This window comes from Musca autumnalis, unplaced genomic scaffold (genome assembly GCF_047663935.1).
Source record: "Musca autumnalis isolate F117 unplaced genomic scaffold, ASM4766393v1 scaffold_3, whole genome shotgun sequence".
Taxonomy (NCBI): domain Eukaryota; kingdom Metazoa; phylum Arthropoda; class Insecta; order Diptera; family Muscidae; genus Musca; species Musca autumnalis.
In genome coordinates, this window is record NW_027411866.1 from 67,136,758 (window position 1) to 67,249,516 (window position 112,759).

The window sequence follows — 112,759 nt, forward strand, 5'->3', positions numbered from 1 at the left end:
CTGTTTTCGTTTTTCGGGAGAATACAGTGTGGAGTGGGTGATTTGACTTATAAGCTACTGATGTGTTGTTGTCGTTTATCATGGTTGCTAGTATGTTGTTGTCTGTCAATCTGGGAATATACGGTACACTGATAAAATTTCGTTCATCGTCCAGATGCTTTTCTTCTGGTTTACTTTCAGAATTTGCAGTCTCTGTTTTATTATTTTGTTGATAATGTTTATTGGATAGATGTTTTTTAATAGGATTTCTCGTATTTTGTGTGTGTTTTCAGTCATGTATTTTTCATCGCTTATATAAAAAACTTTATTGATTAAGTTATTGGCTGTGTTTATTTTCATGTTCTTCGGTTGTGTAGAGTAATACTTTATCATTCGTCCGGATGCTGCGGGTTTTGTGTACCAATCAGTTATTATCTTCGTATCATCTCTTATTATATTCATGTCCAAGTACGGCATTTGGTTATTCTCTTCCATTTCCACCGTGAATTTTATTTTATTGTGATATGAGTTTAAGAGTCTCAAAGTTGTATCTAAATGTTTTTTGTCCAGATAAATTTGAATCCCCTTTTCTTTGAGTTCCGTGCTAATGTTATTTAGCTATGTGTCCAATACAATGTCCGCTATTGTTGGCGATAGGTTTTTTTAAATTGTTTTTAGAACACAGGCCACACCTGTCCATTTTAACAAATTTTTTGTTGAGGAAGTTTTTTATAAGTTTGGTGTGCCAGAATATATACATTCAGACAACGGAAACCAATTTACGCCAGATGCATTTAAGGAACTTCTGAAAAAGTTTGGCATCAAACATATCAGAACCGCGATACACCCACCTCAGTCTAATACGAGTGAGCGTGTCAATCAAAATATCCTCACAAGCATAAGAAGTTACCTAAACGAAGACCAGCCAAAATGGGAAGACAAACTACCTAAAGTTGAGTGTGCATTACGTTCAACGTTACACACATCAACAGGCACATCACCATATTTTGCCCTTACAGGGTACAATATGATAACACATGTCGATGCATATAAAATTTTAAGAAAACTAGATGCTTTAGAAAACGGAACAATGGATATTCTACCTGAGACTGACAGAGTACAGATTTTACACAACAAAATTAATAAGAAAATCCACGAGGCACATGAAAGAAATGTAAGATCTTACAATAAAATAAGTCGCGTAATAAATTTCAAGCCCGGTCAAGAGGTATTTAGAAAAAAATTCGTCCAAAGCAACTTTGCGAAAGGTCTGAACGCAAAATTGTGCAAACAATGGCTAAAATGTCGAATACGAAGGGCACTTGGAAATTCTTACTATGAAGTAGAGACTCTAAAGGGAAAACTAATTGGAAATATTAATGTCCAACATCTGAAGAAATGAAAGATTTAATTTGATTTAATTTGGCCAATCACCCAACTTACCAAGGCTGACCACCACGGATACTTCTTCCCTGGACAGCCCAGTCCACCTGCACCTTCGGCCTCGGTGTAATATGCTGGTTAAGTCGCTTAGGCACGCACCCTGTGAGACAACGTGAGACGGGGAGGCAACACCGAATTATTGGGACAACACAAACCTGCCGTTGTTAAACGCGCAACCCCCTTTCCAGCAAGACACAAAAACACCGGCTGATGACCACAACTTTAGTTTTTTTGTTCAATCCGTTCAATCCAACAATCCGTTGGTTTATTTATTATAATGAACTTGAAACAACCAATTCAGATTGGTGTTAATGGCACAGGAATAATTCAATTTTTCTTATTATTATGTCTATGACAGGGAAGTACTAATATTCAATAGTTAACTGGCTTAAATCAATCAATATTTAATTTGGTATTTGATGGCACACAAAAATCGTTGGCTCGCGCGTTGGCACACTTTCTGCGATCAAGAAAACGAATAAATCAAAAAACCTTCAACTTCTTCTTTTGCGGTGGTTAAATTCTCCCTCCTTCTGCCCCACACTTCGCCATCCTCCCGGTGTACTCTCAGAACCGGTCACTGTGTTGCTGTGTGCGTATATACTTATGTCGCAAGGAGAGACAGAAAGAGGGAGAACAAGAGCCAAACCGAACCAAAACAGAGATATTCTATGTTATTAATGTAAATAGAAAAGTTCTACGTTATTTTGTGCGGAGAGCCAACGAAAGTAAAAGATAAACAAATAGGCAAATTCTATGCTACTATGTGGAGGCAGACGATGAACAGGCAAGTGTCGCTTTTTAGCTTTTTTTCTCCACTTCTTGCGTGTCCATCCTCCACCCCTTGGGACTAGTTCCCAACTTAAATGAAGTCTATGCAAGTATGGCTGCCCCTGAGATGCAATATAAAGATGAAAAAAGTAGGAAATGATTATCAATTGCTTAGGGCAAACTAATAAAATAAATAATAATTCATTTAAAATAGCTCCATTGTTCAACGATCCAGCCTCCATTGTGAGATCAAGTTAAGAGGAAGTTGGAAACCCTGCTATCGTTAGGATCCTCGGGCCAACTGGTTTAAACATATCGAGGTGCTGCTTTAATTACGGTTGAGGGGCACCTCTCCGGCACCGCAGCCTAGGACGAAGTTTACTGGCCCAGGTCGGAAGAGATTCTGCTCGGCTACCTCCGCTTTCGTGAACAGCCTCTTAAGGCAGCGCAAATCAAGGGGACGGCGGGGCATCGTGTTTGGCCTTTTCTGGTATGTTCTCCATGTGGCCCTGTAGGTGAGCACCCGATTCCGGACTGACGACATCACAACCCGGACCTAGGCCCCGAACTCCGGGCGGTATTCAGGCAAGGGGCCGCCGAACCGGATGGTGCTCCGGGTTTCCAAGAATTCAGGTACGCCCGCACCTATATCGGCGTATCGATGATGCCCGGTATGTGTACAAACATCTCCGCCGTCATCTTGAGCCAATCATACTTGTCCTCCTCGAGGGCGTGAAGCCTAGTGTGGTGGCATTTCCGGCACCCCCTCCAGCAATGGACAGTCCGCAACTTGGTCGAACATGCCCAGGCGGTTCACGCAGTACTGCCTGAGCGTCACGTATAGAGCCTTTTGATTTGGCGTCATCTGGAGGAAGGTGTGGCACTTCCTCAAGCCGTGGCGCGTGTGGCACAAAGGACACAAATACTCCTCGTTGTAGGCCATCTGTAATAGAGAAGGGGTAATAAGTTAGGGGTGACAGCTGCCGAGAAAACTTTATGGGACAACATTGGCTGGACTGGGAACCTGGGACAACTACTCTGGGCGAGGAGCAAAACAAGCTTATGAGCGGGACGAGAGATAACCCCGTTCTGAGTCCGTAAGTCCACGACCCGGACACGACCATCAGGCCCGCGGTACAAATTTATGACGCGACCTAGCCGCCACTCATTCGAAGGCATAGAATCGGCGTGGAGCACCACCAGATCATCCAATTGTAGATCGCTCTGAGACCTCCTCCACTTCGTCCTCTTGTGTAGCTCCTTGAGGTACTCAGACTTCCAACGCCCGCAGAACTCCTGGGTCAACAACTGCAGCCGCCGCCAGCGGTTTTGCGGAGACGTCTTCTCTGTCTGCTCTGGCTCTGCTGGGACAAGAAGCGGTCCTCCGATGAGGAAATGCCCCGGAGTTAGTGCACCGAGATCATCGACGTTGTGGGACAAAGGACTAAGGGGCCGCGAATTGAGACAACTTTCGATACGGGCCAGTATCGTGGCAAACTCCTAAAACGTGTGGCGGACTTGACTCGCCATCTTCTTCAAGTTGGTTTTACAGCTTTTCACCCCCGCCTCCAAAAGCCCACCCATGTGAGGCGCTGCGGCGGGGATGAAGTGCCACTCCAGCTTCTGGAACCCGTACTTCATGACAGCTTCGTCCTTCAACTCTGAGACAACCTTCCCAAAATTGGCACGATCGGCGCCGACAAAGTTTTTGCCATTATCCGAGTAGATGTGGAGAGGACACCCACGTCGAGAGACAAATCGGTAACAACGCAGCTAAGAAAGCGGGGGTGGAAAGCTCGCTTTCGGGCTCAAGGTGGATAGCCTTCGTGACGAAGCACACGAATAGCCATATGTATCCTTTTGACAATCGACAGCCACGACTATTAAACGTTTTGATCTCGAACGGGCCAGCGAAATCCACTCCCGAGGTGGCAAATGGCCTGCTAAATGTTGTCCGCTTTTTCTGAGCCATGACACATTTGACGCACTTGCGGTAGCGATTCTTCACGAGATTCTTCCCTCGGATAATCCAGAACGCAAGCCTCGTTGTGGATGCTGCCGTGATTGGTCAGCAGGTGGATGTGGTCCACATAGAGCTCCGCGAACCTGCTGCTGTATGCCAGGACAATCGGATGCCGCTCATCGTACGGCAGAGACAGCGTATTTCCCAAGCGCCCGTTTGCACTTAAATAAAAAATAAAAATATTGCAGCAAAACCTTAAACTAAATCACAGAACGTCCTTTTCAAAATATTGCAACCGAGTATTGATATTTAGTATTATCCTTGTCTTCTTTTGTATTCATACATTCTCTCTTGTATTCTTAGACTCTCAAGAGTATATCTCTTATTTTCGTTTTTCTTGGCCCCACTGTTTAGTAAGTTGGGATAAACTGTATTTTCTTTGTATTTCTTTATGTCGTTCTCATGTTCATTAAGTCTAACACTCAGCCTTATCTTCGTCGTACCGACGTACACCTTATTGCACTTCTCCCCTTCTCTGTCAATGCATGGTATTTCATATACGACATTGTATTGTTGTAATTTGTCTGTTTTCGTTTTTCGGGAGAATACAGTGTGGAGTGGGTGATTTGACTTATAAGCTACTGATGTGTTGTTGTCGTTTATCATGGTTGCTAGTATGTTGTTGTCTGTCAATCTGGGAATATACGGTACACTGATAAAATTTCGTTCATCGTCCAGATGCTTTTCTTCTGGTTTACTTTCAGAATTTGCAGTCTCTGTTTTATTATTTTGTTGATAATGTTTATTGGATAGATGTTTTTTAATAGGATTTCTCGTATTTTGTGTGTGTTTTCAGTCATGTATTTTTCATCGCTTATATAAAAAACTTTATTGATTAAGTTATTGGCTGTGTTTATTTTCATGTTCTTCGGTTGTGTAGAGTAATACTTTATCATTCGTCCGGATGCTGCGGGTTTTGTGTACCAATCAGTTATTATCTTCGTATCATCTCTTATTATATTCATGTCCAAGTACGGCATTTGGTTATTCTCTTCCATTTCCACCGTGAATTTTATTTTATTGTGATATGAGTTTAATAGTCTCAAAGTTGTATCTAAATGTTTTTTGTCCAGATAAATTTGAATCCCCTTTTCTTTGAGTTCCGTGCTAATGTTATTTAGCTATGTGTCCAATACAATGTCCGCTATTGTTGGCGATAGGTTTTTTTAAATTGTTTTTAGAACACAGGCCACACCTGTCCATTTTAACAAATTTTTTGTTGAGGAAGTTTTTTATAAGTTTGGTGTGCCAGAATATATACATTCAGACAACGGAAACCAATTTACGCCAGATGCATTTAAGGAACTTCTGAAAAAGTTTGGCATCAAACATATCAGAACCGCGATACACGCACCTCAGCCTAATACGAGTGAGCGTGTCAATCAAAATATCCTCACAAGCATAAGAAGTTACCTAAACGAAGACCAGCCAAAATGGGAAGACAAACTACCTAAAGTTGAGTGTGCATTACGTTCAACGTTACACACATCAACAGGCACATCACCATATTTTGCCCTTACAGGGTACAATATGATAACACATGTCGATGCATATAAAATTTTAAGAAAACTAGATGCTTTAGGAAACGGAACAATGGATATTCTACCTGAGACTGACAGAGTACAGATTTTACACAACAAAATTAATAAGAAAATCCACGAGGCACATGAAAGAAATGTAAGATCTTACAATAAAATAAGTCGCGTAATAAATTTCAAGCCCGGTCAAGAGGTATTTAGAAAAAAATTCGTCCAAAGCAACTTTGCAAAAGGTCTGAACGCAAAATTGTGCAAACAATGGCTAAAATGTCGAATACGAAGGGCACTTGGAAATTCTTACTATGAAGTAGAGACTCTAAAGGGAAAACTAATTGGAAATATTAATGTCCAACATCTGAAGAAATGAAAGATTTAATTTGATTTAATTTGGCCAATCACCCAACTTACCAAGGCTGACCACCACGGATACTTCTTCCCTGGACAGCCCAGTCCACCTGCACCTTCGGCCTCGGTGTAATATGCTGGTTAAGTCGCTTAGGCACGCACCCTGTGAGACAACGTGAGACGGGGAGGCAACACCGAATTATTGGGACAACACAAACCTGCCGTTGTTAAACGCGCAACCCCCTTTCCAGCAAGACACAAAAACACCGGCTGATGACCACAACTTTAGTTTTTTTGTTCAATCCGTTCAATCCAACAATCCGTTGGTTTATTTATTATAATGAACTTGAAACAACCAATTCAGATTGGTGTTAATGGCACAGGAATAATTCAATTTTTCTTATTATTATGTCTATGACAGGGAAGTACTAATATTCAATAGTTAACTGGCTTAAATCAATCAATATTTAATTTGGTATTTGATGGCACACAAAAATCGTTGGCTCGCGCGTTGGCACACTTTCTGAGATCAAGAAAACGAATAAATCAAAAAACCTTCAACTTCTTCTTTTGCGGTGGTTAAATTCTCCCTCCTTCTGCCCCACACTTCGCCATCCTCCCGGTGTACTCTCAGAACCGGTCACTGTGTTGCTGTGTGCGTATATACTTATGTCGCAAGGAGAGACAGAAAGAGGGAGAACAAGAGCCAAACCGAACCAAAACAGAGATATTCTATGTTATTAATGTAAATAGAAAAGTTCTACGTTATTTTGTGCGGAGAGCCAACGAAGGTAAAAGATGAACAAATAGGCAAATTCTATGCTACTTTGTGGAGGCAGACGATGAACAGGCAAGTGTCGCTTTTTAGCTTTTTTTCTCCACTTCTTGCGTGTCCATCCTCCACCCCTTGGGACTAGTTCCCAACTTAAATGAAGTCTATGCAAGTATGGCTGCCCCTGAGATGCAATATAAAGATGAAAAAAGTAGGAAATGATTATCAATTGCTTAGGGCAAACTAATAAAATAAATAATAATTCATTTAAAATAGCTCCATTGTTCAACGATCCAGCCTCCATTGTGAGATCAAGTTAAGAGGAAGTTGGAAACCCTGCTATCGTTAGGATCCTCGGGCCAACTGGTTTAAACATATCGAGGTGCTGCTTTAATTACGGTTGAGGGGCACCTCTCCGGCACCGCAGCCTAGGACGAAGTTTACTGGCCCAGGTCGGAAGAGATTCTGCTCGGCTACCTCCGCTTTCGTGAACAGCCTCTTAAGGCAGCGCAAATCAAGGGGACGGCGGGGCATCGTGTTTGGCCTTTTCTGGTATGTTCTCCATGTGGCCCTGTAGGTGAGCACCCGATTCCGGACTGACGACATCACAACCCGGACCTAGGCCCCGAACTCCGGGCGGTATTCAGGCAAGGGGCCGCCGAACCGGATGGTGCTCCGGGTTTCCAAGAATTCAGGTACGCCCGCACCTATATCGGCGTATCGATGATGCCCGGTATGTGTACAAACATCTCCGCCGTCATCTTGAGCCAATCATATTTGTCCTCCTCGAGGGCGTGGAGCCTAGTGTGGTGGCATTTCCGGCACCCCCTCCAGCAATGGACAGTCCGCAACTTGGTCGAACATGCCCAGGCGGTTCACGCAGTACTGCCTGAGCGTCACGTATAGAGCCTTTTGATTTGGCGTCATCTGGAGGAAGGTGTGGCACTTCCTCAAGCCGTGGCGCGTGTGGCACAAAGGACACAAATACTCCTCGTTGTAGGCCATCTGTAATAGAGAAGGGGTAATAAGTTAGGGGTGACAGCTGCCGAGAAAACTTTATGGGACAACATTGGCTGGACTGGGAACCTGGGACAACTACTCTGGGCGAGGAGCAAAACAAGCTTATGAGCGGGACGAGAGATAACCCCGTTCTGAGTCCGTAAGTCCACGACGCGGACACGAAGGCATAGAATCGGCGTGGAGCACCACCAGATCATCCAATTGTAGATCGCTCTGAGACCTCCTCCACTTCGTCCTCTTGTGTAGCTCCTTGAGGTACTCAGACTTCCAACGCCCGCAGAACTCCTGGGTCAACAACTGCAGCCGCCGCCAGCGGTTTTGCGGAGACGTCTTCTCTGTCTGCTCTGGCTCTGCTGGGACAAGAAGCGGTCCTCCGATGAGGAAATGCCCCGGAGTTAGTGCACCGAGATCATCGACGTTGTGGGACAAAGGACTAAGGGGCCGCGAATTGAGACAACTTTCGATACGGGCCAGTATCGTGGCAAACTCCTAAAACGTGTGGCGGACTTGACTCGCCATCTTCTTCAAGTGGGTTTTACAGCTTTTCACCCCCGCCTCCAAAAGCCCACACATGTGAGGCGCTGCGGCGGGGATGAAGTGCCACTCCAGCTTCTGGAACCCGTACTTCATGACAGCTTCGTCCTTCAACTCTGAGACAACCTTCCCAAAATTGGCACGATCGGCGCCGACAAAGTTTTTGCCATTATCCGAGTAGATGTGGAGAGGACACCCACGTCGAGAGACAAATCGGTAACAACGCAGCTAAGAAAGCGGGGGTGGAAAGCTCGCTTTCGGGCTCAAGGTGGATAGCCTTCGTGACGAAGCACACGAATAGCCATATGTATCCTTTTGACAATCGACAGCCACGACTATTAAACGTTTTGATCTCGAACGGGCCAGCGAAATCCACTCCCGAGGTGGCAAATGGCCTGCTAAATGTTGTCCGCTTTTTCTGAGCCATGACACATTTGACGCACTTGCGGTAGCGATTCTTCACGAGATTCTTCCCTCGGATAATCCAGAACGCAAGCCTCGTTGTGGATGCTGCCGTGATTGGTCAGCAGGTGGATGTGGTCCACATAGAGCTCCGCGAACCTGCTGCTGTATGCCAGGACAATCGGATGCCGCTCATCGTACGGCAGAGACAGCGTATTTCCCAAGCGCCCGTTTGCACTTAAATAAAAAATAAAAATATTGCAGCAAAACCTTAAACTAAATCACAGAACGTCCTTTTCAAAATATTGCAACCGAGTATTGATATTTAGTATTATCCTTGTCTTCTTTTGTATTCATACATTCTCTCTTGTATTCTTAGACTCTCAAGAGTATATCTCTTATTTTCGTTTTTCTTGGCCCCACTGTTTAGTAAGTTGGGATAAACTGTATTTTCTTTGCATTTCTTTATGTCGTTCTCATGTTCATTAAGTCTAACACTCAGCCTTATCTTCGTCGTACCGACGTACACCTTATTGCACTTCTCCCCTTCTCTGTCAATGCATGGTATTTCATATACGACATTGTATTGTTGTAATTTGTCTGTTTTCGTTTTTCGGGAGAATACAGTGTGGAGTGGGTGATTTGACTTATAAGCTACTGATGTGTTGTTGTCGTTTATCATGGTTGCTAGTATGTTGTTGTCTGTCAATCTGGGAATATACGGTACACTGATAAAATTTCGTTCATCGTCCAGATGCTTTTCTTTTGGTTTACTTTCAGAATTTGCAGTCTCTGTTTTATTATTTTGTTGATAATGTTTATTGGATAGATGTTTTTTAATAGGATTTCTCGTATTTTGTGTGTGTTTTCAGTCATGTATTTTTCATCGCTTATATAAAAAACTTTATTGATTAAGTTATTGGCTGTGTTTATTTTCATGTTCTTCGGTTGTGTAGAGTAATACTTTATCATTCGTCCGGATGCTGCGGGTTTTGTGTACCAACCAGTTATTATCTTCGTATCATCTCTTATTATATTCATGTCCAAGTACGGCATTTGGTTATTCTCTTCCATTTCCACCGTGAATTTTATTTTATTGTGATATGAGTTTAATAGTCTCAAAGTTGTATCTAAATGTTTTTTGTCCAGATAAATTTGAATCCCCTTTTCTTTGAGTTCCGTGCTAATGTTATTTAGCTATGTGTCCAATACAATGTCCGCTATTGTTGGCGATAGGTTTTTTAAATTGTTTTTAGAACACAGGCCACACCTGTCCATTTTAACAAATTTTTTGTTGAGGAAGTTTTTTATAAGTTTGGTGTGCCAGAATATATACATTCAGACAACGGAAACCAATTTACGCCAGATGCATTTAAGGAACTTCTGAAAAAGTTTGGCATCAAACATATCAGAACCGCGATACACGCACCTCAGTCTAATACGAGTGAGCGTGTCAATCAAAATATCCTCACAAGCATAAGAAGTTACCTAAACGAAGACCAGCCAAAATGGGAAGACAAACTACCTAAAGTTGAGTGTGCATTACGTTCAACGTTACACACATCAACAGGCACATCACCATATTTTGCCCTTACAGGGTACAATATGATAACACATGTCGATGCATATAAAATTTTAAGAAAACTAGATGCTTTAGAAAACGGAACAATGGATATTCTACCTGAGACTGACAGAGTACAGATTTTACACAACAAAATTAATAAGAAAATCCACGAGGCACATGAAAGAAATGTAAGATCTTACAATAAAATAAGTCGCGTAATAAATTTCAAGCCCGGTCAAGAGGTATTTAGAAAAAAATTCGTCCAAAGCAACTTTGCAAAAGGTCAGAACGCAAAATTGTGCAAACAATGGCTAAAATGTCGAATACGAAGGGCACTTGGAAATTCTTACTATGAAGTAGAGACTCTAAAGGGAAAACTAATTGGAAATATTAATGTCCAACATCTGAAGAAATGAAAGATTTAATTTGACATTGTTTGGGCCAATCACCCAACTTACCAAGGCTGACCACCACGGATACTTCTTCCCTGGACAGCCCAGTCCACCTGCACCTTCGGCCTCGGTGTAATATGCTGGTTAAGTCGCTTAGGCACGCACCCTGTGAGACAACGTGAGACGGGGAGGCAACACCGAATTATTGGGACAACACAAACCTGCCGTTGTTAAACGCGCAACCCCCTTTCCAGCAAGACACAAAAACACCGGCTGATGACCACAACTTTAGTTTTTTTGTTCAATCCGTTCAATCCAACAATCCGTTGGTTTATTTATTATAATGAACTTGAAACAACCAATTCAGATTGGTGTTAATGGCACAGGAATAATTCAATTTTTCTTATTATTATGTCTATGACAGGGAAGTACTAATATTCAATAGTTAACTGGCTTAAATCAATCAATATTTAATTTGGTATTTGATGGCACACAAAAATCGTTGGCTCGCGCGTTGGCACACTTTCTGCGATCAAGAAAACGAATAAATCAAAAAACCTTCAACTTCTTCTTTTGCGGTGGTTAAATTCTCCCTCCTTCTGCCCCACACTTCGCCATCCTCCCGGTGTACTCTCAGAACCGGTCACTGTGTTGCTGTGTGCGTATATACTTATGTCGCAAGGAGAGACAGAAAGAGGGAGAACAAGAGCCAAACCGAACCAAAACAGAGATATTCTATGTTATTAATGTAAATAGAAAAGTTCTACGTTATTTTGTGCGGAGAGCCAACGAAAGTAAAAGATGAACAAATAGGCAAATTCTATGCTACTTTGTGGAGGCAGACGATGAACAGGCAAGTGTCGCTTTTTAGCTTTTTTTCTCCACTTCTTGCGTGTCCATCCTCCACCCCTTGGGACTAGTTCCCAACTTAAATGAAGTCTATGCAAGTATGGCTGCCCCTGAGATGCAATATAAAGATGAAAAAAGTAGGAAATGATTATCAATTGCTTAGGGCAAACTAATAAAATAAATAATAATTCATTTAAAATAGCTCCATTGTTCAACGATCCAGCCTCCATTGTGAGATCAAGTTAAGAGGAAGTTGGAAACCCTGCTATCGTTAGGATCCTCGGGCCAACTGGTTTAAACATATCGAGGTGCTGCTTTAATTACGGTTGAGGGGCACCTCTCCGGCACCGCAGCCTAGGACGAAGTTTACTGGCCCAGGTCGGAAGAGATTCTGCTCGGCTACCTCCGCTTTCGTGAACAGCCTCTTAAGGCAGCGCAAATCAAGGGGACGGCGGGGCATCGTGTTTGGCCTTTTCTGGTATGTTCTCCATGTGGCCCTGTAGGTGAGCACCCGATTCCGGACTGACGACATCACAACCCGGACCTAGGCCCCGAACTCCGGGCGGTATTCAGGCAAGGGGCCGCCGAACCGGATGGTGCTCCGGGTTTCCAAGAATTCAGGTACGCCCGCACCTATATCGGCGTATCGATGATGCCCGGTATGTGTACAAACATCTCCGCCGTCATCTTGAGCCAATCATATTTGTCCTCCTCGAGGGCGTGGAGCCTAGTGTGGTGGCATTTCCGGCACCCCCTCCAGCAATGGACAGTCCGCAACTTGGTCGAACATGCCCAGGCGGTTCACGCAGTACTGCCTGAGCGTCACGTATAGAGCCTTTTGATTTGGCGTCATCTGGAGGAAGGTGTGGCACTTCCTCAAGCCGTGGCGCGTGTGGCACAAAGGACACAAATACTCCTCGTTGTAGGCCATCTGTAATAGAGAAGGGGTAATAAGTTAGGGGTGACAGCTGCGGAGAAAACTTTATGGGACAACATTGGCTGGACTGGGAACCTGGGACAACTACTCTGGGCGAGGAGCAAAACAAGCTTATGAGCGGGACGAGAGATAACCCCGTTCTGAGTCCGTAAGTCCACGACCCGGACACGAAGGCATAGAATCGGCGTGGAGCACCACCAGATCATCCAATTGTAGATCGCTCTGAGACCTCCTCCACTTCGTCCTCTTGTGTAGCTCCTTGAGGTACTCAGACTTCCAACGCCCGCAAAACTCCTGGGTCAACAACTGCAGCCGCCGCCAGCGGTTTTGCGGAGACGTCTTCTCTGTCTGCTCTGGCTCTGCTGGGACAAGAAGCGGTCCTCCGATGAGGAAATGCCCCGGAGTTAGTGCACCGAGATCATCGACGTTGTGGGACAAAGGACTAAGGGGCCGCGAATTGAGACAACTTTCGATACGGGCCAGTATCGTGGCAAACTCCTAAAACGTGTGGCGGACTTGACTCGCCATCTTCTTCAAGTGGGTTTTACAGCTTTTCACCCCCGCCTCCAAAAGCCCACACATGTGAGGCGCTGCGGCGGGGATGAAGTGCCACTCCAGCTTCTGGAACCCGTACTTCATGACAGCTTCGTCCTTCAACTCTGAGACAACCTTCCCAAAATTGGCACGATCGGCGCCGACAAAGTTTTTGCCATTATCCGAGTAGATGTGGAGAGGACACCCACGTCGAGAGACAAATCGGTAACAACGCAGCTAAGAAAGCGGGGGTGGAAAGCTCGCTTTCGGGCTCAAGGTGGATAGCCTTCGTGACGAAGCACACGAATAGCCATATGTATCCTTTTGACAATCGACAGCCACGACTATTAAACGTTTTGATCTCGAACGGGCCAGCGAAATCCACTCCCGAGGTGGCAAATGGCCTGCTAAATGTTGTCCGCTTTTTCTGAGCCATGACACATTTGACGCACTTGCGGTAGCGATTCTTCACGAGATTCTTCCCTCGGATAATCCAGAACGCAAGCCTCGTTGTGGATCCTGCCGTGATTGGTCAGCAGGTGGATGTGGTCCACATAGAGCTCCGCGAACCTGCTGCTGTATGCCAGGACAATCGGATGCCGCTCATCGTACGGCAGAGACAGCGTATTTCCCAAGCGCCCGTTTGCACTTAAATAAAAAATAAAAATATTGCAGCAAAACCTTAAACTAAATCACAGAACGTCCTTTTCAAAATATTGCAACCGAGTATTGATATTTAGTATTATCCTTGTCTTCTTTTGTATTCATACATTCTCTCTTGTATTCTTAGACTCTCAAGAGTATATCTCTTATTTTCGTTTTTCTTGGCCCCACTGTTTAGTAAGTTGGGATAAACTGTATTTTCTTTGCATTTCTTTATGTCGTTCTCATGTTCATTAAGTCTAACACTCAGCCTTATCTTCGTCGTACCGACGTACACCTTATTGCACTTCTCCCCTTCTCTGTCAATGCATGGTATTTCATATACGACATTGTATTGTTGTAATTTGTCTGTTTTCGTTTTTCGGGAGAATACAGTGTGGAGTGGGTGATTTGACTTATAAGCTACTGATGTGTTGTTGTCGTTTATCATGGTTGCTAGTATGTTGTTGTCTGTCAATCTGGGAATATACGGTACACTGATAAAATTTCGTTCATCGTCCAGATGCTTTTCTTCTGGTTTACTTTCAGAATTTGCAGTCTCTGTTTTATTATTTTGTTGATAATGTTTATTGGATAGATGTTTTTTAATAGGATTTCTCGTATTTTGTGTGTGTTTTCAGTCATGTATTTTTCATCGCTTATATAAAAAACTTTATTGATTAAGTTATTGGCTGTGTTTATTTTCATGTTCTTCGGTTGTGTAGAGTAATACTTTATCATTCGTCCGGATGCTGCGGGTTTTGTGTACCAATCAGTTATTATCTTCGTATCATCTCTTATTATATTCATGTCCAAGTACGGCATTTGGTTATTCTCTTCCATTTCCACCGTGAATTTTATTTTATTGTGATATGAGTTTAATAGTCTCAAAGTTGTATCTAAATGTTTTTTGTCCAGATAAATTTGAATCCCCTTTTCTTTGAGTTCCGTGCTAATGTTATTTAGCTATGTGTCCAATACAATGTCCGCTATTGTTGGCGATAGGTTTTTTTTAATTTGTTTTTAGAACACAGGCCACACCTGTCCATTTTAACAAATTTTTTGTTGAGGAAGTTTTTTATAAGTTTGGTGTGCCAGAATATATACATTCAGACAACGGAAACCAATTTACTCCAGATGCATTTAAGGAACTTCTGAAAAAGTTTGGCATCAAACATATCAGAACCGCGATACACGCACCTCAGTCTAATACGAGTGAGCGTGTCAATCAAAATATCCTCACAAGCATAAGAAGTTACCTAAACGAAGACCAGCCAAAATGGGACGACAAACTACCTAAAGTTGAGTGTGCATTACGTTCAACGTTACACACATCAACAGGCACATCACCATATTTTGCCCTTACAGGGTACAACATGATAACACATGTCGATGCATATAAAATTTTAAGAAAACTAGACGCTTTAGAAAACGGAACAATGGATATTCTACCAGAGACTGACAGAATACAGATTTTACACAACAAAATTAATAAGAAAATCCACGAGGCACCTGAAAGAAATGTAGGATCTTACAATAAAAGAAGAAGCAATGAAAGATTTAATTTGACATTGTTTGGGCCAATCATTCAACTTTCCAAGGCTGACCACCACGGATACTTCTTCCCTGGACAGCCCAGACCACCTGCACCTTCGGCCTCGGTGTAATATGCTGGTTAAGTCGCTTAGGCACGCACCCTGTGAGACAACGGGAGACGGGGAGGCAACACCGAATTATTGGGACAACACAAACCTGCCGTTGTTAAACGCGCAACACCCTTTCCAGCAATACACAAAAACACCGGCTGATGACCACAACTTTAGTTTTTTTGTTCAATCCGTTCAATCCAACAATCCGTTGGTTTATTTATTATAATGAACTTGAAACAACCAATTCAGATTGGTGTTAATGGCACAGGAATAATTCAGTTTTTCTTATTATTATGTCTATGACAGGGAAGTACTAATATTCAATAGTTAACTGGCTTAAATCAATCAATATTTAATTTGGTATTTGATGGCACACAAAAATCGTTGGCTCGCGCGTTGGCACACTTTCTGCGATCAAGAAAACGAATAAATCAAAAAACCTTCAACTTCTTCTTTTGCGGTGGTTAAATTCTCCCTCCTTCCGCCCCACACTTCGGCATCCTCCCGGTGTACTCTCAGAACCGGTCACTGTGTTGCTGTGTGCGTATGTACATATGTCGCAAGGAGAGACAGAAAGAGGGAGAACAAGAGCCAAACCGAACCAAAACAGAGATATTCTATGTTATTAATGTAAATAGAAAAGTTCTACGTTATTTTGTGCGGAGAGCCAACGAAAGTAAAAGATAAACAAATAGGCAAATTCTATGCTACTTTGTGGAGGCAGACGATGAACAGGCAAGTGTCGCTTTTTAGCGTTTTTTCTCCACTTCTTGCGTGTCCATCCTCCACCCCTTGGGACTAGTTCCCAACTTAAATGAAGTCTATGCAAGTATGGCTGCCCCTGAGATGCAATATAAAGATGAAAAAAGTAGGAAATGATTATCAATTGCTTAGGGCAAACTAATAAAATAAATAATAATAATTCATTTAAAATAGCTCCATTGTTCAACGATCCAGCCTCCGTTGTGTGATCAAGTTAAGAGAAAGTTGGAAACCCTGCTATCGTTAGGATCCTCGCGCCAACTGGTTTAAACATATCGAGGTGCTGCTTTAATTACGGTTGAGGGTTTACTGGCCCAGGTCGGAAGAGATTCTGCTCGGCTACCTCCGCTTTCGGGTACAGCCCCTTAAGGCGGCGTAAATCAAGGGGACGGCGGGGCATCGTGTTTGGCCTTTTCCAGTACGTTCTCCATGTGGTGAGCACTGTAGGTGAGCACCCGGTTCCGGACTGACGACATCACAACCCGGACCGAGGCCCCGAACTCCGGGCGGTATTCAGGCAAGGGGCCGCCGAACCGGATGGTGCTCCGGGTTTCCAAGGGATTCAGGTACGCCCGCACCTTGATCGGCGTATCGATGGTGCCCGGTATGTGTACAAACATCTCCGCCGTCATCTTGAGCCAATCATACTTGTCCTCCTCGAGGTCGTGGAGCCTAGTGTGGTGGCGAAGCTGGCATTTCCGGCACCTCTCCAGCAATGGACAGTCCGCAACTTGGTGGAACATGCCCAGGCGGTTCACGCAGTACTGCTTGAGCGTCACGTATAGATCCTTTTGATTTGGCGTCATCTGGAGGAAGGTGTGTTCCTCAAGCCGTGGCGCGTGTGGCACAAAGGACACAAATACTCCTCGTTGTAGGCCATCTGTAATAGAGAAGGGGTAATAAGTTAGTGGTGACAGCTGCCGAGAAAACTTTATGGGACAACATTGGCTGGACTGGTAACCTGGGACAACTACTCTGGGCGAGGAGCAAAACAAGCTTATGAGCGGGACGAGAGATAACCCCGTTCTGAGTCCGTAAGTCCACGACCCGGACACGACCATCACGCCCGCGGTACAACTTTATGACGCGACCTAGCCGCCACTCGTTCGAAGGCATAGAATCGGTGTGGAGCCCCACCAGATAATCTAATTGTAGATCGCTCTGAGACCTCTTCCACTTCGTCCTCTTGTGTAGCTCCTTGAGCTACTCAGACTTCCAACGCCCGCAGAACTCCTGGGTCAACAACTGCAGCCGCCGCCAGCGGTTTTGCAGAGACGTCTTCTCTGTCTGCTCTGGCTCTGCTGGGACAAGAAGCGGTCCTCCGATGAGGAAATGTCCCGGAGTTAGTGCACCGAGATCATCGACGTTGTGGGACAAAGGACTAAGGGGCCGCGAATTGAGACAACTTTCGATACGGGCCAGTATCGTGACAAACTCCTAAAACGTGTGGCGGACTTGACCCGCCATCTTCTTCAAGTGGGTTTTACAGCTTTTCACCCCCGCCTCCCAAAGCCCACCCATGTGAGGCGCTGCGGCGGGGATGAAGTGCCACTCCAGCTTCTGGAACCCGTACTTCATGACAGCTTCGTCCTTCAACTCTGAGACAACCTTCCCAAAATTGACACGATCGGCGCCGACAAAGTTTTTGCCATTATCCGAGTAGATGTGGAGAGGACACCCACGTCGAGAGACAAATCGGGACAACGCAGCTAAGAAAGCGGGGGTGGAAAGCTCGCTTACGGGCTCAGGGTGGATAGCCTTCGTGACGAAGCACACGAATAGCCATATGTATCCTTTTGACAATCGACAGCCACGACTATTAAACGTTTTGATCTCGAACGGGCCAGCGAAATCCACTCCCGAGGTGGCAAATGGCCTGCTAAATGTTGTCCTCTCAGGAGGCAGAGCCGCCATGAGGTGGGCTTGACGCTTTTTCTGAGCCCCGACACATTTGACGCACTTGCGGTAGCGATTCTTCACGAGATTCTTCCCTCGGATAATCCAGCACTCAAGCCTCGTTGTGGCTAGAGTCAACTGAATGCTGCCGTGATTGGTCAGCAGGTGGATGTGGTCCACATAGAGCTCCGCGAACCTGCTGCTGTATGCCAGGACAATTGGATGCCGCTCATTGTACGGCAGAGACAGCGTATTTCCCAAGCGCCCGTTTGCACGGGTTCAAGGACAACAGAGGGCTGCCCGAATCGAGCGGTAGCTTCTTGCTGAGACAATCATACTCTTGGGGGAAATGAATTCTTTGGGACATCGACATCATGCGGTACCGAGCGAAAGCTATCTCTTCTGCCGACAGACGGACAGTATCAAAGCGGGCCAACTTCTTTGTAGACGACAGCGTGAATCGCGGTAGACAAACGAGAAACCCTTTCTAAAACTTCATCTGGGACTGCAGATTGAGCAAGGTGTACCTTCGCCGGGTTGGCCTCCAAGGTGGTTTCGGGTACAGACATGCAAGTGGGCCATTCATTTTTGTCCAGTGTGAGCCAACCTGGTCCGTGCCACCACAAAAAAGACTCCTTGAGCTCAGAAGGTGTCCGCCCCCCGGGTTGCCAAATCTGCCGGGTTATCATTCGTTGGCACATGGCGCCAATTATTACAAATTTTTTCTTGGATAACAGCCACCCTGTTGGCCACAAACGTCGTCCAACTGTACGACGGTTTTTTGAGCCACGACAAAACTATGGTCGAATCCGACCAGGCCGTCCAAGTGGCCTTGGGTAGATCCAACCGTGGGACAACTGAGTTAACTAACTCTGCGAGAAGCAGAGCGCCGCAAAGCTCCAATCGAGGCAAAGAAGCAATGGAGCAACCTTGGACTTAGCCACCAATAATATTTCAATAATTCATTCTTGCAATTTGGGAAATACCTCACCCAACGAGGTATGTTGATCTGCCCTATTCCTTCCCAACTTGAGACAAAGGCTTTCCAATTGAGTAAGGAAATATCGTCCAGCCACAACTGTTGCATAAGAATCTTTGCAGTGACAACTACCAGCGAGAGCCATCCCAAAGGGTCAAAAAATTTGGCAATAATTGAAAGCACCTGTCTCTTGGTGTAATAGCTTCTTTCTTCTATTTGGTCCATTAAGAAATAGAAAGAATCCGTTGAAGCATTCCAGCGAATGCCCAACGTTTTCGCAGAACTTTTGTCCCCTAATTCCAAAAATTCATCACTTAGCAGATCAGAACGAGCAAAACCTTTCAAGATCTCCTTAGAATTCGACGCCCACTTTCTCAATTCGAAGCCAGCGGATCGCAGAATATTAATTAATGAATTCCGGGCCTTTATCCCCTCCGGGACAGTATGTACGCCCACCAAAGCGCCATCTACATACATATTGTCTCGCAAAATCTTGGAGCCAACAGGGAAACGATGCTCTTCATCATCTACTAGCTTTAGAAGCGTCCTAAGGGCCAAATAAGGGGCGCAATTGATGCCAAACATCACTGTTTTCAGCTGGTAATCAGCAATTTCATCCTCTGGGGTAGGTCTAAACCATATACGCGGATACTTTCTATGCTCCGGATTCACCCATATCTGACGATACATTTTGGTGATATCCGCATTGATGACGTATTTATATACCCGCAAATTCAGGACCAAAGAAACAATGTCCTTTTGCAACGTAGGGCCAACATACAGCGCATCATTTAAACTCCTTCCTTCCACCGAGGGACAAGAGGCATTAAATACGACTCTCAGCTTCGTCGTTGCGCTTTCGGGATTAAAAACGACATGATGAGGCAAATAATAACAGTCCTGGTAATCCACTAAACCTCGGACCTTCTCCATATGACCTAGAGCCAAATATTCCAGAACCACCTCATCGCAATTCCCTTTTCGCTCGGGATTTCGTGCGCAAAAATTGCGACAGGGCCACATATCGACTCGCTTTGGATGAGACTGAGAAAGGCAACTCTGCCCGGAATGGCAAATCCACTACATACCTCCCATCAGGGCCACGAATCGTAGTTGATTGGAATATTTCCTCGCATCTACGGTCCTCCACTGAGACAATAGGTATCCTAGGGACTTCCTGAATCTCCCAGAACCTGGTCAACTCATCCTTGACCTCAACCCACGAACAATAGGAACCCTGACTCCTTGGCGATCGACAAAATTTGTCGCTGGGCCGGTCGAAATCCACCCGAACACCGTCTCCTGAGCCAAGAGAGAGCCAAGGATATCCTTTCTAACCTTGAGCAAAATAATGGGATAGACATTTCCTCCCAGTAAAACATCAACTGGGGCACTCTCATAAAATTTCCGATCCGCAAAATCCAACTCAGGTAGTCGATCCAAAGAAATCTCCTACAGCGGCCGAGTCGGAATGTTTTCAGTGATTTCTGGGACAACGAAGGCCTCCAAATCAAGAGCGAACGACGAATTCTTACATGAGCCAATCGTGATCGAGGCAACCTTTGAGCACTTGGTTAGATGCTCACCACCTAAGCCGGAAATGTCAGAGGAGACCGAAGTAGTCGGTAGCTTCAGCCTTTTCTGAACCCGAGAGGACACAAACGTGTCATCCGAACACGGGTCAACCAATGCACGGACTCTGTACGAGGCCCCATCCTTCAAAACGTCTATCCACGCTGTGGCAAGCATTGTTCTCTTTGAAACTGATGTGTAAAAATTCCGACCATTTGCGGAAGTTGTCGGACCAGATGCAACATTTGAACTCGACGTAGAGACCTGAGACATATTAGGAGAATCACTTATATTCGAGTCACTATTCTGAGAGATTTTTTCCTTATGTAAAAGGACGTGGTGTCTTCCTTCGCACTTGGGGCAACCCTGCGCCTTACACTCTGACGCTCTATGACCATGAGCCAAACAATTTAAGCATTTATTTTCCCTCCTAACCACGTTCAATCTGCCACTGAATTCCATGCTCAGGAATTTCGGGCAAGATTTCAAAGTATGAGCACCTTTAAACAAATTGCATTTCGTATAGCTCACTTTCGTGTGATGGACTTTAAATTGTTTCTAATTGGCTTACTTTCGGCCGAGACCCCGTAGTTATGTCCGCGACGCTCTCTAGGGCCTGAAACCTATCCGTTAGGAATTTATTTAAATCATCCCAGCGAGGCAACTCAGTCTTATTCGCTAAAGACCGCTCCCATAGAGACAACGTAAGTTTGGGCATAATCGAAGAGCACAGGTAGACGAAAATCGGATCCCACGACTTTACGTCAATTTTATAGAGCTCCAAGACAAAAATACAATTGGTCACATCCCGCTGTAACTTCTTGAGACAACTAGCAGTCTCTTGTCCACAATGGGCCAAATTAAGTAGAACCCTCAGTTGCGAATTTACTAAAATTATTTTGTTCTCATACTGATTGCGTAGGTTATCCCAGGCAATCGTGAATCCTTCTGCCGTTAAGGGAATATGGCGATTTATTTCCTCGCCTCTCCGCTCGTCTTTTGGAAAAGATGGAAGAGCTTTTCCACTTGGCTAAGTTTCTTGTTTTTTATTTTTGCCTTATTAAGGCGAAGGCCATTTATAGTGATATTTTAATTAATTCTCTTTCGAGTTGAGCTGTAAGGCCTTTAGAGCTACATTGAAAAATTAGGAGTCTACCGAAGTCCCACGCATCAATGTATCTCTAAAGGCCTTACAGCTCAACTCGAAAGAGAATTAATTAAGTTTCTTGTTGTTCGCGTAAATAGCCGTGAATAAATCACGAAAGCTGGGAACGAAAGATAATCTCCCTCAAAGATTTCCGTATCACACGAAGGAACCACAACAGAGGACGAAGGGCTGTGATTAACAGTGCTCGGGACAACCTTCACCTTTTCCATCCTCTCTCCCAGGATACTTGTACACTTTATATAGCTCTGATGAGGCACCTTCTTCTTCGTCCTGAGAACTTCCTTATTTTTCTTGGTTCCTTCGGGATATTCCACGCACTTTTAATAAGCCTGCCTCCATTCAGACCATATCCTCTGTAGCTCTTCCTTCTCGGACTCCACCGCAGCCTCATTATACATTGATGCATCCGACGTCACTAGATCCTCCTCAAAGGATGTGATTTCATCACATTGTGACAAAAAATCCTCCATAGACATTTTCAATTAAAATATCAGCCCGCCCGAGAGTCAAAACGCAATAACCAAATCCCAAGAATTAGTGTAGAAATTCCAACACTCAACTCTTTCACGACCACACCGCCAGCCTATGACACAAATCGCAATTGAGCCAAAAATTCGAACGCAACTATGTACCAGTATACGAGACAAAATTATTTTCAGCCTACTGTGCAGCAACAGCTCCCCAAAACGACACGCAATTCTGTCCACAAATGCCTCAAACTAATATGGTAAAGAAGCAAGCAATCTCAACCACACAATGAGCCAACGAGATCGAATCCACCAATTATGCCCAACGAGCCAAACGAACCAATGAGAATACCCAACGGAACGGATCAACAATTTATGCCCAGCGAGCCAAGTAACCACCGAGTCAAGAGAATCAATGGGAATATCCAACAATGCACACAAATCTCGAATAATTGTACCAATATGCTTCTAAAAAGCTAGTCTTTTCAAATGAGCCAACTTTCTCCAAACCAAGCGCCAAATATTTAGAAGTAATTCCCCAATATTAATTCGGAGACATCGACCAAAAAATCCAAATATTTTTCCACCACTCAATTGTGAAGCAATTAAATATTCTCTGGTCACTTATGACTTTTCATTCCAGATTGAGAAAAAATATTTACCAACGAAATCGCTCCAAATGAACCTCTTTTATTTCATCAAACCAATAAAATCATTGCAAATTATCGAAGTACATTTTGTGTAACCATCGCTCTTTATTCAAAAACATCCAATTGGAATTGAGCCAAATAATTATTTTCGTTGAAACCGAATCAGCTGATTTCCCCCAGTCTCTGCTTCCAAAATATCAAAAAACTCTCCACGCACCAGTGTAAAGCAATCTCCCTTTAATATGCCTTCACTTCATAACATATGGCGGTCCACAGCGCTTACAAACAAAAAGACCAAAGTCTTAACGCTGAGACACAGAGAGCCAAAAAATATTTCTCCACAGAAATCAAGAGCGAGAGGTCCCAATATGAATTTGTTTGCATCCACCACCTTTTTCACTAGTGGAAACAGCCAAAACAAAAACAAATTCAACAAAATCTCAACTTTGTCTGTGCTTTGATTACTCGTGTTTCTTTTCTAAAAAGCTATTTGCCAACCAAAAGAGCAAACCACAAGGAAAAAAACACACAATATGTGAGCGCTAATAAAATCACCACCAAAGACTCAGCCCGCACAAGCATAAAAGAGCCGAGTCAAACGCAGGCCAGGCAAACCCCACACACGATTTGTGAGAGATTACAACAACGTCAACAAATGCACTCAGCCAGAGCTGTAACGGTCCACACCAGACACTATTTCTTCTGACTAATGCTACCTTTATATCCGACCGTGCTCAGGGCTTGGGGGGTGTTCTTGTCAGAAGAAATATGTCCCAACCAGTTACAGAAAAATTAAAATTGTTGGTAGCAATATATTTATCATACGTAACGATGGAGCAAACTAATATAAAGGATCATTATATTTTAGAATCATAGGTGTTGTTGATTCTACCGAGCCGACGGATAACCCACCCAACCATGCAGACTGTGTTCCTGTCAGCCCACTAATCATTTTAAATGGTCAAGCCCTCAATTTCGTGGAGCTAATGTTTTTGTTTAACTTGAATAAAATACCATCACTGATTCCTTAATATTCAATAAGAACTATATTTAAGACCAATATAAATGATGTCATAACGATAATTCGTTAGTAACTAAACGGAATTATTTAGGATATGGATTGAGTAAAATTATGATAAAAGTATTATAAATGTATTAATTTTAATGTCATAAAGTGCAATTCGGTGTTATATCTGTGCAGACGGAGATCTATCACTAATGGTTTTTACATACAAGGGTAATAATATATATAATAATTTCATTTAATACTCACAGATAATTAATTTGAAGCTGCGTCGACAAGCGCTTGTTGATCGTAGTTCAGCGGACATAATTGTTTATAATGTATGTGATGTATGAAAATTAGATAAATGGTAGGAAATGAATTATAATTAAGGAGTAATAAATACTAATTCATGTTATCTTCTCCGGATCACGTAAATAAATCCAAACTTCTTTTTATGGCAGCTTATTCATACATATGTATGTTTTCTTAAACTGCTAATATAGCTATCGGATTCAGGATGTTAATATTCAGTGAAAAACTTCCCCAAAGGTTTGATAAGAAAAATTTACTAGGCTCCATACACAAAAATATTCAGAATTCCTCTTTAAGCGATATTGATATAAAACAGGGATCCTTTTTGAAGGATATCGATTGTACAATCCTCAAACTTAAAATATTGAAATGCAGGAATCCAAGTTGATTTTTGTTTTTGTTGACTTCAATCAGGATTCAAAATAAAGACAGAATCCTTTTTTAAGGATATTGATTATTCAATTCTCGGAGGCAGTTGTATTTCGAGAATCCTTTCAAAGGAGTTAGAATTCCCTTCTCATTCAAAAAAATATTTTCTTCAAATAATTATTTTATTCAAAATTGTTCTATTCAAACCGAATGCCGAAAGTCGAATCCCAAAAAATTTCAAAACTTTTGTCAGCAAACCTCTCTGACACCCAAATCTAAAAACCCAAAGTAATAATAAAAATATGTTTTTTTTTGTTTTTTCAGTAGAAGTAGTAATGTTAAAAGTAGTCACAAATTTACCCCTCTTCTTTCAAAAAAAAAAAAAGAAAAAAAAAAGATCTTTAGGTCCACATATCTTATGCATGATATATACCTTTGGTGCCGCTATCACAATCCTGCAACTCATAGTAAACATTTCCAACTTTCCGTATAACTTGTAAGTTTTTTAGTTTTTCTTGTAAGCCCTGTCCATATGCTCACGAATTGAGTCTCTAATGAATGAAAATTCGTCCTGCCTTCGTATCTGTACGTCCGTTTCTGATAATAAATTAAGACGTCTTAACATTACGTAATCCTGACCATGGGTTAACATAGTTTGTCCGAATACTATTTCATAAGGTGTCCTTCCTACGCTTTGATGATGACTGTTCCTTAGCGCACAATTCACACTGCCTATATACTGATCCCATTCACGCTGATCCTCTCTCACATAAGAGCGTAGAGCTTCATTTATAACACGATTAACTCGTTCACTTGCGTTTGCTTGGGGAGTATAGACTGCAGTCACTACATGTTTCACTCCAAAACGTTGCAGAAATTTTGAAAAATCTTTGCTCCGAAATTGTGAACCATTATCGGTAACAATGACTTCAGGAACACCAAAACAATTAAAAACGTCTGTCCGTAAATAGTCCATTATTGGTTTTGTTACCAACTTTCTTAACGGCTTTAAAAAAGCAAATTTGGAAAAATGATCCAATATGATTAAAATGCCTATGTTTCCAGATTTTGTTCGCAGCAGAGGGCCAATCAGATCAATATATAATCTTTGAAATGGCCTATCAGACTTAATCATCTGGCCCATAGGAGGTCTTAAAACAGTTGTTGGTGTTTTTGATGTCTTGCATAACTCACAATTTCCAATATAGTTTCTTACGTCCCTTACTAGACCAGGCCAATAAAAATATCTCCTGATTCGTTCCAAAGTTTTACCTACACCGCCATGAGAAGCGTTCGGTATGTCGTGACATGCATACATGATTTTCAGTCTCAAATCCTGTGGTACTAAAAGTTTCCATGTACTGGACTCACATTCGTCCCTAGAGGCAAAAGAAGTACGTTTATATATAAACTTGTCCAGTACCCTAAAATCCGGTAACAGTTCACGTGAATATTCTTCACGTAATTTCCTGTACTCTTCACTATCGAACGCGGCAGAATTTAAATCAATCGATGGTAAAATCTCCAGTTCTACCGCTTCAACAGCAACATCCCCGTCATATATTCTAGATAAAGTGTCAGGAACAACATTATCTTTTCCTTTCCTATGTTCAATTTTAGAATTGAAACCCTGGAGTTTTAGGGACCATCTCGCTAACCGCCCTGATAAGTCCTTTTGGCTCATAAGCCATTTCAGGCTTGCGTGATCTGTGACCACCTTAAATTCGTGTCCTTCGATATAGGACCTGTACTTTGCGATAGCCATCACAACGGCTAAACACTCTAATTCCGTAATGGTGTAATTACGCTGACTTTTATTCAATTTGTGTGACATATACGCTATTGGTCTTTCATTCCCTTCCTCATCCTCCTGAGCTAATACGGCACCTATTCCATAAGTACTGGCATCGCATTGTAAAATGAAAGGTTTCTCGTAGTCAGGATTAACCAAAACTGGGGCTGTTATTAATTTCTCTTTCAATAACTCAAAAGCATGCTGTGCATCATCATTCCACACAAATGATTTCTTCTTAGACAGAAGTTCCGTCAAAGGAAACGTAATAGCCGAGTATCCTTCAATAAACCGTCTGTACCATCCGGTCATTCCCAAGAACCGCCGAACTTGTTTGATTGATTTTGGTATCGGAAGCTCTTTTATAGCTCGCACTTTATCTGTATCTACGTGTAACGTACCATTTCCCACCACGTATCCTAAATATTTTACTTTATTTAAAGCAAAACTACTGTTGCTGACATTTATCGTCAAACCAGCTTTACGCAATTGAGTCGCCACCTCTGCCAAATGTGCTAAATGTTCCTCAAAATTTTCCGACACCACCAACAAATCATCTAAGTATACAAATACATGAGATTTCAGATTATAGGGTATAACTATATCCATTAGTTGACATAAAGATTACACAGCATTACACAGCCCAAAAGGCATCCTAGTAAATTGATACAATGGTCTATTGGGCACTGTAAAAGCTGTCTTCTGTTTGGAATCTTCACTTAGTTTGATCTGCCAAAAGGCATCTTTTAGATCAATCTTAGATATACAATGTACTGGTGGCAGCCTTGCCAGAATACCATCAATATTGGGTATTGGATATGCATCCTTTTCTGTGACTGAGTTCAAACGTCTGCTATCCAAACACATACGTACTTTTCCTGGCTTAATAACTACAACATTCGGGGAAGACCATGGGGAACTAGGTACCTCTTCAATTACTCCAAGGGAAAGCATTCGATCTAATTCACCTGCGAGCTGTTTCTCAATAGCAGGTGATATTGGATAATATCGTTGCTTTATAGGCTTCGCATTTCCGGTGTCAATATGGTGTTCTATGAGATTTGTACATCCTAAACCTTCGATCTCTGAATTTGGAAAAATAGCAATAACGGAATTTAATTTCCGTGTCTGATCGCTTGTCAAAGCGATTCTGTCTGAATCTGGCTCTTCTACGGCTATACTATCAATACATGGCATCGAGATTTCTAACCCAAAAGCTTTCCAAAAATCATATCCACAAATGACATCCTGGCATATCGAGGGTACAAGTAAAAATTCAAAAGAAACAGTTGAATTTTTAAACTCTACCTCTAGCTCTATTGTTCCCAAAACCGCTTGTTTCTGTCCATCTGCTGTTTTAACATTTCCTATACACCTCTTAAATTCAGATTTTTCTTGTAAAGTTGTTGCTAATTGCCCTCCAATGACACTCTTAGTAGCTCCGCTATCAAGTAATGCGTAGTAAAATGTTTTTGCAATCTTAATTTTGATATAAGGTCTACTATCTGATCCCATGTTAGCTATTGTAGAAATGATACATTTATTATATTTCCTAAGTCTTTTAAAATACTCGTTTATCCTTTTGGCTGACCTAATTTTCCTACTAGAATGTTTCGCGATTCTTTTCACTCCCGTTTTTCTATTCAGTTCAATCCGTTCATGTAAAGGTATTGTCAGTGGAGTATAATTTATATTGTTTTCAGTGGTGTCTAATTGAATTTGCTCTGTTTCGGATGCCCGACCTTCTTTCGGTGGACATGTCGTTTCCCTGTGCCTTTTTGGAACATTTAGGACATGTCGGTTTGTAATTATCAACCAAACCACATCCATAGCAAAATATTCTTCTTGGTTCCATACAGTCCATGAAAATGACCTACCTCATCGCAGTTCCAGCGTTTCAAAACCCTCAAAGCACATGCTTCTTCCATGCCAGATTCTTTCTCTACTTCTTCGGAATCTACATCCTTAATTTCTGCTACTCTAAACTTTCCAAATTTCGGTTCTTTAAGGCTCACCTCTCGCATAAACTTTTCATGTTTGCGCACTTCTTTTCTAAGTTGTGATAAACTGGATATGTTCAAGTGCAAAAGTTCAAGTCTAATTTCCGGCCTTAGATTTCTCATAATGGTTTCACACAAATCATTGTCTTGCATTGGACGCTTCATTCTATTCGTCAATCTCGCGATTACTTCTAAATACTCATCAATTGTTTCGTTACACTTTTGCTTACGTCTCCGAATATCCTCTAAGATGTCAAAATCATTATATTCGTCCTTGTATTGATTCTTTAAGGCGTCGGTTAGAGATTGCCAATTGAGATCTTCAGTTTGCCTATGGTATCTCCAGAACCATTCTAGAGCTTTACCCTCGAACAAGCTATGAGCATGTCTACATAGAAGTTGAAAATCCCCCTGTAAATTATTTGTCGTTAAAATGCTCACCCGGTATATGAATTCTTCGACGGTCATATCGTCAGTGTGCCCCGTGAACTTTATTCTCCAATTTCGTATGATATTTAAGACCTTTTCTGTACCTAAAGTCTCCATCGATCGAGACGCTACTGGTTCACCGGCTGATGTCCTGGGAATTAAATCTGTGCCTCGCGCTCTTTCCTCCTGTGCTGGTCGAGAATTACCGATAGCCGTGCTACTCATGTTCTGTACGATTGATCTAACTTCCCCAGATACTATACTAATTATGTCTTCACGTAAGCTACTAACTGATTCACTAATCATTAAACGTATCTGATTTTCATCAAATGTTGTCCTATCAGATTTCCAACAATATCGTTTGGATTATTTTGATTTTCGTTTGTTGTAACCCTTGCTGCATTATTATTATTGGTCTGAGATCTTGTTATTCTTCTAGTATTGCCTGAATTTGACTGATCCATATCAATCGTAAAACTGCAATTTGCAGGTTCCTCTAAACCCATCAAATTTAAATTTTCTCGACTTCTGGTTAACGGCATTTTAAATAATAAATATTTTTTTTATTTTAATTTTATAGTTATATATGTATAAGAATTGTATAATCGATCCTTAAAATTTTCGTAAAGTACTATTAAAATTACAATAATTATTTGTCCACTACTCATGAAGACCATTGCATTCAAAATGATTTATTCCGCATATTAAAAATGATCCTTTGCCTAAAAATTTTCACTAATAAAATATCCGATCCTTTGTTGGTTAGATTTATGTAATACCAAGTTTCAAAATCTCAAACGATATTCGTTGCTCGGCTTAAACCCTCAACATTCATCTCAAACTTGGCAATGGTACAGAAATAAATTCCCGAACCATAATTCCTAGCCTGCCATGAATGTTCATAGAAAAACAACCAAAATATTTGACCATCACCACTAAAATATGAGACAATATCAGATGGTTTAAAATATACGTATTTCTCGCTGCGGTAACGAGTCTCGAAATTTCTGTTTTTAAGTAAACAATTGACATAGTCCATCTGACAGTGCCCCACGTTGGGCGCCATTTATATTATGTAACGGTCCTCACCAGACACTATTTCTTCTGACTAATGCTACCTTTATATCCGACCGAGCTCAGGGCTTGGGGGGTGTTCTTGTCAAAAGAAATATGTCCCAACCAGTTACAGAAAAATTAAAATTGTTGGTAGCAATATATTTATCATACGTAACGATGGACCAAACTAATATAAAGGATCATTATATTTTAGAATCATAGGTGTTGTTGATTCTACCGAGCCGACGGATAACCCACCCAACCATGCCGACTGTGTTCCTGTCAGCCCACTAATCATTTTAAATGGTCAAGCCCTCAATTTCGTGGAGCTAATGTTTTTGTTTAACTTGAATAAAATACCATCACTGATTCCTTAATATTCAATAAGAACTATATTTAAGACCAATATAAATGATGTCATAACGATAATTCGATAGTAACTAAACGGAATTATTTAGTATATGGATTGAGTAAAATTATGATAAAAGTATTATAAATGTATTAATTTTAATGTCATAAAGTGCAATTCGGTGTTATATCTGTGCAGACGGAGATCTATCACTAATGGTTTTTACATACAAGGGTAATAATATATACATATAATAATTTCATTTAATACTCACAGATGATGAATTTGAAGCTGCGTCGACAAGCGCTTGTTGATCGTAGTTCAGCGGACATAATTGTTTATAATGTATGTGATGTATGAAAATGATGTATATAATACTCCATTAGATAAATGTTAGGAAATGAATTATAATTAAGGAGTAATAAATACTAATTCATGTTATCTTCTCCGGATCACGTAAATAAATCCAAACTTCTTTTTATGACAGCTTATTCATACATACGTATGTTTTCTTAAACTGCTAATATAGCTATCGGATTCAGGATGTTAATATTCAGTGAAAAACTTCCCCAAAGGTTTGATAAGAAAAATTTACTAGGCTTTGTTCTCCATACACAAAAATATTCAGAATTCCTCTTTAAGCGATATTGATATAAAACAGGGATCCTTTTTGAAGGATATCGATTGTACAATCCTCAAACTTAAAATATTGAAATGCAGGAATCCAAGTTGATTTTTGTTTTTGTTGACTTCAATCAGGATTCAAAATAAAGATAGAATCCTTTTTTAAGGATATTGATTATTCAATTCTCAGAGGCAGTTGTATTTCGAGAATCCTTTCAAAGGAGTTAGAATTCCCTTCTCATTCAAAAAAATATTTTCTTCAAATAATTATTTTATTCAAAATTGTTCTATTCAAACCGAAAGCCGAAAGTCGAAACCCAAAAATTTTCAAAACTTTTGTCAGCAAACCTCTCTGACACCCAAATCTAAAAACCCAAAGTAATAATAAAAATATGTTTTTTTTTTGTTTTTTCAGTAGAAGTAGTAATGTTACAAAGTAGTCACAGAGCAAACATCCATCCGCGCCGAGTCAATTAACAGGCCACCACCACCGCAACAAGAGCAGCAACGCCAGCGCACACGCAGCGAGCCAACAAAAACAATGTCCACCAGAACATAAAATATCCAATAAGACAAATAAGCAGTGCAGGCAAACAAAAAATTGTCGGTTCAGCACATAACAACAACAGGGAGGGGAGGCAAGAAACCGTATCAACGGTACCTTAGGTGTCAATCACCTAACCCAGTTGATCCACAATTTTGCAATGGTCAACTTGCAAAATTTCCCTCATACACAAGTTCAACAGCCGAGCCAATTTTCCCAATAATACACAGTTTTTGTAACAAAAATTCGTGTACTTACTGTTGTTCCAATTTATGCCTTGTCTTTCTTGCTTATTCATTCTTTGCAACGGCTTCGTAAGGACCAATGTTTGGGCCAATCACCTAACTTACCAAGGCTGACCACCACGGATACTCCTTCCCTGGACAGCCCAGTCCACCTGCACCTTCGGCCTCGGTGTAATATGCTGGTTAAGTCGCTTAGGCACGCACCCTGTGAGACAACGGGAGACGGGGAGGCAACACCGAATTATTGGGACAACACAAACCTGCCGTTGTTAAACGCGCAACCCCCTTTTCTGCAAGACACAAAAACACCGGCTGATGACCACAACTTTAGTTTTTTTGTTCACCAACAATCCGTTGGTCTATTTATTATAATGAACTTAAAACAACCAATTCAGATTGGTATTAATGGCACAGTAATAATTCAGTTTTTCTTATTATTATGTCTATGACAGGGAAGTACTAATATTCAATAGTTAACTGGCTTAAATCAATCAATATTTAATTTGGTATTTGATGGCACACAAAACTCGTTGACTCGCGCGTTGGCACACTTTTTGCGATCAAGAAAACGAATAAATCAAAAAAACCTTCAACTTCTTCTTTTGCGGTGGTTAAATTCTCCCTCCTTCTGCCCCACACTTCGCCATCCTCCCGGTGTCCTCTCAGAACCGGTCACTGTGTTGCTGTGTGCGTATGTACATATGTATGTCGCAAGCAGAGACAGAAAGAGAGAGAACAAGAACCAAACCTAACCAAAACAGAGATATTCTATGTTATTAATGTAAATAGAAAAGTTCTAAGTTCTTTTGTGCGGAGAGCCAACGAAAGTAAAAGATAAACAAATAGGCAAATTCTATGCTACTTTGTGAAGGCAGACGATGAATAGGCAAGTCTCGCTTTTTAGCGCTTTTTCTCCTCTTCTTGCGTATTCAGACATAACTACTACACTCTAAAATTTAACATACATTTCTAGTCAATATAATAAGGCACGAAACAGATGTTGATATAACAATTTATATAACAATTTATGGCTTCAATATGTTGTTTTTTGATAAAGGCGTTTCATTTTAGATTGATTGCATTCATTCAATGTTGCTGGATTGATCCTGAAAAAGAGAAAACAAAAACATTAGAAAAATATTGAAACAATTTTTTTACCTAAAAAAAGAAAAGAAGAACGAATTAGTATCAATAGACAATCCAGTTAAAAAATACTTATCTTTGTCTTCCTAATGATGATTGTGTGTTCAAATCAAAAGACCCCTTCATATCCTCAGGTAAAGAAGTAAACCGGCGCAGCCAAATGTTATCGTAGCAGGTAGTGTAAACATAAGTTGTAATAACCTCTACTGCATTTTAGATCATGTTTCCAAATGGATTTTCTTTAACATGAAAATTACTATGTTGAAACATAGGCCATATCCTTCATGTGTTCTTTGTATCCATTTAAATGGTCTTCAAATATCCAATGAAATAAAAAGCGACCACCTTGCCATAACACCATATTATTACCTAAAAGGAAAAACAGAATATGTTTAGAACTCATTAATAGCATATTGTTATTTTAAATGTACTTACAATACTATTAAAAGGTAAAGTTCCAATCACAACCAAAAAGACCATTGTTTCTTCAGGTAGATGTTTAAATGTTCCTGGTGGACGCTAGTTATATTGATTAACTCGTCTAAGGGATCTTTTGCATTTGTGTGTATGTGTGTGCACTAACAAACAAACCACAGTGTATTATTTAAAAAAACTGCCGGGAAATTTGCTCATTCTACACAGTTTTTCAGTTTGATTCGTCTTAGATCGCATGTAGAGCAAATGCAAATTCTTACCAACATTATATTCCACACATTAATTTGAATACAGCGTTCGGTATCCACAATTCCATTTCAGAATGTTCGCTTGCCATCCCATTATATACCTGTGTGTGCACACATCCTTCTTCACCATATTTGGTGTATTGGGAAATGTCCTTAATGGTATCCCACACACAGTCTGTAACACAATGCAATATGAAATACCTTCAAGGTTAACAAAATTTTAGATTATTAGGTTAGGTTGAAAAGAGGGGCGAATATAAGAATCGCCACATGCCCGTATGGGGCATACACTTAAGCCAGTATAGGCCTGTTCGGAAGCCTAAGAGGAATAATTTTTTTATTGCTTAATTTATTAAAAGAAAATAAATTTATCAGTTAAGAAATGCTGTGCCATTGACATAATCTCTTAAGTTTTTGAACTCGCTTGCCCTAATTTGGTGGAGTTCTGGTATAGTGTTATTTCCTAGAAATTGGTTTCTTAGCGTCGCGAAGGCTGGGCAATGACAGAGATAGTGTTCCAACGTTTCGTCGTCCTCTCCGCATGCTCTGCATTCGCTGCTTTCTGCACAACCGATTTTGTGCAGGTGTGCTTGTAGCCCTAGGTGTCCTGTAAGGATGCCTGTCAGTCTACTAATGTCTTTTTTACTCATTTGAAGGAGTTCCTTTGTTTTATCCTCGTCTGGGTTTCCCCAGAGGATTTTTGTATTTTTCCCTTTCTCTTCAGTATTCCAGAGGGATGTATGGGCGTTTTCTGCCCATGCTTTTAACTCTAGACGCGCCGCTTTTAAAGGCTTAGCATTATCTGGGCTTATCGTAGCTTGCTCTCTGGCTTGCCTTGCCAAGGAGTTGGCTATCTCGTTACCCCTAATCCCTTTATATCCTGGTACCCATATAATGTTAACAGAACCATGGTGGGAATAGTCGTTGATTGATTTTTTACACTGCAGGACAGTTTTTGATTTCACCGTCTTGCTTGTTATTGCTTTAATTGCTGCTTTACTGTCCGTTAGGATGTTTACAGTGATTAGCCTTGTGTTAGCTTTAAACCAGTTCAGACACTCTGTGATCGCTCGGATTTGGGCCTGTAGGATCGTATTATGATCCGGCAGTCGAAGGGAGATTCTAGTTTCCTGGTCTTCGATATATAGACCCAGACCCGTTCTCCCCCCCTAGAACGGCCCCATCTGTGAAACCACAGCTTCCAGTTGACATCCGTTCCAGGGTTCCATCGATCCACATGTCCCTGTCTGGTATTAAAATTTCACACAAGGCTGATTCAATTGTTTCAGGTATACGGTCTGATACAATATGATCTATTGACTCACCCGTTGTAACCTGTAATATGCTTTGGTGGTATGTTTGGTGGTCTCTTACGATCCACTCGCTCATCGACTTAAGTCTTATAGCTGCGATGGCTGCCTCATACCTTACCTGAATTTCCATTGGGTGGTCAAATAAAATTGTCTCTAAAGCCCTAGTTGGTGTAGTCCTTATTGCCCCGCTAATACTTAAGCAGCATGTTCTTTGGACTTTTTGCAGTACTTTTACGTTGCATTTCTTGTCCGTAGCTGTCCACCATACCACAGAAGCGTAAGTTAGAATCGGTCTAATTACGCTTCTGTATAACCAGTGTGTCATCCTAGGATTGAAACCCCATTTTGAGCCTACAGCTCTTCTGCAGGTTGACCAACATCTGTGGCCTTTATTAGCCCTTTCCTGAATATGGTCTCTCCATTTAAGTTTCCTGTCTAGAATTACTCCCAGGTACTTAATTGTGGGGGAAATGTTTATCATCTTATCTAGGAAAACGGGTACTTCGTAAGCTCCTATTTTCGTTTTCCTAGTGAATAGACATAATTCTGTTTTTTCCGGGTTGACATTTAGACCTCTCGGTCTAGCCCAGTTGTATGCTATTTTTAGAGCCGTTTCGGCCCTTCTACAGAGTATATTTGGATTCTGTCCCCTAAGAAGTATTATAACGTCGTCTGCATAGCAGATGGGTTCAAATCCTTCGTCGGTTAAGATCGTTAGTAGACTATTTATGGTGGTAACCCATATGAGAGGTGATAGTATTCCTCCCTGTGGCGTCCCCTGACCAACTTTGTCTCTTTTTGTTACGTCTTGTAGCGCGCAGCTTATCCATCTATTCCTTAGCATGTGGTCTATCCAGTGCCTCAAGGTCCGGTTTACCTGAAACTCGTCTAAGGAGTGGATTAGCGTTTCGGTGCTGACGTTGTTGAACACTCCTTCGATGTCGAGTATATAACTTCATCTCGAAGGTTCTCTCTATGTGGTGTACTACCTCATGTATTGCGGTTTCCACTGATCTACCATTTAGGTTAGGTTAGGTTAGGTTGAAAAGAGGGGTGATGCGGGATCACCACATGTCCGTGTGGACATACACTTAAGCCATAAGGTAGGCCTGTTGTGCGCTCTAATTTCGGGTTCGGATTGAGGTTGTAAACTTGTGTTGAAATTAGTTATAATTCCTGATTATTGTTTTGACGTTAGTCTAGGATTTCTGTTCTGTTGACATAGTCTCTTAAAGTTTTGAGCCCGATTGTCCTGATGTAATCGAGTCCTTGTATAATGTCGCTCCCTATTAGCTGTTTTCTCTGGTTCGTGAAAGCCTGGCAATGACAGAGGTAGTGTTCCAACGTTTCGTCGTCCTCTCTACATGCTCGGCATTCACTGCTTCCAGCACAACCTATTTTGTGCAGGTGCGCTTGTAGACCCAGGTGTCCTGTAAGGATGCCCGTCAGTCTGCTAATGTCCTTTTTACTTAGTAAAAGTAATCCCTTTGTTTTATCCTCGTCTGGGTTACCCCATAGGATTTTTGTGATTTTTCCCTTGTCTTCTCTGTTCCAGAGGGATATATGTGCATCTTTTGCCCATGCCTTTAGCTCAAAGCGCGTCGCCTTCAAGGGCTTGGCGTTATCTAAGCTAACTGTAGGTTGCTCCCTTGCCTGTTTTGCTAAAGAGTTTGCTATTTCATTACCCCTAATCCCAATGTGCCCTGGTACCCATATAATGTTTACCGTACCATGTTGGGAGTAGTTGTTGATAGACTGTATGCATTCTAAGACAGTTCTAGATTTTACCGTCTTGGCCGTTATAGCCGTGATGGCTGCTTTGCTGTCCGTAAGGATGTTCGCAGTGGTAGGCTTTGTGTGAGTGTCAAACCAGCTCAGACATTCTGTTATCGCTCGGACTTCCGCCTGAAGAATCGTATTATGGTTCGGCAGTCGGAGGGAGACTTTCGTTTCCGGTTCCATTATATATAGACCCAGTCCGGTTCTCCCCTCTAGCACGGCCCCATCCGTAAACCCGCAGCTTCCAGCGGGAATCTGTGCTAGAGTTCCATCGATCCATATGTCTCTGTCTGGTATTGAAACTTCACACAGAGCTACTGCATTTGTTTCAGGAATGCGGTCTGATACTATTTGGTTAATAGATTCACCCGTTGTGACCTTTAGTATGTTTTGGTGGTATGTTTGGTGGTCACTACTGATCCACTCGCTCATCGACTTTAGCCTTGTAGCTGCGATAGCTGCTTCATACCTTACCTGAATTTCTATTGGGTGTATAAACAAAATTGTTTCCAGAGCCCTAGTCGGTGTAGTCCTCATTGCTCCGCTAATGCTTAAGCAACATGTTCTTTGGACTTTTTGCAATATCTTCACGTTGCATTTTTTATCCATAGCTGTCCACCACACAACAGACGCGTATGTTAAGATTGGTCTAATTACGCCCCTGTATAGCCAGTGTATCATCTTAGGATTGAAACCCCATTTTGAGCCTATTGCTCTTCTACATATTGACCAACATCTTTGTGCCTTGTTGGCCCTTTCTTGAATATGATCTTTCCAATTTAGTTTCCTATCCAGAATTACTCCTAGATATTTAACTGAGCGCGAAATATTTATTGTTCTATTTAGGAAAACTGGTACCTCGAGGTTCCCCACTTTCGTTTTCCTCGTAAATAGACATATTTCCGTTTTTTCCGGGTTAACATTCAGACCTCTCGGTCTGGCCCAGTTGTATGCAATATTGAGTGCCGTTTCTGCTTTTCTGCAGAGAATATTCGGATTCTTTCCCCTTAGAAGTATTATAACGTCGTCTGCATAGCAGACTGCGTCAAATCCTTCTTCGGTTAAGGTCCTTAAGAGACTGTTTATGGTAGTAACCCACAGAAGAGGTGATAGTATCCCTCCCTGCGGGGTTCCTCGTCCGACTTTGTCTCTTAATTTAACGTCATGTAGCCCGCAGCTTATCCATCTGTTCCTTAGCATATGGTTGATCCAGTTCCTTAAGGCCCTGTCCACCTGAAACTCGTCTAAAGAGTGGATCAGCGTTTCGGTGCTGACGCTGTTAAAGGCGCCTTCGATGTCAATGCATACAGCAAGTGTATACATCTTCATTTCAAAGGTCCTCTCTATATGGTGTACTACCTCGTGCAAAGCGGTTTCCACTGACCTACCTTTAACGTATGCGTGTTGTTTAAATTTGAGCATATCGTTCGGAATTCTACTCTTTATCATGGTGTCGATCGTCCGTTCCATTGTCTTGAGTAAGAATGAAGTTAAACTTATCGGGCGATAAGATTTTGGTATTGCGTAGCTTGCCTTGCCAGGTTTAGGGATAAAAACTACCCTCGCCTCTTGCCAGGCTAGCGGGGTGTAAGCAAATTTTAAACAAGCGTTGAAGATCCCGACCAGTTTGGACGCAATAAGGTCCACTTCCCGCTGTAGTAGGGCTGGGAAGATCTGGTCTGGTCCCGCTGCTTTGTATGGTGAAAAGCTCGTGATGGCTTGTTTGATCATCGAGCTGTCAATTTTTGGTGCATCTCCTGATGAGTAACCAGATTCGATCGATTCCTCGGTGTTGGCCGCGGTATTCGATGGAAAGTGAGTTTTCATCAGAAGGCCTAGGATTTCTTTAGTTGTATCTGTCCTTTTCCCATTTTCATCGACCATTTGTTCGGTCTGTGTATGGGTTTTGGACATGAACTTCTTAATTTTTGAAACGTCGTTAACGCTGTCCACCTGTTCGCAGAATAGCTTCCAGGAGTTACGTTTAGCGTTCCTTGTAATTTTGTTGTATTCCTTCAATTTTGGCTGGTAGTTGTCCCAGAATACAGCTGATTTCTTACGTTTTGCCCTATTATAAAGTCTGCGGATCTCCTTGCCTTTATTACGAATTTCCCCTGTCATCCAGGGTTTTTCGTAGGCGGATTTCCTCTCTCGAAGGGGACAACTTTCTTCGAAAGACTTTACTAGTGCCTCGGTTAACTTTAGGACATTTCTATCTATGTCCTCTTTACTTAGGCATTCCTCATCGGCTTGCCCTAGTCTTTCTTTTACTCGTTTACCGAAATTAGTCCAATTTGTTTTGGATTTGTTTCGGAAGGTTATAGGGTTTGGCGGTGGCCTCGCTATTTTAAATCTAATATACCTATGGTCCGAGAAGGAGTATTCCTCCGAAACCCTCCACTCATGTACCTCCTTTATTAGATTTTCTGAACATATCGTTATATCTAATACTTCCTCCCTAACTCTATTAACAAAGGTTGGTATATTTCCTGTGTTAAGTGTAATCAGGTCGTTAGTATTTAAGTAGTCTATAAGGGCTTGACCCCTTTTGTTAGTGTTAGTACTACCCCACGAAATGTGGTGAGAGTTAGCATCGCTATCTACTAGTACTTCGTTACCTGTTTGCTTGATTTTCCTCACCAGTTGCTGCAATTCCGACGAAGGTGGTAATGTCGGGGAGTCGAACGGCAGGTATAGTGATGCCAAGTATATGTTTCCATTCCCCTGCTTCAATACTGTGACGTCCGACGTTGACAACTCTGGAGAAAAAAGAAAGCATAAGTTTTTGTGGCATATAATACAGGTCCTCGGGCGGGATCCCGTATTTGCGTAAAAAAGTTGATAATTAATATGGTTCAGTCCAGAAACCTTGTTTTTTATAGTCCAAGGTTCTTGGATTAAACCAATATGTATATTACCTTTAGTTATTTTTTCCATCAGGGCTAGTGTTGCCGTCTCGCTCCGATGGAGGTTGATCTGGATGACCTCAATCATTGGTCCTCCAGTAGGTTGGCTTCTTGGGAGGCGCTGATTTGCTCATCTGCTCCTCCCTCCTTGGTACTGTTGGTAGGTTTGACCTCCTGGGTGGTACTCTTGGCATTCTCTTCATCGCCCACTCTTGCCTTTCCAATTTTGAAGTACACTGAGTTCGAGACAAAATACGCCTTACCCTTAGTCTTGGCGAGCCCAGCAAGTGAGAGGTCGTCGATCCCCACCACAAGGAGAGTGCCGTCTTCTTTCTCCTCCCTGTGGAAGACCTCCCACCTCTTCACTTCCAAGGTCTCATTTTGAACACCAAGGACTTCGAGGATGCGCTCCGTCTCGAGCTTGCAGCCGTACCCCTTAATGTACACCGACGCTTTAGTCAAGTGAGGAATTTCGTCTTTCCTCACCAGCTTTAATCTGCCACCTTCCCATGGAGTTGCTATGCTGCTGACTACCCCCCCGAGTGCTGCAGAATTTGTATGTGGGTCCAGGTGGCACAATAGAATGTCCCTCCAGGGCTCACAGCAATCAATTTTTATTGAAACACGCCCTTTCAGGATTTGTTCCAGTAACTTGTCGTTGATCAGCTTCTCGATCTCCAACAAGTGGTCTTTATGTAGCCTACCAGATCCTTTGCTGGTGTCGATTACTGCATAACACAGATCGTCCCTGAAGTATCTCTTGGCTACCTTGGCGTAAGTTGATGGCGGCTCCGTACCTGTTTCCACGTCCATCTTCCTCTTCTGTATGGTCTTGGTCTTCTTTGTTGAGTCCCCGGCCGTTCCAGAAGGTTCCGATGTCGCGCTCACCCTCTTCGTGTCCGAACTCACCTCACCAGTCTCCCTTGAAGGATTCTTTATGTAGTCTCCTTTGTTTGGGTCCTGATGAGATTTGTCCTGGGCACTTGAAGGTGGGAAGCTCTTTTTCTTCTTACTTGGCTTAGCGGTGTTCTGCTCCTCAGGCGACCTAGTCCTCTTCGCCGCTTCCGAAGAAGTGGAGGGAGTGTCTTTGGTACCCTGTGAAGCATCCCGCTGCTGCTGTCTCTTTAGTTTCGCCTGGTTCCTCTTGTACTTTCGTCTTTGGGACCCTGACCACTGTATTCTTTTTGTAGTCAGCTTTGCGATGCTCTCGCTGACTTCCTCCACCATCTTGTGGACTTCCTCTACTACAGGCTTTTCCACAACGGTGATGTTTATTTTGCCGCAGCTGTCGGATTCGGATCCAGGGTCGCTACCATCCTCAGATGGTCCTCCGCTTTAACTCTAGGTTGAGTGCTTGTCGCATTACCTTCGACCACAGATGCCAAGGCACCCACATCTGTGGGAGATGTTTGCTCACGATCGCTTGATATCGACGAGGTGTGACTCGTAGGCAGATCACAAGTCCCCGCCGGTACTGGGTTTATTAGGCCCTGCACCGTAACTTTATCTACCATTTACGTATGCATGTTGTTTGTACTTGAGCATATCGTTAGATTATTAAGAGCCGAAAAGAGTTTATAAATTGAAAACACACTTTCCTGACAGATGAAACATTGTATCCTTATATTTTGGCAAACACATTTGAAAAGGGATGAAATTCGTATGTGTGAGAGTACCAATCGTCAGACAGCAATCCAGTATTGTTGTTTCAATGAGTCCGGTATGTGAGACATTGCCAAATGATATCATTATGCAGAATATATCCCAATTCATTTACACTACACAGGCTCCGTGAAATGCAATTGGCTTTGTGATAGCCAAATATATTGACCAATATTCATGTTTTTTTTTTCTTTTCCCAAAATTTTGTTCTACATCAAAAAAATTTTCAAACAAAATGTAAACATATTTCCGTCCGTAGACATATGTCTACACACCAAATTAAAATGCGCTCCTGTTTTGATATACGAAGGTCGGTCAAAGAACGCAACGGTAGGTTTAATAAAGCACGCCATTTAAATTTTATAATTTATATGAATTTTACAATGATGACACCACTTTTCGTATTCTTTTTTGGTTGACAAGTTTAATTATTCTTGTGGTATCTCATAAAATAATGTCAAATTAAGACATAAAATATGAAGCCAGTCTAACAAAGTCGAACTTTGGTACATTTTAGGACGATGATAACTATATTCTGAGTAGGTTGACGTATGCTATTAGATAAAATAGATATAATTCACCGCAGCAAAATAATTATCTGAGTATTAGATTTCGTTTGGACTACACGACAATTAAGTATATTATATCGATTTATTTGATGTAAATTGTATGAAACAGTGACAACTTGATAAACAAAAAATTGTTAATTTTAGGAAAGCATAAACAAAAATCTTGACTGTTTGATACAATTTTAATCAAAATAATCTTGTCGTTGTAGCTTTCTAATCTACATAGTACATTTAAGTACAAAGTCGAATTTCGACTTCGTCAACTTTGAGGTCCCTGGTTGTGAATTAGGTTCCACAATGGTTGCATTTCAATTAGTGATCATATGTGTATCATGAAATGTAACTTGAATATCACCTTGATCTTGAACCACGCTTCATCATTCTTTCGGCGTCAATCAGTGGTCAAGTAAAGTGATATCAAGATTTTAATCGCCACCTCGTCTTTAAAATTGCGGTTAAGTTCAGAAGCCAAAGGAATTTTAAATTTAAAGTGGCATACTCTTTAATTGCATTTAGATTTTGTGTGCTAAAAACAAAATACATACGGTTAAACACCCAACAAAATCAACAATCATTGTTAATTACTCAGTAATTTATCACCTTGGGTAAGAATGACTCCATCTAAATATATTTCTTTTGTGTGTTGAATTAGTAATTTAGATGTGCTTCTATTGTCCCAGAATATTGTGGTTTAAATCTTGTAATCCTTGTGTAGGTTTGGCCACAATATTCCTTATGGTAAACTCGATATCAACACCGAAATTAAGGCTAAAAACCATAGATAGATGGTGACACCAATATGCAACATTAAGACATCTAGTTTCAAAAAGATCAACATGCAAAAGTATAAAAATTAACCAAACATTACAACCAGAGCTCTTCAACTAAAGAAATTCTACTATACGCCGCCAGATTCGTACATACATGAGTGAGTACCAAAACCACATGGTAAATTGTTATAATTGTGACAAAAATAGCACACATACGATAAGAAAAGAAATATATAAACGCAGAAAGTAAAAAAAAAAACAGAACAATTCAGACAATAACTTGTAAATTGAGTCTATAATTAAATCATGTTCAAAAAAATCACGTTTATACATCTAATAATATATAACACGTGGTTATATATATATATATATATATATATATATATATATATATATAACCCAGTGGAAAGTTGAAAGCAGACGGACGTGTTTTTAAGCCGCTTAGTCTTTTTTGTAAATAAAGCACAGACGGATCACTTATACATACTGTGTTGTATTTGTTCTTTTTAACTCTCACTTCCTTCATACTTGGAATATAAAGTTTACAATATTCTGGCCACTGGTGAGCTGTTTTTTGCGTTTTTAAAATTAATTTTCTATGAAAATTACACAAAAATTACTGGAACGATTATATTCAACACCAACACAACAAAATAAAAAGTAAACAAATGCTGGTACTGCTCTAACAAACTTGCGGTTAACAGCTGATTCAACATTATCGATTATAGTCAGACCGATAACGATAACTATACACAGAATCTAACACTCCGTTCACACTACACACATATTTGTCCGTTGATGAGTAAAAGAACGCTGTTATCGACCTCACCAGACCAAGTAGAGGGTACCCCGAAAAAACACTTCTCGATTCAAAAGATGGCAGTTAACTCTCAACCAGATGTATTCTCCTGGAACAAATTGTCGGAGGTTTTGGATGACAAACTAAAAGATGTGGCAAAAAAAGAAGACATAACCGTGCTCAGAGCAGAAATTGAGGAACTAAAGGAGGAAAATTATAAACTGAAGGAGGATATTAAAAAATTATCAAACCGCCTAGAATTTATAGACCGCAAAACTAGGTCAACAAATATAGTAGTAAACGGTTTGAACTGCACTGATCCTCACATGGCAAAAAGCAAATTCCTAGATATCTGCAAAATTGCGATAAATTCCCACATTGAGATATCCCATACCAGAGTATTGGCATCGGGGAAGTCCATTCTTTTTACGTTAGACACTTCTGGTCAAGTGCAAACAGTTTTAGCAAAAGAACATTTATATGCCAAAAAATATTCGTTCAGAAAGATTATACTCAAGAAGAACAAAACACTCGGTTTCACCTCCGGCAAATAGTCAAAACCATAACGCATAAGAAAGAGCTGAAGATTCATCTTGGCGAATTCTGCGTGTTTATTAATGACAAAAAGTACACCTGGTCAAATGGAAAAATAAACGCCCAATCTGAGCATGATGCTAAATTTTTAACTGATGTCCTTTCTGATTGCGACCGTTCCTATGAAATTACTTTTAAAGACAGAAGTTACAATAATAATAATACACAATAGCAATATGATTTCTGCCATTTAATATCCTATAATGTTGCTAATCTCGAAAAATCTTTAAATTTTGGAAATTTTTTAACATACCTCAATAAGTTTGACATGTTTTTCTTATTTGAAACACACGTTGTGTACAATAAACAAGACAATTTCACACCTTATTTTAAAAACTATTGCGTTCAGTGGATTGATGCTGAAAAAATACATAGAGCTGGTCGTGCACGTGGAGGTTGTCTATTTGGTTTTAAACGGGAATTAAAAAACAAATATAAATTGAAATTTACAAGTATCTATGACAATGTATTGTTGGGTGCAACTTTTAATAACAATCTGTTTTACTTTATTCCCTGTTATCTAAATTGTACAAACTGGAAAAATGATGCTGAAAAGTTTGAAGCGTTTTTGAAGAATCTTAATCCTAATAGTTACTGTATTATTGGGGATTTCAATGCTCGTATTGGGGAAGAGCAAATATTAGATAAAAACATCGTGGGGGATTTTCCCCTCATCCAAGAACTTAGAACATCTAAGGATAAAACAATAAATTCGCAAGGTAGAAAACTGTTAAACCTGATTGAAGATGTGGGTGGAATTATCGTTAATGGCAGGACAGTGGGGGATGAGAATGGGGAGTACACTTTTTGTGGGGTTATGGGTAGTTCTGTAATAGATTACTGTTTTTGTTCATTTGATTTTCTTAAATATATCAATAACTTCAAGGTTGAGTACGAACCATTCTCAGATCATATGCCACTTTGTCTCGCTATGAAGATTCCTATTTGTATGGTTAATAGGCAACCTCAGAAACCCTTAGAAAAACTTTACTGGAAAGATAAATTAAAATCACAATACCAACAAAATCTAACTGCACTCTGTAATGCCCAAGCGATTCAAAATAATACAACTGTGGAAGATATGGTAAATATGCTAACAAGTAATATAAAACTTGCTAATGCAAAACAACACAAACGTAAATATTTTGAACCTAAACATAAGTGGTTCGATTGGAGATGTTACAGACTTCGAGCAACTATGCGCAGAAACCTTAAAGAATACCGAAAAAACCATTGCTTAACAAACAGAATCAGGTACTATTCTTCACGAACAATCTTTCAAAAAGCCTGTAGCCACAAGAAGTTAGAGTATTATAATAACAACATAAAGAAATTAGACTCCGTGACATGTAGCAAAGAGTGGTGGAACTTGTCGAAGTCATTAAAGAATCAAACCCACACAGCCAGTGCAGGTCTTGGCGCTAATGACTTTTTAGAACATTTTGGCACTTTATTATTAAACAGAACCAATACTAACACGATATGTTGGTCTATGCCCTACAGAATAGATGTATTTTTGGATTCACCATTCGAAAAGCCTAAAAAATCACCTGGTGAAGATGGAATTTCTTACGAATTCTACAGATATACACCTCATTGTTTTCACGTCTATTTAATAGATTTATTTAATAAAATATTCCTTCGCGAGACAATTCCAATATCATTCAAAAGATCAATTCTTATACCTTTATTTAAAAAAGGCGACCCAACAGTTGTCACTAATTATAGAGGATTATCCCTCATATGTAAAATTTTCTGCAATATACTGCTCAACAGGTTATCAGATTGGACCTCACGGAACAATATCTTAAACGAATTTCAGGCTGGATTTCGCAAAGAATATTCCACGGTTGATAATATTTTCAACCTAACAAATATAATAAGCCTTAACAACGAGAAAAACAATCGTACATATGCCTTCTTCGTAGATTTCTCCTCCGCATCCGATTTAATTCCCAGAAACAGCATGTTTTACAAACTTTCTAACATGGGTTTGTCGTCTAAAATAGTCCGAATTTTACAGAACCTTTATGAAAATACTGAAAGTAGGATCTGGGACGGAAGCAACTTTTCATCTTTCTTTCCCGCTGAGTCTGGTGTTAGGCAAGGCTGCATTCTAAGTCCCTTATTATTTTCATTATACTTAAATGACCTACCTGATTTTCTCCCCGGAGGTATAGATGTTGCCAACACTAATATAAAAATACTTTTATATGCTGATGACATTGTCATATTATCTAACTCTTTAGATGCGTTACAAGAAATGATTGATGCCCTACGTAATTATTGCTCATTATGGAGTCTAAATGTTAATCTCTCTAAATCGAAAATTATGGTATTTCGCAAAAGTTCTAGGATATCCCGTAATCTTAAATGGTATTTTGGTGAGGATGAGATTGAAATTGTCAATAGTTACAAATATCTTGGCGTTGATTTAACCTACAACCTCTCTTTCAACAGACATATGAAACAGAAACTTTCTGCTTCAAAGATAGCAATCAACTCTACCTGGTCAAAATACCTTTCCAACTCTAAAATATCATATGCGAATAAATTGAAAATATTCGATGCTTGTTCGAAATCTATATTGTTTTACAGTGCCCAGGTTTGGGGTTATAAACGGTATGAAGAAGTAGAGAAGCTTTTTCGTTTTTTTATAAAGAGAATTTTACTTCTTCCAGATAACACTCTGAATTACGTGCTACACATCGAAACAGGCTTGAATACCTTATATGTTTCAACATTAAAATTGCATTTTGATTATATCAATAAAGTTCTACATTTAAACTCTCATAGACTACGGCGGATATTAGCAGAGGAGATTATTCGACAAGGAATATTTTGGGCAAAGCATTGGTCTAATATATGCTCTTCTCTACATTATACCCCACCGAATGAAAGTTTACCTATATGTTATTTCTCGAAAGAAATAATTGAATTACACAATATCAAAGACAAACGAGATTTTCGCATAAGCGCTACAAACTCCCAACATCATGACTTATACTATATATTAAACTAAGATCTTAATCCGCTCTATATTACACAGCTATCTGCACGTGCGAGTAGTTTAGTTCTGAAAGCGAGGTGTGGGTTACTAAATCTAAATGCAAGATGCTTTAGTACGACAGTAACGTCATATGCTCAGTGTGTAACTTGAACGTGCCTGAAGATACACTGCATTTTATTGGTATCTGTCCGGTATACAAAGAATATAGAACTGCGTATTTCGGTAGAAGTACTCTAACATTAACTGAAGTATGTAGGATATTGAATGGCCTAAATTATGAATCACTATAATATAAAATTATGAATCGAATAAAATATTGTTACTTAAATGAATTAAAAAAAAACTCTGATCGTATTTTATACTAAATATATTAATCTGTAAATTAAAATGGCGTACAGCATTTTGCTAGCCTATTATAGAATGCAAATTTTTAGTGTAAAACTCATTGTAACAAGTATAAATCTATTAATAAATAATAATAATAATAATAATAATAATAATAATATATATATATATATATATATAGAAAAAGGAAGACAAGAAGATAAATGAGATCGTGAAAATATTAAATTATATATAAAATTATAAAATTAAAAATTTGTAAAAGTTTTTAATTATAAAACAATTTTACATTCTGATATACATTTAAGAAGCTCATCTTATGTTGGTGGTTTCTGCACACCAGGACTTCAGGTAAGTTGTTTTTTTCTTTAAACAGGGCAAACTGATTTCTATTTCCCTCGAATTTCTTGCAGTGAAATATGATATGTTTTTCATCTTCAATCTCGTTGCAAGGTATGTACATATGTATGATAGAAACAAGATATCAAAACAAAAGTGATAGAAAAAGGAAGACAAGAAGATAAATGAGATCGTGATAATATTATATTAAAAATAGGTAAAAGTTCTTTAATTATAAAACAATTTTGAATTCTGATATAAATTTGAGAAGCTCATCTATATGTTGGTGGTTTCTGCACATCAGGGCTACAGGTAAGTTGTTGTATTCTTTAAACAGGGCAAACTGATTTCTATTTCCCTCGAATTTTTTGCAGTGAAATATAATATGTTTTTCATCTTCAATCTTCTCTTCAATGCCGATTCTGTGGAAATATTTTTTTGTGTAAGTGTGCCCAGTGAGCAGTCTGTTGATTATTTTTATTTTTCAGGGGGGTTACTCTGTATTGCGATGCGAAAGAAAATGCGATGCGAAAGTTAAATGCGTTAAGAGTACAATTTTGGTACTCTGTATCACAAACGCTTTCGCAAAATAAACTGAAAATATGGCAACGCTTTCGCAAAATAAACCGAAAATATGGCAACGCTGGCTGCACAAGGTAAACAATAACGAAGAATGAGAAAAAGAAATGTCAAAAATTGTAAACAAAAACATTTTAAAAAATTTTTTGTTCGGTACGTGCGTGTTTAAAACTTGCTAATCGTTTTTAACAAAAAAAAATAATTATGGATTCGGTGGCGGAACGGATTACAAAGAGAAAATTTTTTCGTCTCAATAAAGATGCGGTTATGTACATTTAGACAACAAATGTATTGCAAAAGCCAAAATTTGAAAATTTTCATTTTAATTGTTCGTTTATAGCAAGCTACTGAGTTTAGTTTTCAAACCTCTAATAGCAGACAGAGATAGAGCATATTATAGATGGAAACTCTATAAAACGCCAGAACTTCACAAGAAGTTTTGCCTTGCGCGTAGAACGGTCAATAATAGCATTAAATCTGCTAAGACCGGATATTACCACTCTCGGTTTAGTTCTGCACTTGACTCTAAGAGTAAGTGGAATATAATTAATGATATACGCATTGGAAAAACAAAGACTCTCGGATCCCGTATAGGCGATGTAGACGATCTTAACAAAACATTCGTCAATATACCAATAATTAATGCTGATCCCCTTTTTTATACATCCGATGATGATGGCATACGTGGGGAGGGAATATTTGAGTTTCGATGCGTAACATATCAAGAAGACTTGAGCTTTTTTTCGAGTGTAAAATCGAACGCCATAGGTCCAGATGGAATTGATCCTAAGTTTATTCGGATCCTACTCCCACGTTTGCTAACTCATTTCTCTCACCTTTTCAATACAATTTTATGTACCAGCGCCTTTCCCACTATTTGGAAACATGCAATAATCTTCCCTACCTCTCTAAAATCGTTGAAAAGATAATTCATCAACAGATGTCCGAATACCTTCAACGCGAATCTTTACTGACAAAAGTGCAATTAGGCTTTAGCTCCGGTCACAGTTGCGTAACAGCATTAATTGATGTATCTGAATCAATAAGGAGTGACATCGACGATAACAAGGCATGCTTTCTGGTTCTGCTAGACCACTCTAAAGCTTTCGACACTGTTGACCATCGAACCCTCTGTGTTAAACTGCGAAAATTTTTCAACTTCTCTAGATCCTCCATAAATCTTATTGACACCTATTTATCTGATCGAACACAATCTGTATACAACGGAAATACAAAATCAATGCCTCTGGCAGTAACCAAAGGAGTACCTCAAGGGTCGATTACGGACCACTTTTATTTTCTTTATATGCCAATGACCTACCCCTACAACTTCTGCACAGTAGAATACATATGTACGCTGATGATGTTCAGATTTATCTGAGCTGTTCTGTCGATGATATCAGTCAGTGCAATGCAAATGGTCTTGCATAAAATCCAAAGAAATCAATGTGCTTAGTAATCCACAAAAGGAAAAATTTTACTGTAGAAAACATTGAAATTTCACTAAATCTAGAAAATATCGCAATTGTTCAGAGTGCCAAAAATCTCGGCATTATTTTCAACTCTTCTCTAAGCTGGGTAAACCATAAAATTACGTGCTTTATGGCTTACTCAGTCTTTTACCCCATTTAATGTTAGATGTCTACTGGCCACTTAGTTCCAGGGTTAATTTACGGCTGCGAGCTCTTTGCGAACTGTGATCTCTGAGTAGGCGTAGACTAAAGGCCGCAGCACATACAGCGCGTTGAGCGTTGCGTTACAACAACCACATGAAAACTTCAAGAACAAACTTGGCATCACTTACACATTTTTCATGTGGTTGTTGTTTTCAACGCGTGACGCGACGCACAACGGACCGTATGTGCCGCGGCCATAAATGTTGCATTTAATAGTATCATTCGCTATGTTTATGGCTTGCGTAGAACTCAGCATATATCGCAATATAGCAACTCGCTTTATGGCATCAGTATAAACTCTCTTCTCTAGGTTTAATAAAGCACGCCATTTAAATTTTACAATTTATATGAATTTATATAAATTTAACAATGATGACACCACTTTTCGTGTTCTATTTTGGTTGACAAGTTTAATTATTCTTGTGGTATCTCATAAAATAATGTCAAATTAAGACATAAAATATGAAGCCAGTCGAACAAAGTCGAACTTTGGTACATTTTAGGATGATGCTAACTATATTCTGAGTTGGTTGACGTATGCTATCAGATAAAATAGATATAATTCACCGCAGCAAAATAATTATCTGAGTATTAGATTTCGATTAGACTATACGACAATTAAGTATATTATATCGCTTTATTTGATGTAAATTGTATGAAACAGTGACAACTTGATAAACAAAAAATTGTTAATTTTAGGAAAGCATAAACAAAAATCTTGACTGTTTGGTACAATTTTAATCAAAATAATATTGTCGTTGTAGCTTTCTAATCTACATAGTACATTTAAGTACAAAGTCGAATTTCGACTTCGTCAACTTTGAGGTCCCTGGTTGTGAATTAGGTTCCACAATGGTTGCATTTCAATTAGTGATTATATGTGTATCATGAAATGTAACTTGAATATCACCTTGATCTTGAACCACGCTTCATCATTCTTTCTGCGTCAATCAGTGGTCAAGTAAAGTGATATCAAGATTTTCAATTCAATTCAATTTTTATTTATCCAATAATCAGTTTATAATTTACATGTATTACAATTTTCGAGATATATCTTAAAGATTTAACAGCAATTGAGATTCTTGTAATGTTACATTAATAAGTGAATTTCATTTTGATTTAGTTATAGGGAAAAGGATACAAAACCTATATCTAAAATATATTATAGAGATTTCAAATATAATTAGAAAACTAATTGATTAAAAATAGATTATATGTACATAATCAGTCTTAATACAATAGTTTTCCATTTGATGATTTTAAATTGTTATATTAAAATATATTAAAATTCTTCTATACACTCACGTATTTTAGAATATCGTGATGTTAAAATTTTATTGAAATAATTATCATTTAGTCTTTTTACAAAATCCATGAATAGTTCATAGCCAGTTTCTTCATGTAGTCTTGATGTCGAGAAACGCCAGTGTTTCTTATGTATCATCTTAAGACATTTATTTTGGATCACTTGGAACTTTTTTAAATGTGTTTTTGCAGCTCTGTACCAAATTGGAGAAGCATAAGACATAATTGGGCGAATAACGCTTTTAAAAATTAGGTTTTTGTTTTTCAGGCTTAAACTTGATCTTTTGTTTAGGAAAGGCCATAAAGAACGAAAGGCTTTTAGAGCTTTTTGGCACGACGATTCAACGTGTTTCCTAAATGTCAGCTTTTTGTCCAGTATGACTCCGAGATAATTTATTTCGTCGGCGATGTTAATTTCATTTCCATGGAAAAGTAATTGTCTTCTAGGAATTCTTTTTGGGGACTTGTTGAATGGAAATATTATTGCTTGCGTTTTATTATAATTCATTTTGATTTTCCATTTGCTGAAATATTTGTTGCACGCCAATAAGCTTAACTCCATTTTTTTAAGAAGAGCAGATGTTAATTTACTTGATGATATTAGTGCCGTATCATCGGCATAGTAAGCTGTAAGGACTTCACGGGGAGGCTTGAAATCCGATGTATAAATTGAGTAGAGAGTAGGGGATAGTATAGAACCTTGTGGAAGTCCTGCTGGTATCGTTTTGAAAGAAGATCTACTTTTATTAATTTCAACGGCATATGTTCTAGTTTGCAGGAACTGTGAAATAATTTTACATAGGTAGGTGGGTATATTAGCCTTTACCAATTTATATAGAAGGCCATTGTGCCACACCGTGTCAAACGCTTTCTCAATGTCGAGAAGTATAACACCAGTCGATTTTCTTCGTTTTTTGTTAATAATTATTTTGTTTTTAATTCGGGCGATTTGGTGAGTTGTGCTATGATTTTTTTTAAAACCAAATTGGTTTTCGGAAATGATATTCAGTTCTGTTGCAATGTCCAAAATTCTTGAATGGATTAATTTTTCGTAGATTTTTCCTAAATTGCTTAAGAGGCTAATAGGTCTGTAGCTGGTTGGCTCTGCTGGGGGTTTATTTGGCTTCGGTACGGCAATGATTTTTGCTTCTTTAAATGCTCGTGGAAAGTGATTGAGACGAAGACAACTGTTAAAAATGTGCACAAGAAGACTTATTGCCCTTGGCGGCAAGTTTTTTAATGCGATGTTGGGTACATTATCAAAGCCTGGTGCTTTTGACGATTTTAACATTGAAATGACAGATGTCAATTCATTATTTGTTATATAAACAATATCCGTTTCAGACGGTGGTTCTGAATACAATTGCGATACAGTTCTGTTAACAGTACGATCAATAGAGTGACTATAAGAGGATGTTAGTTCGTGTGATTTACTAAAAGTTCTCGCAAGTAATTCAGCTTTTTCTGGATTAGTAACTGATTTTGAAGGACCGTCAATAAGTGATGGAATAATGTGCTTTCCTTTACCTCTTAATGACCTACTTATCTTCCAAAAGCTCTTATCTCCCGGTTTCATGTTCTCTAGGAGAGTTGACCATTTCCTGTTTTTATGTTCATGTAGTTTTTGGTCTATATGTTTCGTGAGAAAGTGATATCAAGATTTTAATCGCCACCTCATCTTTAAAATTGCGGTTAAGTTCAGAAGCCAAAGGAATTTTAAATTTAAAGTGGCATACTCTTTAATTGCATTTAGATTTTGTGTGCTAAAAACAAAATACATACGGTTAAACACCCAACAAAATCAACAATCATTGTTAATTACTCAGTAATTTATCACCTTGGGTAAGAATGACTCCATCTAAATATATTTCTTTTGTGTGTTGAATTAGTAATTTAGATGTGCTTCTATTCTGTCCCAGAATATTGTGGTTTAAATCCTGTAATCCTTGTTTAGGTTTGGCGACAATATTCCTTATGGTAAACTCGATATCAACACCGAAATTAAGGCCAAAAACCATAGATAGATGGTGACACCAATATGCAATATGAAGACATGTAGTTTCAAAAAGATCAACATGCAAAAGTATAAAAATTAACCAAACATTACAACCTGAGTTCTTCAACTAAAGAAATTCTACTATACGCCGCCAGATTCGTATATACATGAGTGAGTACCAAAACCACATGGTAAATTGTTATAATTGTGACAAAAATAGCACACATAAGATAAGAAAAGAAATATATAAACGCAGAAAGTAAAAAAAAAAACAGAAAAATTCAGACAATAACTTGTAAATTGAGTCTATAATTAAAGCATGTTCAAAAAAAATCACGTTTATACATCTAGTAATATATAACACGTGGTTATATATAACACGTGGTTATATATATACGTGGTTATATATAGTTTGTACTTCAATACGTCGTCAAGTATGTTGGTGGTAGAACACTTTTGTGGTCATTCACCAGGGCATGATAGACTTAAGTACTCTTTTATTTGTTTTTATGTTTACAAGGTATGTACATATGTATGATAGAAACATGATATCAAAACAAAAGTGATAGAAAAAGGAAGACAAGAAGATAAATGAGATCGTGATAATATTAAATTAAAAATTGGTAAAAGTTTTTAATTATAAAACAATTTTACATTCTGATATACATTTGAGAAGCTCATCTTATGTTGGTGGTTTCTGCACATCAGGACTTCAGGTAAGTTGTTTTATTCTTTAAACAGGGCAAACTGATTTCTATTTCCCTCGAATTTCTTGCAGTGAAACATAATATGTTTTTCATCTTCAATCTTCTCTTCAATGCCGATTCTGTGGAAATATTTTTTTGTGTAAGTGTGCCCAGTGAGCAGTCTGTTGATTATTTTTATGTTTCAGGGGGGTTACTCTGTATTGCGATGCGATAGCAAATGCGATGCGAAAGTTAAATGCGTTAAGAGTACAATTTTGGTACTCTGTATCACAAACGCTTTCGAAAAATAAACTGGAAATATGGCAACGCTTTCGCAAAATAAACCGAAAATATGGCAACGCTGGCTGCACAAGGTAAACAATAACGAAGAATGAGAAAAAGAAATGTCAAAAATTGTAAACAAAAACATTTTAAAAAATTTTTTGTTCGGTACGTGCGTGTTTAAAACTAGCTAATTTATAACAAAAAAATAATAATTATGGATTCGGTGGCGGAACGGATTACAAGGAGAAAATTTTTTCGTCTCAATAAAGATGCGGTTATGTACATTTAGACAACAAATGTATTGCAAAAACCAAAATTTGAAAATTTTCATTTTAATTGTTCGTTTATAGCAAGCTACTGAGTTTAGTTTTCAAACCTCTAACATTTTGATATAAAAATGACAATGACTCTAGTTTTTTGGAAGAACAATCGGATTTATCGGAGTAGATCTTTCCTTGTATATGAATTCTTTCACTGTAAGTCCCTCGGGCCAAAACTCGCTATCAACTATGGTATGGAATAAATCATTTGGAACCACGATCCTAAAAGATGAAATATCTCTTGGTTGAGGCGGATTAAATTTATATACCTTTAAATCATTGTTATTTGAAATATTAATTCTAGATTTGTCATAATTACAAATATGATCAGTTGAAGTATCAGGATGTAGTCGAGATACAAAAACAGTTTTCCGCGGCGCAACTACAATTAGTTGATCTAAGGGTAACGATGGAGGTTCTGGAGCTGAAGGCTCATGGATAACAACAGAAGGTATAAGGGGATTACTTTGCGAAACCGAAGCTGAAGGACTCTCAGCTGGAGTAGGTAAATTGAAAGAAGAATACTCAGGAAGAGTGCTAGCTACTGATGAGTTTTTAGATGACTGGGCAATTGGAGTGATAGGAGGAGCTGAAGTAGCAATCGGGGAATTTAAAGCAATCAGATTTTCAGAGGTGGAAATGGTATTACTGGCAGATGATTTTTTCCTTTTCGGAGAATCAACCGAGTAATCAAAAGTATTTAACATTTTTTCTATTTTGTCTAAATTGTTAAAAAGGGGATTGAATTTCTTTTTTAATTTAGAGACTTCTAATTTAGTTTCTTTAAAAAGACGAACGAAATTTATTTCCTTATCTCTACAGTCAGGGCACGACCAACGTAATCCCATGGATCTATCAGTAATATAATTAAATTGTTTACCATTAAACCCAGCACATTTTAAAAAAATTCTAATACTGCATTCCCTATTTAAACAATCCATGGTGATAATTAATAATATGCCTGAAAGTATGCTAAGGTATATATAGGTTAAATAATTATAGTTTGAAAAGCACTGACAATTAATATTACGGCCTAAAAGTATGCTATGAATGGTTTCAATAAAGAAAATCTATCAAAAAGAAGGAAAAATAAAACAAAAGAATGAAATGTCAGAACGACAGAAGTAAACACAGAGCACTACAAAGATAGAGTGATGAAAATTCACAACTTTATTTCAAGCACTATTGCTTTAAAAAAGCACTGATTTTAAAATATTTCACTGAAATTCGATGAAGTAACACTGATTTTAAAATATTTCACTGAAATTCGACGAAGTAACAAATAATTAGTATAATTATCACTATTAACACTTTATTAAACACCGAAAAACTATTTAAATTAATTATTTTTTAAAATCGATACGAGAGCTCGCCAAAAACACTTCCAGAGCTAAGTCTATACTTCCCGAGATATGGGTCTTAACTTTTTTACTTGTATCACCATTATTACTAAGACCTATGAAATATGAGACGCGAGGAAGAGTACTTCGCAAATAATTAATAATTGTAATTTGACTTTTTAATAATAATTTATTAAATTATTATACGTCAACATTTTAACAACATTTCCCTAAAAGAATAAACAATTGTGATATAAATACAAGCATTTAATTGTGCTAACTTACATGATTCGTTTCCTTTGCGTTTGATATTTTGTTAACGCAAGATATTTGCGCTTATCGTACGAGTTTGACATACGCTTACGAATTACAGAGTGCGGTGATACCAGATTTGCGAAAATTAGATGCGAAAGGAGATGCGAAAACGCATTAGAGAGTACCAATTACTTGATTCGGTACAATTTTTCTTACGCATCGCAATACATAGTAACCCCCCAGGTTTCATATTGGACTTCTTGAACCAAAGTTAGTTTGATGGCACTGGGAAAATTGTAAGAAATATGCCCCTTTCGACTGAGAGGTTTCCTTGTAGGAATCGACAAGCTCGTTCCATAAGCAGGGTTCGATTTGATTGGATGCGTCTGTGACAGAGAGGCAGTAATTTATTGGTGCTCCAACGTTGGCAGCGTGTTTGGAAATACACTTTCCTTGTCAGAAAAATTGTCTACATGATTGTGTTCATATTCCGTTTGCATGTCCATGATACAAAACACAACATAACACAACAACATAAGTTGTAATAACCTCTACTGAATTTTAGATCATGTTTCCAATTGGATTTTCTTTAACATGAAAAGTACTATGTTGAAACATAGGCCATATCCTTCGTGTGTTCTTTGTATCCTTTTAAATGGTCTTCAAATATCCAATGAAATAAAAAACGACCACCTTGCCATAACACCATATTATTACCTAAAAGGAAAAACAGAATATGCTTAGAACTCATTAATAGCATTTTGCTATTGTAAATGTACTTACTATACTATTAAAAGGTAAAGTTCCAATCACAACCACAAAGACTATTTGTTGCGGAGCAGTGTAAATAAAAGAAAAGAAAAACCAAATAAAAAGCAATAATTTCTTTTTATAATAAAATTGGCGGTTTTATTAATATATTAGTCGAAGAACTAATATAGATTACCTTGTATTTACAATGGTGTTGCTTGGATGTTGTTGATGGACGAAAATCCGAAAAACAAGTGACAATTAAAAGTAACGAGAGAGCTTAGATGTCACAAGAGCCGCGTAAATTGACAGATCTTACTCGCTGTAATTTGTCATCACCAACTTTGAACGAAAATTCAAAGTTGGATAAAAAAGTATTATGACAAATTACGGAAAGTGGATAGTGAATGTATTTTTATGAAGTTTATTTTATTTGAACTTTAACATTACCGCCGCCCTTGAAACATCTAGCCATGTTACAACAAAATATTCTTAGTTCTACTAAATTAAACTACAATTAAATAAATAACAAGTCGGAACCGTCAATTTTGAGCATTTTTTATTTATTCATTATTTTATTTTTTTTTCCTTTTTTTCAAAAAACAATTTTTGAGACAGTAGAAGACTGCTTGACCGAAGGTCCAGAAGATGGCTGATCTTCTCTGGCGATCCTACAGTGGACAAGGACCAGTTATAACCCAACCCAAAAATAATGAGCTGGGCCCAAGGGAACCCAGGACTCGAATAAGTCTGTGATTTCATCACCTTCGGGTACACATCCGGACCTAGTATAAGCCCGATGTGTGAGGACTTATGGAAATCGGGATCTGCTAGTTGTATCCCAGCATAGTGGTCTTTTACATAATCCGGAGCTGACTGCGAAGGCGCGACCACATGCTCCAAGAACATACTTCTCGCCGAAACGCGAACAAGTTGGGTGGAATCATAGCAGGATTGTAAGGTTAGTTGGCAGAAGAAATCCTGTCCAACTTTTAATGAATTGAGCTGAAGCTTTCTAGCCAGCGTTGGGCATATACGGCTATGTCCAGCACATGGGTCGAACAATTACCTGAGAATCAGGAAGAAGGAGCTTTACAACCATTGTTGGCCCCAGGGTAACAATGGGCTGTATGGACTGTATAGTCGGACTGACGGACGTCGAAGACATGGACAAAACCGGACCAGACGGGGCGGACTGACGTTTCTTAGAGGACTTTTGCCCAGACGAAGTCGGTTTGGTTGTAGGCGACATACGGAGAGAAATAGACGCATTGTCTTTTTTACCCGAAGGGCGGACATTTCTTTGAGGAACCGGTGTTTTGGTTGGATGAAGAAGCGTGTGATGGTCACCTTTACACTTCTGACAACGATGACGACTTAAACAATCACGTCGGATATGGGACCTGCCTAAGCAATTGAAGCAGAAATGCCCCTGAACCACAAATCGAATACGTTCCTCGCAAGTCATTTTTAGAAAATTGGGACACGCCCGGATGATATGCCTCTGCGTGCACAAAACACATTTGGGGCCTTGTTGTCGAACTGACCTTGCCACTGTGCGTTTGCCTTGAGGTTGGGTAGCCACTTCTGTTGGGGGAAGACCGGGAACGACGGGTGCAATCTCCCGTAGAGGAGACGTCGAACCTATGGTCCAGGTTGAGGTATGGGACCCAGCACTCGCCTGTGCAATCTCCCGTAGAGGAGTAGCGGTGTCTGGGACCTCGGTATTTACAGTTGCGGCGAGGAGCACCTGAGGGGTATCTCCTGCCGGTTGGGATTCAGATCCCGGGTTTGGAGCCAGCGCCGCTGTGCAATTCTCCCGTAGAGGAGAAGCAGCTTCGGCTGGCAACGTCGTGGTGGTCGATAGTGCCGGTGCAGACTCCCGAATAGGAGTGGCAGCTCTTGTGACCCCGCCAAGATCGGAGTCCTGAGACCCCAAAGGTACCATGTCGGCATCGACACCTCTCTCTTCATCCGACATTGGGATGTCCTCCTTGTAAAAGGGAAGGGAAGCGGCCATCGAACTCAAGTTTTCCATGTCTGTGAAAAGATGGAGATGGCACGATAAAGAGAGGTGAACATTTAATCGTCGTTGGTCAGAATGACCAGTTTAACTACGGGTCGTTGTACGATACCGCTTTCCGTTTTCACATCCGCGACTATAACATGACCGTCGACTCCCGGATAGACTTTCACGACGCGACCGAGTTTCCACGCGGTAGGAGGTTAATGTTCTTGTCGAAGGACTACCAAATCATCCAGTTGAATATCGCGTTGCGGAAATTTCCACTTATAACGATAGTGGAGGCTCTTTAAATATTCTTCTTTCCACCGAAGGCAGAATTGTTGAGAAAGAGCTTTAAGTTTTCGATACCGGTTCACGATATCCAGTGGAGATTCATTTATTATGGGCTCTGGAGGAGCAAGGATCGGAGACCCGATCAGGAAGTATCCAGGCGTAAGGGCCACCATCGCATCCAGACTATCATTCATTGGACAAAGCGGACGAGAATTTAAGCAAGCTTCAATTCTTGTTAGAATTGTTGAAAACTCCTCAAACGTATATTTGAGATTTTTCGCGATTTTTCTGAAATGGATTTTGAAGCTTTTAACAGCAGCTTCCCAGAGTCCACCCATATGTGGAGCTCCGGCTGGGTTAAATTTCCATGAAAGCTCCTGGTATTGGAACACGGAACGGAGCTTTGCACGAATCTCATCTAACGCAAGCTTAAATTCTCGTTCTAACTCTCTCGATGCACCAACGAAGTTGGTGCCATTGTCCGAGAAGATAGTCTTGGGACAACCACGGCGCGAAATAAACCTATTAAAAGCAGCCAAAAAGGCTGCGGTGGACAAATCAGACGCTGGTTCCAAACGAATTGCTTTCGTAGAAAAGCAAACGAAGACGCAAACATAACCTTTTGTTATTTTACAACCTCTACCTGAAAAGGATTTGATATCAAATGAACCAGCGAAATCGATACCTGTTGTAGAAAATGGTCTAGAAATAGACGTTCTTTCCGGAGGAAGAGATGCCATGATTTGGGTACAAGTGCGTTTCTTTGCCAAGATGCACAGTCGACAATGCCTTATTGTCGCCCTAATCAAAGAAGTAGCGCGAGGAATCCAATAATCCAAGCGAAGCGTACGAAGCATTAGTTGATTTCCTCCATGCAGGGACTCTATATGAATTTGTTCCACCAAAAGTTTTGCGAATCTACTATGATAGGGTAAGAGAATAGGATGCCGTTCAGAAGTGGAAAGAGTTGGTGATTGAGCTAGGCGTCCATCTAACCTCATTACCCCTGTTTGATCCAGAAATGGATTTAACGACAATAGAGAACTTTTCGTGTTGTACACATGCGATGGCACGGAGTGCCCTATCAAGGGAAGAAAACTGATTTAAGATATGTTCATAGTCATTGATGAAAGTGACATGAGTTCTTATTGGACGAAGTTCGACTTCCGTGTCAACGGAAACGTTTTGGATGTCCCAATTTGAACTATCCAGACCTAGCCAGTGTGGACCATGCCACCAAAGTTGTGAAAAGGCTAGCTCCGAAGGAGAAAGCCCCCGACTGCCTAAGTCTGCAGGATTGTCCTCAGACCGAACGTGGAACCACCTATTTTGCCCAACATTCTCCTGAATACGACAAACCCTATTCGCCACGAAAGTGGTCCATGTGGATGGAGTTTTCTGAAGCCACGAAAGAACAATTGTTGAGTCGGTCCAGCAATAAATTTTATGAAATGAAATATCAATCTCGTTTAGAATGCCTTTCAGAAGTTCGGATGCTAATACCGCACCGCATAATTCTAAACGAGGCAATGAAATAGACTTCAAGGGAGCTACTTTTGTTTTGCATGAAAGCAAATTTGTGAAAATTTCTCCATTAGAAGAAACAATGCGAATATATGCTACCCCCGCGTATGCCTTTTCTGAGGCATCAGAAAAGACATGAAGTTCTGCATGACAAGTTGGAGAATACTGGACCCAACGAGGAATGGAAATGGAATTAACGCCCTGATATGACTCGACGAATTTTTCCCATTCGCGTTCTGTCGAAGACGGAAGCGAATCATCCCAACCAATGTTGTCGAGCCAAATACGTTGCATAATTATTTTTGCTACAACTATCACAGGTCCTAACCACCCTACCGGATCGAATAATTTGGCAATGGTTGACAAAACTTCCCGTTTCGTATATTTGGACCGGTGTTCCAGTTGGTTTACACTGAAATAAAATTGGTCCAGCTGTGCATTCCACCGAATACCCAGCGGTTTTGAACTACTAGCTTCCACGAAAGTAAGAAGCTTAGCGTCGTAAAGATGCACCGAAGGAAGCGATTCTAAAATGCTGCGATCATTGGCTGTCCATTTCCGTAATTCGAATTTGGCGGAAGAAAGAGCACCAATTAATTGGTCTCTGGATGTTTGCGCTGTCTCCAAATCGTGATAACCGGTCAAGACGTCATCTACGTATATGCACTTCCGAAGGATATGTGCAGCTAACGGAAATTCATTTTCTGTGTCATCGGCCAATTGAAGTAAAGTCCGAATGGCAAGATATGGAGCACAATTTACTCCGAATGTTACGGTCTGAAGTTCAAAGTCTTGAACCGGTTTGTGGGGAGAATCCCGAAATAAAATTCTTTGGAGAGGAGTTTGAGTAGGATCTACTCGAATTTGTCTGTACATTTGCGTTATGTCACAATTGAACACAAATTTGAAAAGTCTCCATCTTAGAATGAGTAGGACTAAATCCAATTGAAGGGTTGGACCGACATAAAGAATATCATTTAGACTATTCCCATTAGAAGTCTTATTTGAGGCGTTGAAAACCACTCTCAATTTGGTTGTAGGCTTATCCGGATTAATAACCGGATGATGAGGCAAGTAGCATACTGAAGAGTCTGCTGAAGAAGTTGAAACAAGTCTCATGTGGTCTAATTCTAGATATTCCCTGACCACCCCATCGTAAACGACTTTAATTTGTGGTTTTGTTAGGAGGGAAGCCTCGTTGCGGAAGAATTGTCGTAAACAATTGGTCCTAGAATGGCCTAGCTGACCTGCGAATTCAGGTATGATGGGAAGTGTGACAATATATCTGCCATTCAAGTCCCGACGAGTCATCCTCTTGAAATTTTCTTCGCAAAATTTGTCCGAAGGAGACAAAATAGCGCGCTTTGGAGGTTCTTCCAATTCCCACAAACGAAGAAGAGTCTTGTTAAGATCATCTTCTGGATAATTTATTGTGGTTGTTAAAACCGTAATATTGGAAGATGGAATTGGACCAGTAATGATCCAGCCAAAAACAGTTTTTTGTGCCATTAGTGTACCTAGGATGTTGGATTGAATTCCCTGAAGAAGAATTCTGGGATATAAATCAACGCCTAGTAGTAGATCAACTGTTCTACATTCAAAGAAATTTCTATCAGCCAAACGAATATTTGGCAAACGGGAAATCAAGTCCTCACCAATTGAGAAGGATGGTAAATTGCCAGAAATAGCGGGAATCACTAAAGCTGCAATTTCCAAGAATATGGACGTATCAATTGGTGAGCCTATACACAACGAACATAATTTTTGGGATGTAGTGGACGTACTTTGATTAATGCCAGAAACTTTTGCCTGTGTCGCCGTAGTAGAAATACCAAGGCGACGTTGTAGACTTTCAGTAATGAAAGACGCTTCAGAAGCTGGATCAATAAGTGCACGAGCACGATAGGTGATGCCTTGATGAATTAGATTCACCATAGCTGTAACCAGAACAACATTTTTGTTTTGTGAAACATGGTGCACTTGTCTATTGACAGAGTGTGATATTCCTGACGAAGTCGAAGGGATATCTGGATTCACATTGTTAGTTTGAGCGGAGGATGAAGTACCAGATGATTGCGACGAAGTCGCTGTACGAACGGAACTTGCAGAACTGGACATCTCACGCAGGGGTGCCAAGTTGGTGGTTTTCCCGCTACTTGTGGCGATTTTTGACTTACAAAAACCACTGTTTTAGCAGGAATGTCAACTTTTTTAAGGTAAAAATCGCTACAGACCAATGGTGCGTATGTGGCTGTAGCGATTTTTACCTCGGAACAGTTGGCTTCCCTGATCTCACGGTGTAAAAGTGTGTGATGTCGCTTGTTGCATTTACCGCAATTATGTTTACTGACACATTTCCTAACATCATGACCAACCGTCAGACAATTAATGCAGCAATTGAAACGCTTCATTACAGAAAAACGACCTTCTATGGATAATTTAGTAAATTCTGGACAAAAACGCAAAGGATGTACTAATTTAGGACAAAGAACACAGGTTTTTACTGCAGGGGCACGAGAAGAAGAAGAAGGAGCCGTCTTTGTAAAATGAGCTCGCACCTTCTTTTCAACTTTTTTAGAGGAATCTATGCCACGAATATTCTGGAGACAAGAAAGGGTTTGAATCCTTTCCGTAAGAAAACGATCCAAATCCTTCCAAGCAGACAATGCCGATTTGTCTTTAACCGTCTGTTCCCACATGGTGACGGTAGTTTTAGGCAATCTTTGAATGCACAAGAAGACCAATATGGGATCCAAATCGTTCGTAGAAACGTCGTAGATCGCCATAGCCGAAATGCATCCATTGATTGCGCGCTGAAGATTCTTCAGGCCCGCACTGGACTCAGTATCCAGGACCGGAAGGTCAAACAACAATTTAAGTTGGTTGTTAACCAAAATTCGAACATTGTCATATGTCTCCTTCAATGCTGACCACGCAAGAGCGAAACTCTTGTGTGTCAGCGGGAACTTTGAAACTATGTCTTTTGCTTCACCACTAGTTTTCTTGAGCAAATAACATAATTTCTCGATATCGCTAAGGCGGCTGTTGTCGATATACACAACAGAAAAAAGATCCCTGAATGTGGGCCAAGACAGAAAATCACCACTAAAAACATCAATGTCGCAAGGTGGAAGATTTAAACTATGCATAACACGGTCATTTGAGGTGGAAACCTCAGCTGACCTTCCCGTTTGGTGTGAAACACCAGACATAGATAAAGCATCTTCAGGAGGAATGGCATCTCTTCTAGGAGTACTAGTAAAATTAGTATTAAAGTTCGATGGAGGATGGATTTGGGATAAACGATCAGAATTCAAAGATGGCTGGGAATTCACATTTTGTGCTAAAGAATTTGAATTCTTCTGCGATGAACGAAACTGATCTAATTTTCGATTTGCTGTAGCGATGACGTTGACATATGCCTTATAAGCAACAAGGTATTTGCTTTGGGCTGATTCAAGGTTTTCTTGGACCTCACCCGACAGTTGAATAGAAGCAAGGCATTGGTCATACGTTTCTTTCACTTTATCCCATAGCGATTTAGCCTCAGAAGACTGAACATCTAGTATATAAATATCCAACTCTTCACCTCGGAGAGAATTGAAGAAGGTTTCAAATTGTACGATAGCATCAGATGCCCTGATGAAGCAATCGAGTGGAGACAGAGACATATTTGAACGACAAAAAAGTTCAAGAAATGATAATCAATGAAAGCAAAAGGTAGAAAATCGATTTGAAAAATCAAAAGCTGTAAGAATTTCAACACCAATCAAATGATATTGAACGAATCTCAACGAAAATCGAGAGGAAAACTTCAAGAATTCAGAATTTATTTGTTAGAGAATACTAACAAAAGCAACACCAAACAAGGTTAAGAAACTTTTTATTACAGTTCAGGCGAAAATATCAACGAAAATTAATAAAAACTGTAAGTAATTTTTTCTCAGTGTAGGAAAAAATGAACAAATATTCTTACTGTGTATCGAAAAATACACGGCTTGTAGATTTATATATAGAAATATACACAAAATAATTATTTCCGAAAAGAAATAATCAAAAAAGATAAAAATTATGCCAAAAATCGCAAAATTCAATTATTTTTTCAATAATTTTTACCGATTGTAGGGTGCACGGACTGTAAGATGCACTCTACAGGTCCAAAGAAATAAATCAATTTTCAAAATATGGAAAGAAAAATTCAAATAAATATTAAAATATTAAAAAAATTCGAATAAAATCGTATTTATATTATAATAATAACGAAAATTATTATTAATTATTGATACGGCCGATTGTAGGGTATATTTTATACCGTTCCGAATTTCCAACAGAACCGTATCGATTTTTAATCAAATCAAAAAAAAATATTTTTTTCGAAAAATAAAATTTTCACTTTTAGAGTGACCTGACTTATTATACCTTGTGGGTGGTTACCGATTACTCATGAACTAACCAACCACAATGTATGCAGCACTGATAGTGATCGTATTGTTGTTGTTGTACTAACCAATATGAATGTTGTTAGTGTATTTTTATTTCCTTTTGTGCCAATAATCATACAATAACTAAACACCACAACAATATGATCACTGACCACTGTTTATTTATTTTCTCACTTTTTATGAATATTTACGCGTATATCGTAATTAAGAGTGTAATATTCCTGAAGAGAATTATTACACACCATATGAAAGCGGCACTGTTGGAAATTAAAACAACAAATACGTTACCGACGGACACTTGAAAAACGACCGTAGTTAAGCACTGTAGTTGTTTTTGTTCGTATTTATTTTGAATTGTAAAAGAAAGACACTCGCGGTAAATGCTCACTAAATGACGGTACGTACCTTTTAGTGATGAATTGATGATTTTATGAAAATAAAAAATTATCAGGATGAAGATAAACAGCGAGTGTTGATATTTGTGGGCAAATACTGCTGGTTGTTGTTGACGAAGTCAAACCTTGTAAAAGGGAAAGAAGAAGAGCCTTATTAGTTTTTGTTGCTGAAAGCACGTATCCAGTCTCGATGTGACCAAAATGTTGCGGAGCAGTGTAAATAAAAGAAAAGAAAAACCAAATAAAAAGCAGTAATTTCTTTTTATAATAAAATTGGCGGTTTTATTAATATATTAGTCGAAGAACTAATATAGATTACTTTGTATTTACAATGGTGTTGCTTGGATGTTGTTGATGGACGAAAATCCGAAAAACAAGTGACAATTAAAAGTAACGAGAGAGCTTAGATGTCACAAGAGCCGCGTAAATTGACAGATCTTACTCGCTGTAATTTGTCATCACCAACTTTGAACGAAAATTCAAAGTTGGATAAAAAAGTATTATGACAAATTACGGAAAGTGGATAGTGAATGTATTTTTATGAAGTTTATTTTACTTGAACTTTAACACTATTGTTTCTTCAGGTAGATTTTTCAATGTTCCTGGTGGACGTTATGTTGTATTGATTAACTCGTCTAAGGGATCTTTTGCATTTTTGTGTATGTGTGTGCACTAACAAACAAACCACAGTGTATTATATCAAAAAAAAAAAAAAATTCCGGGAAATTTGCCCATTCTACACAGTTTTTCAGTTTGATTCGTCTTAGATCGTTCATCAGTGACCTTTGCTCGAAACTGACGTCTTTTTTTGCAATGGCATCTATTACGCCCAAATCTCTGTGTGCTAAGTGTTTTAAATCGTTGAATGCTGATAAGTACATAAGATGTAACATTTGCGGTTGTCGATTTCATTATTTTTGCACCGAAATAGATGATGTAAATATATTTGAGGTTGTTAAAAGATCCAAAAATATATTTTACAATTGTGACGAATGCATAACCATATCGAAAGAATTGGTCTCTTCTGTATCAATGCTCTCTATTGAAGTTAGAGAGCTTAAGAAAATGCTGTTAGATGCAATTTGCAAAATTGATTTGTATAAAGGAAACCAAACTGCTGCTCTCGATCGAATGCCTATTTCTCTATTAGATAATCAACATTCATCTAACAACTCAACTGTTGGTGTTGTTGCTGCTGCCAATGATGCTCCTGTTTTTTCTTCACAACCTATTCAAAATAATGTGTCAACGAATGCTGTTGTTGTTAATGCGGCTTCTAACAACGTTTCGTCTCATTTATCTGTGAGTAATGAGAATACAAATGTTTCATCTAATGCTGTTGTTGTTAATGCGGCTCCTAGCAATGTTTTGTCTCATTTATCTGTGAACAATGAGAATGCAAATGTTTCTGTGAATAAACCTGTTGTTGGTGGAGTGCATATCAGTGAAGTTTCTCATTTATCTAATGCCAATGGTGGTAGTGACGGAGTTGTTGATTTTGCGGGTTGCTCTGAGAGAGCAGGTATGTCAACTAGTGCCTCTCTGCAAGGTGTCTCTTCAGATAATGTTAACACAGCAAACAATTTTGATGGAGTTAGATCGAAAAAGCGTAATAAACCAATTTTTGGTCAGAATGACAACAATGAATTGGATGTAGTTATTCATAAAAAATGGATTCATTTATCATCTTTTAAGCCAACGGTTGTTCCAGAAGATATAATATCGTATGTGTTGAAGCATTCTAATGTAAACAGAAACAACTTAGTTTGCTACAAGCTTGTAAAAAGTGATGTAAATCTTGATGAACTGCGAAGCGTTAATTTTATAGTGAAATTTTCAAGCCAATGTTATGGCCCTCTTTTGTAAAAGTGAGGCCATTTCATAATTTTCCCAATGTTCAACACGAACGGCCTCCAGTGTAACTTGCCAAAATCTTACCTGTCTTAAAATGTATTATCAAAATATGTCTGGTATCCGAACCAAATCCTCTGAAATTTTTATGGCAACATCCCAATGCGATTATGATGTTTTTATTTTTGTAGAAACCTGGCTTAATGCTGATTTTTATGATGGAGAGTTTTTTGATACACGTCTTTATAAAGTTTATCGCAAAGATCGAGACATACATAAAACTGGCTGTTCTCGTGGTGGTGGTGTGTTAATCGCTATTAATAAACGCTTCAATGCAGTATTAATAGACTTGCCTAATAATGATAGTTTATTGGATCAGCTGTGTATTCGTATTATTGGTGCTAAAAATTCAATATATGTTCTGGTTTCATATATCCCACCAAGATCCTCCTATAGTTTATATGATGCACATATTCAAAATATTGTTAATATTGTTCCTGACGCAGTTGATGACTGTTGTTTCATTGCTGGTGATTTTAATCTATGTAAGCTGGTTTGGTCCACATATCCTGATTCTTCATTTATGTATGCAAATAATGTTAATTTATCTCATGAAATTAATTTTATTGATTCAATGATGAGCCTTGACTTAGTTCAAGTAAATTGTTTCCCTAATGCTTTAAATAGATTTTTGGACTTAATTTATTTGAGTAAGAATGTTTATTTTAAAATTGATAGCATAGAACGTCCGATATGTAATGTTGATATTAATCATGTTGCTCTTGTTGTTACAATAGAATTTTACACCTTTAATTCTGCTAATGATGATAGTACACATTTTGATTTCAGAAAATGTGATTACAATCTGTTAAATGAAACTATTGCTAATTTTGATTGGAATAATACATTCGTCAACAAATCTCTTGACGAATGTTTTGATTTATTTCTTATGAACATAAAAGAGATATGCTCAGTTCATGTGCCTACTTTGCATCCTAAATCATATAAAATTCCATGGTATACTCCTGGATTGAAAAAGTTAAAGAACTTACGTAATAAATATTATAAACGCTATAGATCCACAAACTCTATTGACAGCTATAATTTATATATGCATTATAGTAGAGAATTCTCATTCCTCAACAAATTTCTATATAAACAATATATTCTAGATTTTGAATCGAAAATTAATAACAATCCGAAGTCTTTTTGGTCTTTTATAAAGCAGAAAAAGGCTTCAAGTGATTTTTCAACGCCAATGTATTTTGATGGTAAACGTGCAACCTCCTTCAAAGATAAAGCTAATTTTTTTGCTGAATTTTTCAAATCAAACTTTGTACTTACAGAAGTTATTGATAATTTGTATTTAGATTCCGTACAGCCTTTTATTAATATGGGTTCTATAAAATTATGTGAATCCGATATTGTTAGTGGTTTGAAAATGTTGAAAGATTCAACCAAGATTGATATTGATGGAATATCGGCCTTTTTTTTAAAGCAATGCAGTGCATCTATTTGTTTTCCTTTGTTGCATATTTACAATCTTTCTTTATCCAAGGGTTTATTCTTGAATAGATGGAAGATTTCGTCTGTTACGCCTGTGCATAAGTCCGGCCCTAAGAATGATATAAAAAATTATAGACCTATTTCTAAACTGTCAAATATTTCTAAACTTTTTGAACATATTGTCTTTGAAAAGCTTTATTATTCAATTCATATATTTTTATCAAATTCTCAACATGGTTTTATTAGAAAACGATCAACCATAACTAATCTCTTACTTTTTACAAACTACTGCATTTCCAGTTTTGAAAAAGGATTTCAAGTCGACTCTATATACTTTAATCTCTGTAAAGCTTTCGATAGAGTTTCACATAAAATTCTATTGGCTAAATTGCATAAAATTGGCATTCATTCCTACTTTCTAAAATAGATTGAATCATACATTTCTAATAGGCTTTGTTTTGTTGTTGTTGACAGTTATAAATCAGATCATTTTGTTGCTACTTCTGGTATTCCACAGGGAAGTATTTTAGGTCCATTGCTTTTTATATTGTTTATAAATGATATTGACACTTGTTTTCATTTTGGTAAATATCTGCTCTATGCGGATGATATTAAACTATTCTCTAGAATTTCTAGTCTTCATGACTTTGAGTTATTACAAGCTGATATTGATCGACTATTTTCCTGGTGTCAATTAAACAAGCTTAATTTCAATATTTCTAAATGTGTACACCTTCCATTTGGAAGGCGTTTTAAAATGATAAATACTCATTATCATATTGATAATGTTATACTTACAAAAGTGAGTACTAAAGTTGATCTTGGTGTGGTATTTGATGAAGAACTTACGTTCAAATATCATATTGATTATATTTTGCCTAGTGCGTACTCGGCGTTAGCCTTTTGAGACGTAACTGTAGAGAATTTTCCGATCCATATACTCGTAAGATATTGTATACAACTTTCGTTCGATCTAAACTGGATTATGCGTCAGTAGTTTGGAATCCGTATTACGCTGTACATATAAATCGCATTGAAAGACTTAAAAAAAAATTTATCAACTTTGCTTTATATTCATTGGATTTTTCACATCCATTGCCATCATATGAATCTAGGTGTAATCTGATACATCTGGATTTACTTAATGATCGTAGGTCAAAAATGGGTATTATGTTTCTTTATAAATTGATTTGTGGATATATAGATTGTCCGGAATTACTTGGATTGCTTGGTTTCAAAGTGCCATCAAGGTATTTGAGATATGCTGAATTTTTTAATGTAACAACTCATAGAAGCAACTATGCTCAACATGAACCAATTACAAGAATATTAAGTGAATTTAATGTGATAAATATGAGAGTAAACTTGGATTTTACATTTGCTTTTGATAAATTTAAAGAATGTTTAGATTTATATTACTGTAATAATTTCTAGTCTGTAAGGATTGTATTTCCATAGACTGAATAAATAAATAAATAAATAAATAAATAAATAAATAAATAAATAAAAATAAATAGATCGCATGTAGTGCAAATGCAAATTCTCACCAACATTATATTCCACACATTAATTTGAATACAGTGTTCGGTATTAAGAATTCCATTTCTTTACCATATTTGGTGTGTTGGGAAATGTCCTTAATGGTATCCCACACACTCTGTAACACAATGCAATATTAAATACCTTCAAGGATAACAAAATTTTAGATTATTTAGAGCCGAAAAGAGTTTATGAATTGGAAACACACTTTCCTGACAGATGAAACATTGTATCCTTATATTTTGGCAAACACATTTGAAAAGGGATGAAATTCGTTTGTGTGAGAGTACCAATCGTCAGACAGCAATCCAGTATTGTTGTTTCAATGAGTCCGGTATGTGAGACATTGCCAAATGATATCATTATGCAGAATATATCCCAATTCATTTACACTACACAGGCTCCGTGAAATGCAATTGGCTTTGTGATAGCCAAATAGATAGATGGTGACACCAATATGCAATATGACCAATATTCATGTTTTTTTTTCTTTTCCCAAAATTTTGTTCTAAATCAAAAAAATTTTCAAACAAAATGTAAACATATGTCCGTCCGTAAACATATGTCTACACACCAAATTAAAATGCGCTCCTGTTTTGATATACGAAGGTCGGTCAAAGAACGCAAGGGTAGGTTTAATAAAGCACGCCATTTAAATTTTATAACTTATATGAATTTATATAAATTTAACAATGATGACACAACTTTTCGTGTTCTATTTTGGTTGACAAGTTTAATTATTCTTGTGGTATCTCATAAAATAATGTCAAATTAAGACATAAAATATGAAGCCAGTCTAACAAAGTCGAACTTTGATACATTTTAGGACGATGATAACTATATTCTGAGTTGGTTGACGTATGCTCTCAGATAAAATAGATATAATTCACCGCAGCAAAATAATTATCTGAGTATTAGATTTCGTTTAGACTATACGACAATTAAGTATATTATATCGATTTATTTGATGTAAATTGTATGAAACAGTGACAACTTGATAAACAAAAAATTGTTAATTTTAGGAAAGCATAAACAAAAATCGACTGTTTGATATAATTTTAATCAAAATAATCTTGTCGTTGTAGCTTTCTAATCTACATAGTACATTTAAGTACAAAGTCGAATTTCGACTTCGTCAACTTTGAGGTCCCTGGTTGTGAATTAGGTTCCACAATGGTTGCATTTCAATTAGTGATCATATGTGTATCATGAAATGTAACTTGAATATCACCTTGATCTTGAACCACGCTTCATCATTCTTTCTGCGTCAATCAGTGGTCAAGTAAAGTGATATCAAGATTTTAATCGCCAACTCGTCTTTAAAATTGATTTAGATGTGCTTCTATTCCGTCCCAGAATATTGTGGTTTAAATCTTGTAATCCTTGTGTAGGTTTGGCCACAATATTCCTTATGGTAAACTCGATATCAACACCGAAATTAAGGCCAAAAACCATAGATAGATGGTGACACCAATATGCAATATGAAGACATCTAGTTTCAAAAAGATCAACATGCAAAAGTATAAAAATTAACCAAACATTAAAACCAGAGTTCTTCAACTAAAGAAATTCTACTATACGCCGCCAGATTCGTATATACATGAGTGAGTACCAAAACCACATGGTAAATTGTTATAATTGTGACAAAAATAGCACACATAAGATAAAAAAAGAAATATATAAACGCAGAAAGTAAAAAAAAAAACAGAAAAATTCAGACAATAACTTGTAAATTGAGTCTATAATTAAAGCATGTTCAAAAAAATCACGTTTATACATCTAATAATATATAACACGTGGTTATATATATATATATATATATATATATATATATATGAAAATGCCAAACTCTGGATTTTCTTAGAAATGCAGGAACAACGATTATGTTTGCAGGTTAAAATATAAGTAGTTTTATTTATTTACAATGGAGAGAAAAGAAAAAACCCTTCGGAAATGAGAACTTTTGTATTTAGTACCAAGAGAGAGATACAAATGCAGCAGTAAAGAACTAAAAATATGAAAAGGAAAATAGGGTGACCAGCACAGTTAACTTTGACGTTAACATTACCGGGCCCCTTGCAGTAACTGCAACTAATGAAAAAGAAACAAAAATAGTTAGACTTGCACTCTCTCTGGTTTACAAAAAAGTAAGAAATTTAAGTATATGTAAAATATAGCTGTAATATTACTGGTACCAGGATGCCATCTTTCTTCAGGGTGAGTACTCCAGAGGTGTATAGTCACTGCATACTGATCTAGATGAAAAGGAAGTTTGTGCTTTCGGGGAGAAACAATAGTGCATTCGAATGATAGTTACTTTTATTGGTGAAATTCATTGGAAATAATGGAAAGGATGGATAGGCTTGGAACGGACAGTGGTTTCACTGAAGCAACTCTTATCTCGGAATACACCAGGTGAGGGAATACGGACGTACCTATAGCTACTCGCACGTGTAAAATGGCTGCATATGCCTGTTTGAATGCATTGCAAAAGCCATGAAACTGAATAAAATGGAGCCTCGGAATTTGAACTTTATGAAGGATTGAATAAATTGATTGGAACATCTTCCACTCTGACAATGTGTTGGGATCAAGGACCTCATCCAAGCCAGAACAATCAGACAATATTATTTGCGTTAAATTTTTTGCCACAACTATACATGGCGAAAGCCAGCCAGAAGGATAGAATATAGTGGAGATCGGAGAAAGCGTCTCCCTTTTTGTATATGAACGTGGAGACGGAAACGGTGTTGGGATAAAGATGAAAGAATCAGAACTAACGTCCCACCGAATTCCGAATGGTTTGGCCGTGCTATGGTCGTCGACGTTTAGAAAGTTGTAATGAAGCAAATGATTATTGGGAAGATCTGTAGGAATATCTCTCCAGATGGTTGTAAATTTCCGAAAAGAAAGGACGACTGATTCCAGCACCGATTTGAAGGCAATTCTAGACTGGATTGCACCTGAAGCTGAGTGCGCGTCAAACCGCACATTATCTACATACATGAAGTTATGAAAAATCTCGCTAGCATTCGGATGATGTTGGACATCATCAGCTAGTTGGAGAAGAGTGCGAATAGCCATGTACGGAGAACAAGTGACACCGAGGGTGGCAGGTTGTAGCTCGAAATCAAGAATGGTCTCACCTGGGTGGTTGCGGAATATAATTCTTTGAAATGGAGTATGATCTGGATGAACAAGAATCTGGCGTTACATTTTTACGATGTCCGCTGAAACTGGAACCATGTATTTAAATTGAACGTACTCATTGAGTACCTGATCATACTCTTTTTTGAAGTCGGAATTGTGGAATAGACGAATCTCATTGCGAAGGAATAGCGTTACAGCTCTTGAACGGGATTGACCAAGGCTTATCTTTTCTGGAAACCCTTGCTTGAAAGGAAGACGCACAACGTGCCGATCATCTTCATTCCTCTTTGTAGTAGAAATATATTCTCTACCTCCGTGAAAGGACAAATCTCTCTACCGAAGGTGACTTCACAAAAATTCGAAATTGAGTAGAGGGAGGAGAAGAATTAGTAATAGGCCCAGTGAGAATCCATCCAAATATGGTCTCTTGACACATCAATGTATCGCAAATATTCCGCATTACCCCAGCGCGCATTATACTAGGAAGGAAGTCACCGCCAATCAGAATGTCGATGTTAGAACTTTGAAAGAAGTGCGGATCAGCCAGGGTAATTTGAGGAATCCGAGAAAATAATGATGATGGTAATGTGTGGGCAGGAAGGTTTCCAGACAAATGCGGAACCACGAATGCTTGAACGGAAAGTTGAACTGAATAATCAAATCGGGAACACAACACCAAAGAACATATCTTTCGCACAGAAGCAGCTGTCGAATTATTGAGGCCAGAAATCTGAACGTTCGTACGCTCATAAGGAAGTTTTAATTTGTTGAAGAACCGTTCAGATATGAATGTTCCTTGAGAACCTGAATCTAGGAGTATGCGAGCCTGATATTCTACTCCTAAGTGGAACACATTCACCAACGCAGTCCCCAGCAGAACTCCCCCAGAATTGGAAGTGAAACATGTTTGAATTACTCCACCCCCTGAACTAGTGGACTGTACAAGATTAGGAGAAAATGGAATGGAGTTTGGACTCAAATTTGTAGAGCTTGCGGGCATACTGGGTGAATAACTACCGGAAGAAGGATCATGAAGCATAGTGTTGTGCCTCCTCTGACATTCGAAACAATTATTCGTGCTTGAACAGTTTTTAATATGGTGAGTTTTCGAGAAACAATTTAAACAAAGGCCTTGTTTCTTTATTTCAGCCACACGCTGTTGCACGTCCATTGCAATGAATCTAGGACATTTTCGAATAACGTGAATGGAATTTGTACATAAAGGACATTTCGGAGCTGTAACATTGGTTTGAAAAGAGCTGAGCCTCGAACTTTTAGAACAGGAACTGGATTTAGGTTTATGATCATCTGACCTCGAATGATTGCGCATTTCGGAAACATATTCAAGGGTACGATACCGATTCGTAAGGAAAGAATCAAGGTCGGCCCACTTGGGAATGACGGTCTTATCAGCCAAACCTTGTTCCCATAGCGTCAAAGTTGAGTCAGGAAGGCGATTTGAACAAAAGAAAACGAATATTGGATCCCAACTTTTGACGTCCATATCATACAGAGATAGCGCAGAAATACAAGAATTTATGTCTCGTTGCAATGACTTAATTGCACTCGCAGACTCGGATTCAATAGATGTAAGATTCAATAAGACCTTTAATTGGCCATTAATCAGAATACGTTTATTTTCGAAACGATCGGACAAGTTCTTCCAAGCGAGCTGGAAACCTTCATTGGTCAAAGGTGAACGTCGAACTATATCCCTAGCTTCACCTGAAGTCTTCTGGTTCAAATGAAACAACCGCTCAACCGGACTGAGCGCAGAATTCTTGATATACACGGCCGTGAACATGTCCCGGAATGTCGGCCATGACATATAATCGCCGTTGAAGACTTCGATATCACATGGAGGAAGGTTGAACGAATAATTAGAACTGTGGTCGTGACTCACACTCGACCTGGGACTCTGGGGTGGATTCGGAGGAGAAACAGAGGGATCTTTGGAAACTGTCTGACTCTGGAAATCTTCAGACAACTGAATCAGGCGGCCCAAGCACTCACTCGCTTTGAACGTCTCAAGCTCTGAAGCAGCGTCTGCACCCTCTTCCGGTTCTTCATCTTCTACACTCTGTTCTTCATTGTCTCGATCGACCATGAATTTCTCAAACGCCGAATTGATCTCAGCCCACATGGCCTTAACTTCGGTAATGTGGATGTGTACGAATTGAGAAGACGTCAAAGGGACATTACCACCAACCACGTCGGCATTAAAGGTGACCAGACGGTCAGCATGGCGAATAAAGGACTCCAAGGACATGATGTGTCAGTAAAAGAAGGAGGAAAGATAATCAAAAATACAGAAATAACTTTCGGAAAATGAAGAACAGTGAGACTAGGAAGAAATATGATTTTCGTAACGAATTTATGAAGATTTTAGGGAAAACAGTTGAAAAAAAGAATATTTTGCCAAGGAAATTAACAGGTTTCCCCGCTTTCTACTATAAAAATAGCAGAAGCTACCAGAATCCAGATGAAATTGCTGAATATGTTACGAAAAACCTTGCTTTTTGATGCTTTATGGAATAAATAACCGGTGATTTAGGGAATTTTCGCAACAGCTATCCAATTATCCGGTACGAATGGACCAAAATGAAAATGCCAAACTCTGGATTTAGAAATGCAGGAACAACGATTATGTTTGCAGGTTAAAATATAAGTAGTTTTATTTATTTACAATGGAGAGAAAAGAAAAACCCCTTCGGAAATGAGAACTTTTGTATTTGGTACCAAGAGAGAGATACAAATGCAGCAGTAAAGAACTAAAAATATGAAAAGGAAAATAGGGTGACCAGCACAGTTAACTTTGACGTTAACATTACCGGGCCCCTTGCAGTAACTGCAACTAATGAAAAAGAAACAAAAATAGTTAGACTTGCACTCTCCCTGGTTTACAAAAAAGTAAGAAATTTAAGTATATGTAAAATATAGCTGTAATATTACTGGTACCAGGGTGCCATCTTTCTTCAGGGTGAGTACTCCAGAGGTGTATAGTCACTGCATACTGATCTAGATGAAAAGGAAGTTTGTGCTTTCGGGGAGAAACAATAGTGCATTCGAATGATAGTTACTTTTATTGGTGAAATTCATTGGAAATAATGGAAAGGATGGATAGGCTTGGAACGGACAGTGGTTTCACTGAAGCAACTCTTATCTCGGAATACACCAGGTGAGGGAATACGGACGTACCTATAGCTACTCGCACGTGTAAAATGGCTGCATATGCCTTTTTGAATGCATTGCAAAAGCCATGAAACTGAATAAAATGGAGCCTCGGAATTTGAACTTTATGAAGGATTGAATAAATTGATTGGAACATCTTCCACTCTGACAATGTGTTGGGATCAAGGACCTCATCCAAGCCAGAACAATCAGACAATATTATTTGCGTTAAATTTTTTGCCACAACTATACATGGCGAAAGCCAGCCAGAAGGATAGAATATAGTGGAGATCGGAGAAAGCGTCTCCCTTTTTGTATATGAACGTGGAGACGGAAACGGTGTTGGGATAAAGATGAAAGAATCAGAACTAACGTCCCACCGAATTCCGAATGGTTTGGCCGTGCTATGGTCGTCGACGTTTAGAAAGTTGTAATGAAGCAAATGATTATTGGGAAGATCTGTAGGAATATCTCTCCAGATGGTTGTAAATTTCCGAAAAGAAAGGACGACTGATTCCAGCACCGATTTGAAGGCAATTCTAGACTGGATTGCACCTGAAGCTGAGTGCGCGTCAAACCGCACATTATCTACATACATGAAGTTATGAAAAATCTCGCTAGCATTCGGATGATGTTGGACATCATCAGCTAGTTGGAGAAGAGTGCGAATAGCCAAGTACGGAGAACAAGTGACACCGAGGGTGGCAGGTTGTAGCTCGAAATCAAGAATGGTCTCACCTGGGTGGTTGCGGAATATAATTCTTTGAAATGGAGTATGATCTGGATGAACAAGAATCTGGCGGTACATTTTTACGATGTCCGCTGAAACTGGAACCATGTATTTAAATTGAACGTACTCATTGAGTACCTGATCATACACTTTTTTGAAGTCGGAATTGTGGAATAGACGAATCTCATTGCGAAGGAATAGCGTTACAGCTCTTGAACGGGATTGACCAAGGCTTATCTTTTCTGGAAACCCTTGCTTGAAAGGAAGACGCACAACGTGCCGATCATCTTCATTCCTCTTTGTAGTAGAAATATATTCTCTACCTCCGTGAAACGACAAATCTCTCTACCGAAGGTGACTTCACAAAAATTCGAAATTAGAGTAGAGGGAGGAGAAGAATTAGGAATAGGCCCAGTGAGAATCCATCCAAATATGGTCTCTTGACACATCAATGTATCGCAAATATTCCGCATTACCCCAGCGCGCATTATACTAGGAAGGAAGTCACCGCCAATCAGAATGTCGATGTTAGAACTTTGAAAGAAGTGCGGATCAGCCAGGGTAATTTGAGGAATCCGAGAAAATAATGATGATGGTAATGTGTGGGCAGGAAGGTTTCCAGACAAATGCGGAACCACGAATGCTTGAACGGAAAGTTGAACTGAATAATCAAATCGGGAACACAACACCAAAGAACATATCTTTCGCACAGAAGCAGCTATCGAATTATTGAGGCCAGAAATCTGAACGTTCGTACGCTCATAAGGAAGTTTCAATTTGTTGAAGAACCGTTCAGATATGAATGTTCCTTGAGAACCTGAATCTAGGAGTATGCGAGCCTGATATTCTACTCCTAAGTGGAACACATTCACCAACGCAGTCCCCAGCAGAACTCCCCCAGAATTGGAAGTGAAACATGTTTGAATTACTCCACCCCCTGAACTAGTGGACTGTACAAGATTAGGAGAAAATGGAATGGAGTTTGGACTCAAATATGTAGAGCTTGCGGGCATACTGGGTGAATAACTACCGGAAGAAGGATCATGAAGCATAGTGTTGTGCCTCCTCTGACATTCGAAACAATTATTCGTGCTTGAACAGTTTGTAATATGGTGAGTTTTCGAGAAACAATTTAAACAACGGCCTTGTTTCTTTATTTCAGCCACACGCTGTTGCACGTCCATTGCAATGAATCTAGGACATTTTCGAATAACGTGAATGGAATTTGTACATAAAGGACATTTCGGAGCTGTAACATTGGTATGAAAAGAGCTGAGCCTCGAACTTTTGGAACAGGAACTGGATTTAGGTTTATAATAATCTGACCTCGAATGATTGCGCATTTCGGAAACGGATTCAAGGGTACGATACCGATTCGTAAGGAAAGAATCAAGGTCGGCCCACTTGGGAATGACGGTCTTATCAGCCAAACCTTGTTCCCACAGCGTCAAAGTTGAGTCAGGAAGGCGATTTGAACAAAGGAAAACGAATATTGGATCCCAACTTTTGACGTCCATATTATACAGAGATAGCGCAGAAATACAAGAATTTATATCTCGTTGCAATGACTTAATTGCACTCGCAGACTCGGATTCAATAGATGTAAGATTGAATAAGACCTTTAATTGGCCATTAATCAGAATACGTTTATTTTCGAAACGATCGGACAAGTTCTTCCAAGCGAGCTGGAAACCTTCATTGGTCAAAGGTGAACGTCGAACTATATCCCTAGCTTCACCTGAAGTCTTCTGGTTCAAATGAAACAACCGCTCAACCGGACTGAGCGCAGAATTCTTGATATACACGGCCGTGAACATGTCCCGGAATGTCGGCCATGACATATAATCGCCGTTGAAGACTTCGATATCACATGGAGGAAGGTTGAACGAATAAATAGAACTGTGGTCGTGACTCACACTCGACCTGGGACTCTGGGGTGGATTCGGAGGAGAAACAGAGGGATCTTTGGAAACTGTCTGACTCTGGAAATCTTCAGACAACTGAATCAGGCGGCCCAAGCACTCACAATAAGTGACATAGGCGCTATTGTATTTCGCTTTGAACGTCTCAAGCTCTGAAGCAGCGTCTGCACCCTCTTCCGGTTCTTCATCTTCTACTCTCTGTTCTTCATTGTCTCGATCGACCATGAATTTCTCAAACGCCGAATTGATCTCAGCCCACATGGCCTTAACTTCGGTAATGTGGATGTGTACGAATTGAGAAGACGTCAAAGGGACTTACCACCAACCACGTCGGCATTAAAGGTGACCAGACGGTCAGCATGACGAATAAAGGACTCCAAGGACATGATGTGTCAGTAAAAGAAGGAGGAAAGATAATCAAACATACAGAAATACCTTTCGGAAAATGAAGAACAGTGAGACTAGGAAGAAATATGATTTTCGTAACGAATTTATGAAGATTTTAGGGAAAACAGTTGAAAAAAAGAATACAGTCGACTCCGCTTTACTGTAAGTCGGTTTACTGAAAAATATCGGATAACTGAAATCGTATTCCTGCACCATTACATTTTTAGGTCAATTTCTCACTATTTACTCCGCATTAGTGAAACTCCGTATAACTGAAAATATCGGATAACGGCAATTGTGTTTTGGCAAAATTTTGGACTTTTCATTGAAATCACTCCGCTTTAGTGAAAAAAATTTTCGCCATATTTTTTTCAATAAGAAGATCATGATGAAATTATAAGGTGTCTTAAAACTCCAGCGTCGTGGTTTCAATCTGACAATTTTTTTTTTTGTGAAAAAATTGTATGAAAACGTAAACAAATATTTTGACATCTTGGCGAATTTTTGGTCAAAATGCAGTTGTTGTTGTGCTACTTACATGATCTAGTAAATAGATCTTGAACTAAATAAACTCATTAGAAGAGAGGGGAATGACGTAACGTTTACAATTGATATAGATTATTAACATAATATAAACATTTCTATAACTTGCTTCTTCTAATTTCTTTTTAGTTATGTATGTGGGACAAAAAAGTTTAAAGAATAGAGTAAATGTGAAATCAGATCAGAAACTTATGAACTTTAGAAATGAAGTACGACGAGAATATCTCGAACTTTAAAAAACAAAGAAACGATCACAATTGTAGTGAATCCAAAAAGAAATGTGTTGATGGAAGGACAAAGATCAGGATCACCTAAAAACGCTGAAAATGCTTTATTAATTTTGTTCAGAAACAGGCAACAAGGACGTCAATGATTTAGATTTTTGCATTTTTTTAATTGGACTAAAATAACGACTCTAGAGGTTCCAATTATAGTTGAGTGGTAACGTTATTTAGCTTGTGAGTGATGTTACGGAGAAGTACCTATGGTCAACTTATTCGATATTCCAGTATCAATATTTATGTAAATTATGGTGATGTATGTGTCAAATGTATTTTTTATTTTTTAACTGTTAAATATTGTATATGATTGGATTCCCGATTTTTTTACTTTTATTCACAGTTCGGATAACTGGAAACATTTTCGCTTATGCGAAGTTCGGATAACTGGAAAAAATTGCAGTTATCCGAACTCCGCTTTTGCGCAAAATTCGGATAATTGCAACAAATATACTGATTTTTGTCCGTTTCAGTAAAGCGGAGTCGACTGTAGTTTGCCAAGGAAATTAACAGGTTTCCCCGCTTTCTACTAAAATTGCAGAAGCTATCAGAATACAGATGAAATTGCTGAATATGTTACGAAAAACCTTGCTTTTTGATGCATTATGGAATAAATAACCGGTGATTTAGGGAATTTTCGCAACAGCTATCCAAATATCCGGTACGAATGGACCAAAATGAAAATGCCAAACTCTGGATTTTCTTAGAAATGCAGGAACAACGATTATGTTTGCAGGTTAAAATATAAGTAGTTTTATTTACAATGGAGAGAAAAGAAAAAACCCTTCGGAAATGAGAACTTTTGTATTTAGTACCAAGAGAGAGATACAAATGCAGCAGTAAAGAACTAAAAATATGAAAAGGAAAATAGGGTGACCAGCACAGTTAACTTTGACGTTAACAATATATATATATATATATATATAGAAAAAGGAAGACTAGAAGATAAATGAGATCGTGATAATATTAAATTAAAAATTGGTAAAAGTGAAATATGATATGTTTTTCATCTTCAATCTCGTTGCAAGGTATGTACATAAGTATGATAGAAACAAGATATCAAAACAAAAGTGATAGAAAAAGGAAGACAAGAAGATAAATGAGATCGTGATAATATTATATTAAAAATAGGTAAAAGTATTTTAATTATAAAACAATTTTGCATTCTGATATAAATTTGAGAAGCTCATCTATATGTTGGTGGTTTCTGCACATCAGGGCTACAGGTAAGTTGTTGTATTCTTTAAACAGGGCAAACTGATTTCTATTTCCCTCGGATTTCTTGCAGTGAAATATAATATGTTTTTCATCTTCAATCTTCTCTTCAATGCCGATTCTGTGGAAATATTTTTTTGTGTAAGTGTGCCCAATGAGCAGTCTGTTGATTATTTTTATTTTTCAGGGGGTTACTCTGTATTGCGATGCGAAAGCAAATGCGATGCGAAAGTTAAATGCGTTAAGAGTACAATTTTGGTATTCTGTATCACAAACGCTTTCGCAAAATAAACTGAAAATATGGCAACGCTTTCGCAAAATAAACCGAAAATATGGCAACGCTGGCTGCACAAGGTAAACAATAACGAAGAATGAGAAAAAGAAATGTCAAAAATTGTAAACAAAAACATTTTAAAAAAATTTTTTTTCGGTACGTGCGTGTTTAAAACTTGCTAATCGTTTATAACAAAAAAAATTATGGATTCGGTGGCGGAACGGATTACAAGGAGAAAATTTTTTCGTCTCAATAAAGATGCGGTTATGTACATTTAGACAACAAATGTATTGCAAAAGCCAACATTTGAAAATTTTCATTTTAATTGTTCGTTTATAGCAAGCTACTGAGTTTAGTTTTCAAACCTCTAATAGCAGACAGAGATAGAGCATATTATAGATGGAAACTCTATAAAACGCCAGAACTTCACAAGAAGTTTTGCCTTGCGCGTAGAACGGTCAATAATAGCATTAAATCTGCTAAGACCGGATACTACCACTCTCGGTTTAGTTCTGCACTTGACTCTAAGAGTAAGTGGAATATAATTAATGATATAGGCATTGGAAAAACAAAGACTCTCGGATCCCGTATAGGCGATGTAGACGATCTTAACAAAACATTCGTCAATATACCAACAATTAATGCTGATTTTTTATACATCCGATGATGATGGCATACGTGGGGAGGGAATATTTGAGTTTCGATGCGTAACATATCAAGAAGTCTTGAGCTGTTTTTCGAGTGTAAAATCGAACGCCATAGGTCCAGATGGAATTGATCCTAAGTTTATTCGGATCCTACTCCCACGTTTGCTAACTCATTTCACTCACCTTTTCAATACAATTTTATGTACCAGCGCCTTTCCCACTATTTGGAAACATGCAAAAATCATTCCAGTACCAAAACGTAATTCAGAGTTTCGACCCATTGCAATTCTTCCCTACCTCTCTAAAATCTTTGAAAAGATAATTCATCAACAGATGTCCGAATACCTTCAACGCGAATCTTTACTGACAAAAGTGCAATCAGGCTTTCGCTCCGGTCACAGTTGTGTAACAGCATTAATTGATGTATCTGAATCAATAAGGAGTGACATCGACGATAACAAGGCATGCTTTCTGGTTCTGCTAGACCACTCTAAAGCTTTCGACACTGTTGAACATCGAACCCTCTGTGTTAAACTGCGAAAATTTTTCAACTTCTCTAGATCCTCCATAAATCTTATTGACACCTATTTATCTGATCGAACACAATCTGTATACAACGAAAATACAAAATCAATGCCTCTGGCAGTAACCAAAGGAGTACTTCAAGGGTCGATTATCGGACCACTTTTATTTTCTTTATATGCCAATGACCTACCCTTACAACTTCTGCTCAGTAGAATACATATGTACGCTGATGATGTTCAGATTTATCTGAGCTGTTCTGTCGATGATATCAGTCAGTGCATTGTCAGTCTAAACGAGGACCTTAATATAGTCGGCAAATGGGCCAATGCAAATGGTCTTGCATTAAATCCAAAGAAATCAATGTGCTTAGTAATCCACAAAAGGAAAAATTTTACTGTAGAAAACATTGAAATTTCACTAAATCTAGAAAATATCGCAATTGTTCAGAGTGCCAAAAATCTCGGCATTATTTTCAACTCTTCTCTAAGCTGGGTAAACCATATTAATCAAGCTGTGGGCAAAACCTATGCTAAATTACGTGCTTTATGGCTTACTCAGTCTTTTACCCCATTTAATGTTAGATGTCTACTGGCCAAAACGTACTTAGTTCCAGGGTTAATTTACGGCTGCGAGCTCTTTGCGAACTGTGATTCTCTGAGTAGATGTAGACTAAATGTTGCATTTAATAGTATCATTCGCTATGTTTATGGCTTGCGTAGAACTCAGCATATATCGCAATATAGCAACTCGCTTTATGGCATCAGTATAAACTCTCTTCTCCATGTGAAAGCCTTAATATTTCTCCAGAAAGTTATATATAAAAAACACCTAAATATATTTTTGAACGGCTTAACTTTTTTAGATCTGACAGAGGAAAAAATATAATAAACTTTAGACGGCAGAGCGAGGTATCAAATTGTCATTTCTTTATAAGTACGATACGTCTCTGGAATTCTCTTCCTCACGAATTGTAAAGCATCAGTAACGAACATACGTTTAAATATAAAATTACTAACTATTTTCAGAATTTGGAAGCGATTTAACAAGTGTAACCGTTAAATTTTTTATCTTCTTTTTCACATATATATTCTTTTTCTTTTTTAAACATTGTTTTCACTAACATTTTATGTTGTATCAAAATCAATTACTGTCTAATATTTCATTTGTTTTATAATTCAACTGTTAAACACATACAAATGTAAACCCTTAATTTTAAGATGGATATGTTTTCTCACTGTATAATCCTGCACTCTAACTTATAAGATTTAAATCTTGTTGTGTAGGAATCAAAATAAATATATAAAGATGATGTTAACATTTTGATATAAAAATGACAATGACTCTAGTTTTTTTGGAAGAACAATCGGATTTATCGGACTAGATCTTTCCTTGTAGATGAATTCTTTCACTGTAAGTCCCTCGGGCCAAGACTCGCTATCAACTATGGTATGGAATAAATCATTTGGAACCACGATCCTAAAAGATGAAATATCTCTTGGTTGAGGCGGATAAAATTTAAATACCTTTAAATCATTGTTGTTTAAAATATTAATTGTAGATTTGACATAATTACGAATATGATCAGTTGAAGTATCAGGATGTAGTCGAGATACAAAAACAGTTTTCCGCGGCGCAACTACAATTAGTTGATCTAAGGGTAACGATGGAGGTTCTGGAGCTGAAGGCTCATGGATAACAACAGAAGGTATAGGGGGATTACTTTGCGAAACCGAAGGTGAAGGACTCTCAGCTGGAGTAGGTAAATTGGTTATAGGTTTATTGATGACAGAAATAATAGTATTTGTTTTATTGGTAGGAATAAGAGCCAAGGATGAAGAAGACTCAGGAAGAGTGCTAGCTACTGATGAGTTTTTAGATGACTGGGCAATTGGAGTGATAGGAGGAGCTGAAGTAGCAATCGGGGAATTTAAAGCAATCAGATTTTCAGAGGTGGAAATGGTATTACTGGCTGATGATTTTTTCCTTTTCGGAGAATCAACCGAGTAATCAAAAGTATTTAACATTTTTTCTATTTTGTCCAAATTGTTAAAAAGGGGATTGAATTAATTTTTTAATTTAGAGACTTCTAATTTAGTTTCTTTAAAAAGACGAACGAAATTTATTTCTTTATCTCTACAGTCAGGGCACGACCAACGTAATCCCATGGATCTATCAGTAATATAATCAAATTGTTTACTATTAAACCCAGCACATAAAAAATGGGCATGGTAATCACATATCCAACAGGTAATCAATCTTTAAAAAAAAATCTAATACTGCATTCCCTATATAAACAATCCAGGGTGATAATTAATAATATGCCTGAAAGTATGCTACGGTATATATAGGTTAAATAATTATAGTTTGAAAAGCACTGACAATTAATATTATGGTTTCAATAAAGAAAATCTATCAAAAAGAAGGAAAAATAAAACAAAAGAATGAAATGTCAGAACGACAGAAGTAAACACAGAGCACTACAAAGATAGAGTGATGAAAATTCACAACTTTATTTCAAGCACTAGTGCTTTAAAAAAGCACTGATTTTAAAATATTTCACTGAAATTCGATGAAGTAACACTGATTTTAAAATATTTCACTGAAATTCGATGAAGTAACACTGATTTTAAAATATTTCACTGAAATTCGATGAAGTAACAAATAATTAGTATAATTATCACTATTAACACTTTATTAAACAACGAAAAACTATTGAAATTAATTATTTTTTAAAATCGATACGAGAGCTTGCCAAAAACACTTCCAGAGCTAAGTCTATACTTCCTGAGATATGGGTCTTAACTTTTTTACTTGTATCACCATTATTACTAAAACCTATGAAATATGAGACTCGAGGAAGAGTACTTCGCAAATAATTAATAATTGTAATTTGATTTTTTAATAATAAATTATTAAATTATTATACGTCAACATTTTAACAACATTTCCCTAAAAGAATAAACAATTCTTATATAAATACAAGCATTTAATTGTGCTAACTTACATGATTCGTTTCCTTTGCGTTTGATATTTTGTTAACGCAAGATATTTGCGCTTATCGCACGAGTTTGACATACGCTTACTGTAGGGGTTTTCCCACACTTTGAAAATTTAAATTTGTATTTTTAATTGAAACTAAGAAGCCTTAGACTTTTGTCTATGGATATTTTGAATTTTGTATACATACATTTTTCATTCTAAAAATGTTTTTCATCTACGACGTTCGTCTTTCAAATAAATGATTTTAATTATTTTTTAATAAATTGTGTTTCGCTACAATTTGGTGACCCCGATAACTGAAATGACGCAAGAAAACGTTCGCCCATCGCTATCAGGAGGTGATACACATTTAGTTGGAGATTCACATCGTGAGAATGCTCCAGCCACGAATTCAACGCAAATTTTTGCTGCACGAATTGCAAAACTGCCTCCATTTTGGCGTGAGGAGCCAGAAATTTGGTTTTTACAAGTGGAATCCAGCTTCAATTTAAACGGAATTACGCAAGATTCTACCAAATATGAATATTTGCTTAGCAATCTGGACCCATCAATTTTGTTTGTATTGAAGGATATCGTGGTAAATCCACCGGCAACAGGAAGATATGCTGCGATGAAAGCAAGAATAATCAAGCATTTCGCTGAATCAGATGAGTCGCAGTTGAAGAAATTGCTGAGCGGTTTGGAATTAGGCGACCAAAAGCCGTCACATCTTTTACATAGGATGAAATCTCTTGCCGGCACCAGGGTAAGCAATGAAATGATGCGTACTTTGTTTATGGATCGTCTTCCAGAAAATGTTAAATGCATTCTTGCTGTAACTGATACCGCAGACTTAGATAATCTAGCTGGTATAGCGGACAAAATTTGCGAGCAATTTTCAGCTTCAACCACAATTTCGGAAATTTCTTCAAATAATAAAACTAATCAAGATTCATCGGGCCTAGTTGGTAAGTTGGACCAGATTATTCAACGCATTGATGCACTCGAAAGACGTTCTCGTCAACACCAGCCGAACCGCAATGTACAAGTCCAACGATCTCGTTCTAAATCTAGAAGCCGTAAGGATTCGGGTTTGTGTTGGTATCATTGGCGTTTTGCTGATAAAGCATCAAAATGTGTACAACCATGTAAATTTCAATCATCAAAAAACTAGTACAGCCATCGTGTGATAGTTCGGCGTCTCTCAGCGATGGTAGAGATAATAGTCGTTTATTTATTACTGAACGCCGTACTAAAATTCAATATTTGATTGATTCTGGAGCTGACATTTCAATTTTTCCATGTAAATTCTCAAAAAATCCTTCAAAGCTAGTTTTATACGCTGCTAACAATACTCCTATTTCAATGTTTGGTGAGAAACTTATTGTTTTGGATTTGGGGTTAAGAAGAGAATTTAAATGGGTATTCATTTTGGCCGATGTACCAAAACCAATAATTGGTGCAGATTTTTTAAAATTTTTTCATTTATTGCCAGATCTCCAAAGAAAATGTTTAGTCGATGGAAACACTTTTTTGAATTCGCCACTTTCCACCACCACTTGTTCCAAAATTCAAATAAAAATGGTTACAGATGAAAGCCAATACCATGCCGTCTTAAAACAGTATCCTGAATTACTTTCGCAAAATCTTAGCAAAATTGAAAACAACCATCATCGAATTACTACTAATGGAAACCCAGTAAAAGCAAGGCCTCGAAGGTTAGATCCTGAGAAATTAGCGGCTGCAAAGGAAGAGTTATAATATCTTATGGAAAAAGGTATTATTCGTTCCAGTGATAGCAATTGGTCCAACCCTTTACATATGGTGCGCAAATCGGATGGTTCTTGGCGTCCATGTGGGGACTATAGGGCACTCAACAAAATGACTGTTCCGGATAGCTACCCTATACCATACCTCAACGATTTTTCCATGTCATTATCTGGTTCTAAGGTATTTTCAAAATTTGATTTGATGAAGGCTTATTACCAGATACCTGTGAACGAAGCAGACATTCCAAAAACTGCAGTCATAACTCCGTTTGGTCTATTCGAATTTCTAAGAATGCCATTCGGGTTATGTAACGCGGCACAGACTTTCCAGCGTTTTATGGATGATGTTGTAAGAGGCTTGGATTTCGTCGTAGTATATCTAGACGATGTGCTTGTTTTCTCGAAATCTGAAGAAGAACACTTGGAACATATTAAACAACTGCTGGATCGTTTTAAGAAGTACGGCATCATAATCAATGCCGGTAAATGTGAACTTGGTGTGAACAAAATTGATTTTTTAGGCCATACTATATCATCTCAAGGCGTCAGTCCAATGAAGAAGAAAGTTGAGGCAATTATGAGTTATAATGAGCCAACTACAATCCTTTCACTTCGTCAATTTTTGGCACTTATCAATTTTTATCGAAAGTTTTTACCAAAAGGAGCCGAAACTCAGGCACCTCTGAATAATTTATTAATCGGTGCTAAAAAGAAAGATATGCGTCCTGTTCCATGGACTGATGAAACGCGGGAAGCCTTCATAAAATGTAAGCAGGAGCTAGCTGACGCAACTACTCTGTGTTTTCCCTTGCCGAACGCATCAATATGCCTTAAAGTCGATGCGAGTTCTTTTGGAATGGGTGCTGTGCTGGAACAAAATCTTAACGATTCATGGCAACCATTGGGATTTTTCTCAAAAAAATTTAATGCAGCTCAAAAGATGTATAGTACTTATGATCGAGAATTATTAGCTATATATTCCGCAATAAAGTATTTTCGACATTTCCTTGAAGGAAGACCATTTAAAATATTCACGGATCATAAGCCTCTCATTTATGCATTCCATCAAAACTTGGACAAGGCTTCACCTCGTCAATGCCGCCATCTAGATTATATAGCGCAGTTTTCCACAGATATAAATCACATCGCTGGGAAAGAAAATATAGTAGCAGATTCTCTTTCAAGAGTGGAAGAAATCAAGGTGAATGGAATAAATTATAGCAAATTGTGTCAACAACAGCAGCAAGACATTGAACTAAAAGAATTACTTAAGAAGGATGGATCATATTCAATTAAGTTGCTAAATTTTCCACAGGGGAATTATCAAATATATTGTGATGTTTCTCAAGGAACTATACGACCTTATATTCCGTCTTCTTTCAGAAAAGATGTTTTTAATGCAGTACATAATCTGTCTCATGGTGGAATTCGGACAACAAGAAAAATGATTTCACAACGTTTTTTCTGGCCGTTCATGAATAAAGATGTTGGAAATATGGTTCGAAGATGTTTGGCATGTCAACGCAATAAAATTGGCAGGCATACTTCGAGTCCAACTATGAATATCCCAATTGAAAGCAGCCGTTTTTCAGGGGTACACATAGACATAGTTGGACCATTACCGCCGTCTGAGGGTAATACATACTTGTTAACGTATATTGATCGTTTTACTCGATGGCCAGAAGCATTTCCGATCCCTGACATTAGGGCAGAAACGATTTGCAAAACGTTTTGGAATGGATGGATATGTAGATTTGGTTGTCCGAATGCTTTAATATCAGATAGAGGAAGCCAATTTTTATCTAGTCTTATGAAACAATTAACAACATCACTCGGTATACAACATCGATTCTCAACATCTTATCATCCGCAAAGTAACGGTTTACTGGAGAGATTCCACAGGACATTAAAAGCGGGTCTACGATGTTCTGAAAACAATCAATGGACAGTATCACTTTATCCAGTGCTTCTCGGAATACGAGCAAGTTACAAAGAAGATTTGAAAGCATCGGTGGCAGAACTGGTCTATGGTCAATCCTTAAAAATACCCGGAGATTTCTTCACAGTTCCACAGTTTGAAGATCCAAGTTCGCTTATAACCACTCTTCGGAAATCCATGTCAGATTTGCAGCCAATTCCAACATCAATGCATTCTAACAAAAAACCTTTTATAAGCAAGGACCTCTCAACATGCACTCATGTTTGGATTACAGTTGATGCAAAAACCAAATCATTAGGACACAAATACACCGGCCCTTATGAAGTCTCTAAAAGAACTCCGAAATATTTCCAAGTCAGGATAAACGACAAATTGCAAAACGTTTCCATAAATAGGCTTAAGGCAGTATTTACCGAATAAGTTCTATAATATTTAAATTTAATTTGATTTGCTGTATTTATAAACTTAGTTTAAATTCAGGGGGGAGTGTTGTAGGGGTTTTCCCACACTTTGAAAATTTAAATTTGTATTTTTAATTGAAACTAAGAAGCCTTAGACTTTTGTCTATGGATATTTTGAATTTTGTATACATACATTTTTCATTCTAAAAATTTTTTTCATCTACGACGTTCGTCTTTCAAATAAATGATTTTAATTATTTTTTAATAAATTGTGTTTCGCTACACTTACGAATTACAGAGTGCGGTGATACCAGATTTGCGAAAATTAGATGCGAAAATGCATTAGAGAGTACCAATTACTTGATTCGGTACAATTTTTCTTCCGCATCGCAATACATAGTAACCCCCCAGGTTTCATATTGGACTTCTTGAACCAAAGTTAGTTTGATGGCACTGGGAAAAATTGTAAGAAATATGGCCCTTTCGACTGAGAGGTTTCCCTGTAGGAATAGACAAACTCGTTCCATAAGCAGTATTCGATTTGATTGGATGCGTCTGTGACAGAGAGGCAGTAATTTATTGGTGCTCCAACGTTGGCATCGTGTTTGGAAATACACTTTCCTTGTCAGAAAAATTGTCTATATGATTGTGTTCATATTCCGTTTGCATGTCCATGATACAAAACACAACATAACACAACAACATAAGTTGTAATAACCTCTACTGAATTTTAGATCATGTTTCCAATTGGATTTTCTTTAACATGAAAAGTACTATGTTGAAACATAGGCCATATCCTTCGTGTGTTCTTTGTATCCTTTTAAATGGTCTTCAAATATCCAATGAAATAAAAAACGACCACCTTGCCATAACACCATATTATTACCTAAAAGGAAAAAACAGAATATGTTTAGAACTCATTAATAGCATATTGTTATTGTAAATGTACTTACAATACTAATAAAAGGTAAAGTTCCAATCACAACCAAAAAGACCATTGTTTCTTCAGGTAGATTTTTCAATGTTCCTGGTGGACGCTATGTTATATTGATTAACTCGTCTAAGGGATCTTTTGCATTTTTGTGTATCTGTGTGCACTAACAAACAAACCACAGTGTATTATTTCAAAAAAAAACTGCCGGGAAATTTGCTCATTCTACACAGTTTTTCAGTTTGATTCGTCTTAGATCGCATGTAGTGCAAATGCAAATTCTCACCAACATTATATTCCACACATTAATTTGAATACAGTGTTCGGTATTAACAATTCCATTTCAGAATGTTCGCTTGCCATCCCATAATATACCTGTGTGTGTACACATCGTTCTTTACCATATTTGGTGTATTGGGAAATGTCCTTAATGGTATCCCACACACTCTGTAACACAATGCAATATGAAATACCTTCAAGGATAACAAAATTTTAGACTTTTTAGAGCCGAAAAGAGTTTATGAATTAGAAACACACTTTCCTGACAGATGAAACATTGTATCCTTATATTTTGGCAAACCCATTTGAAAAGGGATGAAATTCGTATGTGTGGGAGTACCAATCGTCAGACAGCAATCCAGTATTGTTGTTTCAATGAGTCTGGTATGTGAGACATTGCCAAATGATATCATTATGCAGGATATATCCCAATTCATTTACACTACAAAGGCTCCGTGAAATGCAATTGGCTTTGTGATAGCCAAATATATTGACCGATATTCATGTTTTTTTCCCAAAATTTTGTTCTACATCAAAAAAATTCTCAAACAAAATGTAAACATATGTCCGTCCGTAAACATATGTCTACACACCAAATTAAAATGCGCTCCTGTTTTGATATACGAAGGTCGGTCAAAGAACGCAAGCGTAGGTTTAATAAAGCACGCCATTTAAATTTTATAATTTATATGAATTTATATAAATTTAACAATGATTACACCACTTTTCGTGTTCTATTTTGGTTGACAAGTTTAATTTTTCTTGTGGTATCTCATAAAATAATGTCAAATTAAGACATAAAATATGAAGCCAGTCTAACAAAGTCGAACTTTGGTACATTTTAGGACGATGATAACTATATTCTGAGTAGGTTGACGTATGCTATCAGATAAAATAGATATAATTCACCGCAGCAAAATAATTATCTGAGTATTAGATTTCGTTTAGACTATACGACAATTAAGTATATTATATCGATTTATTTGATGTAAATTGTATGAAACAGTGACAACTTGGTAAACAAAAAATTTGTAATTTTAGGAAAGCATAAACAAAAATCTTGACTGTTTGATACAATTTTAATCAAAATAATCTTGTCGTTGTAGCTTTCTAATCTACATAGTACATTTAAGTACAAAGTCGAATTTCGACTACGTCAACTTTGAGGTCCCTGGTTGTGAATTAGGTTCCACAATGGTTGCATTTCAATTAGTGATCATATGTGTATCATGAAATGTAACTTGAATATCACCTTGATCTTGAACCACGCTTCATCATTCTTTCTGCGTCAATCAGTGGTCAAGTAAAGTGATATCAAGATTTTAATCGCCACCTTGTCTTTAAAATTGCGGTTAAGTTCAGAAGCCAAAGGAATTTTAAATTTAAAGTGGCATACTCTTTAATTGCATTTAGATTTTGTGTGCTAAAAACAAAATACTTACGGTTAAAGACCCAACAAAATCAACAATCATTGTTAATTACTTAGTAATTTATCACCTTGGGTAAGAATGACTTCATCTAAATATATTTCTTTTGTGTGTTGAATTAGTAATTTAGATGTGCTTCTATTCTGTCCCAGAATATTGTGGTTTAAATCTTGTAATCCTTGTGTAGGTTTGGCCACAATATTCCTTATGGTAAACTCGATATCAACACCGAAATTAAGGCCAAAAACCAATATGCAATATTAAGACATCTAGTTTCAAAAAGATCAATATGCAAAAGTATAAAAATTAACCAAACATTACAACCAGAGTTTTTCAACTAAAGAAATTCTACTATACGCCGCCAGATTCGTATATACATGAGTGAGTACAAAAACCACATGGTTTGATAGAAAAAGGAAGACAAGAAGATAAATGAGATCGTGATAATATTATATTAAAAATAGGTAAAAGTTTTTTAATTATAAAATAATTTTGCATTCTGATATAAATTTGAGAAGCTCATCTATATGTTGGTGGTTTCTGTACATCAGGGCTACAGGTAAGTTGTTGTATTCTTTAAACAGGGCAAACTGATTTCTATTTCCCTCGAATTTCTTGCAGTGAAATATAATATGTTTTTCATCTTCAATCTTCTCTTCAATGCCGATTCTGTGGAAATATTTTTTTTGTGTAAGTGTGCCCAGTGAGCAGTCTGTTGATTATTTTTATTTTTCAGGGGGGTTACTCTGTATTGCGATGCGAAAGCAAATGCGATGCGAAAGTTAAATGCGTTAAGAGTACAATGTTGGTACTCTGTATCACAAACGCTTTCGCAAAATAAACTGAAAATATGGCAACGCTTTCGCAAAATAAACCGAAAATATGGCAACGCTGGCTGCACAAGGTAAACAATAACGAAGAATGAGAAAAAGAAATGTCAAAAATTGTAAACAAAAACATTTGAAAAAATATTTTGTTCGGTACGTGCGTGTTTAAAACTTGCTAATCGTTTATAACAAAAAAATAATTATGGATTCGGTGGCGGAACGGATTACAAGGAGAAAATTTTTTCGTCTCAATAAAGATGCGGTTATGTACATTTAGACAACAAATGTATTGCAAAAGCCAACATTTGAAAATTTTCATTTTAATTGTTCGTTTATAGCAAGCTACTGAGTTTAGTTTTCAAACCTCTAATAGCAGACAGAGATAGAGCATATTATAGATGGAAACTCTATAAAACGCCAGAAATTCACAATGAGTTTTGCCTTGCGCGTAGAAGGTCAATAATAGCATTAAATCTGCTAAGACCGGATACTACCACTCTCGGTTTAGTTCTGCACTTGACTCTAAGAGTAAGTGCAATATAATTAATGATATAGGCATTGGAAAAACAAAGACTCTCGGATCCCGTATAGGCGATGTAGACGATCTTAACAAATAATTAATGCTCAATATACCAATAATTAATGCTGATCCCCTTTTTATACCCTCAGCATTTATGCTAACGAGGGTACATACACTTTCATACGGGCAAAATGTGCCTCATCGAAATAATGATTTTAGACCCCAAGTATGTTTGGACGAAATGTGTTTCAGACAATTTGGAGTCGATTGAGCAATGTCCGTCCGTCTGTCTGTCTGGCTGGCTGGAGCGCACGATAACTCTCGAACGGATGAACCAATTCGATTCAAATTTTGGCTTTCGTAATATTTTTCCCAAACTTAGTTTAAGTTCGAAGATGAGCTATATCGGTCCACTCCTTCCGGTACCTCCCCTACAAAAGTTCGAAAATGTTCGGAAAATTTGTGCGCACGATTACTCTTGAAGGGAGTAACCGATTTGGTCCATACTTTGCCCATCGTGGAGCGTGTACCAGACTTAGATCAGGTTTTAATATGGATTCAATCGGTCCACTCCGTCGGGTACCTCCCACACAAAAACTTGGAAAAGTTCAGTTTAGGACCATCTCTCGAATCGCTTTGATTTTTGCTTTAGCAACTTGTATTCACTGCCCTCCATACGACGGTATAAGTTTCATCAGGGGCAAGTCCATACTTCCTGAGAAAATAGCCTGAAAGTTGCAAAAAAACCCTATGACACCGTGTGAGGAGGTTGGAGGGCAAAATAAATCTTGAACAGGTCTGCCGATTCGGTCCAAAGTTTGGCCTTAGTAATATTTTGTCCAAATATAGTTTAAGTTCGACGATAAGCCATATCGGTCCATTCTTCAGGTACCTCCCCCACAAAAGATAAAAAAAAGTTCGGAAAAATTGTGCGTACGATAAACTCTTGAAAAGAGTGGCCGAATTGGACCATACGTAACACATATTAATATATCTACCAGATATAGATCAGGTTCAAATATGGACTATATTTGTCCACTCCATCCGGTACCTCCCACACAAAATTTCGGATACATGTTCACTTTAAGACCTGCTTTCGAATCACTTTGATTTTTGTTGAAGCAACTTGCATTCGCTGCCTCAATTGCGATGGTAAAAGTTGTTTCAGGGGCAAGTCCATACTTCCTGAGCAAACATCCCTGAAGTTGTAAGTATTCTTTTTAGTATCTCCTCCGCAAAACTTTTGATCTCTAATCATAATCAACATTTTTGTCAGTTCAAACGCCCAAAATTCCCTAAATACATGCGTTTTTTGGGAAAAAAATTAGTTTCAATATACACAGGCTGAGGGTATATCTCTGTCGGCAAAGGCGACTGATACTTTTTTACTTGTTTATACATCGGATGATGATGGCATACGTGGGGAGGGAATATTTGAGTTTCGATGCGTAACATATCTAGAAGTCTTGAGCTGTTTTTCGAGTGTAAAATCGAACGCCATAGGTCCAGATGGAATTGATCCTAAGTTTATTCGGATCCTACTCCCACGTTTGCTAACTCATTTCATTCACCTTTTCAATACAATTTTATGTACCAGCGCCTTTCCCACTATTTGGAAACATGCAAAAATCATTCCAGTGCCAAAACGTAATTCAGAGTTTCGATCCACTGCAATTCTTTCCTACCTCTCTTAATTCTTTGAAAAGATAATTCATCAACAGATGTCCGAATACCTTCAACGCGAATCTTTACTGACAAAAGTGCAATCAGGCTTTCGCTTCGGTTACAGTTGCGTAACAGCATTAATTGATGTATCTGAATCAATAAGGAGTGACATCGACGATAACAAGGCATGCTTTCTGGTTCTGCTAGACCACTCTAAAGCTTTCGACACTGTTGACCATCGAACCCTCTGTGTTAAACTGCGAAAATTTTTCAACTTCTCTAGATCTTCCATAAATCTTATTGACACCTATTTATATGATCGAACACAATCTGTATACAACGGAAATACAAAATCAATGCCTCTGGCAGTAACCAAAGGAGTACCTCAAGGGTCGATTATCGGACCACTTTTATTTTCTTTATATTCCAATGACCTACCCCTACAACTTCTGCACAGTAGAATACATATGTACGCTGATGATGTTCAGATTTATCTGAGCTATTCTGTCGATGATATCAGTCAGTGCATTGTCAATCTAAACGAGGACCTTAATAGAGTCGGCAAATGGGCCAATGCAAATGGTCTTGCATTAAATCCAAAGAAATCAATGTGCTTAGTAATCCACGAAAGGAAAAATTTTACTGTAGAAAACATTGAAATTTCACTAAATCTAGAAAATATCGCAATTGTTCAGAGTGCCAAAAATCTCGGCATTATTTTCAACTCTTCTCTAAGCTGGGTAAACCATATTAATCAAGCTGTGGGCAAAACCTATGCTAAATTACGTGCTTTATGGCTTACTCAGTCTTTTACCCCATTTAATGTTAGATGTCTACTGGCCAAAACGTACTTAGTTCCAGGGTTAATTTACGGCTGCGAGCTCTTTGCGAACTGTGATTCTCTGAGTAGACGTAGACTAAATGTTGCATTTAATAGTATCATTCGCTATGTTTATGGCTTGCGTAGAACTCAGCATATATCGCAATATAGCAACTCGCTTTATGGCATCAGTATAAACTCTCTTCTCCATGTGAAAGCCTTAATATTTCTCCAGAAAGTTATATATAAAATAACACCTAAATATATTTTTGAACGGCTTAACTTTTTTAGATCTGACAGAGGAAAAAATATTATAAACTTTAGACGGCAGAGAGAGGTATCAAATTGTCATTTCTTTATAAGTACGATACGTCTCTGGAATTCTCTTCCTCACGAATTGTAAAGCATCAGTAACGAACATACGTTTAAATATAAAATTACTAACTATTTTCAGAATTTGGAAGCGATTTAACAAGTGTAACCGTTAAATTTTTTATCTTCTTTTTCACATATATATTCTTTTTCTTTTTTAAACATTGTTTTCACTAACTTTTTATGTTGTATCAAAATCAATTACTGTCTAATATTTCATTTGTTTTATAATTCAATTGTTAAACACATACAAATGTAAACCCTTAATTTTAAGATGGATATGTTTTCTCACTGTATAATCCTGCACTCTAACTTATAAGATTTAAATCTTGTTGTGTAGGAATCAAAATAAATATATAAAGATGATGTTAACATTTTGATATAAAAATGACAATGACTCTAGTTTTTTGGAAGAACAATCGGATTTATCGGAGTAGATCTTTCCTTGTAGATGAATTCTTTCACTGTAAGTCCCTCGGGACAAAACTCGCTATCAACTATGGTATGGAATAAATCATTTGGAACCACGATCCTAAAAGATTAAATATATCTTGGTTGAGGCGGATTAAATTTAAATACATTTAAACCATTGTTATTTAAAATATTAATTCTAGATTTGACATAATTACGAATATGATCAGTTGAAGTATCAGGATGTAGTCGAGATATAAAAACAGTTTTCCGCGGCGCAACTACAATTAGTTGATCTAAGGGTAACGATGGAGGTTCTGGAGCTGAAAGCTCATGGATAACAACAGAAGGTATAGGGGGATTACTTTGCGAAACCGAAGGTGAAGGACTCTCAGCTGGAGTAGGTAAATTGGTTATAGGTTTATTGATGACAGAAATAATAGTATTTGTTTTATTGGTAGGAATAAGAGCCAAGGATGAAGAAGACTCAGGAAGAGTGCTAGCTACTGATGAGTTTTTAGATGACTGGGCAATTAGAGTGATAGGAGGAGCTGAAGTAGCAATCGGGGAATTTAAAGCAATCAGATTTTCAGAGGTGGAAATGGTATTACTGGCTGATGATTTTTTCCTTTTCGGAGAATCAACCGAGTAATCAAAAGTATTTAACATTTTTTCTATTTTGTCCAAATTGTTAAAAAGGGGATTGAATTTATTTTTTAATTTAGAGACTTCTAATTTAGTTTCTTTAAAAAGACGAACGAAATTTATTTCTTTATCTCTACAGTCAGGGCACGACCAACGTAATCCCATGGATCTATCAGTAATATAATCAAATTGTTTACTATTAAACCCAGCACATATAAAATGGGCATGGTAATCACATATCCAAAAGGTAATCAATCTTTAAAAAAAAAATCTAATACTGCATTCCCTATATAAACAATCCAGGGTGATAATTAATAATATGCCTGAAAGTATGCTACGGTACATAAAGTTTAAATAATTATAGTTTGAAAAGCACTGACAATTAATATTACGACCTAAAAGTATGCTATGAATGGCTTGAATAAAGAAAATCTATCAAAAAGAAGGAAAAATAAAACAAAAGAATGAAATGTCAGAACGACAGAAGTAAACACAGAGCACTACAAAGATAGAGTGATGAAAATTCACAACATTATTTCAAGCACTAGTGCTTTAAAAAAGCACTGATTTTAAAATATTTAACTGAAATTCGATGAAGTAACACTGATTTTAAAATATTTCACTGAAATTCGATGAAGTAACAAATAATTAGTATAATTATCACTATTAACACTTTATTAAACTTTATTAAACTATTGAAATTAATTATTTTTAAAATCGATACGAGAGCTTGCCAAAAACACTTCCAGAGCTAAGTCTATACTTCCCGAGATATGATGTGTGTGAAGATAAATTGGATTTCAAATTGGAAAATTTAAATTTAGCAAAGACACGAACCAACAACAGCGTACTGTACAGATCACTTCTAGGACCAAATTTAAATTTGAATTTAATGAACAAAATTTAATTTAAGAATGAAAATTAATATTTTTATAATATTTGAACAATATTTAACTGAATTAAAGGAAACTGTAAATATTTATTTAGCATACAATTTTATTATATTAATGAGGTTTGTTTAAACGTTTAAATAATTATATACGTGTCAAAAAAAATTGGAAAAAATTATTTTATATTCCCACTACGAAAACTGCTAAAGGGAAATTATTGTGGGGCCCCCACTTAATAATGGGGAGGGGTTCGTCCACGGAATATTTTTTTCTGGATAGGGCATCGAACGTCCATCAAGCCCATGTCTTTCAATAGATTCTAAATATATTCAGATTTTGGGAAAAAATTATTTTTTATATTCCCACTACGAAAACTGCTAAAGGGAAATTATTGTGGGTCCCCCACTTAATAATGGGGAGGGGTTCGTCCACGGAATATTTTTTTCTGGATAGGGCATCGAACGTCCATCAAGCCCATGTCTTTCAATAGATTCTAAATATATTCAGATTTTGGGAAAAAATTATTTTTTATATTCCCACTACGAAAACTGCTAAAGGGAAATTCTTGTGGGGCCCCCCACTTAATAATGGGGAGGGGTTCGTCCACGGAATATTTTTTTCTGGATAGGGCATCGAACGTCCATCAAGCCCATGTCTTTCAATAGATTCTAAATATATTCAGATTTTGGAAAAAAAATATTTTATATATTCCCACTACGAAAACTGCTAAAGGGAAATTATTGTGGGGCCCCCACTTAATAATGGGGAGGGGTTCGTCCACGGAATATTTTTTTCTGGATAGGGCATCGAACGTCCATCAAGCCCATGTCTTTCAATAGATTCTAAATATATTCAGATTTTGGGAAAAAATTATTTTTTATATTCCCACTACGAAAACTGCTAAAGGGAAATTCTTGTGGGGCCCCCACTTAATAATGGGGAGGGGTTCGTCCACGGAATATTTTTTTCTGGATAGGGCATCGAACGTCCATCAAGCCCATGTCTTTCAATAGATTCTAAATATATTCAGATTTTGGAAAAAAAATAGTTTATATATTCCCACTGCGAAAACTGCTAAAGGGAAATTATTGTGGGGCCCCCCACTTAATAATGGGGAGGGGTTCGTCCACGGAATATTTTTTTCTGGATAGGGCATTGAACGTCCATCAAGCCCATGTCTTTCAATAGATTCTAAATATATTCAGATTTTGGAAAAAAATTATTTTATATATTCCCACTGCGAAAACTGCTAAAGGGAAATTATTGTGGGTCCCCCACTTAATAATGGGGAGGGGTTCGTCCACGGAATATTTTTTTCTGGATAGGGCATCGAATGTACATCAAGCCCATGTCTTTCAATAGATTCTAAATATATTCAGATTTTGGGAAAAAATTATTTTTTATATTCCCACTACGAAAACTGCTAAAGGGAAATTATTGTGGGGCCCCCCACTTAATAATGGGGAGGGGTTCGTCCACGGAATATTTTTTTCTGGATAGGGCACCGAACGTCCATCAAGCCCATGTCTTTCAATAGATTCTAAATATATTCAGATTTTGGAAAAAAAATATTTTATATATTCCCACTACGAAAACTGCTAAAGGGAAATTATTGTGGGGCCCCCACTTAATAATGGGGAGGGGTTCGTCCACGGAATATTTTTTTCTGGATAGGGCATCGAACGTCCATCAAGCCCATGTCTTTCAATAGATTCTAAATATATTCAGATTTTGGGAAAAAATTATTTTTTATATTCCCACTACGAAAACTGCTAAAGGGAAATTCTTGTGGGGCCCCCACTTAATAATGGGGAGGGGTTCGTCCACGGAATATTTTTTTCTGGATAGGGCATCGAACGTCCATCAAGCCCATGTCTTTCAATAGATTCTAAATATATTCAGATTTTGGAAAAAAATAGTTTATATATTCCCACTGCGAAAACTGCTAAAGGGAAATTATTGTGGGGCCCCCCACTTAATAATGGGGAGGGGTTCGTCCACGGAATATTTTTTTCTGGATAGGGCATTGAACGTCCATCAAGCCCATGTCTTTCAATAGATTCTAAATATATTCAGATTTTGGAAAAATTATTTTATATATTCCCACTGCGAAAACTGCTAAAGGGAAATTATTGTGGGTCCCCCACTTAATAATGGGGAGGGGTTCGTCCACGGAATATTTTTTTCTGGATAGGGCATCGAATGTACATCAAGCCCATGTCTTTCAATAGATTCTAAATATATTCAGATTTTGGGAAAAAATTATTTTTTATATTCCCACTACGAAAACTGCTAAAGGGAAATTATTGTGGGGCCCCCCACTTAATAATGGGGAGGGGTTCGTCCACGGAATATTTTTTTCTGGATAGGGCATTGAACGTCCATCAAGCCCATGTCTTTCAATAGATTCTAAATATATTCAGATTTTGGAAAAAAAATATTTTATATATTCCCACTACGAAAACTGCTAAAGGGAAATTATTGTGGGTCCCCCACTTAATAATGGGGAGGGGTTCGTCCACGGAATATTTTTTTCTGGATAGGGCATCGAATGTACATCAAGCCCATGTCTTTCAATAGATTCTAAATATATTCAGATTTTGGGAAAAAATTATTTTTTATATTCCCACTACGAAAACTGCTAAAGGGAAATTATTGTGGGGCCCCCACTTAATAATGGGGAGGGGTTCGTCCACGGAATATTTTTTTCTGGATAGGGCATCGAACGTCCATCAAGCCCATGTCTTTCAATAGATTCTAAATATATTCAGATTTTGGAAAAAAATAGTTTATATATTCCCACTGCGAAAACTGCTAAAGGGAAATTATTGTGGGGCCCCCACTAAATAATGGGGAGGGGTTCGTCCACGGAATATTTTTTTCTGGATAGGGCATCGAACGTCCATCACAAATACTATGGTAAGTTTTATTGTGAACATTGAAAAATGGGATTACCAAAGCAGGACTATAGGAAAAGTTTGGAGTTTCAATTAACTGACATAATTTCGCATATACATTTATCTAATGAAGTTCGATATATATACCAGTTACCAAGCTTTGCCTTCGTCTGCCACAAAAACAACATCCTAATACACCTGAAGATCGGATTTACCACCCGTGAAACGTAGTGTAATGGTTGGATGCGTGGGACTTCGGTAGACTCCTAATTTTTCAATGTATCTCTAAAGGCCTAACAGCTCAACTCGAAAGAGAATTAATTAAATATCACTATAAATGGCCTTCGCCTTAATAAGGCAAAAATAAAAAATAATTTCAGCATGAGCCAGGCTGGGATTCGAACCTGGGTCTCCGACAACTGAGTGTCAAGGTTGCCGGCGTCTTAGCGTTCTAAGCCACCATCAACTTGTCAAAACTTTAGTAGACAATAATTGATGATCAAAAAATAAAAAATCTTCTGATATAGAAGAGCAATTACTAATGATGTAGGAATAAAACTTACCATAGTATTTGTGAACATTGAAAAATGGGATTACCAAAGCAGGACTATAGGAAAAGTTTGGAGTTTCAATTAACTGACATAATTTCGCATATACATTTATCTAATGAAGTTCGATATATATACCAGTTACCAAGCTTTGCCTTCGTCTGCCACAAAAACAACATCCTAATACACCTGAAGATCGGATTTACCACCCGTGAAACGTAGTGTAATGGTTGGATGCGTGGGACTTCGGTAGACTCCTAATTTTTCAATGTATCTCTAAAGGCCTAACAGCTCAACTCGAAAGAGAATTAATTAAATATCACTATAAATGGCCTTCGCCTTAATAAGGCAAAAATAAAAAAAAATAAAAAAAAAGAAAATATTTTTCGTCTCAATAAAGATGCGGTCATTTAGACAACAAATGCATTGCAAAAACCAAAATTTGACGGGTACCGCAAAAATAAAATATGTGGGGCGAACCAAAAATAAAAGGAAAAAGGCAGCGTCTGATCGAGATTCGGCGGCAGCAAACAGCGTCTGTACTCCATTGGAGCGGCTGAATATGTAGACGGAAAACTATAAACCCTTCAGAAGGCAACGGGAAACCACTAAAGTAACATCCCTTGAAAATCGTACAACATGAACAATACAACGCAAAATACACGGCCCTCAGTCTCCGGCCAAGAGAGGGTGCTAAGAATCCCCGGAGGTAAAACCAAACAAAAATTAACAATTGGGACATGGAATGTCCGAAGTCTTTATGAAACTGCAAAACTGAACAACACCATCAGTGAAATGAATCGTCTTAAAATAGACATATTAGGTGTTAGCGAAACATGGTGGAAGGACAGTTGTGACTTTAGATCAGAAAATGTCACTGTTTACCACTCAGGAAATCAGCGCGGCATTCATAGAAATGGAGTGCGTATCATTGTAAAAAACTACATAGCCTCATGCGTAACTGGGTGTGTTCCACTGTCAGATAGAGTCATCCTACTCAAAATAATGGCAAAACCAATAAACATCAACATAATACAAATTTATGTTCCCACATGCGATGCAAATGCCAATGACCTCGAAGAATTCTATAACAACATTGCGCAACTATTAAGAATGACAAAAAAATCATGAAATAAATATTATACTAGGTGATTTTAATGCGAAGGTTGGTAACGATGAATTTAAAGACATCACTGGGAAATATGGTCTTGGAGACCGAAACGAAAGAGGTGACCGACTTATCCAATTCTGCTAAGAAAATAATATGAAGATCATGAACACATTTTATCGTCTACACCCTAGGAGATTATACACATGGAAATCACCGCAAGACAACCATGGACATATAGTAAGAAATCAAATAGACTATATATTGATAAACAAAAGATATAACTCCTGTGTTTCCAAGTGTACAACATATCCGGGTGCAGATGTTCCAACAGACTACAATCTATTGGTCTCAAAACTGCGCCTCAAACTCGCGCTTATACGGAAAAAGAAATCCCAGCCAAAAATCGATATCGGAAAACTAGCGATCCTACCATAAAAAACGAACTGCAACATCAAATCAACGGAGAATTAGAAAATATCAAGGAAGACAATCAGGATCTACTGTGGAACAACCTAAAAACTACTATAAACACAGTAACTAAAAGCATCCTAGGAAACCGATCAATGGCAAGAACTGAAGACTGGATAACAGACGAAATTCGAGAACTTCGGGAAGAAAGAAGTAGACATAAAAATAAAAATTATGAAAGGTACTGGGAAATAAACAATGAAATAAGATCGGCAATCCGCGCAGCAAAAAATAAACAACTTAATAGAAAATGTCAAGAAATTGAATTTCTACAGTCCATACATGACGACTTTAACCTACATAAAAAGATAAAGGAATCTGTGGGGTCGTATGGAAGAAAGACAAGTGCAATTATATTTAATGATAATAATGAAGCAGTGTTTGATATGGAGGGAAGAAAGACTATATGGGAAGAATAATATAAGCAATTATCTAGTTGGATCATCAAAAACAAGATAAGAAGTAGAACGCCCCATACAAACCCTAAAGGATAAAAAAGTCACAGGACCAGATGAAATACCCTCTGAAGTCTTAAAACTAATAGATTCCAGCAATAAAGAACTCCTCATCACCCTTTTCAACCACGTATACGACACTGGACAATATCCAGAAGATTGGCTCAAATCTACTTTCATAGCCATTCCCAAGAAAAACAATGCAAAACGATGTTGTGAATTCCGATTAATAAGTTTAATGAGTCACGTACTGAAAGTATTCCTAAAAATAATTCATCAACGAATATATAGCAAGTGCGAACATGCTATGGGAAAAACGCAGTTTGGGTTTAAGGAAGCTATGGGTACCCGAGAAGCTCTATTCTGTTTACAAATCTTAGTCCAGAAATGCAGAGAAGCATAAAAAGATGTTTTCATCTGCTTCATCGATTATGAGAAAGCCTTCGATACGGTTAACCATGATAAATTAATGGACATTTTGACATCTATCGGAGTACAAGGAAAAGAATTACAATGTATTAAAAATTTGTATTGGAACCAAAAAGCACGAATCGACGTCAATGGTGAACAAAGTGAAAAATCATTATCTCAAAAGGAGTTAGACAGGGATGCATACTGTCCAAATTACTATTTAACGTGTACTCGGAAAAAATATTTCAAGAAACGCTAGATGGAGTAAATATTGGAATAAAAATAAATGGACATATTGTGAATAATATAAGATATGCAGACGACATCACACTACTGGCTGAGAGCATATCAGGTCTACATAAACTTATAGAAAAATTGGCACTCACAAGTGAAAAGTATGGGTTAAAAATTAATATGAAAAAAACTAAATACATGATCGTAAGCAGAAAAAACGACCCTCGCAACGTGAAGCTTACTATAAAGGAAACCGAAATCGAGTGGGTACACACATTTAAATATCTGGGAGTACTAATAAATGACCGTTGGGACTACTCAAAAGAAATCAACAGCTGAATAGAAATAGCGAGAGATGCCTTTTTTAAACACAAAAAAGTATTAACAAGTCACGACATAAATGTGACAACAAAAATAAGATTTATCAAATGCTATGTTTGGTCAGTCCTCTTATATGCTTCCGAAGTCTGGACACTTAAAATGTCCGATGAAAGAAAATTGGCAGCTTTTGAAATGTGGACATTCCGACGAGTACTGAAAATACCCTGGACTTCAAAAATATCAAATGACAAAGTACTTAGAAGGATGAATGTGAACCGACAGCTAATCTCAACAATAAAAAAGCGTAAAGTCTCATACCTTGGACACATACTTAGAAATAAGAAATACAAGATTCTACAAACAATCCTTAAGGCAAAAATCGACGGAAAGCGCGGAAGAGGTAGAAGACATACAACCTGGCTCAAAAATATCCAGACATGGACTGGCTATAATGATGAATATTCTCTTTTACAAGCCGCTAAGAATAGGGAGCTGAACATCATTGTGTAACAACAAATAATTATAAATATATACTTAATATCAATATATACTTAATATCATATACTTAATATCATCATTGAAATATTATTGTACGATCACCAATATCCGGATAACGGATGAGTAAATAAAGAAGAAGAAGAAAATTTGAAAATTTTCATTTTAATTCTTCGTTTATAGCAACAAATTATGTAAAAGCTATACGGTTTCTTGTGCTAATTTCTTGCTATTGGTACTCAAAACAATATTCCAATTAACTATACAAAGTGTTTTTACGATTTTAAAAAAATACAGTGAAAAAAGCATTGCCTACTACTTTGGGTGACAAATAAAGAATTTGAACAAGTGTCGGTACCCTGATTATAACGATATTTAATTTTCCAGAGCTAAGTCTATACTTCACGAGATATGGGTCTTAACTTTTTTACTTGTATCACCATTATTACTAAGACCTATGAAATATGAGACTCGAGGAAGAGTACTTTGCAATGCCGCAAATAATTAATAATTGTAAGTTGATTTTTTAATAATAATTTATTAAATTATTATACGTCAACATTTTAACAACATTTCCCTAAAAGAATAAACAATTCTGATATAAATACAAGCATTTATGGGTCGATTCCGTATTGCGACGCGAGTCGTGTCGCGTTGCCAGTTGCAATTTTTCCATTACGTATGGCAAAAGTTGCCCGACGACGTCAAATTCTGTCGCCATAAAGTTCATTTTCCGGCGACAACAAATTAGCTGTCTCCGTGCATTTTTGCAAAGGAATAAAAACGAAAAAATGAAACGTAGATCACATTTTCATTTATTTTAAGTGAATTTATTTAATATTATATACATTTTTTGGGTTTTCAGTACTTATATTGGCAAAAATTACTACAAAACAGCAAATTGAACGTTGCTCGTGGAGTCAGACTTTTTGGCGAAACTAAAGCCACTTTTGATCACGTGTGGAAGGATGTTTTGGAGCAATTAAATAGTTGTGTGCGTACACCAGATGAATGGAATAGAGTATGGACTCATTTTAAATCCAAACAAAAGAAAAAAATTTCTTAAAATAAGAACATTACAGCTACAGGAGGTGGACCATCACAAGAAATATCTTACTGCAAATTAATATGGTTTCAAATCCTGCAGGTGCGATCTACGGAATTGAAGAGACATGGGATGATAATAACAGTGAAATTGGACACTCTGCTGAGGTAGAAAATGAAAAACCTCAAAATGAAGTAGAAATTGACAACGTACTTGCTAACAAAACGGTTAAACTAAAATATCCTCTTCTATTCAGATATAAATGGCGAACATCTTCCTTTGGTCGCATTATATGTACATACATGTGTTCCGTCAATGCATCCGACAACGCCCGGGAAATTTGTTTTTGAATAAAAATAATTTTTATTTTGACGCTTTTCCTCTTCTGTTAATTTGGAAACAATCCAAATTGTACACAGTCATTTTTAATGCCTCCACTATATAAATAACTGCGCCTTTTGGAAGCCGAAAATAGACTTTAAACCTAAAAAAATAAAATTATTTTGATGAATGTTGGAAACCAAACAAACTAATTTATTGAAATCAAAACAAAAAACTCTCCGCTACAACTCCGATAACTTGTTATCGACGATTATCCGCTATCGCTTTACGTAGTGCATTTTTTTAAATTTTGTCACAGAGACGATAGACGACGCGACATGACTCGCCTCGCAATACGGAATCGACCCATTAATTGTGCTAACTTACATGATTCGTTTCCTTAGCGTTTGTAATTTTGTTAACGCAAGATATATTCGCTTATCGCACGAGTTTGACATACACTTTCGAATTACAAAGTGCGGTGATACCAGATTTGCGAAAATTAGATGCGAAAGGAGATGCAAAAACGCATTAGAGAGTACCAATTACTTGATTCGGTACAATTTTTCTTACGCATTTGTCAATTTTAAAGACGAAGTTTTGTTTTGTGGATATGCTGCATACAGAACAACCAGTGTTATTGCCGACTACTGAAGCATCCGTAGCCCAAATAGATACACCTTGCGACTTATAACTTTTTGAAGTATTTAAGACATCTTGGAGGAAGACCAACTTGTTGGACAAAATATTGTTATCACCGATTCTGAGATTATCGAAAATGTTACGAAATTTTGAAAAATAAAACCAATGCTCGTTTTTGCAGAGACGTTTGTGGTGAAAAAAGTGTATAGCGAGGAATTGAAAATGTTTAGCCTTATTAGTTCTTTGGCAGCTAAGTGTTGCGCTCTTAAGTCTGTGGGGATAATGCCAGCAAGAGCACATACCATATGATTTGGGGTAGAAGGGACAAGGCCCATATTCCTTCTTAGAATCTGGTTTTGGAAGCTTGTTATTTTTTTATTTATGTAAGTTGGTCTGTGTGCCATCGACGATATTGCATATTCTATTTTTGAAAAGACAAGCGATTTTGATAAATTTATTGCTTTCGCAGGATGAACTCCACATTTTGGTCCAGTGACCAATTTGAGAGCATTGATAGTGTTTTTGCAGGACATCATTACCTCCTCATAGTGCTCTTTGAGCAAGAGGCTATTTTTGAAGTTTCTTCCAAGAAATTTAATGGACTCAACGACTTTTACAGGGATTCCATCAATAAGAATGTGGGGGATTTTCTACCTCCCTTTGCCACGTACATACCGAAGTTTTTTCTGCATTTACTTCAAGATTCACATTTTTAAATAAGGCAACCTTTTTGTTGTTTTTTACTTGCATAATATAAATGGCTTCATCAAAATCTGAACTAGCCACAAGTAAGATAAAATCATCTGCATATTGAACGACTTGGGTTTTTTCATTGGCCACACCATGAAGACCTAAAGTGTATAGGTTAAAAAGAGTTGGGCTTAAACATCTACCTTGTGGAATACCATTGTAAATATCCATATAACTATTCCCCATAAACAGAGTTCTTTTGCAGAGAAAATTTCTAATCCATATTTGTATTTGAGGTGGGAAATTCAATTCATGTAGGATGAGCATAAGGCAGTTTATATCAACGCATTCATATGCTTTTGATACATCCATTGATAGTACAAGAATATTTTCATTTTTTTCCTTAGAAGAGTTTATGGTATGAAGTATATCATTTATACAAGTTGATGTTGAAACATGTTTGCGATATGCGTATGATCTTGGCGGTAGAATAGTGTTTTTTTTTTTCTACGAAGGTATTTAGTCTTTTGACCATGAGGTTTAAAATCTTCGCAAGCACAGATATTAAAGCAATTGGTCGGAAATTGGTACAAATATCTAAATTTTTTCCTTTTTTCGGTATGGAAATTAATTTAATTTTTCTCCATTCTTCAAAGTACTCACACTTTCTCCATAACGTGTTTTATGATGACATTAGGTTGCGTTTACCTTCATGGGATAATTTGTTAATCATCTCGTACGTGATTCCATCTATACCAGCGGCGGAAGGTTTTGTCTTTTGTTCTAGGACATTATTTAGCTCTTGAATGGAGAAGTCGCAGGATTGGTGATTAAATGACGATAGATAAATAGTTTGAATGTTAGTAGGAACTTGTTCACACAGATGACACAGGAAAATATTATTATTGTCTGCATTCCATTTTGAGTTTGTTTGCGGTTCAAAAACTGATTTACAGCTATTTACATAGCGAAAAAGCGCTTTAGAGTTGCGAATTTGGCTTAATTCGGAAAGTTTTTTACGATTTGCTCGATGTTTGGCGCATTTTACAGCTTTTTGAATTTGTCCGTTGCTTCAATGGCATTTAAAGCATTCTCTGTGCATTTATATTTATCAAATTTGTTTTCCGCTGCGTCTTTGAGTCGTAACAGCCTGTTGAGATCTTCATTCCACCATGAATTAAATTTGGTGTCGGGTCCAATTGCAAAAGTTGAGTTTTTAATTGACCGATTAAGTTTGACTTGGATGTGATTGGATGTTTGGATTGGCTTCAATTTTAAGATTTGAGATAGTTTTGAGTAGATGCCTTTTTGCTAAGAAGTATTGCTGTCTTGGTGTACAGTTATCAATGTTTATAAGAATTGGTCCGTGGTGAGTTCCCCTATACTTGTGCTTTTAACGCTCCATGAAACAGAAGCGTTAAGTTATTAGAGCAGACGTGTTTATTTTAACCTCTCGATAAAAACGCTATAAACGTCGGAAAAAAGCTCTATACCTAAAACTAAATAACAAAATAAACTGAGTAGTGCATCCTGTGTTTAATTACATATTTCATAAACTGTCGATGAGTGCCAGTATCATAAAAATCGTCTTTATTTTTCTTTTTTTTCTGTTGATATATTTCCAAAGAAATAAACAAAACAAAACTTATAAATACAACAAAAACAAAAAATTATTTAGCTCTTGAATGGAGAAGTCGCAGGATTGGTGATTAAATGACGATAGATAAATAGTTTGAATGTTAGTAGGAACTTGTTCACACAGATGACACAGGAAAATATTATTATTGTCTGCATTCCATTTTGAGTTTGTTTGCGGTTCAAAAACTGATTTACAGCTATTTACATAGCGAAAAAGCGCTTTAGAGTTGCGAATTTGGCTTAATTCGGAAAGTTTTTTACGATTTGCTCGATGTTTGGCGCATTTTACAGCTTTTTGAATTTGTCCGTTGCTTCAATGGCATTTAAAGCATTCTCTGTGCATTTATATTTATCAAATTTGTTTTCCGCTGCGTCTTTGAGTCGTAACAGCCTGTTGAGATCTTCATTCCACCATGAATTAAATTTGGTGTCGGGTCCAATTGCAAAAGTTGAGTTTTTAATTGACCGATTAAGTTTGACTTGGATGTGATTGGATGTTTGGATTGGCTTCAATTTTAAGATTTGAGATAGTTTTGAGTAGATGCCTTTTTGCTAAGAAGTATTGCTGTCTTGGTGTACAGTTATCAATGTTTATAAGAATTGGTCCGTGGTGAGTTCCCCTATACTTGTGCTTTTAACGCTCCATGAAACAGAAGCGTTAAGTTATTAGAGCAGACGTGTTTATTTTAACCTCTCGATAAAAACGCTATAAACGTCGGAAAAAAGCTCTATACCTAAAACTAAATAACAAAATAAACTGAGTAGTGCATCCTGTGTTTAATTACATATTTCATAAACTGTCGATGAGTGCCAGTATCATAAAAATCGTCTTTATTTTTCTTTTTTTTCTGTTGATATATTTCCAAAGAAATAAACAAAACAAAACTTATAAATACAACAAAAACAATCATTGAAAAAAGAAGATCGATACAATAACAACTGAGAGACATAACGTCAACTTTGGAAGAGAGACAAAATCAATAAGTGTCAAAATAAGTGATTTAACATTTAATTGTCAAAAGCTCTCTCAGCTAACACTTAACAGCGTCCGATATATTACAAACAGTAACTGGTAAAGCTTTACATCATATTAAATTGAGCCTAAAAGTCTGCTGTGGTTTTCATAAAACAGTAACGAAACAAGTCACCCTGTTTACTGTTTTTTACATACTCTACTAATTTTTATTTGAGCCTAAAAGTGTTGTAAGGGTATTATAACTCGCCCTATAAATTCATTCTCACAAGCCACACTGTTAGTGTTTTGTATATTGTTGGGAACATTTGTTACAACATTTTCTCTATAGAAATGGCTGAATGTAATGAATTTGACGTCACACAAACTGATTTCTTCTTGAATAACGAGAACCCTATCAATGGAACTAGAGCACCAAAACGTGACAGGGAGAGTTTTATCCATCGATCGATAGGAAATCTGTCTAAAACACCCAGATTGTCTGATTCCCCCCCTCCGGTGGATGCAAATGTTAGATGCTTGCTTTGATAAACTGAGTGACAGGTTGCTAGATCAGATTAAGGAAATGTTGCAAGAGACGAAAAGCCGAATATTAACAGAGATTGACCAGAGACTATCAGTGTGAAAACTGTTCTGCATCTTGTTAAAGAGCGTGTTGAAAACCTTGAGAAGATTGCTGAGGATTATAAGATAGCTAAATCTGAGATAGATGATTTGAGAATGCAATTTTTGAGGCAGGAAAATGCTCCTGTTTCCTGCAAAATTCACATAAATGGAATAACGTTTCAATCTGGTGAAAATCTGAATGATGTATTTGGAAAAATTTGCAGTAGCATAAACATGAATAAACCTTATATCAAGAGTATTCATCGCCTACAGAATCGCAACAACACAAAAAAAATAGATTCACCAGATGGCGTCATAATAACAAAGTTTATGTCTCAATATGACAAGAATTTCTTTTTAAAATCTGTTGCTGATTTCAAGAAGCAGCATAATAATAAGCTGTTGTTGAATTCAATTGGGTTTAAATCCACTTCACAATACTATATTAATGAAAACTTGTCCAATACCAACTATCAACTGCTGCAAGATGCGATTCATCTGAAAAAAACAAGGATATGTAAAATCGGCATATACTTTTCGTGGCCTCGTCTACGTTAAGATTAACAACAGCAATGAGCCAATATGTATATTCCAGGCCAAGGTCATTGATGAAATCCAGGCTTTGCAAAATGAGTAGGTCACCGATAAACGGAACTAGCGTAGAAGTATACATTTTATTATCAACTTCAGTCATATTTTATATTAACTAAATATTTTATTATTTTTATAACATTATTATCTTTATTTTTGTTATCTTTATAACTGCATTATCAAATGTTTTTTTCGGAAAATTCATTAATTTGTTTATGATAGGGAACTCGCATTTAATACGCGCAGCTGATGTATGTGTTATTTTTAAATGCCCCACATTGGTAGAGATTCTCGACATTCCAAAGACGTTACCAGGAAATTAATT

At 37.8% G+C, this 112,759-nt stretch overlaps 4 protein-coding genes and 1 long non-coding RNA gene across 6 annotated transcripts; all 5 read right to left on the minus strand.

Annotated features, from left to right (window-relative positions):
* Positions 1-14,460: 14,460 nt before the first annotated feature.
* LOC141400024 (uncharacterized) lies at positions 14,461-47,288 on the minus strand. The gene is made up of 6 exons (XM_073979429.1): positions 42,927-47,288; positions 33,193-33,615; positions 32,580-33,126; positions 31,628-31,904; positions 16,567-17,036; positions 14,461-16,390 (listed from the first exon to the last, which is right to left on the minus strand). The coding sequence occupies exons 4-6, from the start codon at positions 31,665-31,667 to the stop codon at positions 16,340-16,342; spliced, it is 561 nt and encodes a 186-aa protein (XP_073835530.1). The 5' UTR covers positions 31,668-31,904; positions 32,580-33,126; positions 33,193-33,615; positions 42,927-47,288; the 3' UTR covers positions 14,461-16,339.
* Positions 38,552-40,665, minus strand: LOC141400023 (uncharacterized). Its single transcript, XM_073979428.1, has 2 exons — positions 39,451-40,665; positions 38,552-39,291 (listed from the first exon to the last, which is right to left on the minus strand). Exon 1 carries the CDS (start codon positions 40,663-40,665, stop codon positions 39,523-39,525), a length of 1,143 nt encoding a protein of 380 aa, XP_073835529.1. The 3' UTR covers positions 38,552-39,291; positions 39,451-39,522.
* A 3,371-nt stretch (positions 47,289-50,659) lies between the features above and the next one.
* LOC141400025 (uncharacterized) lies at positions 50,660-59,964 on the minus strand. Its single transcript, XM_073979430.1, has 3 exons — positions 56,749-59,964; positions 52,921-56,682; positions 50,660-52,846 (listed from the first exon to the last, which is right to left on the minus strand). The coding sequence occupies exon 1, from the start codon at positions 58,751-58,753 to the stop codon at positions 57,755-57,757; it is 999 nt and encodes a 332-aa protein (XP_073835531.1). The 5' UTR covers positions 58,754-59,964; the 3' UTR covers positions 50,660-52,846; positions 52,921-56,682; positions 56,749-57,754.
* Positions 59,965-76,070: 16,106 nt separating this feature from the next.
* On the minus strand, positions 76,071-91,990 carry LOC141400026 (uncharacterized). 2 transcript variants are annotated; one of them, XM_073979432.1, is made up of 4 exons: positions 91,670-91,990; positions 91,155-91,605; positions 86,118-91,087; positions 76,071-86,062 (listed from the first exon to the last, which is right to left on the minus strand). In XM_073979432.1, exon 4 carries the CDS (start codon positions 79,503-79,505, stop codon positions 77,556-77,558), a length of 1,950 nt encoding a protein of 649 aa, XP_073835533.1. In that variant the 5' UTR covers positions 79,506-86,062; positions 86,118-91,087; positions 91,155-91,605; positions 91,670-91,990; the 3' UTR covers positions 76,071-77,555. The 2 variants fall into 2 exon arrangements, with proteins under 2 accessions (XP_073835533.1, XP_073835532.1); XM_073979431.1 differs by having other exon boundaries at positions 76,071-91,087.
* Positions 91,991-93,560: 1,570 nt separating this feature from the next.
* LOC141400027 (uncharacterized) lies at positions 93,561-106,164 on the minus strand. Its single transcript, XR_012412059.1, has 2 exons — positions 106,116-106,164; positions 93,561-94,007 (listed from the first exon to the last, which is right to left on the minus strand). It is a non-coding gene; the product is annotated as an uncharacterized lncRNA (long non-coding RNA).
* Between the last annotated feature and the right edge of the window lie 6,595 nt (positions 106,165-112,759).

Coding starts and splice junctions, on each gene's coding strand:
- LOC141400024 (XM_073979429.1), bottom strand. CDS start 31,667: ATGAATAAGCAAGAAAGACAAGGCATAAATTGGAACAACA. Junction 17,037..31,627: donor AGGCATAAATTGGAACAACA/GTAAGTACACGA, acceptor TCTCTATTACAG/ATGGCCTACAACGAGGAGTA. Junction 16,391..16,566: donor TGGAGAACGTACTGGAAAAG/GCCAAACACGAT, acceptor TAACGATAGCAG/GGTTTCCAACTTTCTCTTAA.
- LOC141400023 (XM_073979428.1), bottom strand. CDS start 40,665: ATGGTGGAGGAAGTCAGCGAGAGCATCGCAAAGCTGACTACAAAAAGA.
- LOC141400026 (XM_073979432.1), bottom strand. CDS start 79,505: ATGTGGGCTGAGATCAATTCGGCGTTTGAGAAATTCATGGTCGATCGA.
- LOC141400025 (XM_073979430.1), bottom strand. CDS start 58,753: ATGGAAAACTTGAGTTCGATGGCCGCTTCCCTTCCCTTTTACAAGGAG.